At 37.1% G+C, this 123536-nt stretch overlaps 4 protein-coding genes across 13 annotated transcripts in view; 2 read left to right on the top strand and 2 right to left on the bottom strand.

Annotated features, from left to right (window-relative positions):
- atat1 (alpha tubulin acetyltransferase 1) overlaps window positions 1-621 on the top strand; it is a 17842-nt gene extending 17221 nt beyond the window's left edge. For all 4 annotated transcript variants that reach the window (XM_065294109.1, XM_065294060.1, XM_065294052.1 and 1 more), the window contains one exon: window positions 1-621. This exon is cut by the window's left edge and continues 226 nt beyond it. In XM_065294109.1, the coding sequence (XP_065150181.1) occupies window positions 1-75 (75 nt within the window). In that variant the 3' untranslated portion in view covers window positions 76-621.
- A 7868-nt stretch (window positions 622-8489) lies between these two features.
- On the bottom strand, window positions 8490-21670 carry LOC135783521 (uncharacterized). The gene is made up of 6 exons (XM_065294283.2): window positions 21426-21670; window positions 20274-20798; window positions 17057-17118; window positions 14238-14368; window positions 12034-12200; window positions 8490-9131 (listed from the first exon to the last, which is right to left on the bottom strand). The coding sequence occupies exons 2-6, from the start codon at window positions 20745-20747 to the stop codon at window positions 8961-8963; spliced, it is 1005 nt and encodes a 334-aa protein (XP_065150355.1). The 5' UTR covers window positions 20748-20798; window positions 21426-21670; the 3' UTR covers window positions 8490-8960.
- A 1873-nt stretch (window positions 21671-23543) lies between these two features.
- On the top strand, window positions 23544-26260 carry cfap90 (cilia and flagella associated protein 90). The gene is made up of 3 exons (XM_065294506.2): window positions 23544-24338; window positions 25601-25717; window positions 25799-26260. The coding sequence occupies exons 1-3, from the start codon at window positions 24222-24224 to the stop codon at window positions 25964-25966; spliced, it is 402 nt and encodes a 133-aa protein (XP_065150578.1). The 5' UTR covers window positions 23544-24221; the 3' UTR covers window positions 25967-26260.
- A 136-nt stretch (window positions 26261-26396) lies between these two features.
- adcy2b (adenylate cyclase 2b (brain)) lies at window positions 26397-118586 on the bottom strand. Of its 7 annotated transcripts, none has more exons than XM_065293632.1 (25): window positions 118075-118586; window positions 97990-98187; window positions 86534-86695; window positions 75128-75277; window positions 67996-68144; window positions 65132-65243; window positions 64784-64911; window positions 59268-59426; window positions 58821-58953; window positions 55247-55423; window positions 55084-55118; window positions 54859-54939; window positions 52341-52410; window positions 51590-51687; window positions 49240-49324; window positions 39084-39221; window positions 35889-35957; window positions 33173-33351; window positions 31471-31555; window positions 30071-30229; window positions 29835-29981; window positions 29583-29690; window positions 29360-29474; window positions 26952-27076; window positions 26397-26864 (listed from the first exon to the last, which is right to left on the bottom strand). In XM_065293632.1, exons 1-25 carry the CDS (start codon window positions 118432-118434, stop codon window positions 26712-26714), a joined length of 3375 nt encoding a protein of 1124 aa, XP_065149704.1. In that variant the 5' UTR covers window positions 118435-118586; the 3' UTR covers window positions 26397-26711. The 7 variants fall into 7 exon arrangements, 4 of the variants coding, with proteins under 4 accessions (XP_065149704.1, XP_065149689.1, XP_065149691.1 ...); XM_065293617.1 differs by having other exon boundaries at window positions 26952-27100; XM_065293619.1 differs by having other exon boundaries at window positions 55075-55118.
- Between the last annotated feature and the right edge of the window lie 4950 nt (window positions 118587-123536).

Here is a 123536-nt window from a genome sequence, read left to right on the forward strand (position 1 = left end):
ACCGTCGGGGAAAACAGCTTTAATGCTCAGTGGGTCCGGCAGAAACAAGAGTATCGTAGCACACGACCGTGGTGATGAAGAAGGAAGCTCAAGTGATGTTGAGAGAAAGAAATGAGAATAATGAAAATGTTATAAAAAACTGAATGAAACACAAAAGTGAGAAAAGGCTTTTAATGTGTGTTAAATTAATAAAAATGATAACGGCAGCAATGTATAACAACATTAGACTTTCTGTTTTATTTATATTTTAGCCATTCTGTACATGCCTGTGCTTCAATAATCACAGTTTTATAACATTATCCTTTTTTTTAGAAACCACTCTATGCAATTTTTTTATTTTTTTTTCACGGAAAACAAAAATAAACTGATGAAAATGTGTTCTGTTGAGATTCATTTGCAACATTGCTCTGTTACAAATTTTAAAGGTGCCAAAGTAGGGTGACCATATAAGATTGGCTGAAATTCGGGGCAGACGTTAATAATAAAAGATAATGAATTTCAGACTGAAACAATCATATTAATATAAGTACATATGCATATAAATACATTTATATAATACGTATAAAAGTATTTTATACTTCATAGAATAATAGTAAGATCATCCCAAAATAGTTTTCTTTATTTTATTTAAAAATAAAAGATCATGAATTTCAAACTGTAGTTACTGAACCAATCAAATTTTTATTTATATAAGTACAATGCAATACAACTTTAAATTCACTAGAGCCTACTGGGGTTGTGGAGACTCAATGTCAGCATATTTTGCGGAGGTTTTAACTGCTGCCAGCACCGTGCCTTATCAGTGCAAATCTTAATGCGCACCTACAGTATATGTGTGTGTGTGTGTGTGTGTATATATATATGTATGTATGTATGTATATAAAACAAACAAGATGCTGCAGCTGGCGGGGGCTGGCTGCAGGATGACTCGACCCCCTTGCTCATGTTTTATCAGACAATAACTACTCAAGATTTTGCTTTATTATAATTTTTAGGACAATTAAAGTGGCATTCGGGATTAAGATTTGACTTCAGTATAATTTTCGGGACAATTAGAGCAAAATTCGGGATTCGGGACAGCAGCTTAGATTTCGGGACTGTCCCGAATTTTTCGGGATGTCTGGTCACCCTATGCCAAAGAATGCAGTGAAATAATTTCAGAAGTGCACAAATTATCAAGAGGTGGTTTTAAATGTGAACTTACAAACCCCAGGATTTTCCCTTATTTGAAAGGGTCATGAATAATAATGTTGAGCTCTGCTCTGATTGGCTGTTTTACAGAGCAGTTCAGTTCAGTAGCTCTCTGTGTGTGCAAACAGACCTTGGGCTCTATCTTACACCTGGCGCAATGCAGCGCAAAGTGCGACGCAAGTGTATTTTGCTAGTTTCGACCCGGCGCAATTATAATTTTCACGTTTAGCGCCACGTTGTTTAAATAGCAAATGCATTTGCGCCCATGTTTGCGCCCATGGGCGTTCTGATCTAAAAACGAGGTGTGTTCAGGCGCATTGTTGTCGCGTTGCCATTTTGAGGCCATTCTGAAGTCTAAAGTCAATGGCACAATATGTTTTTTGTTATTTATGCGCCTATAAACGGGATGACAACGCGGGTTTGCTTATCACATACATAAATGCTCAGCAGCACAAAAATGCTTTCCAAATATAAAAAGATTAAAGGATTGAAATGTAAAAGATTATTATTGAGTCTCTTGGACATAAATGAGGACTAATTATGAGACGTAAAAAGGTACAAAGAGCTGCTTCACCTGTACCCTGTTAAGTAAATAAATGCTTTGCTTTAAACAAATGCATCTGTTTTTAAATGTTTTATTTTTTTAATGCTACCTCATGGATTTATTGTATATGATGACCTGTGGATATGGTGAGATGAGAAACATTTTTAAGTAATGCTTTAAAAAACTGACGCTGTCCAAGTGCTGAAACATGCAGAGAGCCGTTTGTAAATTCTTTATCTCAAGTATTTTTAGAGTACAAACCTTTTCTTACATACTTGTAAATTATATTTTGATGATATTGGATAGCCATTTAAAGCAATTAAAATCCTGCTATTTTACTTCCATGACTAAAAGAAAACGGGTTTTAAAGGTTTTAATAAAAATTTTTGAAAAACAACAAAATTATTTAACATTAATCTTAAACTGGGGATCTTCTTCCTCCGCTTAGTTTTTCAGTTTACAAAGTCCGTCCTCTAAATAGGGATTAAACATAGCGCCAGCACAACTGGCTTTTAAAGGGGATGAGAGCTGAGACTCTCATTGGTTTATTGCACGTTACCCCCAAAAATACTCCCATTACTCATTAAAAAATAGGACCAAGCCTTTTTGACCATGCGCTCGGCGCACAAACCATTTTTCTTGTCGTTAAATTAGCAAAAGTGAATTCGGGCACGCCCATTTAAACGTTGCACTGTGCGCTTTAGACAATGCGCTTAAATCGTTAAAATAGTGCCCCTTATGTTTAAGCCTGTATCAGATGAAAATTCAGAATTTGAGGAATAATCAATTGTTTGGAGATTGTAAATGGACGTTTTTGAGTGGTTAGGTTTTTTTTCAGTATGGACCTGCAAAACGTAACTGTAACATTAATAGTAAACTTCAGCCTAAACGCTAGCATATAGCATTAACTAGCATATAGCGCTAACTCAGCAGTCACAACTTTGTTTTAAGCACTGTGTAACGTAGTGGTCCCTGTGTCCCTGTGTTGTGTTATACTTGTGTTTTGGTTTATGCTTATGTCTCTGTGTATTATGTGGTTTACTTGTGCACCCTTGTTTCCAGTTGTATCTCCCTGTGTTAATTAGTGTCTCCGCCCCCTTGTTTGTTACCATGGATATTCATTGTGATCATGCTTCTCCCCTTGTGTGTTGTCCTAGTTACTCATTGTTTCTGCTCTGTCATTGGTCATTGTCTTGCATTTATACCCTGCCTGTTCATTCTTGTTTTGTCGTTCGTTGTATGATGTCGCTAGTCCCTTGTGTGTTCCCTAGCTCTTGTTTTCTGCTTATTTACCTGCATATATTGGAATAAACTGCATTTGGATCCGCATCTTGCCTCATCCTGTCTTACCTGGTTCTCACCCGTGACAGAACGAACGACCCCTTCAGGATCCAGCAGCAATTCCTCTTTCCCGTGATTTCCCGAGTTCCCTGGTGTATTCCCTGTGTCCTTATGCTCCGTCTCAGCAGTGTCCGAGTGCACGTTTCACCCCCCACCACGGAGGAAGAATGGTGGAACGCACTCGACGACCTGACTTCCCTCCGGCAACAGGGGCAACCTGTTCGCAGTTTTGCGCAAACTTTCTGGTCACTTTCGCATGGCCTGGACCTCAGTGACTCGGAACTGAAGAACTATTTAAATGAATGTCTCGACGAATCCGTGCCGCAGCAAGAGGTGGACGGGCTGCGTATACTGGATTTCTGGGGCTTCGTCGGTTACCTGCACAACCGTAGCCAATGGAATTTGTGGGAGTTCACCGCCGAAAGACCCGCAGAGACTGAAAAAACACTCGAGCCAGTCATCAGTAAGCCAGCGCAATGCTCACGTCATCGGCAACGGAGGAAGAGACCCAAGACCGAGCAATCCGCTGTAAGCACGGACGCTGTTCTCTCGAGTTCTGTGTCCCCTGTGTCAGCGTCCGCGCACAAGATGGCCGCTACGTCATCCCACTCCATGCCTCAGTTTGCTGTTGTTAAACCTGCCCCGGTTTTCGAGTTTGCCACATCCATACCAGCTCCGATTTATCAGAAAGCCACCATCATCACTGTACCAGTTGTTAAAGGTGCAGTAGTTCCACCTGCACCCGTTTTCAAGATGGCTCCCATACCCGAACCGTCTCACATAATGACTGCCACACCCACTCCTCCTCACCAAACTACATTGATGAACTCTCCAGCACTGCCAAGGTTCCGATGTCTCATCGCCAGCCTGTTGGATGCCCCATTAGTATCTGTACGGGTGGCTGGAGTCCCTCGTCCTGTGGTCTCCAGCTTCGTAATACCCACTGAGTCTAGTGAATCTCCTGTGCCGAGTGAATCTCCTGTGCCGAGTGAATCTCCTGTGCCGAGTGAATCTTCTGAGCCGAGTGAATCTCCCGAGTCTTCTGACCCGAGTGAGTCCCCTGAGTTCTCTGAGTCCCCTGAATCTCCCGAGTCCCCTGAGCCGAGTGAATCTCCCGAGTCCCCTGAGCCGAGTGAATCTCCCGAGTCCCCTGAGCCGAGTGAATCTCCCGAGTCCTCCGAGCCGAGTGAATCTCCCGAGTCCTCCGAGCCGAGTGAATCTCCCGAGTCCTCCGAGCCGAGTGAATCTCCCGAGTCCTCCGAGCCGAGTGAATCTCCCGAGTCCTCCGAGCCGAGTGAATCTCCCGAGTCCTCCGAGCCGAGTGAATCTCCCGAGTCCTCCGAGCCGAGTGAATCTCCCGAGTCCTCCGAGCCGAGTGAATCTCCCGAGTCCTCCGAGCCGTGTGAATCTCCCGAGTCCTCCGAGCCGAGTGAATCTCCCGAGTCCTCCGAGCCGAGTGAATCTCCCGAGTCCTCCGAGCCGAGTGAATCTCCCGAGTCCTCCGAGCCGAGTGAATCTCCCGAGTCCTCCGAGCCGAGTGAATCTCCCGAGTCCTCCGAGCCGAGTGAATCTCCCGAGTCCTCCGAGCCGAGTGAATCTCCCGAGTCCTCCGAGCCGAGTGAATCTCCCGAGTCCTCCGAGCCGAGTGAATCTCCCGAGTCCTCCGAGCCGAGTGAATCTCCCGAGTCCTCCGAGCCGAGTGAATCTCCCGAAGCCTCCGAGCCGAGTGAATCTCCCGAGTCCTCCGAGCCGAGTGAATCTCCCGAGTCCTCCGAGCCGAGTGAATCTCCCGAGTCCTCCGAGCCGAGTGAATCTCCCGAGTCCTCCGAGCCGAGTGAACCTTCTGAGTTCTCCGAGCCGAGTGAATCTTCTGAGTTCCCCGAGTCCCCTGAATCTTCTGAGTTCCCCGAGTCCCCTGAATCTTCTGAGTTCCCCGATTCCCATGAATCTTCTGAGTTCCCAGAGTCTTCTGATCCTCCTGAGCCGAGTGAGTCTCCTGTGTCTTTTAAGTCCCCCGAGTCCCCTGAGTCTTCTGATTCCCCTGAGTCTTCTGATTCCCCTGAGCCGAGTGAGTCTTCTGATTCCCCTGAGCCGAGTGAGTCTTCTGATTCCCCTGAGCCGAGTGAGTCTTCTGATTCCCCTGAGCCGAGTGAGTCTTCTGATTCCCCTGAGCCGAGTGAGTCTTCTGATTCCCCTGAGCCGAGTGAGTCTTCTGATTCCCCTGAGCCGAGTGAGTCTTCTGATTCCCCTGAGCCGAGTGAGTCTTCTGATTCCCCTGAGCCGAGTGAGTCTTCTGAGTCCCCTGAGCCGAGTGAGTCTTCTGAGTCCCCTGTGCCGAGGGAGTCTTCTGAGTCCCCTGTGCCGAGGGAGTCTTTTGAGTCCGCTGTGCCGAGTGAGTTATCCGTGCCGAGTGAGTCATCCGTGCCGAGTGAGTCATCCGTGCCGAGTGAGTCATCCGTGCCGAGTGAGTCATCTGTGCCGAGTGAGTCCTTGTGCCACATTGGTCAGCTAGAGTGGCCACCGAGATGCCCCAGAGACTCTTTAGTGTCACCCAGACTATGGCCAGTGCTGAACTCTCTGCAGATCCCAAGATGGCTGTCCCCAAGCTCCTTGCCCTCACTGTCTGGTCCGCAATGACTATAATTGAACTCACTGCCCTGCCTAACCTGGCCCAGAGGGCCTCTCTCTGTTGTTTCCCTCTACCCAGGTTCCTGATACCACCAGCACCACCTTGGTATCCAGTCCCTCCCTGGCTTCCTGTTCTGCCAGCTCCGCCCTGGCTTCCTGCTCTGCCGGCTCCGCCCTGGGTTCCTGCTCTGCCGGCTCCGCCCTGGCTTCCTGCTCTGCCGGCTCCGCCCTGGCTTCCTGCTCTGCCCGCTCCGCCCTGGGTTCCTGCTCTGCCGGCTCCGCCCTGGCTTCCTGCTCTGCCGGCTCCGCCCTGGCTTCCTGCTCTGCCGGCTCCGCCCTGGGTTCCTGCTCTGCCGGCTCCGCATTGGGTTCCTGCTCTGCCGGCTCCGCCCTGGCTGCCTGCTCTGCAGTCTCCGCCTTGGTCCCTGTCTCCGCCTGCGGCTCCGCCTTGGTCCCTGTCGCCGCCTGCGGCTCCGCCTTGGTCCCTGTCTCCGCCTGCGGCGCCACCTTGGTCCCTGTCTCCGTCTGCGGCTCCGCCCTGGCCCTTGGACTTTCATGGCCTTGGCCCACCATCCCTCCCCCGGGTCCACCTCCATGCCACCGCCCACCTGGACTGATTAACTTTTAGTGTTTTCTGGTGGGCGTCTGGAAGCCGCCCTTTTGAGGGGGGGCTATGTAACGTAGTGGTCCCTGTGTTGTGTTATACTTGTGTTTTGGTTTATGCTTATGTCTCTGTGTATTATGTGGTTTACTTGTGCACCCTTGTTTCCAGTTGTATCTCCCTGTGTTAATTAGTGTCTCCGCCCCCTTGTTTGTTACCATGGATATTCATTGTGATCATGCTTCTCCCCTTGTGTGTTGTCCTAGTTACTCATTGTTTCTGCTCTGTCATTGGTCATTGTCTTGCATTTATACCCTGCCTGTTCATTCTTGTTTTGTCGTTCGTTGTATGATGTCGCTAGTCCCTTGTGTGTTCCCTAGCTCTTGTTTTCTGCTTATTTACCTGCATATATTGGAATAAACTGCATTTGGATCCGCATCTTGCCTCATCCTGTCTTACCTGGTTCTCACCCGTGACACACTGTAACAACTTTGTAATTTAATGTTTGGGCGTACATCTCGACTGTAATGTCACAGTCGGTGTTATGTTGAGATTGGTCTGTTTTCCAGCTGTCTTTTGCATGCACTTGGTTTACATAAGAAAGAGGAAACAATCGCGTTTGAGGCTCACGATATGTCTTTACAAAATAACTCTTATTATTCATCTATGCCTAGGTAAATACAGTTTATACATTCTATGCCACCTTTAATAATAAACTCAATCAGATTGAACCTTTAAAGCATTTGGCTGGAACCATTACACTGTGCATGTGACACATAGTCATAGTCATGAAAATGTCAACATAAATTAAAGGGATAGTTCAACCAAAAATGAAAATTCTGTCATCATTTACTAAAAGGAAGATATTTGTAATCAAACCGGAAGCACTTACATGGTGGGAGAAAATTATATGGGAGTCAATGATGCTCTGAAACGGTTTGGTTACAAACATTGCTCAAAATATATTCCTTTGTGATTACAAAACAAAGACATTTATACATGTTTGGAATAAATGACCAAATTTTTATTTTTGGGTGAACTGTCCCTTTAAATCTTATTAGCACATGGATATCACCCACACATCTATCTTATCATCTGAAAGGTACATTTTTTTCACAACTTCTTTTCACAGTCTAGTGACGTTCAGACAACATTTCTGCAACACTTTCGACTTTAAATAAATGTACTGTTAAACCACTGTTTAAAGATGATTATCTGATGTACAGCAGTGCTATTCTGATCACGCACAATGTGTGTTTACTGGCAAGTTAACAGTGTTGGTATCTGGTCTTTCCAGCGAGTCTGCTCAAAGCAGCATCTCCACATTTAAACCTCCTTTACGTATGCATGTCGACACAATCCACAAAAAAGGAAAGTTTAAGGCAAGTAACTGTACTAAAATAGTTTGTAGTTAATTTTGTTGACAAAAAATACATCACAGACAACTTCATTGACAGAACTTAATTTCAGTGTCTATAGTTACTCTACAATAAACACTTTAAAATTTCATATGAATGACCTACTGTACACATCTACAATAAATGTGCTATCTGCATTCATCAATTAACAACAACAACAACAACACACATCTAAACATTAAACATGCTGACCACCTATCAAACTAATATGGAGATTTTAACCTTTAACTAAAGTAGTCTATTTGCATTCGTACTGACTATTAAAAATGAAATGGTTGTATGATTTGAATGGGTTCATGTGCATAACATTTCTTTTAATGTTTGTTTCTTTAAATTAAGCAGTGCAACTTTTATCTTTATTACATGTTAGGTAAAAAAAGGAAGTAGATTACAGTCAATTCTAGGAATAAGTTGTAAATGCAACTTCCTTACAGTTATACATAATCAGGTTACAGCAAAATAATGGCTTGACCCTGGTTTAACCTCTAAATCTGTGCTTCGGTCCATTAGCGAACAGCTCATTCTTGCCAAACAAGTTTTCCCCTTTGTTGCCTGTCAACATACTGGGTTGTTTCAATACAAGGTTGGATTAAAAACGGACAAACCCAACTGTGGGTTAAATTACCCTAGATTTTCTAACACATTATTTTTAACGCAATTTTTTTTTTATTATTATTTTATATATATATATATATATATATATATATTTATTTAGTTTTTATTGTGTTACTTAAATGTATTTTTTAGTTATGAAGGCTTGAATCATAACAAACCAAGCTGCAATTTTAAATGCACAATCAAAAATGAGATTTAAAAAAGAAAAAGAAAACAAGCTCTTAATTTTATCCCACCATGGTTTGAAACAACACAGTATTATTATTATTATTTTTTGCGTATTGAGTGTTTTTGTCTAGTATATAAGTAAAAACTCCAAAATGAATCAACTTTTAGTATAAAATATTTACAGTTAGCACCTCCTACATTACGTGACCCTTTCAGACCATCCATTCAAGTTTATAGCAGTCACATCACCCCTCCTAAATAGATTCACTTCTCTCTTTTCATAGGCCATTCAACCCAAAAATTCCTCAGTAGTTAAGATAACTTTTTATTATAAATTATTTTCATTACGTTCGCTTATCTCCTTTCCAACTCTCCTTGTATCTCTTCTCAAGGTCTTTTAAGTTTTTTTTAGGACGACCTCGTCCTGGTTGGTTTGGCTCCGCCCAGTTTTGTTCTAGTATGAATCCCTCAGTAGTGTAATGTAGATCTCCGACTGAAGGAAACGGGGGTAACAGTCCATTTCCAGGAGGCAGTAGATGCGTTTCTGGGCGTGGGACAGAGAGGTGTGTGATGGGGCTTTTAGGAGCTCCTTTGTCAGTTCTCTCGTTTTACTGTCAAGATTTACCTGAAAGTGAACGAGAAAGAGATGTTTTTTTCAAATTTGTTTTCTGAAACCATGCCACAGCTTTTTTGAGGAAATGAGCGAAATCTTATTTATTAATTTATGGCCAATCTCCTCTGAGTCCTGTCATCAACAAGGCATTTTCGCCCACAGAACTGCAGCACACTGGATATTTTGTATTTTTCTGACCACTTTCAATCCCTGATTCGTGTAGATCAGCAGTTTCCAAAACCCTCAAACCCCCCTTGTTTTGAACTTCAGCAGATCTTCTTCATCACGGGTTGTGTCTGAAATTGCATTGCTACTTTCCCTACATTATTGATATATCACATTTAAAGAATCACAATTTAAAAAAGTGAATGAAAACGAGGGGACACTAACTGCGTTTTCATTTTTAAAAAATTTAATTTGCGCAATACTTTAGCGTTATTTTCGAAATGTCAGCATTTCTATTAACAAGCACCTATTTCATTGCTAAAAACAACGTTATTTTGTGTATTTGGTATAATACAATGTGTTCGCATGGTTTATGGTTAAAAAACATTCTTCCTGAAACTCAAAAATTTGAAAAGCTCTGTGTCCCTGATTGGCCAGCTGATCTGTATGTTGTGATTGGTCTGAATACATCTGACATCAGCCAGAAACGTGACGCTCCTTACCATGTTTGAAAGATTCGCTCACAATGCAATGCTAACAGGAGTTAACTTACAGGCTGAGTCCGAAATGGGAGGAATTCTGATAATGTCGGTCATGTCTACATCTCCAATCCCAGGAAGTAAACTGTTGCCTACAATCCGTGTGTTTGTTGTAGTCCAAGAAAAGAGATTTACGTTGGAGACGATAACTCGTGTCATTCTTTACTTTGAGGTTTGTACCTTTTGCATATCATTAACATGAACTAATACACACTTACACACCAAAGGAAATTTAAAATCATGAATCGGACAATACGTGCTCTTTAAGGAATGTTATGCTGAAACGTAATTTTGTTGTCTTGTGACATTCCAATAAACCACTTCATAAGGCGCAGAGCAAACCGTCATGCAAATGACATCAAACGTGACTCAAAAGCAATCGCTCTCACAGTATTTTGATGTCATGCCCCTGTCAGTTCTTGTGATGTCACATGAAGTCGAACACACCTCTTTAGTCTTGTTCTCAAATTAAACATACCACACTATATTTAAAGAATGAGCAGGTGACCAAACTGTTTCCATTGCACTATTGCGATATATTCCTTTTTCCGAAATTTCCTGAAAAACGACTACACCCGTGCGTCTTGAGACATGTAGGAGTTAATGTGAAATTGCCGTGTTTCCATTGGGCACATTTTCAATTCGCTATATCATTATTATTATTTGCGCAATCTGAAGAATAATGAAAATGCAGCTACTGAGTGTGCTGGAAGTGCTGCGGGTGCCAAGTTTTACTGAGATGAGTGATGTAATTCGATGCAAGCCTCTGTAGATGAATGGCAGCTAGTGTACACTTACTATTGCAGTGCAGTGTGGTACTGAATGAGTGCACACTATGGTTTCAAACACCACTAAAATGACTATAGGGTGCCATTTCAGACATAGCCCATGTATAGATGTTTAAATGCTGCCAGATGATTGGTTGATTTTATATACATTTACATTTATGCATTTGGCAGACAATTTAAGACTTACAGTGCATTACAAGGTACACATTTTCCCCTGGGGGTTCAAGCCAGGGCTGTCAAAGAATTTATTGCAATTAATCACATACAAAATAAATGTTTGTTTTAGCATAATATATGAAGAGTTTCATTGCAAAAAGTTTTTTTAATTGTTCAGAAATCTCGTTTTTTGGTTGTGCATTCCAATTAATATCAATTCAACTGCAGTTGGTTTGTTTTGACTTAAACCTTCATAACAAAAAATACAGCTAAGTAGCACCATAAAACAAAATAACAACATTATAACATAATAATAAACACATTTTGACAAAAATGTTAAAAACGGATTTATCTCGTTTTGCAACTAAACTCTTCATATGCGTGTGCACTTTTTTTAATTATTTTGTATAAATACACACACATGCATGTATGCATTTAAGAAACATTTTCATGTGTATATATTAGGAATGTCAAAAGATTAAATCGCATACAAAATAAAAGTTTGTGTTTGAAAATATATTTGTGTTGTGTATTGTGTGTAATTATTTTTTTATTGATATATTTTTATATATATTATATAATTTATATATAAAAGAAAATATATAAAATATATATATATATATATATATATATATATATATATATATATATATATATATATATATATATATATATATATATATATATATATATATATATATATGATATTATTAAATCTTATATTAATGATATAATATGATATTATGATATATGATATTAATATATATATATATATATATATATATATATATATATATATATATATATATATATATATATATATATTTAATTTAATATATTAAAAACAGCTTTTTAAAAAGCTTCTTAAAAAGTATACATGTATGTCTGTATTTATATATACATACTAATACACACACAAATATATTATGCATACACAAACTTTTATTTTGTATCCAAATAATTGCGCTTAATCTTTTGACAGCCCTAGTTGAAGTCCATGACCTTTTCTGGTGCTAACACAATGCTTCACATAAATCTATCACATGGCTTCAGAAGACTTGGAATTTATAACATAAGTGTAATGGACTACATTAATGGGGTCATGTTTATAAACTTGAGAGTCACAGTGCCCATTTATTTTATTTTGCATGAAAGAATGTCAATGCAACTTTGACTCATAATGGAAAAGTGCATTTGGCAGAATTTTTGTTTATGAGGTGAACGGTTCTGACTAATAATAGAAGAGCTGCATATACATAAAAGTACCTCTCTGGGAGCACCCGGCTGAATGTAGGTCTCAGTAATGGCTTTTGCCCGCCTCTGCAGGCTGAATTTATTGGACGATTGTCTGTACTGCTCACAGGCCATGTAGAACTGCAGGTTCTCATCGCTGAACTCAGATCGCAGGAACGCTTCAAACACCGTAACTCCCACTAAAGGACAGGTGAAGTCAGTGGATTGAGATTATAGAATAGCAAAAACCTTAATCTGTAAAAAAACGCTATTTCTGTTAACAGGGCTGTATTGCTCAGAAAACAAGTTCACATGTATTGCCACACGCCCCCAGGAATCATATAGTTACAAAAATGTGAAAAGATTTGGTTGGAAATCTATATCTTAAGGGTTTATCAGACACCGCATACCTTGCATTTGATTTTCTCAAAGTGTTTAACTATGGGTTGCGACACATTCTTCAAAAGAAATAGACATGTGAGAGAGGGCTGCCCGGGCTCTGAAGTTACAACATGCCTGTGTTCCCATATTTCAGCAAACATAGACACCACAACACACACCAGTTTAAAAAGTTTTACATGCAACATTAGCACATCCATGCTAAATTGTCTTTAAACTTTTCCCAAAAGTATTTGTTTTACTTAAAAACATGCATTTCCCATAAATTATAGAAACATGTTGCATTTGTATCCTACAGTAACTTTGTGGGGTTGCATGGCTAACCATAACACAGTCAAATACAATAAAATTTAAATATCTTCTTAGTAATTAAAATAATATAAAAACTAAATTATGCCTATATAAATTCTGTTTTTGTGACTTTTCTGCTGTAGAGAAAGTACAGTTCACAAAGAGGCCAAAATTGAATAGATTAAAACACAACTTGTACCCAATTCATGAAAAGTGCCTTTTATGTGCTGTATGGCATTTCCAAAATAACAGGAACACTGTTGGGACCAAATTCCTTACTCCCTGTTATACTGTCTTTGACCAAGCGTCTCTCGTCTCGCTGTGACTGCTAGTGTATTATTAGATTTTATAACACGCTGTCACAATGACAAATTGCTTCCCATAAAGGGACAGAACTAAAATAAAAATACAATACTCATTATCCCAAACCAGAACTTCTTGCAAGTAAACGGCTGTGCATGAGCGGACTCACGTCAGAGATGGATATTACAAGATGCTGTTAATCATTCAATACTCAGTGTGGAACTGTGGCATCTGGTGTAATACTGGCATATCAGCATCTGATATTTATTGGTATATTGTTTACTTAACTAATAATTTAATATAACTAATAGTGATACGGCAATACGATTATTTTAGGTAGATAACGATTTTAGGCCGCTATTGGCCGCTTCTGATACTGATATTTGCTCACTTATTTAAAAATTTGTAATTAAAATAGATAAGCAGTTATCCATTGTTGAGCACAGTTGAAAAACACGTGCATAAAGGGGTCATAGCGTGAAAATTTGACTTTTTCCATGTTTAAGTGCTATAATTGGGTCCCCAGTGCTTATATAAACCTATAAAATTTTAAGAAATATATAAACTAAGTTTTGGTAAACCATTCTCTGCAAGCATGTGGAAAAATAGGTTATTGAAATTTGGCTCCCCTTGTGATGTCAAAAGGGGATCTTATTATAATAATACCGCCCCTTAATCTAACCACGGCACTGCCATTTAGTGCAGAGAAAAAGAGAGAGGAAATAATTGACAGCACAAATGAGTTCCCTCACCTATCAAATTCCAATTTAAACCCTGCATACAGGTAACTAATATGATCCATGCTATTGGGATTAAAAACCCTGAAGTATTTCATTATGGCCAATCTAGAGACCGTGAGAACTTGAGGGTGACCACCTAGCAACCACCCAGAACACCTTAGCAACTGCAAAGAAACACCCTGCCAACCTCTAACGACACTGTAGCATTGTGGTGGGATTTTTTTCACAGAAAAAAAACCCTGCATAAGAAAGACAGAATTGGTTCCTCAAGTTACGAGGAAGTAGTTTAGCTGGTTTCAATTTTGAAACGGATGCATTTCACCACAGGACATAACAGGCACATAATACCCATTCAGTATTTATAATACACAGAATGTGGCCCGATGTCATTTTTACTTACACCATCATTTAAAATTTCGAGTCAAGATATCATAATCTCTAGCCGCAGCACGTCATGTGGTGACACAAGCAGTTTGGGGAAATAATGAAGGGCTAAGCTCTCACCTCTGCTGCTCATCAAAGCATCAAGCGATGTGGCCCAATGTTCCATCTCTTTCCTGCTGAGCTGAGCTTTGCTATGTCCCACCTGACTCCACTGTCTCAGGAAAGGCATTCGCGAACGCCTTTCCTTCGCACTGAAAAAGAAACAAGAGGGTTAGAGGATTCATGACAGATATAACAGTCAATAACAGTGGGCTGAAATGAGAGACTGGAGTTGGGTCGTTTTGAAACCAAGAAGGATAGACGGGCTGACTAAAAGAAAAACAAAGGAAAACTCACATACTGTACTACACAAAATGGTCAAATAAAGCTGTCACTGGGGCAGTACCCTTTAAAAAAGGTCTGAACCCTGAACTGGCGCAGCCCTATTTGAAAAGGTCATGTACCTTTAAAATAATATAACTCTGGCATTTTTTTGGTCTAGAAGCATAATCTTGGTCTTGTTTTAAAGAAGACACTTAAAAGTTTCTTGTGAAAATATGGAATCATAAATTGTTATAGCGGTTTGCATTTATTGTAATAAATAAAAATAATGCAATAAAGTATATATTTTATACATAAAATTATCACAAAAAATTTGATTTGCGTTACGGTACATCACACGGGGCGAAAGCGGTGACGTCATGCGTCTGAATCGTGGATCCGTCAACGTCGCGTCACTGTCGTAGCTTGTGGCAGAAGTTAAACATTTCTCAACTTTTCAAGGGCCAATGCGTGCGTCAGCCAATCAGATCGCCTTATGCAAATAACCCAGTGCGAGCCAGCCAATTATGTTTATGTAAGACCGAGCATGTGTTGCAGGATCTGTGATTGGCTGTTGGCCACGCTTCAGACAAGCCTTTTTAGTTGTTTTATCAACATCGGCCACTAGGTGTCAACGGTTTTTGCATACTCGTCACAAATTAATAAATTACTGCATTCTTATTACTGCTTAACGTTTTAAAATATGACAACTACATTCTTAGACCTTTGCAAATGATATAGTTTGTTGTGATAGATTAAAATTTACACGCAAAATATTCAAGTAAACAAGGTGTCCCGCTCACACTCCAGTTTAGGGGTTAATAATGAACCGTTTAGCTACAGATATACATTTGGCACCAATATGTACAACCCCAAATCAGAAAAAGTTGGGATACTGTAGAAATTGTAAGTAAAAAAGGAATGGAATAATTTACAAATCTCATAAACTTCTTTTTTATTCACAATATAATATAGACAACATATCACATGTTGAAAGTGAGACGTTTTAAGATGTCATGCCAAATATTGGCTCATTTTGGATTTCATGAGAGCTACACATTCCAAAAAAGTTGGGTCAAGGCCATGTTTACCACTGTGTGGCATCCCCTCTTCTGTTTATAACAGTCTGCAAATGTCTGGGGACTGATGAGACAAGCTGCTCAAGTTTAGAAATAGGAATGTTGTCCCGTTCTTGTCTAATACAGGCGTCTAGTTGCTCAACTCTTAGGTCTTTATTTGTCGCATGTTTTCTATGGGTGAAAGATCTGGACTGCAGGTTGGCCATTTTAGTACCCGGATCTTTCGTCTATGCAGCCATGATGTTGTAATTGATGCTGTATGTGGTCTGGCATTGTCATGTTGGAAAATGCAAGGTCTTCCCTGAAAGAGACGACGTCTGAATGGGATCATATGTATCTAGAACTTGGATAAACCTTTCAGCATTGATGGTGCCTTTCCAGATGTGTAAGCTGCCCATGCCACACGCACTCATGCAACCCCAAACCATCAGAGATGCAGGTTTCTGAAAGGAGCGCTAATAACAACTTGGGATGTCCTTCTCCTCTTTAGTCCGGATGAAATGGCGCCCCAGTTTTCCAAAAAGAACTTCAAACTTTGATTCGTCTGACCACAGAACAGTTTTCCACATTGCCAAAGTCTATTTTAAATGAGCCCAGAGAAAACGCCTGCACTTCTGGGTCATGTTTAGATATGGCTTCTTTTTTGACCTACAGAGTTTTAGCTGGCAACGGTGAATGGCACGGTGGATTGTGTTCACCGACAATGTGTTGTGGAAGTATTCCTGAGCCCATGTTATGATTTCCATTACAGTAGCATTCCTGTATGTGATGCAGTGCTGTCTTAGGGCCCGAAGATCACGGGCATCCAGTATGGTTTCCCAGCCTTGACCCTTTACGCACAGAGATTGTTGCAGATTCTCTGAATCTTTGGATGATATTATGCACTGTAGATGATGACAACTTCAAACTCTTTGCAATTTTTCTCTGAGAAACTCAGAAAACTATTTTTCGCCGCAGCATTGGGGGAATTGGTGATTCTCTGCCCATCTTGACCTCTGACAGACACTTCCACTCTGACAGGCTTTTTTATACCCAATCATGTTGCCAATTGACCTAATAAGTTGCAAATTGGTCTTTCAACTGTTCCTTATATGTACATTTACATTTTCCGGCCTCTTATTGCTACCTGTCCCAACTTTTTTGGAATGTGTAGCTCTCATGAAATCCAAAATGAGCCAATATTTGGCATGGCATTTCAAAATGTCTCACTTTCAACATTTGATATGTTATCTATATTCTACTGTGAATAACATATAAGTTTATGAGATTTGTAAATTATTCCATTCCTTTTTAACTCTAATTTCTACGGTGTCCCAACTTTTTCTGATTTGGGGTTGTATCTTTGATGTACTAATATGCACTCTGTCTTGGGTACCAATATGTACCTCTGAGGTACAAATATAAACTCTTTAGATGCAAATATGTACTTTTTGACTATAAAAAAGTGTATCTGAAGATTGAACTGATTGCTTTAAAGAAATCATTATTATAAAATCTTACCTGCTTATGTTTTCCCTGTGTTCTGCGCTTGTCAGATTCGAATGTGAGGCTTGTGGTGAACTCTTTCATGAAAAATAAAAATAAGGGGTCAAAAACACACAAGAGTGACATGAAATGCTGCTTAAGGAAGTATGCTTTACACAAACCTCTCATGACATAAACAAAGATCATGGCATGGAAAGCATTCAGACACTGTCGGATTACACAGATGCCAAACTATTCCAGGAAAGTTTGGTGTTTCACAGTATCTTTGAGTCTGATTTCTTGCCACATTGTCACAGATTGAAAAAAATACCCATATACAACATTACAACATTTGGGTTCCTTTTTCACAGTTTCACATGAAACTAATTCAAACAGAACTTAACTAGTTGTGCAATATAAGGCATAGCCGCATTTTACCCCATTGACATTTTCATTTTTTAAGAAGTTAAATAAGTATCAAAACAGAACACAGAAATAAGTAGGACTTTCCCCTATTGGGAAATGATGTTACATCTTCTGATCATATCAGACATTTTGTGTGGTGTGATGATTTATAAAAGAGAACATTAAAGGAATAGTTTACCTAAAAACGTAAATTCTCTTCATTTTCTCCTAACAAATAAATAAAAATTTATTAAAGCTCCAAAAAGCAATTGTTAACTTTTGCCTCTTTATTAGCATTTCTGTCTGAACATAAAATTGTAGTTATTTGCGGAGTAATTTATGTGATTTGTGCTTTGCACTGATCTCAGATCCTTAGAAGTACTGACGATATTTACTCTTGTTGTAATCTGGTCTCTTTCGCTTTCCCTTTTTGACCACAGGCACTATGAATTTCGAGTTTTCTTGGTTTTGACAACAGTTGACTTCCCAGATGTAATCAGTAAGGACTTAAAAAACTGAGCTGTTTACATGACATTCACCATGTTGCTTAAAACTTTTTAAATTAGGCTGTGTTCATACTTGTAGTTCTTTTGGTCTGGACTGAAAAAGAAAACATTTAAGTCCTGGTTCGCTTAGCATTCACACTAGTTTTATATCAGCGAACATGAAGATTATAAACCTTAATGCGTAAGGATAAAGTTGATGAATTTTAAGCAACAGAATCATCCACAACAACAATGCTGCATGCAGATTACTAAGTTTGGCAAGTTGGGTGAACGAATTGGACAAAAACTTATATATCTAAGTCCAGTCAACAAAATAATATTTGTTAGCTGAATGATTATGCTTTTTTCATTCAGTGAACACAAAATAATGAATTGACGCCCTTCAACAAAGAAATCTTTGTTCAAGTTACTTAATTTTCTTTGTTGAATGAACATTTTAAAGTGGGATTTTTTTTACAGTGTGGGCTTATTTTATGAGTCTTTATATGGGGGTATTATTAACAGATCAGAGCTAATAAAGATATTTTAAAATCACCAAACATTTTATAAACTTAACCCTTTTGTGCGTTTTTCCAGCATATGCTTGATGGACCAAATGATAATGAGGATCTTTACCTCTCCTTTGCTCCACGTTTGCCCTCTGCTCATTTTGTTTATGCATACACCGCTCATCCTGCTGCAGAATCAGGGTCTTGTGATATCACATCCTGTTTTTGGTTCATTGCGCTGTTTCTGGTCCATGTGCGTTTAGATATCAGTCGAACCGCACCAGAGTTTGTTTTGAAGCGGACTGAGACCCACCTTTTCAGTGGTCTTGGTTCACTTGTTTATTGTCACATTTACTCAAAAGAACCGCACCAACGGAGCGATCGCACCAGAGTTGATTTTAATATAACCAAACATGTCAAGTATGAACACGCCAGACGGCATCTACATTTTACACGACAGCGATGTAGTGAGAAACAGAAAAGTTTTTTCTTTGCGTTTATAAAGAATCACGTACACACGACAACGCTGTCAAAAAAGATATGGGTTTAAATGGATCCGCAAAGACGACTATATTTGCTGTATTATGTATGCCAGGCCAGTAGGTGGCGATGTTACCTTGTAAAGAAACATTACATGTCTGCGCACATATGCATTCTTCTACAGCAGTGTTTCCCAATCCTGGTCCTCGGGCACCCCCTCCCAGAAAGTTTTAGATGTCTCCTTATTCAAAACACCTGATTCGACTCATCAGCCTCCTTCCAAAATGGTAAACACGTGTCCCTAACAAGCTGATGCGTTAAACTTTCTGGGAGGGGGTGCCCGAGGACCAGGATTGGGAAACACTGTTCTACAGAGTGATAAAATACAAATAATTAAGACGGCAAAAGCATAAAGCAATTTTGTTTAGATTGACCATGAGATTAATTGAAGCTTATTACGACAAGTGACCCTAGACTATAAAATGCCAACATTTTATAAACTTTGTTGGAACACATTAATAAACGTATTTCTTAATAGTATAATTAATAAAATAATTAATAAACTTAGTAGCACAAATATACTTCCGTAGGCCATCATTGTTATTTTATTTATACTGACGCATTTCTAAACAAAATAAATGCATGCACAGACACCACCATTATTACAAATTTGCGTTTTTACGTAGTTTACACAGAAATTATCAAAAGCTTGCACTTTGAACCCTATTTTTAAAAGTTGGCGCTTTCAGGACCCCAAAACACCATTGTTGTGTAAGCAAACAGCACACCCCATAAAAAAATCCCATTTGTGGTTAAAATCGTTGCTATGTACACTGCAAAAAATTACTTTCTTAATTAGAATCCTGTCTTGTTTTCAGTACAAATATCTCAAAAATTCTAAAATCAAGATGAATGAGCAAAATGACTTAAGAAAATAAGTTGAATAAATTGAAAAAAATATTAAATTTTAGTGAATTTGTGCTTAAAAAAAAAAATCCAATTAAACAATCATTATTATTATAATCATCAGCTACAATGAACCTAAAATAAATGAAAACATATGGATTATATATCAAACTTAAAAAAAAAACTTTTTATAAAATAAGTATGAGTCTCCTTTTAAAATAAATTAAAGATTTAATAAAGATGCATATCTCCCAATTTAAGAAAATAAGGAATAAGTTATTTCTCTTTAGATTAGACAAGAATAAACCAAACTGTCCTTACTCTTGAACAGCATAAATGGGAAACCAAAACCGTGGATAAGCAAATGTTAATGGTACGATAATCGTGCATGTTAAAACCACGGTAAAGCGTCATACCGTTACAACCCTACGAGAGGCTGATGTAGAGAAAACTCTATAGATGTCTTACCTGTCCAAACAGACTTTTAATATGCAATTTAGCAGCTGCTAATTTGGCCCGAGCTTGTTGGCGGTGATAATGTGGAGGTCTTGGTGACAAACTTCTGGATTTGGATGTGACTGATTGTGAGCTGGAATGGTTGGGACACTTTTCCACACTCTCAAAGCTGCCTTTGGCATTAGAGGTGATCTGACTGTCGCTGTAGGCTTTAAAGCTATCGTTTAAATTTGTGACTTTCAAGAAACCAGAGTCCTTCTCCAAGCCACTGAGGTTTTCCATACTGATGCTTTGATCTCGTTTGAGTTCTCCTTTAAGAGTTTTGCCAGCACTCCCTGACTTTGGGTCCGGGGTGCAAGGATAGGATGCTGGAGCGCCATCCATCTCATCCTCTGACATGTCCATGGTGCCATCTTCATCCTCTTGCCGCCGTGTCGAGTAGTCCAGATCCAACAACGCACCCTCTGAATTAAACTTACGCAGCATCCTGTTATATTTTAAGAGTGAAGGAGGAAACGATAGAAATCATGCAAAGGGCTGAAGAAAAGGAAAAAGAGAGGAAGATGAGATTATATCAACTGTAGTTGCATTACATAAATCTGTCAGATCGTTTTTTGTATAACACTTTTCACAATACATAGGGTAGAGAACCAAACACACATCTATTCAGCTTCAATTTGTGTGCCTGTCTAAATAGATGATGTTTCTGTGTACTCACATAAATTATTAAGTTTATTACTTACTGTGCATCACCACAATAACAAACCATTACTGCGCCCCAGAGCAGTCATTTCACAGAAAGTATTACTACTAATATTACATTTAACGCATCTCGTTACACATTTCCAATTTCTGTTTAACTAACAACATTGTTGTTGGACTCTTCATGTTAACAAAGTTAAAATATAACTAGGCTTACACGTGAACTTGAGGGAACTTCAGGGAAGTCCGAATTCAAGATGCCTCGCGATTAAACTGCCAACGCCGCGCGACAAACAACAACGTTGCCATTATAAACAAATATATCAAATAAATCGAGCAGTTTGCACCGCGACGCGTTTGTTGTTTTAATTTAATTTGACAGTTTCGCTTTGTAAACACGTGAACAAACAAATCTGACATCTGGGCGGTTTAAAAGCCATCACATATGTCATCTAAATATACCTTATTATAAATCCTGTGCTCGCTTCTTCATGACAGATCTGTGAACAGGTCTCACACCCGAACTCTTCGGAACCGCTTCGTCTTGAAAGTGGACTCAGTGTTTACATTAGGATTTTCTGCGATTAGATCCGATTCAAGTCAAGTGTACCGAATCTTCCTGTGGCCGTCAAAAATCATGTCGTTCCTGTCCCCCTCTTTCATTTTACTCTTGAATGACATAAGCTACGCCTGTTTCCTTTTGTCACACCCATAGTTCAGTCTGGACTTGCCCTCCCTACATACTACAACACGAGTGATATATTATGACACGGAGCGCGCTTATCGGTTCAAAGTGGTAACCATAGTATCCGCTAAATACTGCATGGTGAACTTACGAGCCGCCGCTTTCAAAACAAATTGAACAAAATGACAATGAAACATTTCAAAAGCTTTTAATGCAGTTCTCTTGGCATTTAGCAGATAACGTTAATTAGAATTTATTAAGGTTGCAAACCGTTGTAAATTTTACATTGTATTTTTTTCTGATGGCTTACATGATAAATAAATGCCTGTTGACAGTTAGCGATGTTAATTGCCCATTCCAGATGAAAAAATAATTTCTGCTTTGTAAAATTTATTTGTTTATGTTGAATGAATGATTCTAGCAGGTGTTTAAATCTGTAACTAGATTTAAGTCAAGACCAAAAATTCCTAAGATTGTCCTCAATTTATTCAGTAATACAAGATGTTTATTTATAATAGGACCATAATAATGCGAACAGAATTAATATTTTTTATATATATTTAGGAGTCCAGTTAACTTACACGTTAGCAAAATTTTTACTCGACGTGGTTTGGTTATTGTCAAGGTTAATTTCTGTGATTTCATTTTACAAATTATATTTGTTTATTTAATAACATAAATAGAATAATTATTTACAAAGATTACATTAAGATTTTAATCGATTTAATTTCAATTAAATTTACGCATTTTCATGGGACTTTTATTTTGACACGTTTGCATTCTCTGCTGCATCAACGTGCAAGCCTGTTCGGTAGATGGAGCTGTAACCAAACACACGATTTAACAGACATTCAGTGTAGTTTACTTGTATTTTATTAAAATGAAGAAAAAAAACCACCTAGGTCCAATTAAATTTTAATAAACATCACTGTCACTGTTACTGCATCAGCACAGAGGTAAAGTTTGTGCATGTACTTGGTTTTGCTCCTGTCAAAGCTTTAAAGGTGCAGAGTTTGCATGTCTCTCATAGATCTAGTCCAACAGCTGCACTCCTTCATCTCAGTCTTGTGATTTTTGCTTTCCTCACTGCTTTAGGCACTAAAGTCTTATTCAAAGACTTGAACTTATGCTTTGAAACACAGAATAAAGTCCTTGAAGATTTTTCCACTGCATTTACAAAAACAACCTAGTGATGTTGCCTGGTTAATCAACAATTATATGTTGATTTTATGTTTTGTGGGTCTCTTGTTTGATCGGAGACATTAAACTGCTCACTAATCTTCAGAAAAATCATGAACATGTTTTCTAGGCTACCAGCATCTTCTGCATGTTTGACCTCTCTTCAACACTGGCACTATGATGTAGAGATTCATCTTTTGATATCAACCATGGTAACATCATACAGTATTAATCAATTTAATTAATACTTTTTTTTGTAAATGCATTTATTATTATTTGTTGTGACTTCTATATAAGCATCTGTTTTGTGAAATAGCTTATTCAAAACAGTACTAAATTAAAAACAGACTGCAGTATATGTTTTTCAAGGAGTATATAAACTTACATTGTAAAACTATGCAGCATTCTTGTCAAATCAACATATATTTTTATGTTACTTTAACTTAAAAAATTAAGTTAAACAATTTCAACTTGATTTTATAAGTTAAAAAATTGATTGAATAGACTTGCAAAACCAAGTTGTTTTAAATTCATGCTGCATTTTGAGCTCAATTTTAACTTAAGGCTAATATTTAATTAAGCACAAAACGTCGAGGGAGTTATTGTGAAAAATACTTTATTTTCTATTAAATAAAAAGTAAATGAACACAATCGCAATATAAAAGCATAACAGATCAGAATATTGTTTTGTACGTGATGTTCTGCGGACACAAAACTGCATCAGCTTGTGACTACAATGAGTTTCATCATTGACTGGCCCATAATTGACCGAGTTAAAAATAATGATTGATCCCATGCATTGTGATGTTCAGAATGTCATCTTATATATATGTAGCATATCAGTCATTCAGTGAAGGCAGCAAACATCAACATCTTATCTGAGCTGCTTTAAGTGATGGCTGAAAGGCTGAAGCATCATTCTTCATCTTCAGTAGACCTGAACCAGCGGTTAATCGTTGACATTAAAGGTTTATGGTACATTTACTTTCTCATTTACATCATTCAGAAAGAGAAAGAAAACGACAACATACTAATTTAAATGCATGGAAAACATTGTTTAAATAATTCCCCTTATGCTTAATCGAACCAAACCCCATTATCAATATAAGCATGTTCAGTGAGCTTTAAAAAGTAACATTTTGCTGCTAAATGTCAAGAGAAATACATTTATCGATATAAAAGCTCCTGTCAATTATCGTAGTGCGTAACAAAATGAATTGTTTTATTAAAAAACACTTAGTACATTAAACACCAACTCTCTGAGTTCAACTCAACCATTGATGCCTTTATTCCGTCCACGCGCACACGCGTACACTTGTATCCTAGCAACCGCAGACGCTAAACTGTCCTGAAAACTTGGACAAACCTTGCGAGCAATTAAAGCGTGAATTGTAATGGATGTATCAGCGGAAGCAAAGTCAAGACCTCTTTGCACTTTGTCTGTATTCAGCTTCATACCAGCAAGACGAACAGAACCTAAAGAAATGCGATATTTCAACACCATCTCTAAGGTAAGATCAAATTACGCTTTTAAAAAAACACTGCATGTAACATATCAATATATCGAGATAAATATAATTCAGTGTCCCAATACTTACCTGAATGCTTAGTCACTGGTTAGGTATCAAACTATTTTATTGCATTAGATTAGGCGTTTTCAAACTTTTTGTAAGCCGAACCTGCTTGACCTACCTTATTTACTTAAAGTAGGCTACCCCCTGATTTTTAATAAAAAAATTGTAGTAAATTTTTAATAACACAGTGACATGTTTAACTTCAATAACCATTTATTTTTCATTAGTTTTATTAGTAGTATTTTACGTAGTTATTTAGTTTATTTACACAGTTATTGAGATTTATTTAAACATTATTTATTTAGATTTTATGATTTGAACCCCATGCAATACCGCCGCGAACCACAAGGAGCACCCGAACCCCCAGTAATATAAATCAAGTGAAATCTGTATTATCAAAAGCTATAACTTGGTTTGGGAAAAAACCCAAAACATTTATGTTTTATATAAATTAAGGATTGTGGTTGAAGGAAACATGATACAGCAAGAAAATGTAAAAAAAAATATTCATTTAATTTCATTGTAGTGGACATCAGTTTTTGCTGGATCTTTCATGTGGGTTTATATAAAATCTTAATTGAACCTTTATTTAATTAAAATAAAAACAGTTAAATAAAAAAAAAACCACATCTGAACACCTAAATGTATAGTTTACTTAAATGTATAGTTAACCCCCAAACTGTCTTCACTTATTGACATTAAATGTGAAAATTGCAATGGCTGCTATTTTGAAAAAAAAAAGACTCTGTCATCCCGAACCCCACACATGTGGCATCACTAGAAAGCCTGTGATGTCTACTTGATAGTGGGATTCAAATAGATGTCCCCTATAGACAGTTTCAGCAGTAACAACATAAACAAGCGGCTTTCGTGGTCAACATGTAACTTCCGGTAAACTCCGCTAAGAATAAATAACAACAAAGTACTGTAAGCGTAGTTTATTTATAAAACAAGCTAAATTAACAACACGTAGATTACCTAGGAAACCGAAACATTTGTTATTTTAGACGAGGTTTTGTTCAAGAGTTCAGTTTAGCAACTGAAACCGGAAGTAAAGTTTGGACCAGACGCTTATCGTGCATCCGATGAAACCGTCTATAGAGGATAACATGAATTGCTGTACATCTGATATGGCCTGGGGGAATTATAAGATAATTTTAATATTGGGGTTAACTGCTCCTTTACTTCTTCTACAATAGACTACAGACATATCTACGCATGACCACGAGTGTCCAAACACAGAAGGCTACGATAACAAACTCCACAGAGATGACCGAAAACACGCTAAAGGCCGCAACCTGGACATCTTTAGCGAGGTCAGTTTTCAATGCATTGTTTGTTACCTTTTAAGATCCACTGGAAAGATCTCAAGTGGATTCTTGTGTTATTTATGTTAGGAATCAAGCAGACCAGTGCCTGTTCTGTCTTCGTCTGTGTATGGACGGTTTTCATCACCACACCATGACCCAGGGAAGAGATCTCCTCGTGTCAATCACATTCGTTCTGACTTTTATAGCAAAAATGGAATCACAATGGAGGGAGGCTATGGGTCTGTGAAACCTTGAGACAATAAGCAATAAAAATATCCATGTACAGTACAAATAGAACAGTATGAATTATTACATACCCTAATATTAAAGGCGGGGTGCATGATTTTTGAAAAACACTTTGAGTACCAAAACACACTTGTAGCCAATCAGCAGTAAGGGGCGTGACTACTAATCATCATCGTTGCATAGGTTGCATATGTGTGGGGCGAGTCTATCAAAAAAAGTCCAGATTCTATTGGGGTAGGGGTTTGTTTGTTTTGGTGATTTCAAATGTCAACATTGGCTTTCAGAGATCATGCACCCCACCTTTAAGGTTCGAAACCTCACTATTAAGGTTCGAAACACTTGAGCATTAGTTTATTATCATTAATATCAGAGCTATTTATATCTTTCTATATATTCATTTATTGTTGTGCCGTTGTACACAGATTCAAAAAACAGACACTTTGACATTTCTCTAGAAATTTTTAATGGATAACAAAGTGATAGCATTAAAACTTTGCCACCTTTTGTAAATATTTCTTTATTTTACAAAAAAACTTTTGCTGTTTTAAATAGATTGGGCAAAACACAGTTACACTTAGCAATCCATTACTTATAAAGCAATGCGAAGAAATCTTGCACTGTAGAGCTCAACTATAATAGGCCTACATTGTGTTTTCAATATATAAGTGGTGTATTTAACTGTACATGTACTGTACAACTGTATTTAATCGCTATCTTGATGAAAACGATTATTTGACTTGTGTACGTTTGAGGTTCAAGGCATTACATTCCCTTGTGATAAAGATCTGGTCATCTCAGTGTGAACAAAGAAGGTCTTGAGTTCCCCCTTTCCTTTAACATTGATGATCCCTCGACAGGAACACACGTACCCCAACGTCTGTAAGATCCGACTTGTCTCCTCTGTGACCTGGAGAAGAAAGGATGATAGATCCACCGCTCATTAATATTTCAACAAGCACTTAAACCACATTAAAAGTAGGTCAGAAGGAGCTACCTGTATCTTCCCCAGTACTCCTGTGCTTTCCATTCGACTGGCCACGTTTACAGTGTTACCCCAGATATCATACTGCGGTTTTTGCGCTCCAATTACACCCGCGATTACCGGCCCGTGGTTTATTCCTGATAAGAGAGGCAGGAAACTTCCTCAATGTTTCCACCCACAGATTGTTTAGAGAATCTGCCATAATTAGCAAGTGATAACAGTATTAAGGACCGTTCACACTATAATAAATCATGTTTGGCATTAAACAAGTAAAGCAGAAGCAGGTCATCTACCTCTATTTATGGGACTGGTTAACTCTGCAGTACGTACATTTAGATTTAACATAATATTATTGTTAATATAATACTACATTAGTGTACGGTGTTCATAGTTATTGTTATAGGGTGCATCTCAATCAGCTTCTGTGTTCAGTAGTCAGGACACTGATATATATATATATATATATATATATATATATATATATATATATATATATATGTAAGGGATAATCCACGGCTAGCCATGCATTAAAGGGTTTTAATGCACGACGTAGAGGCGAAGAACCACCCGACGCGTAGCGGAGGGTGGTTGTCTCTGCGAAGTGCATTAAAACCCTTTAATGCATGGCTAGCCGTGGATTATCCCGCTTATACCTTGGTTATTTGCCAAGTTAAAGCTGTAATTAATGTTAACAGTGTGATTTTCTATCAGACGGGTAAAAATTACGGTCATTTTCTTAAGTTAAGGCTCGCACTCCATCCGCTTTAAATAAAGTAGTGCTGAAATAAAACCTGCACACTTTAAAGAGAGACGCACTTATGTCTCTCTCTCTCTCTCTCTCTCTCTCTCTCTACAAGAGTAACTGTGTTACTATGGTTACCAATGTTTATAGTAGCAGATTAATTTCTAACTGTAATCAAACTGACTGGAACTACCTGTGCATTAAATGGTTTTAATGCACACCTTCCAGCCAATCAGAATCGAGTATTTAAACAGACCATGGTATAAATATATATATGTGGCATCTACTTACATATATATCTAATATTCGATGTGTATATCTATGGTCCGAGGTGGTGCAAAATAGTGGAGGTGGGGGCTAATTTGCATATTTACATCTAGGGTCCGAGCTGAAAACACATAGTTCACGAATGAATCATGTGAAACCGACTTGAAACTGTCGAATGTGGCATCTACTTACATATATCTTTGGTCTGAGGTGCTGCAAAATAGTGGGGGCGGAACTAATTCACATTTTTATATCTATGGTTGAGCTGCAAATGCACAGTTTACGTATGCAAGATGTAAAACTGGACTTGAAACTGTCGGATGTGGCATCTACTTACATATATATCTTTGGTCCGAGGGGGTGCGAAAGAGTGGAGACAGGGACTAATTTGCATATTTATATCTATGGTCTGCGCTGCAAACGCGCAGTTCACGCGTTCATCGTGTGAAACCAGACTTGAAACGGCCAATTGTTGCATCTATTTACATAAAGTATATATCTATGGTCTGAGGTGATGCAAAATAGTGGGGGCGGGGACTAATTCACATTTTTATATTTATGGTCGTGCTGCCAATGCACAGTTCACGTATGCAACGTGTAAAACTGGACTTGAAACTGTTGAATGTGGCATCTACTTACATATATATATATATTTGGTCCGAGGTGGTGCGGAAGAGTGGAGACGGGGAATAATTTGAATATTTATATCTATGGTCTGAGCTGCAAACGCGCAGTTCACGTGTGCAACCCATGAAAACAGACTTAAAAATGCCGAACTTTTGCAGGCAAAACAGTGGAGGCGGGACTAATTTGCATTTTTATATCTATGGTCCGAGCTGCAAACACAGTTTACGTGTGCATTGTGTGAAACCAGACTTGAAATGGACAATTGTTGAATCTATTTATATCTATATATATGGTCCAAGGTGATGCAAAAGAGTAGACGCTGGGACTAATTTGCATATTCATTTAAGATAGAGAGTCAAGAGTGATGTTGTTTCTGCGTGTTTCTAATAAATATCAGAGGTGACGTCTCACAGCGTATTTTAATAGTCACGTCACCAGAAAATAAGTAAAGTGTCTTGATGTATAGTGAGCCATTGTCCTTATACCAATGCCCGTGTACACAGTTTATAGTGATTTACGACCTTGGGAGCTAGGGAACTAATTGAGACACACAGATAGTTATCGTCATAGTGTGAACGGCCCATACAGAGTGCTTATAGCTACACTTCCATTTACAATTATTTCCTCAGCAGATGCTTTTATCCAAAGTGACTAACAAATGAGAGAGCAATAACTGGTAGAGGTCATGGGGTTGAGCTGATAGTGTACTGTATATCTTAAACACACCCTAAGTCACTTTGGATAAAAGCATTTGCCAAATGCTTAAATGTAAAGCAATGCTTACCCACTCGCAATCTGAAGTCATTAAAGGAATGCTTGTTGATGACGTCAAGCTTCCCCACCAAAGCAAATGCAAACTCTACCATTGTTCCAATGTGCATATACTGCCGGTCATGATCCTTTAAAATAAGTACAGTAAACTATCATTTCACTTGGACGTTTCTGAATTGATTCAATCCAGCAGCACATGTTGTCAATATGAGAATAATGATTTAAGACAGATTTACATATGCATATTCTGGTCCAGGGGTCACGTTCAGCCCGGTGGCAGCCATATATGTGCTTCCAATGGTTTTGATCTTCTCCACACCACTGAATTTGGGTTTAGACAGCAACTTTGAGGTACAAGGGTGTAATTGTGATTATAGAGTCAAAGTCATTACTTGAACTTAAGACTTGTAATATGTCACCCTGCCTTTAAAAACTCTGATTTAATGAAACAAAAATCAACATCTACAGAATATGAATGTTTAAGGTACCTCATCAAAATCTGCTATGATCTCATTGAGGAGTCGGAGACACTCCAAACCCTCCTTATTAACGTCTGATTCTGTGTAAAATTCCTTGAAATCTGGGATAGAGGCGAACATGACGCACACCAGATCGTATGACTGGTGGTAGAGGTCCTGTTGAATATACACAGTAAAGCATAAAGATGACAAATTAGCTACGACAAAGGAAGCTCAAAAATAAGTTCAAAGACTGACAGTCTCACCTCATTCTTCCAGTTACGACCCAAGAAATGTTCAGCCACGTGAGCGGGTAGAACGTTCTCCAAAAGCACCCGGTTCAGGTTCTCCATGGTCTCGATCTCCTCGCACTCCTTCTTAAACTTGTTCCTCCAGAGGAAGTCTAACCTACAGTAATATTCATTCTGTTACAAGAGGACAGAAGTAAAGAGATGGTACACATTTGATCACCTCACGTGGCTTTCAAGATGACAAAGAAGAAGCAGAATTAAATGCACACAAGGACAGTACTGTATGTATTTATGGTTTGTTTCAGAAAAACTGGCTGTCACTATGAAAAAATGATAATTGATTAATATAAATTACTTCAATTTTCTCAGTATGGCATCTTTGTGTTTGAGCAGGCATTCGTCATGGAAACAGATTTTCCAAATCAGAGAAATTGGTACTTTGAAAGGTATGTTAAGAGTCATTCGTTTTTGCTTATTGTTTATCTCTCATTATGAGTGTGCATGTCAAGTACAAAGTTCATCAGACGGAGCTATTATCTGAGGACAAACAGTCCCTTAAAAGCACATAATGAAGTCTGACCCAGTCGACCTGCATGCAGAAGGCTGAAAAACATGCAATTTCCTATATTCTGTGCTGAGATTATATGTTATTTCTTATAATGCCATGTTTTGAACCCTTTACATTATGAGGGAAGAAATATCCACACTGCCAAATGTTACAGAATACTTGTATGCAGTTAGACGCCTTACTAAACCTACTGGGAGAACATTTGTATATGGCACAACAATTTGCGGAAATTGCATAATCCTCTTTTGTCATTGCATTTACTGTCTACAACATTGTCTAGAAGTATCCATTACATTAGATTATATAATATCCAATTATAAACTTTAAATTAAAAATTAAAAGTCTGTCATCATTGTTTCAAGTTGTTTCAAACCTGTATGAATTACACTGTATGAATTACATATTTTGATGAATGTTTGTAACAAAACAGATCTGGGGCACCATTGATTTCAATAGCAGGAAAAAATAATACTATGAAAGTGAATGGTGCCCCAGGATCTGTTTGGTTACGAACATTCTATATCTTCCTTTGTGTTCAGTAGAATAAAAAATATACAGATTTGAAACAACTTAAGGGTGAGTAAATAATGACATGACTTTCATGTTTGGGTGAACTATCCCTTTAAATAAAAAAAGTAAAAATTTCACATAGTACATCTTATTCTAAGCGAGAACCAACACATTGCGTGTGATACATCATTATGTACTTTAAATATGTGCTAATGTGTTAGGCAAATAAGAGCTGAGAGCTTTATGGGAGAGAAGATTTAGACACTTCTTCAGAAAAAACTTCAACTCACAGCACAAAGATTTGATAACCATATTAATGTGCACTTGAAAGACTCACCTGCCTCGCCAACACAAGCAAAGTGATGAAGAAAATGAACAATGATACAGAGCCCATGGTCTTCAAATCTTTAAGGACACCTGGTCTAAAAAAAAGAGAAATAGAAAAATCTAAATCAGAGACAAAACCAGAGATGAAAAGTATAGCTTGCGTAGAGCTCGTCTCTTAATTTTATGACTTTTAGGAATTTTATTGAGACACAAACAAAAATAACCAAAGCAGAAAATAACAAGAGAGAAGGCGATAAAATAGCAGAATAAAATGAATTGTAAGATTTTAGGAACTGACCTGTGTTCGAATTATATCAAAGATTATGGGGGTCCCCAACTAAGCCACCCCCCGCCCCCCGTCATTACAGGGTTGCTTTGATTTCACAAAGTAGGATGTGATCCTGGATCAACCTTTTTTATTTTTTGGATCAACGTTTAAATCAAAGCAAAGAAGAATTTTTTTAACTCATTCCCCGCCAGCATTTTTTGTGATTTTCACAAAAGTTTCACAAAATGCCTTCCAGGTAAATTTTCTTCTAAAAATATATAAACATACAAATATATCAACAAACAAACAAAACGGGGAAAAACCTTTCATCCTACCTATATTTTTTTCTCTGCTTATAAACTACTAAATATGGTTGTTTTTCTTTAAAAATACTAATTTTTGAGCAAAAAGCAGAAATAATTGCATTTTTGTGAAAGAATTTTGTTAGAGATCAGATTCAGAATGATTATGAAAACATACAAAGTAAATAACTTTCTGGCTTCAGTTTTTTTTTAATAAATATGATAAGTGCACCAACAAGTGGATAATTGCGGTATTGCAGATTAAAATAAAAGTTCTTCAATATAAATGTTTTCTCTTAATTGACGAGATAACTCGTCAATGGCAGGGAAAAAGTTAAAAGCCCCTAACTCAATTCTAAATCTATCAATCTGTCAATTCCTCCAAAAAATCAGCGTGAGGCGCTCTAGAGTTTACATTTATTTCAGACAGAAATCTTTTGCATTGGTTTATTGTGAAATTGGGACAAATAATGGACAGTATCCCTTTGTGGCAGCGCAGCACGACAATTTTAAATTAATGTAGTATTTTAATTTTTTTTTAAACCAGGTGACCCCTCTGCTTTATATTTTTGTGCTTTATAGGGGGACCCTCAATGGGGGACCACCCCGGACCCCTAAATCTGAACACTGGAACTGACTGATTCAGTTTAACCTGGGAAAACCCATGTGGTCAAATTTGGCCACTGTTAATTGCTGTGACCCAAAATCTTCTGTAAGATCTGTAAGATCTTTGATGCCTTTAAAGCAACACTATGTAGTTTTTTTACCTTTAAATAATGTCTCTAAAATTATTTCAGTGATAGAACAACTTTTAACTGGACAAATTGTACTGTTGCTGCAACCTGAGCAACCTCCTAGCTGCTACAAGCACACTCTGAAAGTGGCCGTGGAGGGTAGGAAACACAGCCCCGCCCCTCCCCCTGCCTGCAAAAGAGTGTCTGATACCAGGCACTGTTGCGCTTTTCAACCACATGGGGGAGCTGTAAGTCATTTTTACATGGAAACTACATAGTGTTGCTTTAACAAAAGTTCCAAAATTTCCAACTGCATCTATGTGCACAATTCTTTTTTTATCCCTCCATTCATTCATTATGTGTGTGCATAAGAATATATGCATTTGAATATTTATAGAAGTCTAATACCGTCGTGTGCTATTGTAGAGCGCCATGCTGTAATGGTCCAGTATTGGGGCATGAGTCTGAAGAATGATGATATTATAAGCCACTACAGCAGCAGTCATGATGACCATCTTCAGCTCATAGTTTATCCTCAGGAACACAGAGCATGAGATCAATCCCAGAATGCAGCTGTAGATGAAGTACTGTTGGGGCAGAGACAGCCAATCACATTTACAGGGCCAAAAGCAAATAGAAAATCCCAACTATCTTTCCAATAAAGACATAACTAACTGCAAATTATATAATAGAGTTGGTCTCTCAAAATACAGGTTTGTATTTAATTAAAAATCTTAATATAGCAGTTGTGTAACTGCTGGTACAATCATAATCAAAGTGATTTGTTCAGCTTTTTTAAATGATTATATTTTTCATTATTTTAATGATTAGGTACTGGTTATCATGGATCACAAGATGTTATAGGCCAGTGGTTCTTAAACTGGGGGCCACGGGATGGTGCCAGGGCACCCAAGTTTTATGAAATTTTATAAAATACAGTCATTTATCATGAATTTTGTGTAATTAAACCTTAAAAAAAATAAGGCTACTAAGCAACAGGACTACTTTGTATAATTTAATAAATGTACCGTACACAAAAGGGGCCGCAAACTGAAAAAGTTTGAGAACCACTGTAATAGGCCATAAAAGTATAATATTTCCTGTAAAAAGTGTCTAGTATAGTTGAAAATTATAATTTCCTGTTGTCCGAATTAGTCAAATCTGTTACTGTTAAACTTTGTTAACAAGGTAGAGTAACAGTGTTGACAGTCGTGTGTGTGTTTCTTTAGATGACAGTTCTTTTACATACTGATTTTAGGCTATGTTAGACACTTTTTACAGAAAATATAATAATGTTAAGGCCTGTAACATCTTGTGATCCATGACACTGACTACGTTTACATGTACACCAATAATGCAATTATTTTTAATAATCAGAGTAAGGAGTTAATGGCAGTAAGACGTTTCCATGACTTTACTCCTGTTTACATGCAGTTTTTATTTTCTTATAATTCACACATTCACACAATGTTTCAATTTAGTTTCGTAAAAGTGACAAACACGTTCTCATGGATGAATTTCATTATTCTGTGCCGTGCTGAAGACAGAAATATTATGACAGGTTTGCTGTAATTTCATTTGAGCTGTTTCTGGATGAAGGCAGACTGCTGACAGCGAGTCATGTTGACAGAGTTCAGGGAAAACTTCCTAATGTCTAGCTTAAAATGAATTTGCGCTAAAGGTGTGTGACTAAAACACACACTTTAGTAACGGTACATTCACACGGGGCGTAAGCGTTAACGCTTCCCATTTACTTTCAATGGGTGACGTCACGTGTTGCCGAATTAAATTGTGGATTTGTCTTCACCGCATCACTGCCGTTGCTTGTGGCAGAAGTTGAACATTTCCCAACTTTTCAAGCAGCAACGCGTGCGTTAGCCAATCAGATCGCCTTGTGCAAATAACCTAGGCAGAGCCAGCCAATTACGTTTATGGAAGACCGGAGCATGTATTGTGGCCACTGTGATTGGCTGCTGGCCACACTTCAGACAAGCCTTCCGCCAAGCGTTTATTGCCCCGTGTGAATGTACCGTTAGTGCGGTATAAATGTGATTAAAGCGTTAACATGGACACATCCCTGCTGGAAAAACAAGCATAATTCCCATGCTGGTTTAGCTGGTGGTCAGCTGGTTTTTCCAGTAGGGATACTGCGATTAAAAACAGCATTCGCCACCTGTTTAAACACGATTATACTTACTGCGATTATAAGCTTAATCGTATTATTTTTATTGAAATACTGTGTTTACATGAGGTAAAGTATAATCTCAATATTGCCAAAATCCTATTATAAGGATAAAGATGAGGGTGCATAAACGTGGTCAATTATTTTAAAAATATAACCATTTAAAAAAGCAGAACAAATAATGACTGTGAAAATCAAAAGTACCTGCAATTATATAATTACTCACATGAAAAAAAAAATGCTGGGTTATTTTGAAACCAGCGTTGGGTCAAAAGGGGACGAAGGTTGGGTTAAATTAACCCAGATTTTTTTATATTTGACCCAACAATGGGTCAAAACAACTTAGCAACTCTTTTTATTGAAGCAACCCTGCATAGATTCAGTTACAACACAAAGGGCTCATCCCTTTTTGACATTGAAAATAATCCAGCATTTTAGGAGTGTAGGTTCATAATCTATATCACTTTATTGAGTACTGTTTTCAAAATCCTCAAGTAAAAAAAGAAGGTTTAAAATATATCCAAGGTCCCTTAAAATTGCTCTTATTGAGCTCCATTGAGAACTCTGAACAAACAATGAACTTGCTTGTAAAAATGTCAGCAGACTCCACAAGACCCCTAAGGTTTTCACTGATGGGTTATGGACATTGGTTATTGATGTTTCTAAGAAACCATGCTTTTATCTAAAACAGACACTTGTTTTCTAACCAGTTCCAGGAATTCATTCTCAGTTATGTTTTTCTCCACAATCTTGTTAGAAATGGGTAGAAATGTAATGTATTTAAGCATGACGCTGTTCTTAATGCTACACTGCTGTGGTGATGCTGGTGGGACACATCTTCCAGTTATAAAATACTGTGTTGCAACTATACATTGCTTCCCTTTGTGAAATGTTGTATTTGTGACCTATTTTGAGATTTCAACCAGCTGGATATTAACTTACTGGCAGGTAGAACTTGTTGTTTGGAGAGCTGCTGTCGTTAAGTGGCGTTATGTCATCGCCCATGAAGAACTTAAAACACAACAGATGGAGAAAAACAAAATGTAGAGCATTACAACAAAAACATGCATTCTTACATCAGGTGCATTTTATAATTAATATGCATCACAAAAATTCATTACATATTTTTTACCCAAGTGTTGAGTTAAATTTAGCAACAAATTAAGCTACATATAGTAATCAGTAGGGTTGAAGCAGATTAGAAAAGCAGAAAAGACTCTCTTTTGACTATTTAAAAAGATGCAAAGATTTTTAAGATGCTGAGAAATGTGACCCTGTTAAATTTGGCCAGCAACTCACTTTTAATAGAACTTGTTCACACATTTTTCAATGTCCAAATACTTTTTGAGGACAATGTAACTTTTTGGGGCACCATATTGAATAATTGATCTACAAACTAAGACAGAACCAGGGCATTTCAAGTTTGCTTCTGGGACGGCTGAAAGGTCATGATGATCTAAACCAGCACACACACACACACACACACACACACACACACACACACACACACACACACACACACACACACACACACACACACACACACACACGGTATCAACATAAAGGGATGGTTTACCGGACAGGGATTAGACTAATCCTAGACTAAAATTAATGTAAGAGCTTTCCAAACTGAAAACAACTTGCACTGACATATCTAAAAATACATCAGTGCTCTTTTTTTGCATCAGAATGCATGTAAGTAATGTTTTAGTAAGGCATGTTTGTTACAGTAAAGGGGGCATGGCATGAAAATCTGACTTTTTCCATGTTTAAGTGCTATAATTGGGTTCCCAGTGCTTCTATTAACCTAAAAAATGTGAAAAAGATCAACCCAGTATCTTAGTTTTGGTAAACCATCCTCTGCAAGCACTTACAAAATTAGGTGATTGAAATTTGGCTCTCCTTATGATGTCATAAGGGGATCTTATTATAATAATACCGCCCCATAATCCGCACAATCCAACCACGGCACAGCCATTTAGTGCAGAGAGATTGAGTTTCAATATCAACAAACCAACATCATTGTGATCAGTGTTTGAATTTCATCCACTCATTTGCATTTTACAGGACATACCCAAAACGGCACATTTTTGCTCACACCTACAAAGTGACAATTTGTACATGCTATAATAAATTATCTATATGGTATTTTGAGCTAAAACTTCACATGTGTGCTCTGGGGACACCAAAGATTTTTTTTACATCTTTAAAAAGACATGGGCCCTTTAAAACTAGTTATATTTTCTAATTAAACTAAGGTCTAGTCCTGTCTTAAAGGGACCATTTAACATGTCCGCCCAAAAAAAAATCAATTCATACTCCACACGCCAAACAGACGGGGGCAGTATACCTCCAGAAAAGTGAGTTGGTCTATTTTAATTTAGCAGCTGCAAATTCAGCAGCATATATCAAGTTTGATTTACATTAGCAACTAAGTTATCATTAGTCACAAAAAAAAACATTCTGTCTCATTAAAATTGCAATGTTTTCCGCTACGTTTCGTGCGTCCATTTGGTGTTCATTATAATCGAAGACATTTCAAGCTTCTTAGCTAATGTTACATTTTAGCATCAGCTTGGTAGATAACGGGTGAAAACCGGATCGGATCCGTGGGTAGAGCTAACTATTAAACGTTAACAGCTAAGGATGCGCAATAATTTGCATGCGATAGTCATTGCGCTTCTCGTCAGTGAAGCCGGTTTCTTGATTAAAAGTGAATCGCCATCAGCTGCTTTCAGATGGAGCCACATTTACTGCACAAAGCCGTAGTTCATGTACAAGCTGAGCATAGGTTATGGCAATGCCTATTATAAGTGAACTTCTAGCGAAATACTAACAGCATCTTACTTACCAATCGAAAAGAAAAGTTGTCATTTCGGAGTCGAACCTCATTTCTTTCATGTCCATTAGTTGTCTCCAGCGATGAAAAGCAGTGCCAGTATTTACTCTGGTTGGGTTACTTTATTTATCATATTTTATTTGTGATTCCGAGCGCGTTGTTCCCTGCAGCAAATGTTTGTGGTAACATAGTGGTAAATGTCTCTTGCTTTAGCCATTCTTCCGCTCTCTTCCCTGAACTGAAATACGTCCGAAACCCCTATTGCAAGGCAGGAAGGCATCAAGGCATGTCCGAATCCATGGCTGTCCGAATTGCATTTCTCTGAGCTGCATTCATAAATCTTAAATCAACAAGTCAGCTGCCTTAGTTTTCGGACGCAGCGGTACTAGTAGAGGGCTGTACTCCCACTTATTCGTGTATTGCAGTTTGGCTGGCGGTTATGTGCGTGGCCCGCATACCGCCTCCCATGGTCGAAACTGGTATTACAACACCAGTCGGGCTGTAGCTAGTAATTTAGCATGCTAATTCAGATTTATATTTCTGCAGCACTATACCTTGTCATTTTTTTAATGACATCTTTGCCCTTATTTCTTCTCATTTTTTTGATGCGTGTAACTAATTTTTAAAAATCTTTTACCTCAATTATTACAAATGGCACCTTTAAGTTAATCCCTGTCTGGGAAATCACCCCTTAATGATTTAACACCTCAGGCCAAGCAGATCTTAACCAATTAACATGAACCTAAATCACCTAATTTCTCTTATTGACAAACAGACATTCATTGGGTTCAGGGCACTTCATAATCCATACTAACTAAATCTACTGGGTTTAAGTAGGAGTTGGGAAAAACTGCTATGGAGGGCTGTAAATAGGCTGCACAATTTTTATGGACTACTTTTATAGTGCATTTATTGCATTATTTAAGATTTATCAAGTCTACCTGCCTTGTATTAAAAATAACATCTTGATCTTTGTTTTAACTATGCCTTTAATGGGCGTAACTTACTGTACATTGCATAGCAGTATTGCTTATTTTTAGGGATTGAAATGCACATGTAAAAACAAGAGCAAGACTTTTGATATTACCATTATTTCTCAAGAGTTCCTTGAAATGGTGAGCTATAAAGCCAGTTGACGTTATTGACATAACCCTATGAAGTGCCCATGATGAAAGCAGGGAGCCTATCAAACACGCTCATGCACAGTCATACTGATTCTTATGAATCATGACTGAATCACAGTCAAATGAAGCCCAATCTAGTCGATAGGACGGGTATTAGGTGGCAGTGATACTTACCATGTTGAACACGGCCATTACCAGGATAAGTGCAGTGGTTGCCATGGTGAGCGCAAGTCTTATCCAGGGCTTGTTGGTGATGACTTTAGAGGAGCCGGGGAGCCGGGGCATTGTGCAGGAGGATGCTTTACCCCATTGCTACGGCAACAAGAGACAAATGAAAAAAGCTCCAACTCCCACTAACATCATTTGCATACTGGCTTCTATTCCTGATGCCCAAGGTTATGACAGTAATCCACAAGTAAGAGACACATTCATAAACATTGCTTCGTATGGAGTAAATGTGATCTGGATGCTAAAGTGTGCATTGTAAATGCAAGTGTGAATGTAAAAATGTAGTATACTGTAAATCTAAACATTTAATAATATTTAGCTTTAAGTTAAGTTTAACTTTTAAATTAAGCAACAGAGTTTATAGTTGAAACTGTCCTTCAAAAATAACACCCCTATAGGTCATTTGTTCAAGCAGCTTATTATGACGTACAGTAACGTTTTAGGGATAAGCACCCTCTAGAGGCCAAAAGCTTATTACAACCTGTCCTTTAAGAGACTGACATTTGTTTGTAAAACTGATTGTACTTCTGCTTGTATGCAGTACTGATCCATGTGTCACTCTGTATGGATGCCACGTCACCCACTTTGTGCTCAGTAATGCTACATTGTTAGGATGAAAATAACCACAAGCAACACTCAACCTCCCCATATAAAAGTACACTTCAGGCCTAAATCTAAAAGGAGTAAAAGGTAAAACTACACAAGCAGTGAATCATGCGTCGGTTCCATCACCTACACACAAACACTTTTTCAATATTTAAATACAGCACATCTACTGTATGGGATGACCTCAGCACCTTTTTCATTTATGTAAGACCATAGAAACTCTCACATCAGGAAAGCAGAAACTAAGCTGAGAAATACTCAGCACAAGACATTCATTTACATTACATTTACGCATTTGGCAGACGCTTTTATCCAAAGCGACTTACATTGTATTACAAGATATACAACCCCAAATCAGAAAAAAAATTGTGAGTAAAAAAGGAATGGAATAATTTACAAATCTCATAAACTTATATTTTATTCACAATAGAATATAGATAACATATCAAATGTTGAAAGTAAGATATTTTAAGATGTCATGCCAAATATTGGCTCATTTTGGATTTCACGAAAGCTACACATTCCCAAAAAGTTGGGACAGGTAGCAATAAGAGGCCGGAAAGGTTAAATGTACATATAAGGAACAGCTGGAGGAGGACCAATGTTTAGGAATAGTAAAATTGACCCGTTCTTGTCTAAAACAGGCTTCTAGTTGCTCAACTGTCTGAGGTCTTCTTTGTTGCATCTTCCTCTTTATGATGCGCCAAATATTTTCTATGGCTGAAAGATCTGGACTGCAGGCTGGACATTTCAGTACTCAGATCCTTCTTCTACGCAGTCTTGATGTTATAATTGATGCAGTATGTGGTCTGGCATTGTCATGTTGGAAAATGCAAGGTTTTCCCTGAAAGAGACGACGTCTGAATGGGAGCATATGTTGCTCTAAAACTTGAATAAAGCTTTCAGCATTGATGGTGCCTTTCCAGATGTGTAAACTGCCCATGCCACACGCAGTCATGCAACCCCAAACCATCAGAGATGCAGGTTTCTGAAATGAGCGCTAATAACAATTTGGGTTCTCATTGTCCTCTTTAGTCCGGATGAAATGGCGTCCCAGTTTTCCAAAAAGAACTTCAAATTTTGATTCGTTGGACCACAGAACAGTTTTCCACTTTGCCAAAGTCTATTTTAAATGAGCCCAGAGAAAACGCCTGCACTTCTGGATCATGTTTAGATATGGCTTCTTTTTTAACCTATAGAGTTTTAGCCGGCAACGGCGAATGGCACGGTGGATTGTGTTCACCGACAATGTTTTCTGGAAGTATTCCTTAGCCCATGTTGTGATTTCCATTACAGTAGCATTCCTGTATGTGATGCAGTGCCGTCCAAGAGCCCGAAGATCACAGGCATCCGGTATGGTTTTCCGGTCTTGACCCTTACGCACTGAGATTGTTCCAGATTCTCTGAATCTTTGGATGATATTATGCACTGTAGATGATGATAAATTCAAACTCTGCAATTTTTCTCTGAGAAACTCAGAAAACTATTTTTTTCCGCAGCATTGGGGGAATTGGTGATTCTCTGCCCATATTGACTTCTGAGAGACACTGCCACTTTGACAGGCTATTTTATACCCAATCATGTTGCCAATTGACCTAATAAGTTGCATATTAGTCCTTAAGCTGTTCCTTATATCTACATTTAAATTGTCCGGCCTCTTATTGCTATCCGTCCCAACTTTTTTTGGAATCTGTAGCTCTCATGAGCCAATATTTGGCATGACATCTTAAAATGTCTCACTTTCAACATTTGATATGTTATCTATATTCTATTGTGAATAAAATATAAGTTTATGAGATTAGTAAATTATTCCATTCCTTTTTTACTCGCAATTTCTACAGTGTCACAACTATTTCTGATTTGGGGTTGTACATTTCATTAACGTGTGTTATAGAGACGCTATACCGAAGTATGACATAAGCATTCATGACACTCACAACGATGGTTGTTAGTGGCCTACTATAAAAGTAACACAAACCACCACAGAGCTTTCAAAAATAACCCTTCACATCCACGGTCCCCAAACCTGCAGGGACCCGCAGAGGGTTTACAGCCATCCAGTGAGAAAAATAGACCATGAACCCAGCAAAATATATCATCAGTCAAGATGTTTTTATCAGAGACAAAAATGAAACAAGGTTTTTTAGGTCTTTGCTATTTAATGTGTCCTCTTTTTACCATGATAAACACTGCATCTTCAACCAAGACCTCATTGTTAATTGGCAGATTGGGGACAAAGTGAGCTGTTTGGATGGTACGCACATTTCAAATGCTCAGAAGGTCACGCCATCAAAAAATAACAGGTTACCTTGGTTATACTTTGCTGAAATTACTTGTATAAAGTCTACCATGGAAGTAATTTCCATTGGGGACAGGGGAGGCATGCCCCCCATACTTCAAAATCCTGTTCATGTCCCCACCACTGTCAAAATAGTTTGTTATTATATTTTTAACCACACGTCGGAGAAGCGCAGGACAGAGAGTCTGCCTGTGTCGATGTGCAAGTGTCTGATGTTTAATGTTAGATTCCATATGATCATAACTTTTTATAAAATTATTCTCTCAAGTCTTGGCGATCAGCCCCTATTAAACAGTAAAGAAAGACATCTTTTTCTTATACAGTAGCCTATTATTATTTTTGGCAGATTTTATCAATATAATTAACTTAATTAGTTCCTGGAATTTGTATCACCATAGACCCTTTTACTGTTTGTACACAATGATGACGTGGCAGCGTATGCGCGCGCATTTAGGCAACGGAAGTATCGTAAGAATCAGCAGTGAAGCAACACAAACGGTAAGTTATTTAAAAAAAATTGACTTTATCAACATTTTCAACACAGCTACCAGATCCGTGTACTATAGTGGAGTGGATAGAAGACGTTAGCAGATGGCCAAAAATAAAGTTGCCAGATACATATATACGTATATTAGTATATTATATTTGAGCAACCAAACGCAACAACCAGACAATTTGATGCTGGGAAACCGTTTTAATAAACGTTCTGAGTTGCTACCACTGTATAACCAATGGGGAATAACACTTCTTCCGTTGCCCAAATGCGCGCGCAGGCTATTTGATCACGTGAGCTGTAAAAGGGTCTATAGTACCTAAATGTATGTAAATGCAGCAAATGGGATTTAAATCGAAAACATTTTCCCCCATGTTGTGTCCTCCACTTCTCACTCCAAAGTTACGCCCTTGACTCACATTTAACCTCAAAATCAAAAAACGAGAGAGAGAGAGAGAGAGAGAGAGAGAGAGAGAGAGAGAGAGAGAGAGAGAGAGAGAGAGAGAGAGAGAGAGAGAGAGAGAGAGAGAGAGAGAGAGAGAGAGAGAGAGAGAGGAGAGAGAGGAGAGAGAGAGGAGAGAGAGAGAGAGAGAGAGAGAGAGAGAGAGAGAGAAGGAGGAGAGAGAGAGATGAGAGAGAGAGGAGAGAGGAGAGGAGAGAGAGAGAGAGATTTTTGATTTTTAAAAGGACTTTAATTTTCCTCAGTCCCTATGCAAAAGACAAAAACAGTAACATCTCCCAACATTTTCATTACAAAGACACATATCATTTACTGTATGCAAAAGAGCTCTACATCATCATAAAATCCTTATCCAAGAATTATTGAAAATACTAAAAACATCTTCCATCACTGTGCAAAGAGCTTCTTCGTAACACCACTGTTCAATAAAAGTTTCGTAGTTGTTCATTTGTTTATAAAAATTATAGTCAATCAGAATCTCTTGATTTTACAAATCTTTTAAACAGCAACAAGGCTTCCTGCCCTACTTTTCCATCAATTTGGTTCTTCCTACTAACATAGATTGCAAGTTTAGCCTGTCCTATTAAAAAGTTCAATAGTTGACTTTTCTTTCTAATCGAGAAAGTGTATTTTGGTCCAAAAATAAAACCCACTGATGAAAACACTTCTCCAAAACTTAAAAACAAAACCTTAAGAACTTCAAATAATGCTCCAAGCCGATTACATTCCAAAAAACAATGAAAAACAGTTTCTCTAATATTACAAAAAGGACAACCACTCTGTACATTCGGATTAATAACTGAAACAAAGGCATTCACAGCAACTGCACCATGTAAAATCTTCCATTGTATATCTCCTACTTTTTTGGTTAATGGTGGTTTATACAACACTCTCCAACTTGGCTTATCATCTTCTTCAACACTCAAATTATTTTGCCACACATTTCCCATTTTCCCATGTAACACCTTTTTGTTTAACACCTTAACAAAACATTTATACAACTGTTTTCCTTTCACATTATATAGTGTTAACTCCTCTAGTCCTTTTAAATTTAGTAAAGGTCCAGAAAGTCCTTGAAAATCAGGTACAATATTCATATCAGTAAGACGATAAAAAGGTTCAGGTTGAGTTTTTTCACAACAGTACTTCTTTAAAAGCATTCTTTCTTCAACACTTAGTCTCTGTTTGATCAAGTCCATAAACATGCTGACTTTCCGATATGACCACATTCCCAAAAGTGTAGCTACTTCTTTAATGTTATTGAAGTCCTCTCCACCAACCTTCATTATCTGTTTGAGTTCCACCACCTTTTTATCTCTTAACACATGGGTTATGCCAGGCATGGATTCACATGATACATCAAACCGGGCTCCAAATAATAACGGCTCTTTTAGAAGCCAAAAAAGTGAGCTATCAGAGTCCAAACTTTGTTTCTTAAAAAAGCCCCAAACTTTAAAAAGACCTTTATAAAAAGGAGGTAGTCTATTAACCGGCACTTTGTTACAATCCATTAGGAACAAAGTAAAGTCCAGTCCCAATCCACCAGCTTGTTTTAGGATGGCACTAGTTACATCTCTCCAGACAAGATTTATTGGTCCCGGTTAAGTATCTTTGAATATATTGGAAGCGAAACGTTGCACCTCTACTCGCTAGATGTACTAGTCCTTGTCCTCCTTCCTCTTTTTGAAGAAAGAGTACACCCTGTGGTATCCAATGCAGATTGTCCCAAAAGAACTTAACCATGATAGACTGCAATTTTCCAAGTAATCCAGCAGGAGGATCAACGCACGCCAAGCGATGCCAAAGTGCAGCTGCCACCAAGTTGTTTATTATTAAAACTCTTCCTTTATATGATATCTTTGGAAGGAGCCATTTCCACTTCTCAAGCCGCCCTTGTATCTTTTCAAGCACATCATCCCAGTTCTTTTGTAACATTTCATCATTGCCCAAGTACACTCCAAGGTATTTAAAACCTTTCTTATTCCATGAAAGTCCATCAGGCAATTTAGGAAATCCATTTTCCCCACTTTCCAAAAGCCACCGCTTCACTTTTCTTCCAATTCACTCTCGCAGATGAAATTAGATTAAAATCCTTGAGAATAGATTTTAAAAGACACAAGTCCTTTTGACCATTTATTAAAATAACCACATCATCTGCATACGCAGACAACTTGATTGGCTTTTTTAGTGAAGGGAAATTCCAACCTTCAACCATATCTCTTATTTTAATTAAGAGAGGTTCAATGGACAACGCATACAACATGCCTGATAAAGCACAACCTTGTCTAATCCCACGTGTTATCTTAAAAGGTGCACTTAAACCACCATTAACCTTTAGTACACTTTCAATATCCCGGTATAAAACTTTGATCATGCCAATAAAATTTTTATCAACACCAAATCCTTTCAATACATTCCAAAGATAAAGGTGTTCCACTCTGTCAAACGCTTTTTCTTGATCCAAAGAAATTAAACAAGTATCTATTCCTATCAGATTTGAAACATCTATAACACTTTTGATCAAGTGAACATTATCCAATATGGATCTGTTAGGTATACAGTACGTTTGATCTTCATGGATTACTTCTCCAATCACTTCTCTTACTCTACTTGCCAGAGTCTTCGAAAGTATTTTAAAATCTGTACATAATAATGAAACTGGTCGCCAATTCTTTATCTCTTTTAAATCTCCCTTCTTTGGCAAAAGTGTGATTATGGCTCTTTTACAGCTCATTGGCAAAAAGCCTTCTGTTAAACTTTCATTGAATATTGCCAACAGGTCATCTCCTAAAATATTCCAGAATTTTTTGTAAAACTCTACAGGTAGGCCGTCGATCCCGGGTGCTTTTCCATTTTCCATACTCATTAAAGCTTTAAAAAGCTCCTCCTTAGACAGAGGTTTCTTTAGCTTATTATTTGCACCCTTAGATACTTGGGGCAATTTTTCATTAAAGGTTTTTTCTACCTCACACTCTTCATTATATTCACACTTATACAGGTTAGAATAAAAGGATCTAGCCCGTTTCCTGATATCACACATATCTGTAAGTTCATGCCCGTCCTCTGACAAAAGAGTATGAAAATGGCGACTCTGACCATTTTTTTTTCTCCAGATTAAAAAAATATTTAGTTGGGGAATCCATTTGCACGACATTCTGAAACCTTGAGCGAACCAATGCTCCTTGTGCCTGGATTCCTAACAGGTCATTCATCACTCTTTTTTTATTTCTAAAAACTTCAGCCAATTTCTGGTTTTTTGTAGGCTCTAAAAGATTTTGTAACTTTAACACTTCAGTTTCTAATCCTTCTAATGTCTTGGCAATATCCCGGGATACATTAAGTGTATATTGTTGGCACAGTTGCTGTATCTTGACCTTGCCACAATCCCACCATTGTTGAATTGAAACAAAAGACATTTTTTCAACCGTAAAAGATTTCCAAAAATAGCAAAAAACATCTTTAAAAAACACATCTTCAAGAAGAGACGCATTAAAATGCCAATAGGCACTTCTCAATTTTACATTAGCAATAAAACAATTAAAAACAACCATACAATGATCAGTAAAACCAGCAGGTGTGATGTCACATTTTTTAACAATATTCAAATGATGTCTGATAATGTAAAATCTATCAAGTCTTGCTGAAGAAATGAAACCTTCTCTTATCTGCACCCATGTGTATTGTCTTTCATTTCCATGAAAAACCCTCCAAATATCACACAAATCATGTGTATTAATAATCTTTTTCATAGTTTTCTGAGAAGCCATATGTGGCTCTAGGTGGTTCCTATCTAAACTATGATTTTCAGTGCAGTTAAAGTCCCCACCCATGAACACATAATCTTCAACATTACAATTCGACAGTACTGTATTAATTTCATTTAAAAACACCACTCTATTTGTTCCTATAGTAGGGGCATAAATATTTATAAACACCAACGTCATGTTTTCAAACTTTGCTTTTACAATCATAAGTTGTCCTTCTACAACATTTTCAACTTGACATGATATTGGAATAAAATTTTTCTGAAATAGTATTGCTACCCCTCCACTAACATTACTCTTATGACTCAGTAAAATGTGTCCTTCCCATTCCCTTCTCCATTCTATTTCATTAACACAGTCGCTATGAGTTTCCTGTGCTAACATAACATCAATTTTTTTTTCTCTAATTAATTGAAAGAGCTTTGTTCTTTTATGAACGTCTCTTGCACCATTTAGATTTAAAGTACCCACTTTAATTTCAGTCATTATAGTAAAAAGATATGTCCAAACGAACCAATAACCAAGAAACCAAAACATCAGAAAGATAAAGGAATCATACCACTTCAAATTCCTCATTGAGCATATTTAGTTTGATTTTATGCACTATTTTCTTTAACCGAAATCTCTCTTGATCCGTAAAACCACCATCACCTATCTCTCTCATCAATATTTGAGCAGAGTCCAAGAATTTTTGTCTATCAGGGAAAAACTCCTCTACTTTTACCCCTTTCATACCTTTAGTAGTCTGTAAAAAAAGTTTTATTTTATCTAGGGTGTAAGCAGTTCTCTCTGACCTTCTTACTGCAGTAGATTTTATAGAATCCGAAGACTCACTCTCACTTCCATGTACTGATTCATCAGCACCACTACTGTCAGAATGAGCTTCAACTTCCATCTTACTATCAGTAGTTTTTTTCACTTTTTTCTTTCTACCTTTATTGCTTGTCTTTCTTTTTAGTGCAGGAGTTTTACATTTTTTTTCCTCTTCTGCCATGTCTACATCTTCTTCACCGGATTCTACTACATCAACTACACTTTCTTTCTCTGCTACGACATTCTGTTTTTCATTTTCGATAGCATTTAAATGTGTATTCATAGTAGTGTTTACATTCTCATTACAACTAGTACTTGCCTCCATTATAATTGCATCAACAACACAAATCTGTTCCACAACGGGTACATTTTCAGACGATTGTGCATTTACATTCTCATTAACACTAGTACTTGCCTCCATTGTCAATGCATCAACAACACAAATCTTTTCCCCAATAGGTACATTTTCAGACTTTTGTGCTTCATCACCCTCAACATTCAATGCTACGTTCACTGTTTGCATTGCCTTCTCTGGACAAGCTCTGATAATGTGTCCCTCTCTCCCACAACCAAAGCATCTTATAATGCCAGATGTCGCAAAAATAACATAGTTAAAACCATCCACTTTGAACTTCATAACTAAATTCAGTTCTTCATTTACGTTATTCAGAATCATGTAAACATGCCTCCGGAACGACACAACATGCTTTAAACGGGGAGAAGTACATCTTAACGGAACTTTTTTCATTTTTGACATTATCTTTCCATGCCTTGACAGTTCCCTTTCCAAAATCTCGTCCTTAATAAATGGGGGCACATTTGACAAAGTTACTCTTTTTGCCGGTTGCGCGAGAGGCACAACCGGAGTGAAAGTTTCATTAATCACAATGCCGCTAGCTACGGCTAAGTTAACTTTTTCAATGCTATCCAGAAACACCACAATAGCACTGTTCATCCGGGAAGCAGATACAATACTCTCAAAACCAACCACTTCTGCCACCGATAAACTGCATTGCTCCACTGAACATTGTGTCTCAGTGAGCACTTTAATACCGTGCCGTCTACTCAGTTCATCAAAAACTGACGGCGCCGGTTCCGCCATTCCGGCCATCTCGCCGGCGCGGACGACCGCGCTTTTAAACTAAATAAGTCTTCCCTAACACAATACTAATCCGACTAAACCATAGATAGAACAGCAGGTATAAGGAAAATTAGAAAAAGCCAGAAAAACTCACACACACTCCAGCGTGTCCACACTCACTCAGACGCCAACTTCCACGCTCACTCCGCACATACGAGAGAGAGAGAGAGAGAGAGAGAGAGAGAGAGAGAGAGAGAGAGAGAGAGAGAGAGAGAGAGAGAGAGAGAGAGAGAGAGAGAGAGAGAGAGAGAGAGAGAGAGGAGAGAGAGAGAGAGATACAGGTGGCATTTACTTAAGCCATTTAAGTCCATAGTGGCTCATAATTTGATTATAGATGGCACTGTCTAAAAGCTCAAGAAAGGACTATCCAATCGTACCATAATATGGCATTTTTTATTTTTTTTCTAACAAGATGCAGTTCTTAAATGCAAGAACCTCTACTATTTAAATGACATTCATTCCCTTGACTGAAACTCATTTAAAGGCTGGTTAATATTTTGTTTTAGAAAGTGCGATAACATCTTACCAGCATATGTCCTGCAAAACAAATGCAGAGGACGAAGGCGAGCAGCAAAAAGGCCGTTCCAAACGATACCCCAAGGATGGTCGTTCTGAAAGAGACAAAATCCCTCTTTATCAGGTTTCAACAGCAACAACATAAACAAACAGCTTTTGTGGACTAAACAAAACTTCTGGTAGACTTTCACATTGAATCAATAACAACAAAGTCCTTTAACAGTAGTTTATTTCTGATAACAAGAGAAATAAATTACAAGTAAATTACCTCAGTTCATATATCATATCTAACGTGGATTAAAGGATTAGTCCATATTCTTACAAAAATCCCAGATAATTTACTCCACCATGTGATCAAAAATGTTGATGTCTTTCTTTGTTTAGTCGAGAAGAAATTTTGTTTTTTGAGGAAAACATTCCAGGATTTTTTCTCATTTTAATGAACTTTAATGGACCCCAACACTTAACAACGCAGTTTCAAAGGCCTCTAAACGATCCCAAACGAGGCATAAGGGTCTTATCTAGCGAAACAATTTCGTCATTTTTGGCAAGAAAAATAAAAAATATGCACTTTTAAACCACAACTTCTCTTTGTTGAGTGTTGTGTGTTGAGCCAGTGCAACCTCACGTAATTGCATAATGCTGTGGTAAAGTCACGTGTTACATATATGAAATGCACTTTGCAGACCATTTTAAACAATAAACTGACACAAAGACATTAATTAGTATCATTCGACATACAACAACATCTGAACGCTCCTCTTTCTCCACCCTTGTAAAAACTGGGGCATAGTTTCGCATACGTCATCCGGGACCTCTTGACATAATGACGTATTACGTGAGGTCGCGCTGGAGCATCACAGGACCGGAGGAAGACGAGAAGTGGTGGTTTAAAAGTGCATATTTTAATTTTTATTGCCAAAAATGACAATCGTTTCTCTAGATAAGACCCTTATGCCTTGTTTAGGATCGTTTAGAGTCCTTTAAAACTGTAATTTTAAACTGCATTGAAACTGTTAAGTATTGGGCTCCATTGAAGTCCATTAAAATGAGAAAAATCCTAGAATGTTTTCCTCAAAAAACACAATTTCTTCTTGACTGAACAAAGAAAGACATCAACATTTTGGATGACATGGTGGTGAGTAAATTATCTGGATTTTTTTAAGAAAATTGACTAATCCTTTAACTATTACACTGAGCAAATGTTACTGTGTAAAATTAATAAATAAATACAGATTGGAAGTTCACTTTGGTTCAGGCATGTAAACGCAACAACGCATATGCATCCGATGAAACGTCTATAAGCAGCATCAGTTATGAATGCTTACCATAATGTGACGCATGGTCATCTTGCATTGAAAAGAAAAGGAATAGACGGTTTCAGCAGTAACAACATAAACAAGCGGCTTTCGTGGTCAACACGTAACTTCCGGTAAACTTCGCTAAGAATAAATAACAACAAAGTACTTTAAACGTAGTTTATTTATATAACAAGCAAAATAAACAACGCATAGATTACCTTTCGACAAGGTATTTGTTCAAGAGTTCAGTTAAGCAACTAGTCAGACCATTAAAAAAACTGAAACCAGAAGTAAAGTTCGGACCAGACACGTATCGCGTCATCACATGTGCGTCTATACAGAGATTATGTTTGGCAGCTATGCCATAGAAGAACCATTTTTGGTTCCTCAACCATTTAGTCAAACGTTCTTATAAGAACCATTTGTTATAAACAATATTTTGTGAAACAGAAATGTTCTTTGGATGTTTATTTAGCCAAAATTGTTATTTTATCTGTCACCTTTATTTTTAAGAGTGTATGACATTGTAGTAGTCTCCACTGTGGTTTAATACTTAAGGTTACAGGTTTGTCCAAACAGCAATAGATTGCCTTACAAGCCCCACTAATTAAATTTTTTTTCTTTATTAGAACATAAATGTTCAGCCCCATTCAAAAGTGACATATCTCACCATAAACGTGACATAAAATCAATATTGGGAAGCAGGAACACAGTAACCGTAAAAAAGCTGGGTGCTCTCACACAACACGAGCAGTAAATTAGGGCGACGCCTTGCATAGATTTTTCAGTCTGACAAAAAGAGACATTATTTTCAAACCAGACTGTCCTCTGATTCACGAAAATCCATAACTTTCCGCTCCCGGCTGTCCTTTGCAGACGATCATTGACGTTCCCATCATCTCTGCCTTTATTCTCGCACTTCTTTTCTCTCAATTGCATAGATGTCGTAATATTATTATGTGTTGCTCTGTCTAAGTGCTTTTGGATAGGACGGCTGCTTGTAATTGCGGCATGATGGATAGCGAGATCATTTGAGCAGGTAGTAGAGGTTATACTTACTTTGGCAAAACTAAAACCTGAACCACGAAGATGCAGAAGAAAACAAGACACGCGCAGGTGACGTAATATTTGAAGGCTGGCAGAGTTGTTGCTCTATACTGAAACAAAAAAATAGAAATCAGCGTGATGAAGAATGAAATTTTTGAGCTTTAAAGAGCCCCTATTTTCCGTTTACTGATTTGACTTTTTTTGGCGTGTAAGTGTGTGTTTGTACATGTTAACAAACTACCGAGTTACAAATCTCACAGTATAAGATCATGGGAGTTATCGTCTTTTATCCTTTTATTATCCTTACTGTGCCAATCTGTTAAGTCCTGCTCAAGCCGCGCTGGCAAAGTTGATCGATCAGCTTGGTCATCTGGATTTTCTGGATCAGATACGGGCTGATGTTTATAAGTTAGTAAACATGATATTATCTCCAGTTGGAAGCTGATCTTCCAAATATGGTAAGGAGTGCCACATTTCTGTCACTTGCTTGAGGTATTTGACTAATCACAACGCACTGGATAACTGGCCAATCGAAGGACACCACGCTTTTCAGAACAATGAGCTTTGTAGAAATCGACACATTTCAGAAAGGTGGGGCATAGAGGAGCAACAATTATGTACGGTATGTTGAAATCATAAACCACGCAAACACCAAATACACAAAATAACGTTCTTGTAATAGGCATGCAATAGGGGCTCTTTAATATTTTCGACGTTTTTGCATTTTTTGTATCCAGAATTGGCACATTTCAGGCTCACATACCTCTTTTTCTAACGTCTTATTGTGAAAGAACAGTGAAATCCTCTGAATGTCTTCTGACTTCAGCCACTGCCTGGGGAAAGAAAGCATAGATAAAGTCATTTAAAACAATTAAATGGTGTTGTCACTCTGAATGGCTGTGATTTGAAAATGTCGATAAAGGAAATGCTCTGCAAGTAAGCTTAGCTGAAAACTATTTTTTTTATACTTGGGTCAAAAAGTTTTAAACCTCTGAACTGGTTTAAATCAAATAATCTTTGAATAAAAAAAAACAAATTTTATTCAATTGTAAACATCTTCTGTTGAGATGTCTTAAGTGTCAAGAGAAGAAAATGATACACAAAGTGTCAAAACTGTTTTATGACCCCTGATTTATGACCCTACCAAGTGTGACAGGTGTAAATGTGTCACCCTAATGACATTTGATAAACACAATGCTATGAGTGAACGAGCTGTCTGAGATAAGATGGCCGCCAGGTGATGACGTAAGAGACTCGTAAAACATCTAGCCTTCACAATACATATTTATGGGCGGCGAGCAGCGGTGCTGCATGTCATGTACGGTGTGAGCGTCGAGGAGAGTTGAAATCTGCTCAATTCTATGGTAATGAGCTATGACGCGATTCGGCGGCAACCAATCGGAAGGTGGAAACCTCCACTTGGGAGGAGTTAAGAAAATGCATTTGAACATCAGAGTGTCCACTACACCTTTTCTATAGCATCGTTGGCAGGGCAGCCAGAGTTTTTATTTACGCTCTCACCAGTGGCGGTGTAAAAGCACAGTTATACAGACTTGTGTACCCTCCCTGCTTTATACATCTGTCCAATGATCTGCTGGTTGGGACAATATCTGCTGACTCTGTAGCGGTCTCTAAGGATCGGCTAAAAACCCATCTCTTCCAACACCTCACTAACTAAAACAGACTTAACCACCTTTTTCTACTTTTCTATCTTAATCTTTTCTGTCCTTTAAAAAAACGTAACCCTGACTATGAATACTGTGTTATATTGCGTTTACACCAGCCGCGGTAGAGGCAGCAAAAACGTGCTATTCGCGCGTAGTTGGACGCTTGAACATTTGAGTTCAATCGCTTCTTGTCATTCGAAAAATTCACACGGAAATTTGCGTCATGGGAGGGGTTTCTGCGACTCCGCTGAGACTCCGCTGAGACTCCGCCACTCCGCTTCCTGTAATCACGTCACTACTAAATCAAGGTCCTGATTGGTTAACGCAGCGCGGAAATCCGTAGAAGTTAAGATTTTTCAACTTGCGCGTTTCCCGCGGCAACACTCAATTCACGGGAATTTAAACTCGAAGCATTTGTAAAACAAAGTTTTCTTTTAGATTTTCCACAGATAGAGTCTTCACAGAGCAGTTGCGATAATGTATTTGAGCGCAAATTGAGGTTCAAACCTTTTGCGTGCCCCAAAGGCGTATCCTACATATTTGCATGAAAACAAGCCCTTCCTAAATTTTATTTGGTATTTTTATTAAACTATGACAAAAACATTATCAAATAAAACAATACGGTAGACTAGTAACCAACAAAATGTTTAAACAATTATAATGTAAAGAATATTTCAACAATATAAATCAAACGGCAAAACGTTTCTTTGCGAAATGAGCGTATGACTTTTCAGGTATTCCCACTGTAAAAAATTCACAGCATTTTTGTCAAATCAACATATTTTAAAGTTACTTTAACTTAATTTTTTAAGTTTAACAATTTCAACTTGATAACTCAATATAGTAGGTTGAATTGACTTGCAAAACCAAGTTTTTTTAAACTTCATGCTGCATTTTTTACATTGTATATTGAAAAAGTATATAGTTTTAATTTTTATTTTGTGTAAAACGCTTACATTTACTTTTTATAAGAATTAACATTTATACTGTTTAAATCAAATGGCAGAACTTTTCTATGGCAGAATTTTAGGAAGGAAGATTTACATAACAAGCAGGAACATTTCCCAGGATAGAGACAGTAAAGTCTGTAGGAAGAACATTTCATATGGGCTATTGCAGGGGATGCTTACTTCAACACCTAACAGCTTTCTGAAGCTTGCATCATATTCACTGGATACCCTGTACTAATGTGTCACACTGTTACCATATTGGATGTGACCCAGAAAAACAGAAAAGATACAGCTGCCAAAGCAATGAATGAAGATTTACGTAGTGGACCATTTGCAGGGACCCCTTACTTTGACATCTAACAGCATCCTGAACCTTAATCTATTGATCTGTACCGACTAGAAAGGAAGGAAGATTTACATAACAACAATGAATACCCGAAGACTGCACCTTTATCTATCAAAACTTTTCTTTTAAGAACCTTTGACTTTTTTGCTGCAAATGACCCTTTATTTTAAAGGACCTTTATTTTCAAAAGGGTACAGATAAAACAAAGGCTTCCCAAAATCGTCACTGTTAAACTCAAAACAGTTATTTCTTGTGGTGCTGTCTTGAATTCATTAATTTTGTCATACAGATAAGATGCAGGGCATTATGGGTGCTTACTTTTGTGAATTGATGCCATCGATGGTGCGAATAATTCTTTCATTCAACTCCTCTTCAAATCTTTTCTTCTGTGATTTTGTTCTGAAATGAAGGAGAGAGAGAGACCTTCAAACCACTTTAAGAAATGCAGATGAGGTGCATGTCAACTTAATATTCACTTAAATTTGAGCTTATTATAATAAAGTCATATAAAATAATAAGTGGTGCAAAACAAACCTTTCTGACCTTAGTTGAAAGCTGTACTGCCCTAACGGCACATCCTAAGAAAAATGCAAATGATGTTAAAACGCCGTCTAGAATCAAAACTGCATGGGGATTTCATTTACTAGAATTAACTCGTGAAGAAATCCCTCAGCTAGTTATCAGATCATTACTCAGTGTGACTCACATGCGTATTGATCTTGCCGTTCTCATTGGTCATGCTGTCTCTGTGATGGAGGTTGGCAAAGGGCTTGGCCGCCCCCCACGATTCGAGGTACTGCGTCATGCGGACCGTTGCCCTCGTCTTGGCCCCATCCAGAGAGGGTCGAAGTCGGCTAGGGAGCGGGGGACTCCGTTTCTCTGCCTAAATAACATTGTAGAATAAACCATACAGTTAATGGATGTATTATTATAGGATACAGCACTGTAATCTAAAACTCATCATCAAAAATAATGTTTAAAGAATTGGATTTTCTAATTAAATTTTTTGTCTTATTTTATCTTATGTATATACTTCCTATTCTGCACTTTATAGAGAGCTGCAGGGATAATGTATTTTTGTGGGCAAAACCCAGAAAATAACCTTTTAGCACTTACAGTTCTCCTGTCTAGAAGTCATCATTCGTCTACCATGTTTAAACCAAAGAGATATGGGGAGATAAGTGATGATGACAGCATGTAGGATGTCTGTGCTATGAATAGTCTGAGTACCAAGCAACATCTCCAGGTGCTTCTTTGAGAACCAGGACAAAAAGTTATGTGCACCCCTGACAATAGATCCTTAAAGGGGACATTTTACAAGACTTAAAAAAAAAATTGTGTCCCCAGAGTATATGTGTGAAGTTTAGCTCAAAATAACAGATAATATGTTATAACATGTTAATATTGCCACTTTGTAGGTGTGAACAAAAAAGTGGTATTTTTGGGTCTGTCCTTTTAAATGCAAACACTGATCACCATAATGGTGGTTTGTTAAATTTAAACTCAATTGTGCTATCAATTATTTTCTCTCTCTCTCTCTTTGGATAGTGCAGATTAAGGGGCCGTATTATTATAATAAGATCCCATTTTGACATCACAAGGGGAGCCAAATTTCAATGACCTATTTTTTCACACGCTTGCATTGGTTTACCAAAACTAAGTTACTGGGTTGATCTTCTTCACATTTTCTAGATGGATAGAAGTACTGGGGACACTGCAGCCCTTAAACATGGAAAAAGTCAGATTTTCATGATATGGCCCTTTTAGTGTAAAGTATTGTACCCCAAAAGGTATTATGCTATACCTATCAAGGTACAAAATGCAGAAAGGTTTCATTCTGGACCCCATAGACCATGGGTGTCGAACGCGGCCCGCAAAGGTGTCCAATCCGGCTCACGTGATGATTTATACAGTATTATTGAATATTAAATACATATTTTAAAAACCCTTTGTTGGGTGGATGTGTTCGTTTTTAATAGGAAATTAAAGCACATCGTGGAACATAGACTTAACACGTTGCCCAAAAATCTTGGCATTTTATGTTACCGCTCTTAGTGCCCCTATATCAAGCACTTTCATTTTCTAAATGATTGTTCTCATTACAAATATATTCCAAAGAAAAGTGAATGGTTGATAAATAATTTTGGCATTAAAGTATAATGCAAAGGAAGTTAAATAAAAGCTTTTCAACCTAAGGCCAGTGGGTTTTGTTCAGATGTAAATTTGTGTGTATGGTATGTACAGTACGAGTGTGACTTATGAAATGTAGTTATTACAGTGTGTGTTTCTCTAGTTTTTTGCTAATTAATTTGTTTATTTAGTTAATTTTAACATAATTATCAGCACACTAAGGTTTAAAAAAAATGATCCGGCCCTCACATCGTGGCGTAATTTACCATCCAGCCCTCAGCCTAAAATGAGTTTGACACCCCTACCATAGACAAATATAATCTATCTAATGACCCACCAAAATATGTGTTATATAAATATGCTGAAAAAAACACATTTAGATATATAAAAATATATATTTTTAATAAGTGTTTTATATTCTTATTGTCTTTGTATAAATTAAATTACATTTTAATTGTAATCCCTAAATACCTGATATCAAAACCATTTCTATTCATTGTCATTTACAGGAAAAAACTTTTTGGTGTTTGTGTGATTCACTACAACAACCAAGTGACTTTGTGTGACCCACCTGATCTTACTGTGCGTGTAAATAGCATGCAGTGGGAAAAGTCGTACAATACATCGCCAAATTCCAATTTTGCATGCATATGATACCCAGTCCTTCCCATTCACTTAATATTTTCATGTTGTTTTATGTACTGTATTGGTTTCTTTTTTTCCACATTGTCGCTTGGGTTTGGGGTTAGAACAACTTTTTGTTACATAAACTGACATCCTAACCCAAACTCCAATTCTAACCCCAACCCCAAGCATCCATGGTTTGAAAATAAACAAAATCATGGAGAAGCCAATATATTAATAATGACATCCTAAAGCAAATCCCAAATCTAACACCAAACCCAAGCGAAAATGGTTTAAAAAACTGAATTGTTTTAGAAACCAATCCATAAAATGACTCAAAAAGATGCACCGTATTAAGTGAACGAGAGCGACTGGTGTATCATATGCACGCAAAAACTGAATTTGGCATATCTATCGCGAAACTTTCACACTGTGTGCTATTTATATGCATTTGATGTGAATGTGTTGACCCACTATAGTGGGTTCTGACCCACAGTTTAAAAACCCCTGCTTTATAGGGTACAGAAAACGTTTTAAACCTTTTGTTCAATGTTGCCTCAAGTCAGTACAATACAGATCTATCATGATTAATAAAAGAATTTATTTAAGTAAAACAAAAACCACACAGGCATTAACAAATGTGGAGGAAAAACAAAAATGAGCAAAAGCCCTCCAAACTTCAATCTGGAAATGATAATGAGAGTGTGGTGGGTGGCAGTGGGTTGTTATGTTTAAGCTGAGAGGCTCAAAAAGAGTAGAAAATAAATGCACGAGTCTCTTATGAGAGAACGTTGCTGCTTTTGTTACCTCGGGCCAATGCATTGTTGAAAAGTAAATAACGTACTAGATAAAGAAAAGAATAGGCGTTGTTATTTGAATATATGATGCCAGGCATTATGATATCTGTGGGCAGTAAAGCCCACTCACATCTGAGATGATGAATATTTTGGATTCTTCTTCTGGGTCTTAAAGCTAAACTACTGCAATATATTAAACGTGTACTTTTAATTGAAATAGGATTGTCAAATTTGAAATTAGGCTATAAGTCTTTATAGTACACAGTGTCAATTAAATGATTATTGCTTATGTTTACCTAGACATGATTAACTAGTAGTGCTTGCTAAGGAATCACCATGATTATTCCTCATACAATATAAATAAACAAATATATAAACACACTCTTTACTTTAAAGGTTTACATTAGGCTATCAATTGTGGCTCTTTGGAAATCTACACTGTAAAAAATACTTTGCTGCCTTAAAATTTTTTGTTGAATCAACTCGGATTTCAACTTACCATTATTTATCTTGACTAAAGATGAGTTGTTATACAGGTGAGTTGTTATAACTTATAAAATTAAGTTGACTTTTCTCAACTATATTTTATAAGTTGTGACAACTCATCTCTGTTGACATGACTTGTAAATCTGAGTTGATTCAACAAAATTTTTTAAGGCAGCAAAGTATTTTTTACAGTGTAGTTATTCTTATAAACTTATTAAAGTCGTACATTATATCATGTTTTACCTTTGGGTTGATGACTAGGTATGTGATGATGCCGTGTTCTTTCAGGTAGGAGTCTCGGCTCTGCCCGTGCCCCTGCTCGACTTTGTACGCCCCTTTCAAATGCTCCAGGGTAACAGAGGAGATGTGAACTCGCCTGGAGAGGAGCACACAAACATTACACTTCATAAAAAGGTACAAAACATGAGTATTTTCTAACGCTCGCAGAAACAAAAGGTTTAAGATTGAAAAACTGTAAAGAGAGGATCTACAGTATAGCTCTTCTTTGTCTTTATTATGTGTTATTCAACAAAACAGCACTTGATAGCAGCACAATTGCACACTGTTCACTGTTTCTCTCAATAGAGCTTTTCTATTAATGTCAAGTACACTTCATGTAGAAGCAAATATGTAAAAAATCATAAAATAAGGGAAAAACACGTCTCACATGCTTTGTGAGGCTGATCTTACCCAGGTACACCCCCTGCCTCCATGTGATTGGCCAGGGTGACGTCATGTGACCAAACATCATACTGCCATTTCTGGAGGCCGATCACGCCGCAGAGGACATTTCCAGAATGCACTCCGACACGCATGTTAATGTCGACCCCGGTGGCATCTCTCACCTTTCTGAAATAACATTTAAAATGACACATTATTACCACAGTTTTTACTAAAGGCAGCGCAAATTAGTTCAGGGTTGCAAATAAGCAGTTTCTCAATATGCGTTCTTCAGCGATCTTGCATCCTCGTGTTATTGACCGTCGAAGTTCAATTCCAGTTCTCAAAAGGCAAGTAAAGGACGCATAAGAAATACACGGATGTGTTCTTGATTTGCGCGCTGAAATCACGTTACGCCCCAAAAGTCATTGCGGCAAAACAATGGTGGAGATCAGGTGATCAACGGGAAGATCGCACACATCTCAATTCTCACAAGTGCGGTCTGTTTCTCGCGACCTTCTGAGTTCGTTCTTCCAAGGTCGCCTGGCAAGACCGATCTCCACGAGAACGCAAGTCTGTTCTTTGCATTCTTGGAATTAAGAGAACAGCCAGATGCTCCTCATGTGCGGGTGATCTACTAACGCCTGATGAGCTTGAGTTCAGCACCACAGACATCGCAGCTTATAAAGCCATAGTACGGTAAAAAGGACTGGAGGACAAAGAAGGTTTACAAGAAGTTTTGAAACAGTTTCTCCTGACTACTCTTTTATTTCCTCCAGGAAAAAAGTTAAAACAAACATGGCTTGGCAAACAATATTTAGAATAATATGTTCCTCTGGCATTCCTCATGGGGAGAACAGCGATGCCTCCTCATAACAGCAACAATTGCAGCAATTTCAAGTGCAAAATGATTTAAGACATGCTTTTTGGTGTTAAATAAAATATCACACACACAAACATTTGTAAATCACGTTGCGTGAATGATTTAAATAATATTCACCCATAAACTTTGCGTCTAAAAAGGGAAACTCCTTGAAATGCATATGCAATAAGATCAGTCCCAAAAATAACTACCATACCTTTTCCGCACTTATTATCTACTGCGTGTCTTTAGTAAATCCCGACATTCTTTATTTAACAACGAAATTATGGTTTGCACTGGCGCAAGCTGTTAATAAATCTGGCCTTGAAACTATAAGTGGTGGTTTCCTGGACAGGACTTATCCTAGTCCTACACTAAAATGCATGTTTAAGCTGCCTTTATTTAACTCTTTCCCCGCCATTGACGAGATATCTCGTCAATCAAGAGAAAACGCTTCCCCGAGTTTTTCGGTCTTTCCGCAATAGCGCTATTATCCCTTCCGCAACTTTTTAACCCGGAAGTATTGCCCTATGGCAAGCTGCTGCATGTCCGTGTCTGTTTTAAAGATCGCTCTGAATGGGATCTCTATGAAAAGTCCGTCACAAAAATGGAATTATCTCTGCTTTTTGCTCAAAATGTGGTGTTTTTGCAGAAACCTACCCATATTCAAAAGCTGATTACAAAAGAACTACTGAAGGTAGGATGAAACGGTTTTTTTATTTGAAAGCAGAGGGTTTGTTCTTTCATTTGGTATATTGTATGTTTATATATTTGAAGAAGAACATTTTCTGGAAGACATTAAACTTTTGTGAAAATCAAGAAAAACGCTGGCGCTGGCTGGCAACTTTTTTTTTTAAACGCTGGCGGTAAAAGAGTTAATATATATATCAGTGTCATTGTTTTCATTTGTCTCAAGATGCACACCAGTATTGTTCTTTTTTAACCTGATCCCTCTCCGGGAAACTGCCCCTTAACATTTTCTTCCTTTCATAACAACAGAGCTTATAGATTTTAATCTCTCCGTACATCAAAACAGTAAACAGTACCATATTTCACAGACATAACTTTGACAACAGAAATAAACATAAATTTATACCACGGCCCTGTTGAATGCTGTACTGTACTCTGGTTTTCAGCAGGGCTTTGCAAAAACCTCAGGATTTTCAAGTGGATTTGAAACAAAACTTTCATAAAAGTTGAACAATGTTTGAAGGTAAGAAGTATTGTAAAACCATGTAGCAGAAATAATTAATGCACATACATTTTCTAAATTTGGTAGCTCGCTTTCTGCAGATTGTGTGTATTTGCTTCTGGCATGATCTGCCGACCCTCATATGACCTCTTTTCCGAGGAAAGCACACAGAATATTTAAATAAGCACTTGCCTGAAATCCTGTATGACTTCTCACTTCACTTTTCTTTCTACCAAAGTCCCTACGGCAGTGGTTCTTAAACTGAGGGGTGGGCCATCCTTGGGGGCACCCAGTTTTATGACATTTTATAAAATACATTAATGTATCATAAATTCTGTGTAATAAAAAACAATAATAATCAACAGTACTGAATTGTATCATTTAATATGTTTTGTTTAATTCAAACTCTAAGTTTGAGATCTCTTGAATTTTCTTTTGGGGGGGGGGGCACAAAGGGATGCACCATACCCAAGGGGAGGGAGCACGCTGAAAAGTTTGAGAACCACTGCTTTAGGGAAAGTCATACCACTAGGTGGTCATGTTTGCAATGCCTCCAGGCAGTTATTTCAGTGATGCAAAACTAAAATCATATCTATATGAATGGGGAAAGACAGATATCTCGAAAACCATGTGCTAAAATCAGAATGAAACACCATATTAAACCATCAACTATCCTGAAACTTTTGTTTCTTAAGATCACATTGCGCTAAAAACAAAATTTTCAAGGTCGTTTGGCTCTGTGATATGTATATAATTTGGAACGAAAATGCACTCTCTGGTACCAATATGTACATTTGAAGTACAAATATGAACTCTAGGTGCAAATGTGTACTTTTAAAAGGGTACCGCCACAGTGACAGCTAATTTTTGTGACAATTTGACAGAGTGGGGTGCAAGTAAGCCAGAACTGCCCCGTCAAAAAGGTGTATGTGCCGATCATTTTATTGGGAATCTGGCACACAGTATTCCTCTCTCCTGTTTGAGAATACAATAAGACGGTGGATCCTCAATAACACCCCTCCAACGAATTTGTTTGTGTATGATGTGAAAGTGAATGGGTGTCGGAGAGCGGGTGTGTGAAGCTCAGAGTTGGGCAGAAGAATGGAGTTGGGTGAGGAAGTGAAAAATGGGGCAGCACTTTCAGACCGAAGAGAAGAATGTGTGGGTTTTTTTTTTTTAAATATTACACATCTGAGCCTCTTGAGTATCTGGATGATTTCAGGCTCACAGAGAAGTGTAGTGTTTCAGGACAGCCATCACGAAAAAAAGTGTTTCTGGTGGATGATGAAAGGACATACTGTGATAAACATCTGGTGTAGGGGTTTTAGGAGGGATGGACTTTGGGTGTTTTGTTCTAATGTGGAAAGATGTCAGCCGGTCAGTATCACAAAATACCATATTGTGAGAATCAATAAGAGTTCCTCCAGAAGCTCCTTATGGTGCTATGAGATACAGTAAGCGTGCTATGGTAAAGCTGCATTTCTTCAACTATTTTGACTCTGCATAGACGCTCCATGTAAGTGGCACCTATATATACAGTATATCTAGTGCAGAGATTTCTAAAGCAAATAACATTTATACAGAATCACAATCATGGCAAACAATGCATTATATGGTTAAATGCAGAGTTGCATGAAAAGTAGGATAAAAAGTGATTGTTAAGGCTAACTGACTTAAAAAACTGGTTTGAGTTTAAATAATTTCATTATGTATGAATAAACAGATTGTGAAGTAAACGAAGAGATTTGCAGGAAACCATTCCACTGAGACAATGCGCAATTTTACAGTTTGATGGTCAGTGTTGTGCCTGAACGAGTTCATTGAAGGACAGTTCATGAACTCGTTCATATTTTGGGCGAACGTGAACTGAACGTACTGTATTACTGGCTGATGAACGTTACTGTGAACTCGTTCATTCTGGGGCTTGTGAACGACGCTCTTTCAGTTTAGCATCTTTCAATAGGGTGCCAGATTTCTATAGAGTCTTCCAGGCGAAAACCCGACTAAAACACACCGTAAACAGGCCTTAATGTGTAGCGGAAAAAACACCCAATCTGGCAACACCCGCGTTTCATGGCTGCATGCGTCATCAAAACAAAGAGCAGCATGGAGGTGACGCACTGGACGCTGCTCACATAGTTTAACATTTAATAACATCATATTTGTCCTAAACGGTTAAGGATTAACATAGGCTGCTAACGCATATTCTGGATCTTGATAGACTCTGACTAACCTCACGCTATTTAACGTGCGAGTTGTCCTACACGCAATGCCTCGCAGCGCTTCTCGCCCGGAAAACCCCTTGAAGCAAGCAAATGTGCAAGCAAATACAAAACTTAAAAGACAGTCAATGCTAATGTAAACCCTGGTTGGATAAGGATTTAAAGTTGGATATGAAGATGAAATCTGACGCATTTAGCTTCAGTGTTAAAACTGATAAAATAATTGCTGTCTGTGGTTCTATATGGGCTATATAATATGGGGAAAAAGAACTATAAATTAGTTCAGTTTTGGAACTGTGAACTAGTTCAAAATTTTGAAATATGAACTATGAACTGAATTAGTTCCTTTTTAAAATTTGTGAACTGTGAACTGAACTAGTTCATGTAGAAAGTGAACTTTCTCAACACTGTTGATGGTCATTGTACAAAAATATTTATTAAATGCTAAAATTGAAAATAAAAATGTGGGCACATCCAAGTAATTTTTTAGCAGATGCTCAACCAAAGGACAAGTCAAAGCTTAAATACAATAGGCTTGACACACTGCTATTTTTATCTCCCAATTTTTTTAATAATTGAAATTGAAATAAAAAAATCTATATTTTCTGAGCTATGGAAAAAAGCCGTATGTTCCTTGTTCTTAGACGGCAGCATCAAGCATCTGTCATGCTCCAAATTGGTTTTATTAATTGAAATCAATAATAAAAAATCTATATATTCGGAGCTAAACATAGCAGTGTGTCAGTCCCATTGTAAAGACTGCTGAAATGAACCACTCATAATGAAATACAGCAGTAATAAGATATGAAGAGTTTGGTTCCAAAACGTGATAAACGGCATTTAAAAAAAAATAGTTACCAACCAAATCAATATTGTATTCTTACCCTCAGTATTAAAAAGTAAATTCTTAATTTTATGCAAAATCTGATATCGGCCGTGTTAAAGGGATAGTTCACCCAAAAATGAAAATTCTGTCATCATTGACTCACCCTCAAAAAAATACTTACTTTATTGCATTTTGTGGGAAAAATAATCCGTTTTTATAATAAATCTTTGAAAATCAAATTATGGATTTGAATTTTTTATGTTATAATAACCTAAAGATGCTATGTGAACGTTTTTTTAACAGAAAATAGTAATTTTTATCTCGTCACTTTCTTGGTATAGAAAACACGTTTTTACACAAATTAGTCAAAACGGATTTATTAAGTTTCGGAACCAAACTCTTCATATGTATTAAGAGATTATTTGTGTTTAAATGCTCTTTTACTTGATGGCCCCACACATATCCAGCCCCATCTTCACACAGTTGTTAGCGTGATCGGTCAGAGGGTCAGGCAGCCCAGACACGCAGTAATAACAGTCACCCAAGATCTTGATCCGCATGCAGTCATTTTCCTACAAATAAACCACAGACATTATAGTAAACAAACTTTATTATATAGACATAAATGAAAATGCATAAAAACATAATTTAACAGGTTCATATATTTACAGTATAGTGGGCTTACAAAGTTTTCAGACACTTTAAGTGTAAGTATACATTTTTAAGTGTGGCCACTGTATCTGACAACAATATGTTTCAATAATACGCCCGTCAGTACAGCATATACGATACCTTGGCAATCTGGTCAAATTTGCCGAAGAGCTCATTCAGCATATAGACCAGTTCTCCTGGTGAACAGTCACTGGCTAGACGAGTGAACCCAACTATGTCTGCATACAATATGCTTCAAAAAAAACAAAACATTAAGATGTTAGAAAAACTAGGGTTGTGCAAATATGTTGTACACTTTATTCATGCCACTTAATACAGCCAATGGGTGTACAGCCAACAAAAAAAGATTTTCTGTGAAATTAAAGGTGCAGTGTGTAGATTTTAGCGGCATCTAGCACTGAGATTCTGAATTGCAACCAACAGCTCAGTCCACCGTTCACTGAAACGCATAGAGAAGCTACGGTAGCCCCCTCATTTTGTCTAGGACAAAATACAGTAGTGACAAAATGCACTCTGTAGAGTAGTTTGTCCGTTTAGGGCTACTGTAGAAAAATGGCGGCACAAAATGGCGGCCTCCATGTAAGGGGGCCCACGGTGTATGTAGATAAATCATCTCATTCTAAGGTAATAAACACATAACAGTTCATTATGTAAGGTCTTTAAACACCACTGATAATATAGTTATGTATATTACATTGCATTTCTGTCATTATATCCTTATAAAAGTTACACACTGTGCCTTTAAGGCCTCCTTTACACCTGGTAATAAGACTTGATATTTGGTATTAAGATACGTTTTGGACGATCGGATCACAAGTGGATGAGAGAGACGCAAGTTCGTTAACACCTAGGGCCCTATCTTGCACCCAGCGCAATTGACTTTGTCAGTGACGCATGTATCATTCGTATTTTGCACCGGCGCACAGCGGGTTTTTCCCTCCACAGACGCACGTCGGCAAACTAGGGAATGAACTTGCGCTCCCTGGGCGGTTCAGCGCAAAAAAGGAGGCGTGTTGCGGCGCAAAACAATCCCTGGTGCTATTTTGCAGTTTTAAAAAACAGTTGCCCCACTGACCAGAAAAAAACTAGTCTTAAGTCAGTGGCGCGTGGTTCATTATGCTATTTTAAGGGGGCATGCTTGACCATAATGTATAGCGTGCACAACGCGCATACACTTTGCTTATCTAATCTACACAGATGCAACAGTAATTTTTGCAAATCATAAATTGTTACAATAAAAAATATTAACACATGAGATAAGGGGAATCATAGTGGTGAGCATTGTGGTGATAGTTTTTATTTATTGTGTGGCTGCGTAAAAAAATTCTCATGCAAATAACGATTAAAATATTTTCATAAGTTTGTTGTGTGGCTGTATTACGTTTATTCTATGTAAATAATAATTAAAAGTTTTCATAAGAAACCTTAATGTATATGAACTTGATTTGTAAGAGTACTTTGGGGATGGACCTTGCTTGCGTTTCTTGGGTCCGATTTCAAAGCCCCCAAACCCTTTCAGTGGTGAGGGTGGACGCAGCGGACGCAGGGATGTCCTCTGCTGGCGTCTGTGTAGAGGCAGATCCACCTCCCGTTACACGGTCTGCCCGATTTATGCTGGCAAGCTTGGGATTCCCCCGTCTCCTGACATCATTGTAGCGCTCGGCGCAACGATGGGGATGCCAGCTGATGAGACAATTGTGGCTATTTCCTCTCACGCCTGTTTAACCGACGCTGATTTGGGCGGGTTTCTCCTATCCCCATACAAAACAACTTCTCTGTCTTTAACTGCTCTTACAAGAACGTCGGTCTCCTCGACTGTGAACCGCTCCTGGCGTGCTTCTGGTAAATCCGTCATAATAATAGCAACCCGCCATGGAACTTGCGCCCTTGCGTTTAAAGGGAATGTTGGATAGCGTTCTGATTGGTTTATTTGACGTTACGCCCAAACCACACCTATGAATAATGAACCTGCTTCAGACCAACCCCTTTTTGATTTGTGCCTGGCGCCAGAGTTATTTCTCCCGCCGGGAAAATAGCAACAGCGCCCAAGATCCGCCCACAAAGTCACTTGCGCATTGCGCTTCGCACTTGCATTTCAGATCGTTAAAATAGGGCCCCTAGTGTTTTAATCCGTCTCTTTTGTCCAATTTTGACCCCTTCTGTCCTGATTTCTTTGAGGAGATGGTCTTTGGGTGAGTCGATAAAACACTAGCAGGAGAAATCACGAGTTTAAGTTGACGCATACTAATATTATGGCAGAGTACTGCTAATATGTAAGAGTGTTGTTAGTAAACATGCTGCACAAAGCTTGCGCCACTTTCACATGCTCGCAAAATGAAACAAAAATGAAAGAGGCAAAGGGCAGGCACTTTAGTTTAATCAATGACTGCCTAAAAACTCATCCACTTGTGATCTGATTGACCAAAATGCACCAAAGTGTAGAGTATATGGTGTGACATACATGCTCTGCAGGTTGTTTTTGATGTTAAAACTACAAAATGCAGGATATGGTCGAAAACATTGGCGTGTGTCAGATATGGATTTTTGCTGCTGGTCTGACTAAAGCCCTATGAATATTATGCAGATGCAGAGAACCCAATTAGCTTTTCTTCAATCAGTGAGAACGAACAGGTCTCTCAACAGCCTGCCTCCAAAATGACAAACGTATTAGAGGAGAGAAAGAAGCACTTTGAAGCAAAAGACTCAATGTCCTTCAGTTCACTGAACAAAATCAGTATTCCTTTTCAGTACTTTACACGATTTTGTTGAAGATTTTGTTTGTTTTATCTTTAGAAAGAAACTGTCTAGACTGTATAGACCTTATAGGATGATTCTGGGTTACTGAATAGCAAGCACTTTGTATTCACTCTGAAAGACAGACCGAGAGAGGCTTAAGAGGTGTATAAAAATTACTGGGTTGCATAAAAGGAATCATTTGGTATACAGATCAGTACTCTAATGTCATGATGTAAGTTTTACTGTACCTGACATTGGTGTGTCTCTGTACATACAGATTGTGGAAGTTGTTGGTGTTTTCAGCCTGGCCGAAGTTTGGCCCCTTTAGCCTCTGGATGATCTCGGCCTTCATCACTCTTGCGATGTGGGCGGGGAGCAGGGACAGCAAAAGGCGTTCCTATTGGTCCAAAATAAAGAAGATTGTCAACTGTGTGTTTAATCGGTTATGTGCAAAATGAAATATTTTCATCTCGGATATGAAGTTATAACAGTATGAATGTAAATGGTATTTACGTTCGCCCTAAACGTTTTTTTCTGCCATAATGAAATGCTATCATAAAAAACAACGTAAAGGCACGTAATGTATTTTTCACCACTAGAGGTCGCTAAACAACAACAACAGCTTGATGCAGTGTGCTAGATGTTAGTACTTCCGCATGCCACATACTTCCACATGCGAACTACAACTACTGCGCAGACGGATCGGCCTATGACATCAAACCATTGCGAAAGCAATTCTCTTGCAATAGTTTGATGTCACATGACGATCAATCTGCGCAGTGCCACATGAAGTCAACCACATCTATGGTTTCTATGGCAGCAAAAGCAGAAACCGTGGATAAACCAGACATGACACCACTGACAAGCAACCCTATGAACACGGGCGTAACGTTTTTAAAACAGCAATTTCTGCATTTAAATAGAGATAAAACAATGCTCTCTGTTTTCTTTTTTGTTGGATAATTCCTCTCCTGGAGAGTTCACGGGATAGCAAAGTTTCCATCGAATGAACACTTTTGGATCTTGCCGGAAGTAGTAGGTCATCTGGGTACTTTTTCGCATTCTGTTTTTTAAATTTTATGAATTTGGACATACTACTCGCCTCACCTACTGCTTTTTGCCTACTTTATAATATGAAAGTAGGCAGTTTTCGGACACAGCTGCACACTCTTCTTCTACACTTACTTCCTGTCTGTTGTATATTCAAACCATGCCTGCTGCTCCACATTCACATTGCGAAGTATTGTCAGTTTAATCTGCGCACCGAGCGTTCGTAATCATTGCCATTGTTTCACGTTTTATGTTATGACCTTTGTGCCTGTTCTTGGATTAATGCTTTTGGATTATCCTTTTGTCTTGTTTGCCTGTTTGTTTTTAAATAAACTTCTGAATTTGGAATGTACTCTAAGACTCGCTCGTTACAGAATACTTCGCCATAAACCGGAATCCAGCGGAATTAATTTCATCAAGAACCATGGATCAAGCAGTTTCTTTTAGACAACTACATCAAGGTAACTGGCCCATTGAAGCTTTCATCGAGGAGTTTTGTAACCTGTGCTACCAGGTAAAATTTAATAACACTGCTTTGAAAGACATTTTTCAATTTGGCCCTAAAGAGACTGTGAGTTATCTGATGCCTGAAAGCCGTAAATTAGAAACCTTAATGGAATATATTGAATATGCTTTACTGTAAAGTGGTTCTCCCTTCTTGGCTAGCAAACCAGAGATGTTCATGCCATGTCTATGGGGATGGACTCCCTTTTGAAGCCAACACTAGCGGCCCGTCGATGAATTGCAGTTTTGGTGCCCTATTTAAATGATCTAAGCGCAAGAAAGGACAGTGTTTTCTTTTGTTATCGACACTTCAACCCATTATCCCGAAATTACGTCCCTATTAGTCACGTAAATTTGTGAGTCTTAAGCGTGACACTGACACAGTTTTCCGCCTTTTGCGACAACAGATCACGCATTTCTGGTTACGTGTCACTGTCATGTATTTGATACTCAACTGTTTTGTCCAATTTTTTTACCACTGCCGCTTCGGTTTAGGGTTAGATTTACATAAAGCGACATCCTTGCACAAACCCAACTCTAACCCTAATACCAGGCGACAATGGTTTAAAAATCATAAAATATAAAAAAATAAATCATGAAAAAAGATATAAACCAATAATTAAAGTGACATCCTAACGCAAACACCAAATCTTACCCTAAACCGAAGCGTCACTGGTTTGAAAATAGGACAAAACAGTTGAGTAACAAATATGTGACAGTGACACGCAAACAGAAATGCGTGACAGTGACATGTAAACAGAAATGCGTGACATGTTCACGTAAAAAGCCGAAAAACCGCTTAAGACTCACAAATTTATGTGACTATAGGTACATAATTTCGTGACACAGGGTTGGACACTGATGTGCATAACCATCAGTCAATCACAAATCCATAAATAGTAATTTTACTAAATATTTTTTACTTTTTTTTAAACATAATACTGAGAATAAAGAAGGTTATTATGAGAAATGTATTTTTAATATTGTTGATATTTAAAGAGTTTTTAATAGATAAAATATAGGATAATTTTTTTTACTATGGTTTACCACAAATAAACAGCTTTTCTACAATAAGTAAAAATAGTAATACAATGGTAATCAAAAATGCCAAAAAACAAGTTTTTACTCTTTTACTATAATAAAACCATGGATAATTTTCATAAGGGAAAATATACCATAAAACTAATACTCACTGGCTACCAAGAAGCAACTAAGTAAGTGCAAAACCATACAGTTAAACTGACCAATGTTCAAGATACGGCATTGTTTCTATAGCAACAAAAGCAGAAACTGATGATAACCCTCGATGTCTTAAATATACAGTATTTTGGCAACTGAATTATTTAGCTGTTGTTATAACACTGAACACAGCATCATCACTCAATCTCAGTGTGAAATGCTAACACTCATACTGTGAAAATACACAACGCTACAATTGTTTTGGTGGCTTGATGCCAGTAATAGCTCACATATGTGTCACCACATGTTCTAGTGCTTGAGGGATCCCAGATAGGCTTCAGATGGTACATTTTCCGACGAGGTAAAAGTCTTTCTTTTCAATCGGCAGTGTGATATTGTAACTTCATTTGTAGACCTCTTTGGATAAAAGCATCTGCTGAATGGCTAAATGCAATGTAAATGTCAATGTCTATATTTATCATGTAAGATAATTGTTGAAGGCCAAAACTCTACAGAAGACACAATATATTTTTCGTAATAAAGGTAGAAAAGACAGAAAGTAAAACAGTGTAGTTATATATGCATGGATTGTGATTATGAGAAAAGAGGATGTGCTATTCTCAATTACATTTTAACTTTATTTAATTTTTTTCTTCAAACAGAAACATTTAAAATGTAAGTGCTTTTCAATAAGACTTAAAGAATGGGTTGGTATCTATTAAATTGCACAGTAGAAAACAGTAACTTGAGTTTTTTTATATAAAAGTGAAAAAAATACTCATTTGTAAAACAGTGGTTTAATGTTTTAAATTTAAATTGAAGGTTATTTAAGCAACAATGTACAGTATATTGAGGTATATTATCAATAAAGTCAGAGCAGAAGAGGTTGTTAAGTGTCTTTTAAGGACACACTATATACCAACATTTAATTTTAAATATTTTAAAATTGCTAAAAGCCATCCATCTGTTTGAAGATAAACTCTCTGAGAAGACGTCATATTCAGTATGTGCTTTAGCAAAAACAAACATCAGAATCAAGAGCTTGAAACCATCTGTAAAGTCCCATCAATAAAGAAATCCAGGTATATTGTATAATTGAAAATATGTTATGAAGGTTCATGCAATGAGACACATCAAAATGTCTTTAATCTTTTTACTTCAATGACTACAAAACATACTGTCATTTTCAAAAATCCATACTGAAAAGTCTGAAAAGAGCATGAATGTATCTAATTATTTCAGATTTCAGTTTTGTGGATCTCTCACAATGCCATCCAGACTTTACAAAGACTTTTATAGTGTGTACACTAGAACATCAACCCACAGCATTTCACATTTCTGGCAGAGTATTTTATGTGAAAATGTTTATTTTGGGGTTAACTATTTCTTTAAAGATACAGGACAACAAAACAACACTGTCTGTGTTTATAAAAACAGCAGTTTTTGTGCCAGGAGATTATCTTACATTATGACTATAAGTGGACCTCATTCAAATCTAATGACAAATTACTGACTTGACTCCTTCAATACTGAAAACTGTCAAATCTAATGTTTCTAATTTTATAAGGTTTTACTCCACATGCAATGTAAAATGAGTCATGTTACGCTAATGGTCGTTGCTGAACTAATGTTCTGATTGTAATGACCAACCAGTGAGCAACTACATGTGGTAAATGAGAAATCAGTCACAATACAGCAGAAACAACTGACGGCTGATGAACTGACTGATGAGCTCCATTCTCACACATGATCACAGAACATACAGTCAACAGTCAATAACATCATGCTGCTCACACAGGTGCATGTGTGTGTGTGTATCTGTGACTACAAGTCAAAAACTCATCATTTGCCTTATTCCAGCATTATTTATATTATTATAAAATTATATAATATTTATAAATATAATTTTTTATCTACGCACACGCACACTCATGCGCACGCATGCACGCACACTAGGGGTGCAACGGATCACAAAACTCACGGTTCGGATCACATTACGGTTTTTGAGGCACGGATCGGATCATTTTTCGGATCCGCAAAAAAAAAGTATGGAAAACATCTAATAACAATTTAAGAAATTACAAACATTTATAAAAAAGAACAAAGTTCCACATTAAGTAAGGTCTAAAATCATTAGGTACAGAAATCAATTGAATAATAACACTGCATTTATTGTATTAATTAAATGTAATTATTATTTTTTTAGGCTTCAGAAGTGATTTTCTCTTTGTCTTAGGTTTTTTGACAGACTTAAGTAGGTCAATTGAGCTACCTGTCTCTTTAAGAACAAATATGCACAGACCGCATCTCTCTCTGTGTGTGCACTACTGAGTCCCCTTAAACGCGTGCACACACACAGATAGCGGGCAAATTACAAACGGTTGGACTCAAGCACAAACGGTTGGACTCGAGCTGGACCAGAAGCATTCAACCGCACGTGCGTTTGTGCGTAAAGTAAACTGCTCACTTTAGCGCCTTTTTGCAGTTAAACGGTTTAAAATCACTTGAATGTTAACATTTGCAAACCTTTGAAACCCTTACAAATGATAAACTTTCCCTATTTAAATGTGCGTATTAATCCGCTAATCACATGCGAGCCGAACCGTGGGTCGTGATCCGTCCAACTGTGATCCGTTACACCACTAACGCACACGCACGCATGCATGCACGCACGCACGCACACACACACACACACACACACACACATATTTAGACGCGGTTTAGGCTGTAATAATCATTTTTGGATATATTATGACTATTTTAGTACAGTGTCTGTTGAATTTTAACAAAAACAATCCTCAGGAGTGAAAAAAAGGTCACCCAACCAGCAAATTTAAAAAAGCATGACAAGACCCATAAAAATCTGGGTTTTTCCAAAATTAGATTTTTTCTTATAATACATGTAAAAATACTTTAAAAGTATTTTGTGGTTGAAAATTAATATGAAATGGAAATTTCTCTGCATTATTGAAGATCTGAAAACAAAACAAAAAAGTTGTTGACAATGTTTTCCCCATTTAAATTTTCAGTGAATAAATGCAAATAAAATAGGGCTTTCAAACGATTAATCACGTACAAAATAAAAGTTTGTGTTTGCATATTATATGTGTGTATAATGTGTGTAGTTATTATGTATGTATATATATATATATATATATATATTCATGTATGTATTTTAGAAACATTTACATGTGAATATATACTTATTAATATTGTTATTTATTTAAGATTATATAAAAATAAATTATATATAAATAAACATTTTCTTACATTTATATGTGTGTGTGTGTGTGTGTGTGTGTGTGTGTGTGTGTGTGTATTTATATATACATAATATTTAAACACAGTACACACACACACTTTATAGAAATAAAAATGTTTATTTTGTATTTACTTAATCACGATTAATCTCTTGACAGCCCTAAAATAAAAAAAATGTTTTTATTAAATATTATATATATATATTATATATTATATAATAACATTTTTTTTATTTTAGGGCTGTCAATAGATATATATAGGCTATATATATATATATATATATATATATATATATATATATATATATATATATATATATATATATATATATATATATATATATATATATATATATATATATATATATATATATATATATATATATATATATATATATATAGATATAGATATTATATTATTAAAATATATATATATAAATATAAAAACTAGAAGATACCATTATATATATATATATATATATATATATATATATATATATATATATATATATATATATATATATAATAAATAAATCTAAATGTATAAATGTATGAATAAATATAAAATATTTTATTTTGAAGAATATAAAAAATATGAATAATACTGATTAAATTAAACAATTATTTATTTATAACTTTTTTTACATTTATAAGATGTGTATTTCATTATACTGTACTAAAAACATATTTAAGGGCAGTTGTAGCCTTGTGGTTAGAGAGTCAGCCTTTAACCCGAGAGTTGGCGTTTCGAGTATCACAGCTGTTGTGTTACACCTTACCCATTGCTCCGGGTGTGTGTTCACGACTGACTGGGATGGGTTAAATGCAAAGGGTCATATTTTGGGTATGCGTTGCATAATTGTTTTGTCTGAAGTTAAAAAATGCAAAAAAAAAACATTCATAGAATAAAGCAAAATCTGTCTTGCATTTCTGCGGGGTGATATATTATCGACTAAGACTGATAATCCCTAAAAGTAGCACAAATGCTGCCAGTGATCTGCCTTTATCTCAACACTCATATGTCATTACCCAACCAACGCCACTTTATCATTACAAAACAAATCAAAGAACACAACTGACTCAAGCGAGGGGAAACCCTTGTGCGGACTTCCGCCCCACCCATTTCCGACAATAAAACAAAGCTATTTTGGGACAATGCAACTCTCACCCCCTCTGCCTTCAGATATTAGCTGCCCATTGTGGTAATATAATCTTTATCATACAGCTACAATAATGACTCACGCTATAATCCAACCTCAACCGGTCCCTCCATTAAACCCAAATTTCCCAGGCACAATGTAGATCTGGGCAACCAGCTGTTTCCTCTTTTCCTGAAAGTGATGAGATTTTATACAAGCAATAGAAGGTGTGTCCCATGTGGCCATACCTGCTGATGCTTCTCAAACTCCAGCTTGATGGGAGATTTAATACAATTGCAGGTGTCGTGATAGGTCTGTTTAAGAGCGAGATCCATCAGGTGTTTGTGATAGGCCCCAGCCACATTTCCACAGATAAAGATGATGATGTTGGCTAAGATCTAGACAGACAGAAAAACAATAATTTTGTGATATACTAACAAGGTGACTCAGTGTGTAATCAATACAACATTGGCACACAGTAAAAACATAGTGATGATGCACTAAATCGACCCATAGGCACAGGAAGAGCTTACTCTCTGACCACAAACACTTGACGTAAGTATGCACAGCAGTCCAAATGGATTTTGATTGAGTTTCAAATACAAAGAAAGAGCACATTACCGTAAGACACAATCAGCATAAAGACCAAGACAGAGAATGCGGATCTTATATTGATTTAAAAGATATCGATTTTCAGGAAAAGTGAATCCGTGTAGTTTATTTTTACATTCTGACTTTTCATTATTTGCAATGTTGCAACTGTTACCCCGTCTTGTCCAAAAAAAGTGGATTTTTTCCAGTTGCCGAGGTTTTTGCTAAAAAAAGCTTGCATGCACTTAAAGGGTTTTGCAGCGAAATAATGACTGAACCTAAACTTAAGAGTTTGACTTAGAGCACATGGGTTAAGAACTGTAAAGGTTACAAAACTTTGCAGTGAAAAATACAGTTAAATATGCAAAACTTTACTGTAATGAAAAAGTGCCACTGCATTTTTAATTACAAAGTTGTTTATATGTTTTCTGTATTTTTACAGACGTTATTTTTTTGCAACCACAGCTGCTAGTTTTTTTTTTTTGCAGTATAAACAACAGCTTTCTTACAATATTAAAGGAATACTCCAGACATGCCCATCATCTTTAACAAGGATCAACTGAGTTTAAAGCCAGAAAGTGCATCCACACAGTAAAACCTAACAGTTAACTTATCTCAAACCATTTAAGTAAACCGGTTGGATTAGACCATTTTAGTTTTAAAACAAATCAATTTAAGTACTATGAACTTGAGTCATGTGCATTATGCCCTTATATTTAAGTAGTGTGAACTTAAATATAAGTGCATAACTGCATATGACTCAATTTGTTTAAGTTCACAGTACTCAAATGTATGTGTTTTAAAATTAATGCAACCGGTTTACTTAAATGGTTTGAGATGAGTTAACTTTTAGGTTTTACAGTGAATCCTTCACAGAATGGCTCCAAGGGGTTAATAAAGGTTTTCTATGGGTAATCTATGTGATTTTGTAAAAAAATCCATATTTTATACTTTGTAAACTATAATAACTAAATTCCAGTAACAATGCCTTTTTGGACTTGCGTGATTCGCGAGAGAGTTTTAGCGTAGTGAGCGTTGGTTGCCATAGGTACGTTGCGCAGTGACTCTCGTAAATCACGTGAGTCTAAGATGGCGTCATTATCGGAAGCTAGTTATTATAGTTTATAAAGTTTAAAATAGGTATATATTTCTTACAAAATCACATTGCTTACCCACAAAAGACCTTTAATAAAAGGGGCCCTTCCACATAAAACCGTTTTTACTTGAATTTTTTTTACTTCTACCTCCTCTGTCAGATCTAGCCACTGAAAAGAAATAAGCGGAGAAATCAGGTCAATTAGAAAAGCTGCTCAGTGTGACGTGGAATTGATCGAGGTCATTACTATTCATGAGCTCTCTAACTTAAGACCGTGCCCACATAATACGTGTAGTTCAGGGAGTTTTCCTAACAAGTTACAGCAAGGATGGCTGAACGTCAACCGTACCAACCTGATCTCACGAATTTCCATGGCATAGTCACGGAATTTTTTGCTCATTTTTCCGTGGCATTCTCACGGAACTCTGCATATTTCTGTGGCCCTGCCAGGGACTTTCTTTTCCGTGGCATTCTCATGGATTCGTTACTCAACTGTTTAGAGTGTTTGTCTTGGGAAAAAAATGTACTTTTCTTTACAAAAATTTTTTCACTACATTCAGCATAGAATCATACTGTGTATTCATTATATATTGCATATTAAAATTGATTTAAAGCCTAATTACATAAAAATTGTGTACTTTTACTTTCTTGAGTAAAAGTACGAATTTTTTTTTTTTACTTAAGTTAAAGTACAAAAAATTTCTAGATGTTTAATGTACTTAAATATTAAATATAAACCAAAAACTTGAAATTATGAAATGTAGTGGAGTAAAAATTATGATAATGTGTTTTGGAATGTATGTTTTCCAAAGAAAAACACTTAAAAAATACGATTAAATGAAAATTTACTTTTATGCAGAAAGTACAAATACTTAAGTACTATACAACTCTGGTCCGGTGGTTCTTCTTCACGTATTTATTGTAGTATTTGGTAAAAAAAACACTACAACCATGCGGCAAGAAGTGGATATTGCATGATACGCATCTTAAACAAGCCGGTTGAAACCCAGAAGTTCGACCCACAAATTCGACACGGGTGCCCGCGATCTCAGCATTGCCACTTTAAAGCTATTTTTCTTTTTTTATTAACTGATGAATCAAAGTTATGTTCCCTGGTAATCAATATAATGTCATAGCCGTCAATAGATCTCAACTGCGTATTGAACCGGGAGCATTCCTCCGATGTTTCTTCTCTATTGGGTTCTCCACTCAGACATCTGAGATTAGCAGACGTCTTAAGTGAGGTGAGCACAGTGAGTAAAAGCTAAAGAGGTCATTAAGGTTTACCTAAGACTACTCAAAGACGTCTGACATTTCAAGTGATTCTCCAACCCCCTGCTAATATCACTCACGGACATCATTAACAGATTAAACATCATCCACTTATAACACACCACCCTACAGTACGTCAATTAGCAATACAGTCAATAAAAACACCTTAACACCCTTTAAATCATACGAAGGCACATTGTTTGCCTTTTAGAAATTGACCAAACGTCAGCTTACTATTGAAGTACTGTTTGCCCTTTAAACAATCATCATGTTTAAAATTGGCGGTCAATGCAGGCTATGTAAAGGTACGTGTTTCCAATACACTATAATGTCACGTCTAATGGTCTAGAACAAACTCATGTAATCTTTAAATCAATACGCTCTAAAGATGCTGGGTTATTGGGTTGAGTTAAATGAACCCAGCATTTCAGGTTGAAACAACCTGTCCCTTTTTGACCCAACGCTGGGTTTAAAATAACACAGCATTTTTTCGAGTGTAAATCAAACATTGGATTTGTATATCCCTTGATTACTTCCACATACTGCCTGCAAAAGCAGAAATATTCAGGTTTCGGACACAGACTCTCTTCCTCTATTTAAGGGCACTTGCACCTGCCGGAGGGCACACCTGTATCTCACCGGGCAAGTTTTATAGCACAGCTCCTCAGGGAGCAGCCGTAGTAAGCCATTCCTTTGTATGTAATCACTGAATGAAAGGAAGAGGTCAGTCATGAAAGTTCAGTAACACTGGACTTTAATTACAACACTTCTGATGGATTCTGACCCACACATACGCGACTTCATTAGTTTCTCGGCCCCTGATTAACACGAGACCTTTGTTTGTCAAGCACGTCCGGAAAGTAATGTACGAACTGGAGCCATTAATAGGGCGCGGAGTACGACCTGTGGTTTTTGAGTGCACCTAATTGAGGCTGTGATACTTTTAATAAGGAAAGCTTGAGAGCTTAATGTGAAGGGTCTTTATGGTTGGTTTTAATGAAGCTCTCTAACAGCTGGATAACTGTGTTGAGGTCTGAAAGAGGAGAATTTGCCTGGTGAGCTTCAGGGGCTTTTCGAGGTCTTACAATTTGACCTGACAACAACATAAAAACAATTTACATCTCACTGCCTCTTGATTCCTGAATGTAATGCTGCTGGCTCTCTGACAACCTGACAGCCAGTATTTTTGTGTTCTTGTGGACCATGTGACTTGATTGTTGCCTTGGTTACATGCGCTGGGTTTAGATCAGGTATGGAAAAAGATCTGCTTTAAAAATGAGAAAGGTTCTGGAAAATCAATACCAAAAAGGTGGGCATGAATTATTATTTATTACTTATTATATAAGAGGTATATAAAACACCGTAGAGAACGTGCTATTGGTGCCGGTGTCAGCATAGACCAGGGGTCTTCTGCTACTTTTCTCGAGGACGAGATTTTTACATTTTAAATATGATGCGGGCCAAAATTGAACCCTGATTTTTACCTTTTATATATTTTTTGCCTATAATCTAATATAATTATTAAATATGTTACAAATTATGTTGTTGTTGTTACTTTTTGTTATAGGTCATATATTAAAAAATGTGCATTTTCAAAAAAAATGCACACATCTTGTATCCAGTATTTTGCATTTTAATTACTGAAAAATCATATTTTCTTTTTTTATATTTTAAAAACAATTGGAGTTTAACATTGCAAGAGCCAAATGTTAATAGTTCAACTATGAACATTGCACAATTTTTTTTAAATATTAACACATGTATTTTTGTATAGCACTCTGCAGAGCTCTTAAACTTTTGTTTATAACTGTTTAACTTTCACCATTTGTTACATTTCAAGTATTCACAACTAGGCATGGGACGGTTACTGGTTTCAAGGTATACCGAGGTTTTAAAGGTTTCAAAACCATACATTTTTTCTGTGATAAAGTTTCCAAGGTATGAGGTATACATAAAATTCATTAAATCATTAAGTCCTGTAATTCATTTGATTGTTTACATTTAATATATATTACAAAAGATATATTTTTTAAGAATATTATAATTTAAAGAGTTTATTTTTACCTGGCACATGCTCTATTTTGGCTAAAGGGGATATATCATGAAAATCTGACCTTATCATGTTTAAGTGCTATAATTGGGTCCCCAGTGCTTAGAAAATGTAAAAAAAAAAAAACAGTAACTAAGTTTTGGTAAACCATTCTGTGAAAAAAATAGGTCATTGAAATTTGCCTCTTGTGATGTCAGAAGGGGATAATAACACCCCTTAATCTGCACTATCCAACCATGACACTGCCATTTAGTGCAGGGATCAGCTCATTTGTATTTAACCCTTGTATTGTGTTAGAATTTTGTGATGATTTTGATGGAGTGGGTCAAATTGACCCGCATTGGATTCAATGCAATTCCTTAAATATCACACTATGAAAAATAAGACCGAATTAGGTATGAACAGGACCATTTTAGTATCAGTATTTGTCACCCATTACAAACACTAAAAATTTAAAATTATGATTTTAAAAAATGCATTTAACTACAATTTTTAACATGTTTGTTCTAACAAATGTTGCACAAAAACTTTTGTAACATTTAACATTTGACATTTTAATTCAACATGTTTTTTTAAACATACCCATGTTTAAATAAACAATTTAATATTGCTGTTAAATGAAATGAAGTTTTTCTTTTCCTAAACAGGCTCATCTTTTGTACTTGAGACTCATTGTACAAATTCAAGAAATCACTGTTTACATGATGTGCACACATCAAGCATGTGCTTTCTGACAACTTGCATTTTACACAAATGGTGCTTATTTTTATGTCATATTTTGTGGGGCACAGCTGGCATTACCTGTATTCACCTCTGGATTTTCTGCGGGTCTGAATTCATCTGCTTTACATAGTATTTCATATACATTGAAAATAGAAATGATAGTTTTAAATGTACTTTTCTGTGTCTAAGGAAGTCTTTATCAGTACTGACAAAAGTGAGCAAAAGCTCACTTTTCCCTTTCCAGAGTAGTAAAACACCAACATATATGCAATAAATGTATTTAATTTGTGTCTTTACAGTTGCCTCGGAACAAACAAATATGGGTCAAATTGACCCGCGAACATCAAAATCGTAAACAAAAATCATTATTGTGCTTAAGAAAAAGAACACGTCAAAACACATCAGTGTATCCTAACTTCGCACGCATGTTCAAGACCCTAAATGAGAAAAAGTGACAAAATGTCTGGAAAAAAACTGTTACCAGTAGTATTTCATATACACTGTATATATACAAACCTGTGTTTGTAAAAGTCTTTTTCAATACTCAAAAGAGTGAGGAGAAGCATTTTTATGCCGATTTCAGGATAGTAAAACACCAATATAGCAGCAAACACTAAAAATATATATTTAATTTAGGTCTATACCGTTGCTTTGGATTGCAAATTGACCCGCAAACCTCAAAATCGTTACAAAATGATTTTGGTACACTTCCAAACATATCAGCATGTCCAAACTTTGCATGCATGTTCATGGCCATAAATGAGAAAAAGTCACAAAATTTCAAGAATAAAATCACAGGTTAACTGGTTTATCCGACAGCATAAAATCAAAACGGGTCAAATTAATATAAGGGTTAAAAGGACACACACAAAAACTGCAATTTTAACATGTTATAATAAATCATCTACATGGCATTTTAAGATAAAACTTTACATATATGCTCTGGGGACACCAAAATCTTAAAATGTCTTATGAAATGTCTCCTTTAAAAATAAAATGTGTTCTGTGGAGTTAAATTTTTTTTGCTTGTATACACAAACATTTGAAAATAAAACTTTTTAGTGTTGCAATTAAAATACTGCAACACAGTGAAACAGTGTTATTTTTGCTTAAGGTTATTATACCTCCAGAATTTCAAACCGGCCCATGCCTATTCACAACATATAGCCAGTCTTCTCTAAAATTGCACTTCCTGTTTACTTTTTTTAACTCTTTCCCCATCATTGACGAGTTAACTTGTCGATTAAAATAAAACGCTTCCCTGCCAATGACAAGTTTTTCCGGCATTCCGTATTTCTGCTATTATCCACCAGGTGGCGCTTCACCCAACTTATAAAACATGGAAGCAACCCCTTAGGGCAAACAGTAAGAACTCTGTGTATGTTTTCATCATCGCTCTGAATCTGATCTCTATCCTTCACAAAAATGCAATTATCTCTTGCAGTTCTTGCCAGCTTGAATGCATGATGTCATTAAGCTAAAATAGGGCCATGTGAAATACTAAAATTCAGTTTTCAAGTCACATTACCACTTAAATCTGAAATGTGACATGCTTGTGTCAGACTGGACCATGTTTTTTTAGTTATCATAGTTTTTTTTTGGCATACTGATTATCACTGATTTACTACAATAGCCATGTTTTTTGTTTTAACTGTAGTAAAATCATGGTTAGTTTTTTTTGCAAGGCCAGATAAAACAATAGGATCAGGTCAATTAAAAAAATATGTGATCCAGTCTGTACAAGTTTAAAGTATAAAATAAAGTGACAGTATAAATCTACGTATATGGCAAAAAGTAGTTATTTATATACAATATTATATCTATGATTAAAACAATCATTCATTATTCAGCAAAAAATACCTATTGTTTTCAACAACAAATCATGTAATTATTAAAAAGCATGCAATTTCATCATTTATTTTATAGCATATGTGAAAACCTGTCACGACATGACATTTATGAAAAATATTGTGGAGAGAACAGAGTTTAACCTTTCGAGATGCCTTCATTATGCTGTTGACACTTTCCATATACCACTGTGATTTTATTGTGTTCATTTGTTTACATAAGAGAGAGAGAGAGAGCACAAGCTATTAGAGCAACAGTGCCTTATAGAGAGCCGCATGGATGATGTATTTTTGTAGGCAAATCCTGGAAGTGAGTTAGCATTTTAGCCCTTTCGGTTCCATCGTCCCGAAGTCAATAGGTTTTTTGAATGGAGTTTTGGTTAAATGCCTTAAATAAGATCTTTCATGAATATTTCCACTCTGTTCATCTGTGAAAATTATTTTGTTGAACAAAACATGTAATTGTCATAAACCTTTGTTAAACAGGGCTTATTTTTTTTGCGATAATTCAAGTCTATGGGAAAAAATGATTGGGCTTTTTAGTAGAGTAACCATTGTCCCACTAACTTCCGGGTTGGCCAACAAAAATACATCATCACTGCGACAATCTACAGGCATCAGAGATGCGGTCATACTTCTTGACAGACATTTCCTATTGGTAAGGAAATCACAGATCCTGTAGATGTGACACAATTTAAAGCAGCAGTAGCTTTTTACTTTTTCAGAAGAAAATGTGACGATTGCTTGTCCTGATGCTATGGTGACTTTCACAGAAAAAAAGTGGTCGGCCCAATATTGGTTTTTAAATGACCGTTCATACATACATTTACATATGACCAAATCGGATAAGATTGTTCAGCCAGTGTAGCTCATATCTGGTTGTTAGAATGACGTAAGCAACAGCACGATGCCGAAATATTTTTTATTTAACAACCGAGAGCAGTGTGGAAAGAGATGACGGAAAGGTGGAAATCTTGCCTCTGCTGATGTTTATCATGATATCTTGCTGAACTCATGAGAAAATATAAGCAACAGAGACATTTAATGTCTACAGTGGCAGGAAAAAGTATGTGAACCTTTTGGAATTTCTTGTATAAATTTGTCATAAAATGTGATCTGATCTAAATCAAGGATATTGACAAACACAATGTGTCTAAAAATGATGACACAAAAGTCTGACCTTTCATGTCTTTTGTTGAACACACTTATTCAACATTCAAAATGGCAGTGGAAAAAGTAAGTGAACTCTTAAAATTAATAACTGGTTGGTCCCCTTTGGCAGCAATAACCTAAACCAGACCCTTTCTGTAGTTGTGGATCAGACCTGCACATCGTTAAGAAGGAATTGTAGCCCTTTTTTCCCTGAAGAACTGCTTTAGCTCTGTCTTATTCTTTGGATATCTCCTGTGTATGGCCCTCTTCAAGTCAATACATAGCATCTCTATTGGGTTGAGGTCTGGGCCACTCAAAATTGGTGCATTTTTATTTTTTTGAAGCCATTCTGTTGTGGACTTGCTCTGGTGTTTTGGGTCATTGTCCTTTTGCATCACCCACCTTATACACAGTTTCAGGTGACAAACATACATTCTCAGATTATCCTGCAGAAATGTCTGACATACTTGGGAATTCATCTTCCCCTCAATGATTGCAAGCTGGCCAGGCCCTGATGCAGCAAAGCAGGCCCAAATCATGATGTTTCTCCACCATACTTTACAGTTGATGTTTTCATGATGATATGCCGTGCTTTTTCTACGCCAGATGTAGCACTGTTTTTTTTTTTCAAATCATTCAATCTAGTTTCATCAGTCCCTAAAACATTTTGTCAATACTGCTGAGGTGTCAATGTGCTCTTTTGTAAACTTCAGGCGTGCAGCAACGTTCTTTTTACTAAGCAGTGGTTTCCTTCGTGGTTTCCTGGTGTGGATACCCTGCTTATTCAGTGTTTTACATATTGTAGACTCATGAACAGAGAGGTTAGCAAGTTTAAAGATGCCTTCAAATCTTTGGCTGTTATTCGGTGTTGTTTCTTTACCTCATTGATGAGTCTTCGTTGTGCTGTTGGTGTTATTTTGACTGGGTGCCCACTTCTTGGTAGAGTAGCAACAGTCCCAAAGCGTCTCCATTTGTAGATTGTTTGCTTACTGTAAACTAGTGAATTTCTAAAGTCTTTGAAATAAATTTGTAACCCTTTCCAGCTTTATGTAAAGCAACAATTCTTGATAGTAGATCCTCTGAAAGCTCTTTTTGGCGAGGCATGGCTCACACAAGCGTTTACTTCTTGTCCAGAGCAAACTTTTTTATCAGTCAAAGTAGCTGTAGTCCACACCTTCAAACATATTATCTAAACAAGACTTCTGGTGTGCTAAAACTGGACTCCAATTAGCTTTTGTAAGGTCATTAACTCAAACTTTTTCCAAGAGCACTATGAGTTTTTTTTAGGTTGTTCTCAAAAAAGACATGAAAGCTCAGAATTTTTTTGTGTTGTTATTTTTAGACACATTATGTTGTCAATACTCTTGACTTAGATGAAGATCAGATCACATTTTATGACAAATTTTGATCAAATTCATAAAATTCCAAAAGGTTCACATACTTTTTCTTGTCACTCTATATACTTTGTTCGAAAGCAATTTACTAATCACTACATAACGACAGAGACACAGTTTGATGAATGTATATGGACCGAACAGCACTGCACACTTTGTATAACATTCAATTGGCAATGCTGAATGAACTACTGTATTTAAAATCTGTTCTGCCTGTTCACATTACTAAAAATCTTAATCTAAGTACATATGGTTACGATTTGATTTAGATATGTAGACAAGTGCTTAAAAATAAGGACATTTGTAAATCATGGGGTAATTTAGATTTTTGATTGGTGTATCCCTTTAAGAGTCTAAAACAAACATATAAGAAATATGCCACATGTAATTATAATGCATCATTTCATACTGTTCCCAAAGCCAATCTGTGTATAAACCAATGGCTCAGTCCACAGCTCACCCCTCCCTTTCAAAACGCATAGAGAAACTACGGTAGCCGCCACAGGATAAATACGTTGTTGTCTGAGAATTCGGCCCTGTTCCAAATGGCACACTCCGGACTTGTGGACCTCCTCAGAGTCCAAACTTTGATGACATCATGTAGTGCAGACCCTAGGGACCCTTGACGCGAGTCCAAGAGGGTGCACCGAAGTTGTATTTTGGGACAAACTCGAGCATCACGCCGGGAATAGGAAGAGAAGTTGCCCGTCAGTGTGAACTCCTCCCTTCCGTCGTCTGATTGGTCTGATTTCTCTTGCGCAAAGGACTTCTGGGTTGGTAAAGTGCGCAAAGCCTGCTGCAGAGCGGGCTTTGCAGAAGACCGCATCAAGGGTTCAAAGGGGGCGCTGATGAGCACACTTCGGAGCATAAAAATGACAGATGGGACACCCTACAGACTCGTAGACTAAGCGCGCACTCGCAATTTAAGGTCACGAGACGGAAAGTCCACATGAAGTGCGCCATGTGAGACAGGGCCAACATAGTGACAAAATGCGCTGAGAAGTTTGTCTGTTAAGTGTTGAAACACGGTGGCGACTTCCATGTAAGGAGACCTGTGGTGTTTGTAGATAAAAATGGCTCATTCTAAGATAATAAAAACAATACAGTTCATTTTGTAAGGTCTTTATACACCATAGTTTATTATGCATTTCTGTCAAGAGATCCTTCTAAAAGTCCCACATTGCACCTTTAAATTATTATGAAGCAACCAGCTTTGGAGTTATTCCTGCAAGGAAATGTGTCATTTAAGCAGGAAGGCAAAAAATGCTGACAGTGGAGGATTTTGGGAAGTGTGCCCTCAATAAGTCATTTAAAAACATCAGCAACCCTAAAATCCCAAGAGCAAACCTCTCTAACATATTCTCATATTCCACTAACTCACGCTAGTTTATATAGAACAAACTCTTTGGTCTCTTGTGGCATTTCACTGTAACGCTCAAAGACTGTGGCCATTTATTATTAGCTACAAGCTGTTCCTTTCACAACCCACACGATTTCAGTCAACCAAATGAACACGCATACAGACTTACCTGCCAGACGAGGGCTTCCGTGTGGTCGCTGGTGTTTGAGAGACAGATGCTAAGCACTAGCGTGTGGGAAGATGAAGTGAGGACGCTGGCGATCACGGCATCCCTCATGGAGAACGGCAGCATGGTGAAAACCACAAACACAATAAAGAGGAAAAATGACACCTGCGAACAGATATACAAAAGCGCATCAGACTGCCATCAAACATTTACACCATTGAGAAAAATCTCAGCCGCATTGCTTAACAAGGATTCATGATAGCACTAGGCGTTATAATTAGATTGGATTATATTTAGAACTCACTAAATTACATTTCTAATAATCATTATATATAAGGAACGAATATTATGTCACCAAATTAATATTCATGAGCCAAGCTGAAAAATTGTGCAATGTGACGCACGTTTTAGATAATCTGCTTCTCTGGAATCAGATCAGGCCACTCAACAGCAATATTTGCAATGTCAAGCAAAGTGCGTTTGTAGTTGGGATTGACATGCAAATCTTGTCAAGCTGGCATGCAACTATTACTAAGACGTTGAAACAATAAAAGCTGATAAAAATGTTTTCCTGTAGATCTACCAGTAGAGAATTGCAGATAGTTAAAGGTATTGCGGAGGATTTTCTTTTTCCGGGTGGATCATCAAGACTATTGGTCCTCCTAGTTGTCAATCAGGAGTGTTGCGCAAATTGCATTTTTTTTAAAAAGTGGTTCTTTTCTAAAATTCGAGAAAATCCTCCGCTATACCTTTAACATCATAAAAAGGTCATGGGTTTGAATATCAGAGAACATACTTAATGTTAAAAAAGTCGCTTTGGATAAAAGACGTCTGCCAAATGTATACATGTAAATGTGAATATATCTAGCTTAGCACCGGTTAGGTCCAAGGCCTGAGTTTTATTATGTTGGTCCAGATCTATTAGAGATCTCTACCTTTAATAATGGCATCTGTGTGTCAGTATAGTTTATGCTGTCAAGCCTGTCAATCATTACAGCTAGTTGCTGAAAACTGACTAAATAAATAATGCTACATGTAAAAGTGGTTGGTCCCGTGTTTGTGTGCTTTAACTACTGTGATAGAGCATAGCAATTTCCTTTTTATGGTTTTATGATTATATTGTTTTAATATAAAATCTTTAAATAATACGTGGTCCTTTATGTTATTATCAACTTTCATTTTCATTAGGATTTTAATGCATGAATGTGCCCATTAATATTCCAACGTGTATTTTGTTATGCTCAGGGTTGTTTTGTGAGTGCTCAATATAGCACTAAATGGCAAGCAGGGCACCGGACTAATGGATTTCTGGCTTAGTTACCCTCATAAACCACTCGCACACACACAGCCATACAAACAAACAGATTCTAGAGCAGTGATTTCTCAAGACAAAATGTGTCTTTACCCTTATCGATTGCGCAAAAGATATCTCAAATGATGTTGTCATGGAAATTTATTTTTGGGAAAAATTAAATTATGCATTAAACAAAAATGCATTAAGCTAATAATAAACTTGATTAAAATGAAGAGCATAACATTCACACAATCAAATCTATATAAGCTGTGTCCCATTTTGAAGGCTGCGACCTTCCAAGGATGTATTCTAAGACCGATTGTGTCACAGGAGTGTGACTTAAGGCTAGTAAGGCTGTCCTAATTCGAAGACTGCCGAGGCTATCCCAAAATTCAATATAACACAAACATTTAAAACCTTTGTATTATAAGTTATGTTTTGTATTAATATTATTTGGTGTGTGTTGTGTATATATTTCTAAGGTTGATTAATTTGATATTCTGTTGGATAGTTTAATGTACATCAACGTGTCATATTTTCTTAAATAAATTAATATTTTTCTGGTTACAAGCTAGAAACATCTCCCCTGTGTCCTGCTGACAGGTGCGGTGGGAGCATACAGCAGGTGACGCAAATGATGGATCGTACAAAGGCTAGACTGTCTCTTTTTTAGTTCTCTTCGTGGACTTCGGCGGCTGCCACCTTCAAAGGCCCTGTCCCAAATGGCACACTACGTACTTGTGGACTTCCTCAAGACCACACTTTAATAACTTCATGTAGTGCTGACCTTAGGGATCCTTGACGTGAGTCCACAAGGGCGCACCGGAGTCATATTTGGGACAGACCCAATAGGCTTTATGCCCAGCTTCACTACTTCCTGAACTTCAGCCAGCTCCTTGTTTCCTGTCTGCCATTATTGGACAAACTGATTAATCCAGGTGTGCCTGACCTCAATAGTCACAACAACAATAATCTGACACACCTGGATTAATCAGTTTGTCCAATAATGGAAGACAGGAAACAAGGAGCTGGCTGAAGTTCAGGAAGTAGTGCAGCTGGGCATAAAGCCTATTGTCGCTCCGGAAATAGGAAGAGAAGTTGCTCATCAGTGTGAACTCCTTCCATCCATCGTCTGATTCGTCTATTTGCTCTTTTGCAAGCACTTCTGGCTTCGCCGAAGACTGCATCAATGGTCCAATAGGGACGCTGATGAGCACACTTCAGAGCTTTAAAAATGACAGATGGAACATCACCCTATGGACTCGTAGACCAGTGTTGGGCAAGTTACTGAAAATTAGTAATTAGTTACATTTACTAGTTACTTAAAGGAATATTCAATTTTCTTAAAAGAAAAATCCAGATAATTTACTCACCACCATGTCATCCAAAATGTTGATGTCTTTCTTTGTTCAGTCGAGAAGAAATTATGTTTTTTGAGGAAAACATTGCAGGATCTTTCTCATTTTAATGGACTTTAATAGACACCAACAATTAACACTTAACTCAACACTTAACAGTTTTTTTCAACGGAGTTTCAAAGGAATATAAACTATCCCAAACGAGGCATAAGGGTCTTATCTAGCAAAACGATTGTCATTTTTGATAATAAAAATAACAAATATACACTTTTAAAGCACAACTTCTCGCCCATATCCGGTCGTGATGCGTCAGCGTGACCCCACGCAATACGTCATGACGTCAAGAGGTCACAGAGGACGAACGCGAAACTCCGCCCCAGGTTTTACAAGTGTGTTGAAAGAGGACCGTTCCTACGTTGTTGTATGTGAAATGATACTAATTAATGTTTTTGTGTCAGTTTATTGTTTACAATGGTCCGCAAATGTGCGTTTCATATATGTAACACGTGACCTCCCTACGTCACTACTCATTTACGTGAGGTCGCGCTGGACCGGATCTAGACGAGAAATTGTGCTTTAAAAGTGTATATTTGTTATTTTTATTGTCAAAAATGACAATCGTTTTGCTAGATAAGACCCTTATGCCTCGTTTGGGATCGTTTAGAGTCCTTTGAAACTCCGTTGAAAAAAACTGTTACGTGTTGAGTTAAGTATTAATTGTTGGTGTCTATTAAAGTCCATTAAAATGAGACAAATCCTGCAATGTTTTCCTCAAAGAACATAATTTCTAAAAATCATTTTGGATGACATGGTGGTAAGTAAATTATTGGGATTTTTTTTAAGAAAATGGACTAATCCTTTAAGGTACACAATAGCTCCTTATGGAATAATATTGTACCCCAAAAGGTTCAACATTAGGTTTCAAAACTGAAAGAAAAAGAACAGTTGAGCGAAAAAAATGGTACAGATTTGTACCTTTACATACCTTTTATCTGACATTGTATGAAGTGAGTTTTCTGACTTGTAGGCTTGTAGCCATCAATTGTTAATTAAATGACATCATTGCATAGTAAATTCATCATATTCAATTATTTTCATGTTGATTTATCTAGTATTCATTAGAACAAACACTTAAAATAAGCTGTAAACCGGCACCTTCTTAAGCGTCTCGGCAAGATGCTGCAGAAGTGCATTACAGGAAACAGGTTCTGGTCCCCTGCACCCTTCATCCCTTCAAAGCTCAAGGCTAAATCCTTCAAAGGGATTAGGGCACCGAGATGAGCCATTCAGAATAGGTTGGTTCCTTCCAAGGTTAAAGCTCTATTTTCTACAATATCTATTGAGAAAAGAGCTATACAAATAAATTGCCTTGAATTGATACTAGCTTGTGGGTTGTGAGAGTGAAGTGCTGGACGGCAGCCGCAAGAATTGGCAAGGTTAAATGTTTAGTCTCGTGAACTAATTGCTTGCCAGTTTCGTGTCTGCTTAAGGTTCTGGTCTATCTGTTAGCAGGATTAAGACTGGCAGTTTAATTCAGAGCTCCAGTTTATGTCGGCACGGTCCACACTGAATCCAGTCACTGACACTCAAAAAGAGTGCCAGCACAACAATATGTGTAGATGTTACAAACAAGAAGAAAGTACACTGGCTGTCATGAGAAAGAATTTCTCTAAAAAGAAAAAAACAGCGTTTTTAAATATTTTACTATGTTCTTACCTCAAATTAATACATCCCTATCTTTTTTCAATGATTTATTTCATCTTTTTTTCCGGTAAACACTCCACTTTTTTCACACCTATCTCTTGCCCTTTTCCCGTTTTGTAATTTCTCCCAGAAAACTCCCGTAATTTAAATGGCCCTACCTCGTTATATGAATAATCACATCAATATATTTTTCCAAGGTTGTCTAGTTGCTAGATCTTGTATGAAACGCATCCTACTCACACCATAGACACATTATAAAATTTTTAACCCATTTTGACCTCAACCTGGCAACCTACAGCTCAGTTGCGCTGATGATATCTGCGCAGGTAGATGGGGGAAGTCCCATCACTTTTAAAAATTGCGTTAGAAAGCTCATGTGGTGCTACAGCGAAAAAACTAAATATTGCTGCAGATTTAACAACAGCTGGATTGAGAAATTTTAGTATCGGACACAATGGGAAAAAAACGTAACGCAGCACAAAAAATCACTATAGCACAATCGCACTGTGGAGGCACAGAGCGTAGATATTAAAGAAATAACTAAACTGCATGTTGGCTGCTAGATCATAGGTCAAAGGCACGGCCATATTAGTAGTGGCAGCCTCTCTGTTAATCTCATAGCAATTGGGGGTAAAAATGCATCCGTGGCTCCGTCGTGTGCAGTTTGGTAAATTAAGGCAGACTATTAATAGCTAGAGATATTGCTATTTAGCTATAAATGTTGATAGTTGAGAATTATGATGAGAATTAACAATGTTTACATGTTTTTTTTTTTATAAAATTGTAACAAGTATTAGAGTTAGGCTATATTAAATTTTCCATCTTATAGTTCTAACTATAGTTCGCTGGTTTTCTAAAGTGAAATATAATATGAGGCGGCATTGGGAGGTTGCTGTAAGTAAAGAAGGGTTTTCCTCAATTAAATCCTCAAATAAACCTTATGTTGTTAATCATTGTTTTACATACACTCACCTAAAGGATTATTAGGAACACCTGTTCAATTTCTCATTAATGCAATTATCTAATCAACCAATCACATGGCAGTTGCTTCAGTGCATTTATGGGTGTGGTCCTGGCAAAGACAATCTGCTGAACTCCAAACTGAATGTCAGAATGGGAAGGAAAGGTGATTTAAGGCAGACTATTAATAGCTAGAGATATTGCTATTTAGCTATAAATGTTGATAGTTGAGAATTATGATGAGAATTAACAATGTTTACATGTTTTTTTTAATAAAATTGTAACAAGTATTAGAGTTAGGCTATATTAAATTGTCCATCTTATGTAGTTCGCTGGTTAGGGTTTCCTAAAGTGAAATATAATATAAGGCGGCATTGGGAGGTTGCTGTAAGTAAAGAAGGGTTTTCCTCAATTAAATCCTCAAATAAACCTTATGTTGTTAATCATTGTTTTACATACACTCACCTAAAGGATTATTAGAACACCTGTTCAATTTCTCATTAATGCAATTATCTAATCAACCAATCACATGGCAGTTGCTTCAGTGCATTTATGAGTGTGGTCCTGGCAAAGACAATCTGCTGAACTCCAAACTGAATGTCAGAATGGGAAGGAAAGGTGATTTAAGCAATTTTGAGCGTGGCATGGTTGTTGGTGACAGACGGGCCGGTCTGAGTATTTCACAATCTGCTCGGTTACTGGGATTTTCCCCTACAACCATTTCTAGGGTTTACAAAGAATGGTGTGCAAAGGGAAAAACATCCAGTATGTGGCAGTCCTGTGTGCGAAAATGCCTTGTTGATGCTAAAGGTCAGAGGAGAATGGACCGACTGATTCAAGCTGATAGAAGAGCAACTTTGACTGAAATAACCACTCGTTACAACCGAGGTATGCAGCAAAGCATTTGTGAAGCCACAACACGCACAACTTTGAGGCGGATGGGCTACAACAGCAGAAGACCCCACAGGGTAACACTTAACTCCACTACAAATAGGAAAAAGAGGCTACAATTTGCACAAGCTCCCCAAAATTGGACAGTTGAAGACTGGAAAGATGTTGCCTGGTCTGATGAGCCTCGATTTCTGTTGAAACATTCAGATGGTAGAGTCAGAATTTGGCGTAAACAGAATGAGAACATGGATCCATCATGCCTTGTTACCACTGTGCAGGTTGGCGGTGGTGGTGTTATGGTGTGGGGGATGTTTTCTTGGCACACTTTAGGCACCTTAGTGCCAATTGGGCATCGTTTAAATGCCTCGGCATACCTGAACAATGTTTCTGACAATGTACATCCCTTTATGACCACCATGTACCCATCCTCTGATGGCTACTTCCAACAGGATAATGCACCATGTCACAAAGCTCCAATCATTTCAAATTGTTTTCTTGAACATGACAATGAGTTCACTGTACTTAAATGGCCCCCACAGTCACCAGTCCTCAACCCAATAGAGCACCTTTGGGATGTGGTTGAACTATTCATGCCCTGGATGTGCATCCCACAAATCTCAATCAACTGCAAGATGCTATCCTATCAATATGGGCCAACATTTCTAAAGAATGCTTTCAGCACCTTGTTGAATCAATGCCACGTAGAATTAAGGCAGTTCTGAAGGCGAAAGGAGCCAAACACAGTATTAGTATGGTGTTACTAATAATCCTTTAGGTGAGTATAATGTGCTATAGTATATGCATGATACAATTTTAGTGCTATAAGCAATTATTTCACTTATACCACAGTTACCTAAGACATTGCCTTGGTGGTTATTTAAGGCCTTTGGCAAGTCAGGTTTGCATTTATCGAAAGCATTCAACAGCCCTGTGGTATAACTAAAAATATTTCACCCTTAAAGCAGAATATGTAGGATTTCATTATAAAGCTTGGAAGAGCCAGGACATTTTCTAATTTAACTCCAATTGTGTTCGTGTCTGAAGAAAAGGCTTGAGGTTAAATTTCAAATCTCATTAGTAGGAGTCTTGAGTTATTGATCAGACCTTTCCTCATTTATCATTAGATCCCACACAAAACTGCCTGTGAGATTTGCATTGAGGCACTGACAGCATTCACACCAGAAAAAGTGAAAAACCACTCAACTGTGCTAAATTTAAGAAGCATTAATTAAATCTGAAGTTAATTTAACATATTAGCAAGTCTAATTTAACTTTTTCACTCATTATTAATGTGGCCCTCAAGAAGATTGTAAAATCATCCTGTGTGTAATTCTTTATATAAATATCTAAGCAGGACTATTTCTGGCTTGGGACCGTCATCCAGAGCTTGACTTATTTCTAATAACTTTACTGTAGATGGCACAGCAGTGTAGTGTCTACATGAAAAAAAATGGACCGCTTTATATGCAATGTACTTAAAGATGATAGTTTTATATTACATCATTATGGTATTGCTCCATATTGTATCTGGCATATGAAATCCTTAACATTAAGTGCAAGGGTTGCCAAGGCAACTGATGGGATTAAATAAATAAAGCTTACTTAACACGTTCATTTTCTCATAATGAATAAGATTATGTGCTCTACTAGGATCTTAATGTCCAGTTAACCACTCTGCTCTGCTTTTGTATTAGGGAAGCAAATGGAAATGTAATATAGGAAACTAAATATATTCTTCCATTAAAAGAACACTGACGCAAAATAAGGGTAAGTGGCAATGTTCTCATCCCATGCAAAGCCAATCACACTCATCAGGACTCATACAAATAAACAATGGATAAATTAGAGATGATTAACACACATGGCAAATTTACATAATGGTGTACAACGGCAAATTTTAGATATCATCGGTGTGTGTGTGCTGTCACAGTCTGTGGTCAAACTGGGTCACTAACATGTAACATTTTAGATAGCATATCTGTAATTTAATAGGGTCAAGTCCTGAAAGAGCAAAGGAAGTCTATGGCACACCACAGAACCACATGGAACGCACATTTCAAAATCTTACAGGAAGATTTACTTTTTGAATTATTTTTCGAAAACTATGAATGCAGACATAAACGTCAAAAAGATGATCAACCCAGAATCTAGTTTACTTTATTTATGTAAAGTCCCCCTTAAAGAGCAACTATGGTCCAATTCACGATCTTCTTTGGTGTGTAAGTGTGTATTAGTGCATTTTAACGATATGCAAAAGGTACAAACCCCAAAGTTAACGATGACGTGAGTTAACGTCTCCAACGTAAATCTCTACAACAAATACACGGATTGTAGGCAACTGTTTACTTTCTGGGCCTGTTGACGTGTTTTTGACTTCATGCTGAGCTGCAAGAACTGACAGACAGATGACGTCAAGGTACTTTGACGTCATCCGACTGTGGCGCCGCATAAAGTCAGTGACGCGGCTGACGTACAACGCGGCGGACTGTTATCTGTTCCGCCCCAGCTTCCTTTTTTTATTTTGTTTTGTGCGCCCGAGCTTCGTTTACAGTCTGGGGAGACGCACGCTATAAGTTTGAAAAAAAAACTTGCAAACATGTCAGAGGAACAGCCGTGTCACTACAGTCACGTGACTTCATGCGGTTCGTCGTAATTCTTGCTATTTTTGGAACAAAATGTATTTTCGATGCTTCAACACATTCTAACTGACCCACTGATGTCACATGGACTACTTTGATGATGTTTTTATAAAATTTTTGGACATAGAAACCGTACATAGATTTTTCAATGGAGGAGACACAAAGCTCTCAGACTAAATCTAACGTTAAAACATCTTAAACTGTGTTCCGAAGATGAACGGAGGTCTTCCGAGTTTAAACCGACATAAGGGTAAGTCATTTATGACATTATTTTCATTTTGGGCGAACTATCCCTATTAAGGAACCACGCTGTTCCCTTTGGGGTCGGGGGCAAAACACAAGCCGCTTATACAGTATGTAAATATACACAGACAATGACGCCCCCCGCTGCAAACTAGAATCTCTGGAAAAACAAACCGATTTCAACCGCAAAATGTACGCTTTTAAAAATACAAAAACTGCTATCTCAAACATGGAGAGGCTTCTTCGTGATCTCAACTTACAGATTCTGCAATAAAAACGAAAATCACAAATTTTGAAAAAAAAAACTTTGTTTCTCATTATCTCGGACTTATGCTGCCGACTTGTGTCACTGGTATCCGTGACGGGTCACAAATCAGAGCGTTTGAGGAAGGCAGGGAAATCTGGAGCAACAAAAATGGACAGTATGTGAGTGTATGTCCATTTACAACCCTAGGATTTGCCCCTTGATAAAATGGTCTATTATTACCTTATTCGGAAGGGTCATGAATAATAATGTTGAGCTCTGCTCTGATTGGCAAGGCTCATGTCAGTAGCTCACATTAAGTAAACAGACCTTATATGTTTGAGCCTGTAACATGCGAAGATACAGATTTTGAGGAATAGTCCATTGTTCGAAGATTGTTAACAGATGTTTTTGAGCGGCAAAACGTAAACTGTAATGTCAACAGTAGAACGTTAGCCTAATAGCTAGCATATAGCATTTACTAGCAAATAGTGCTAACTCAGTAGTCACGACTTTGTTATTAGCATTGTAGCAACATTGTAATTCATTTAATGTGTAATTTAATGTTGGGCGCGTACATCTCGACTGTAACGTCACAGCTGGTGATATGTTGAGATTGGTTTGTTTTCCAGCGTTCTTGTGCATGCACAAGGTTTACATAAGAAGGCTCACAATATGTTACTACCACAGAACTATTATTATTCATCTATGCCTAGGTAAATACAGCTTTACATGCTATGGTATCTGTCCACTTTATTTGTTCCACATTGTTCTTTTGCACATTTCATAAACAATTCACTTACCACTTCTGATAGCACTGAATTGTGAAATAAGGTGTGTGTAAATGCTTGTTTTTAGTCTGATTGGCGTACTGTATGTTGAGTAAGGTCTGTCTTTTGTTGCTCTGCTGGCTCTGCGACTCAATTATGTTCTCTCTTCTGTACAACATACAAAAGCCATCGCCTTTTCACGGCCAAATCTAATGGAGAAACGCCGCTGTGGGTTAATGATGCATTGCACTATAGCGGAATGGCGAGGGCCTTTCATCTGCACCGGTACCTCGATCCATGTTGGTGACAATGCCCAGGACTCTATAGGGTTTTCTTACAACCGATTCAAAGCATAGCTTATTAGCGCTCCATAACTAGCAACACAAGGCTTACTCTTTTGCACTTGGACTTCGGAGAAGCACAGTGTGTGGCGTTTGATTAAAAACAGGAAATTGAACTTTTGTTGAGGGCAGTGAGGCATAATATTGTACATGCTAGGTAACTATAACCCTTGGAACTTTCGGTCACGTTACTGTTAATGGGAACTGTGGCAACCCACACTGTTATTGGTTCACAAGGGCAAAGTGGCGGTGGGTATATTTATGGCTGAATGCTGGAAATAAATGTCATGTTTTAGGTGCCCACACAGACGTAGACCCCAGCAAAGTGTCGCCGTCCTTTGATCCAGAGCCTTTGCTTGTCAGGTATGTGTATCTCATCGTTTCCAGTTCACCGGATCCATCCGAGTTATTAAGTCATGTCAAGTAAACGGGCTATAGGACTCACGGTGAGCGAGCTACAATTACTCAGTCAAGTACAGTAACACCCCATCTTTCCGACGACCGAACCGCAGATGTTTTAGCCGTGCCAACTAGTGCCAGATTGGTTGATCGCACAGTCCCATCATAGTGAGATGCAAAGTGTGCAGGCGTGTTTAATACCAAATTCGTTTTTCGAATGCAGAGGGAGACATAAATACTCACAATTGTTCTAATTATTCCAAGACATGCATTTATGTTGAAGCCACGTCGCAGCCATTAGCCAGACTCGTGTGTTATGTGAGGTTCATTGAACTAATGAATGATTCAGTGCGCCGAACAGCTCGCATGCTAAAATCCATGAATTACAGTGCAAATGACTAGGGGAAAATGGCACGACGCAGTGAATATCTGCATGATTGGGCCGGGTTTTTTTTGCGACTCATTCCAGCAATTTTCCAGGTTGGGTTTTAAGCACGGCAAATACTTTATTTTGCATCAGAACAGTGAAAAGATACACAGAGAAACTAAGCTATGTAGACATTTGAAAAAAATAGCAAAGAGGAGAGCCACGAAAGTGCGGGCACGAAATTCTCACCTGGTCCCACGGACAGATGATCCCGCCGAAGAACATGAAGAGGTAACCCATGGCAACCAGACAGCCCCAGATGAGCAGGGAAAAGAGGCGGAGAAGCTTTTTGAAGATGGACTCGATGCACACAAGGATGAAGATGGCGAGGAAAATGGCCAGGGTCGTGGGCACGGTGATGATGAAGGCCATGTGGTCTTCCATGTCCTGTAAAAAAAGAAAATAAGGACGGTTCATGGTTCATTCACGGTACATTAACAAGCTGAGGAATTGCACGGAAACTGAACAAAGGACAAGCAGACAATATTTGAGAAGGATATCCCATATGGCAAAAATACATTTCTCTGGACAAAAATAGGTTTTAAAAATATGCTAAAATTTTGTAGAAAGTAAAGCTTAATAATATACATTTTTTTATTTGTAAATTTAGTTTTAACTTTATATATTAACATATATTTCAGGGGCAACAAATACATTTCTAATTTTACAGCCCATACTGCAAAAACTATATTTTTCCTGGCCAAAGTATAAAAGTTAGCATAAAAATATGTATAAAAGTATTATTTGGAAGCTAAAAATACATTTAATTTAAATATTTTGTATATGTATTTTATATATAATATATGTATAAATACATTTCAACATATACAAAAAATGGCCAAAAAATTTAAATATATTATTACACACATTTTTTGCCACTTTTATGTATATTTTATTCACGGAAGTAAAACTTTGTATGTTACAAACCTGTTAATTTAACAGGTTCAAATTAAAATATATATATTTCATTAAGCTTTACTCTCTACCATTTAAAATTATATTTAAAAATATATATTTTTTTGCCATACACTGTAAAAAATAAAAGTTGGATAAACTTAAAAAATAACTTTAATGGTAACATAAAAAATTAGTGAAAAACACTTTAAATGAAATAACTTAAATTTTTAGGTGTTACCAATTAAAATCATATTTTAAGTTAATCCAAAACTGAAAAAAAATTATTCATTCAATTTACTCAATTTTTTTTAGGTTAGTGGTTGCAATCAATTTAAATTTGCACATTTTATTTTACTATACTAATCTTTTTTGTTTAAATGTAGCTTAAATAAATAGATTGCAACCACTTACCTTAAAAAAAATTGTAAATTGAATGAACCGTTTTTTTAGTGAACTTTTTACAGTGTATGGGATCTGACAAGTTTTCTTGTAATTGTAATTTTGAAACAACACAGCATTTTGGGTTGAAACAGCACAGCTAAACTAAAAGTTTGTACCTTTTTGTACCCAACGCTAGTTTAAAAATAACCCAGCATTTTTACACTGAAAATAAAAAAGTTGGTTCAACTTAAAAAGTTTACCTGTTTGCCTTAAAGGTGCATAGTGTGAAAATCTGACTTTTTTCATGTTTAAGTGCTATTATTGGGTCCCCGGTGCTTCTATAAACCTAGAAAATGTAAAAAAGAATCAATCCAATAACTTAGTTTGGGTAAACCATTCTCTGCAAGCATGTGAAAAATAGGTCTTTGAAATTTGGCTCCCCTTGTGATGTCAGAAGGGGATAATACTGCCCCTTAATCAACCACGGCACTGTCATTTAGTGCAGAGATCAGCTTATTTGCATTTTAAAGGACACATCCAAAAACAGTACATTTTTGCTCACACCTACAAAGTAGCAATTTTAACATGCTATAATACATTTTCTATATGGTATTTTGAGCTAGAACTTCACATGCGTATTCTGGAGACAGCAAAGTTTTTTTTCACATCTTAAAAAAGCCTTGTGTAATGTCCCCTTTATTGACACAAACATTTTTACACAACTTTTTTGAGTCAACTAATATTTTAGTATTTTATAAGTTGAATGAACTCAACATTTTAAGGCAACCAAGTAACTAACTTTTTAAGTTGAACCAACAAATCTGTTTTACAATGTAGAGTGTGTTACGTTAATTATCCAATGTGTCAGACATGCACTCCACCTCTCTGCTCATTCGTGGATTAAGGCACCCAACATCGGAAACATAAATCAACTGAAATATTAAAGATAATTTATGACTGTTACTATCTATGGGAAGGCAAAAGCAGTTAGGTACAAAGACAGACTCCCTGACTCCACCTCCTTATACAATTAGACCTGTATGGAGTCCAAGGTATAATGTCCAGCCAAAATATTAAATATTGCATCCTCATATAGAGACCCATGACTATGGTGTTATAGTGGGTAGTCTTTCTCCTGGAGTTATGCAGAACAAGTAACAACACAAACATGCCAAAATAATAACTTTTGAACACAATTTGCATAGTATGCAGGTCGGCTCTGAGTGCTGGTTTTGGAGGATGCAGCAGGCAACCACGATCTGGCATACATTACTGGGACTGTTTACTGGGAAGAATGACAATGAATGACAGCACATTTAGCACCTGGTTAAATTGCACAAGAATAATAAGATACTGCACATAAACTATGAAGGTATATTTGGTGCAAAACAACTCCACACCTGTGACAGTGGAATTTGTATTTGTAGAGATTATCCACACATGTGTATCAGTAAACTTGAAGTCGCAGAGGACGTGATGCAAACTTGTAGATTTTTTATCTTTCCCTCAAATACAACACAACAGTTACACATTCACAAATCCTTCAGTGCAGCTGCACAAATCCCATTTTACAAATCACAGATTAAGAAACTCACAAGTTCACATTTTTTGCTACAATTGCTGCAGTAAATATGGTGCATAACCTACTTGAACGCCTGCATCAAACAATGTGAAGTCACACACAAATTTTGTACATTTGCAAAATCAGTTTGTGCATCTGTGCGATGAGACTTGCATGTGTGTACAATTTATTTTTCACAAATATTTTTTTATTTTTTTTATATTTTCTAGCCCAAACACAAGTACATAAATACAACTGCTTGAATCTGCTGCTACGAGTTTCAAATACTCTTTTTCATGTGCTTTCTCTTCTGCACCAAATATCTCGAGATAAATGGTGCGAAAGTGATTTGTATACATGTAGGCTTTGGCGAGCACTGTTCAGCACTGCCCACCAGGTGGCGCCCCAGACACTCACTGAAGCAGAGTTTATTAACTACCACCAATGTTTCAGCAAAGTAAATCGCCTTTATCAAGGTATTATTTTCACCAAGTGGAGAACAATATAAATGGGAGTGCTAATTATACACAGATGAAGGTAATTACATACAATATTCCAATGATTCATTAGTAAACAAAATATAAGTTTCATAAATTTCAAACCATCAATATAAGTAGATTAAAAAATACAAGCAGCAAATACACACATAGGCCTACATTTAAATAAGATACCAAATGATGTAACTCCCATTCATTTTTAATATCATAAAACAAATTATTTTATTTTTCAGACTAATTTTTAATTCAAACAGGAGGTGGGGCCATGGAAAGAACGTTTGTGATTTCTTTTGCAAAATAACCTTTTTTCGAAAAAAAAAATGTGTATTTAAATCATGCTTTTTCTTCTAATATACTAATTTGGATGATTATTTCTGTCTTTTTGAATCGGGTTACTGAACAACTAAATTCTTTTTATTATTATATAAACAGTTGTTCTGATTTCTTAACATTTACTTTGGATGCTAACCCAAATCAAATCAGCTTTTTAGACTTGTGGATAGCTCGTAATTGTTTATATAGGGATCCGATTAAAAAACCTACAGCTCGTAATACACTATTGAGAGTGGATTCTTATTGTCGTGAGCAGGGCCGTACGCAGGATTTTATAAATACAGAGGTCCATATGTATTTTTCTAGGGCATGCACCCCAGGAAAAAAATTCTTATTTCTCTGCTCTACATATATGACTTCTAACACATCAGAAAAAAAAAACAATCAAATAAATATAGATTTCAAACCATGTCAGTATGCGCAAGACTTGTGTTGTTTATTAGTAAGACATTGAAATAATTATGTTACCATCCTGGGCACTGTCAGTTAAGTAAACATAGTCTAACTGAATATAGGATCAGTTTAGTGAATTAACCAAAGGCTATCAAGAATTTGTTTATTAAATTCATTCACAATATGCACACACTTATTATACACTTAATATGCTGAAATACAACATCAATATTGCAGTGGCAGAATTGTATAAATGGGGTGGCCAAGGCTACTTTAGGGGGTCCATATCCCATGAAAGAAAACGATGTGTAATTATTATAATACTTCACATTACCCCATATTAGATAAATATTCTTCTTGCCCTGAATTCATTACATGCATTAACTGTAAGATACAAACATAATGCAAGGCTGAACTTGCATAATAAACCAATAATAAACCAACTTACTTCAAAGAGCAGAGCTCAACATTAAGGATTGTTGGCAAAAAAAGATATTTATTTAAAATTAAATATGGATTAATCTTTTTTTACGAAGTTACAGTCAGGACCAGTGAGTGATTTTCTCTTCTTTTGTTATTTAAGTAACTTTAATGACTTCAACAGGTACTGTTTTTTAGACTTTAAGACAGAATGTAATAAAATGTTTACATTCGGAAGACATATTAAGACATAATCAGTAGTTTACTATGATACTCACTAAAACAGTCCGGACCTCAATGGTGGGTACGGCCAAGGTCAAGAGTCCTATCTGTGTCTGCCCTATTTCCCTCTTGTTCCTTTGTTGCCCCGCCCCCTTTTTTGTTGACATGGACATTAATTCATACTCCACCCACTGCCCATCTGTTTCCATAGCACTGCATTTTGTTGAACTTAATCATCCTATTACTTCATTATTGTATATAGGAATTGAGAGGGAATTTCCATCTAGAAGGTGAGGTGAGTTTGACCAATTTTTACTTAGACAGAAGGCCTTTTAGGTATATTAAATGTGAACATTGGCACACATGGTTTAAAAGTAGATTTTGATTTGGGTTGTTTTTATAGGTATTATGATATTAAAAATGAATGGGACTTACATCATTTGGTATCTTATTTAAAGTTAAAATGTGTGTATTTGCTGCTTGTATTTTTTAATCTATTTATATTGATGGTTTGAAATTTATGGAACTTATATTTTGTTTACTAATGAATCATTGGAATATTGTATGTAATTACCTTCATGTGTGTATAATTAGCACTCCCATTTATATTGTTCTCCACTTGGTGAAAATAATACCTTGATAAAGGTGATTTACTTTGCTGAAACATTGGTGGTAATTAATAAACTCTGCTTCAGTGAGTGTCGGGGGCGCCACCTGGTGTGCAGTGCTGAACAGTGCTCGCCAAAGCCTACAGGTATACAAATCACTTTCGCACCATTTATCTCGAGATATTTGGTGCAGAAGAGAGAGCACATGAAAAAGAGTATTTGAAACTCGTAGAAGCAGATTCAAGCAGTTGTATTTATGTACTTGTGTTTGGGCTGGAAAATATAAAAAAAATAAAAAAATATTTGTGAAAAATAAATTGTACACACATGCAAGTCTCATCGCACAGATGCACAAACTGATTTTGCAAATGTACAAAATTTGTGTGTGACTTCACATTGTTTGATGCAGGCGTTCAAGTAGGTTATGCACCATATTTACTGCATCAATTGTAGCAAAAAATGTGAACTTGTGAGTTTCTTAATCTGTGATTTGTAAAATGGGATTTGTGCAGCTGCACTGAAGGATTTGTGAATGTGTAACTGTTGTGTTGTATTTGAGGGAAAGAAAAAAAATCTACAAGTTTGCATCACGTCCTCTGCGACTTCAAGTTTACTGATACACATGTGTGGATAATCTCTACAAATACAAATTCCACTGTCACAGGTGTGCAGTTGTTTTGCACCAAATATACCTTCATAGAATCAACTTTATAGGCCGGTTTTCCAGACAGAGCTTATCCTAGTCCCAGACTAAAATGAATGTTTGAGTTGCCTAACTTGTAAAACATCCTGTATACTGTACTGACATATCTTAAAGTATATCACTGCCGTAGTTTTGTCTCAAGATGCACACCAGAAATGTTTTTTTGTAAGGTATGTTTGTAAAAACTAGTCCTTGATTAATCAAAACCCTATCTGGGAAACTGGCCCTATATTATATTATATTTAAATTACATAACATTTACATTTTTTTTATTTATTTTATTTATTTTATTTATTTTATTTATTTTTTTTATTTTTTTAATTTAATTTAATTTAATTTAATTTAATTTAATTTAATTTAATTTAATTTTAATTTCAATTTTAATTTTAATTTTAATTTTAATTTTAATTAATTTAATTTAATTTAATTTAATTTAAATTATATTAAAATTACTACAGAAACTAGGCACGATTTAGTCTTACAATCACACAAGTTGTTTCAGAGGTAGAACGATGTGTTACATTTTAATAAAATGGTCTCCATCGGTCTATGTGTAAGTGTGCAGTATGGATGGACTCAGTCTAGGGTACTCAACTACTGCAGACAGAGATAGAAAAAGACAGGACTGCTGCAGGAAACAGTCGGATGAAAGTGTTTTAATAACTACATTATTTATGCAGATTTTATTGAAGATGGCATATGCCATGGTGGTTTTAGTGTGGTTTGAACTGAAAAGACAGCCTCCATCATTCATCTTAAACTAGGTGAACTGAAGGTTCATCACTTTATATTGCAGCTTCTCTGAAGCCATGCAGTTCTGTAGCTTAGGAAATTCGTTTTCTTTACTAAAGCTTTGATTTTTCATACAAGAGAGTCATATTAAGTGAAAAATTGGAGGTTTGAAAGCTTAAGAGCACTATTCCTGTGTGTTGATAAATGTAAAATAACGCAATATCTTTGCTTCTGATGGTGGTATGTGTGTGTATTTTGTGAATGATGAGAGAGTTGAGCGAGCCAAGTCAGAGTAATATAATGCCCGTACCACAGTATGAGTCACCAGCCATTAGAGAGAAACCCCAGAGAGTACTAAAAATTCAAGGAAACACTGGCACACAGACTGAATCTCAATGAACCCGGGGGGAACACACCCTTTCTCTTCCCATCAAACCCGGATTAGAGTGCACTCCTTTACTTTCTCATGCATTACAATGAGTTTTAGCGCTACTTGTCCATGCAAAAGTTACCACCCACCCAGGTCTCTATGATATTCTGTTCCTAGTTCTGACCCATGTCCCTCCTTTATTGTACTTCAAAAGTGTTTTACTAAAGTGCACTGTAGTGATAGCACATTATTCCATAACAAGGTGCAGTATTGGATGTATCATCCATGCCTATAAAATAACAAGCAAATTTGGGAGATTGTTTAAATATTTGAAGATTGACCATTTAGCTATAAATATGTATACATTTGGTACCACTATGTACCTTTGAGGTACTAAAATGTACTCTTTAGAACCAATGTGTACCTTCTACAGTATGTACAAACATGCTCTCTTTAGTACCAACCGGCACCTTCGCAGTACTTACGTGCACTCTTTAGTACTATCGTGTACCCTTTAGGCACTAACATGCTCTCTTTAGTACCAACTTGCAGCTTTGCAGTACTAATTTGCATTTTGTTTTAGTACTAACGTGTACCTTTGTGGTACCAATGTGCACTCTTTAGTACTAACTACGTACATTTGAGGTACTAATATGCACTCTTTATTACCAATGTGTTCCTTTGAGGTACTTATGCACACCTTTTAGGTACTTACACCTACTCTTTAGTACCAATGTGTACCTTTAAGGTACTTGCGTCCACTCTTTGGTACTAATACATACCTTTGAGGTACTAACGTGCACTCTTTAGTACCAATGTGTACCTTTAAGGTACTAATGTAGACTCTTTAGTATTAATGCACACCTTTTAGGTACTAACGTGCACTTTCTAGTACCAATGTGTACCATTGAGGTACTAACATGCACTCTTTAGTACCAATGCACACCTTTTAGGTACTTGCGTCCACTCTTTGGTACCAATGTGTACCTTTGAGGTACTACTATAAACCTTTTAGTACCAATGTGTACCTTTGAGGTACTAACATGCACTCTTTAGTACCAATGCACACCTTTTAGCTACTTACGTTCACTGTTTGTGTACCTTTGAGGTACTACTATAAACCTTTTAGTACCAATGTGTACCTTTGAGGTACTAACATGCACTCTTTAGTACCAATGCACACCTTTTAGGTACTTGCGTCCACTCTTTGGTACCAATGTGTACCTTTGAGGTACTAACATGCACTCTTTAGTACCAATGCACACCTTTTAGCTACTTACTTTCACTGTTTAGTACCAATGTGTACCTTTGAGGTACTACTATAAACCTTTTAGTACCAATGTGTACCTTTAAGGTACTAACATGCACTCTTTAGTACCAATGCACACCTTTTAGGTACTTGCGTCCACTCTTTGGTACCAATGTGTAACTTTAAGGTACTAACATGCACTCTTTAGTACCAATGGGTACCTTTTAGGTAATTACGTGCACTGTTTAGTACCAATGTGTACCTTTGAGGTACTAACATGCACTCTTTAGTACCAATGCACACCTTTTAGCTACTTACTTTCACTGTTTAGTACCAATGTGTTCCTTTGAGGTATTACTATAAACTTTTTAGTAACAATGTGTAACATTGAGGTACTAACATGCACTCTTTAGTACCAATGCACACCTTTTAGGTACTTGCGTCCACTTATGTACACTCTTAAGTACCAGTGTGTACCTTTGAGGTACTAATCAGTGGCGGAGCCAGAGGGTCCGGGTGGCACTGGATCCCCTTGACATCTGAGTGGGCACCGCGGGAGCCAAATTTAATGCGCTACTCTCCCTCCCTCCAATAATTCACTTCCCATTAATTGCAGTGTTTATTTCTACGTGTGCCAGCGCAGCACATTGTTGAAAACAAAGTGAGTATTAGTGAGTATCATAGAAAACAATTGGTTACTGTATGTCTTAAACAAATAAACATTTTACTCCGCAACTTCTGTAACGTTGTAAAACAAACAATAATCAATATTTATTTTAAAATAATTTACTTTTTGGCCAAAAATCCTTTGTGTTGAGCTCTACTATTAACCCTCATAAGCCCCTATTTTTCTGTATACGTTAGAGAGTTCCCTGTGGGTAAAATTGACCCCAGAAATTAAAAGGGTGATTACAAAAAATATACATTTTTAATAATACAAATTATTTATAATTTTTTTGTTTACTTCCCATCTATACAATAATGCTGTGTTTTGGGAGATATGAAGTACTTTTATACCAGTTTACCACTCAATTCCTCAACTACACCATTAGCTTGCCTGTAAAATATCTAATTTTTATGAAAAATTCACATAAATTATGATCTAAATTTGATATAAATTGTTTTTAGATATTGATCTAGATGTTATGTGTTGTATTCGACCATTTGGTGTTTAGAAAAAAACTGTTTTATGGTTACAGTTTAGGAAATAAATCATTTTGACCAGCAGATGCCCATAGAGACCCATTCATTTACTGGATGTGACCAACTGCTCAACATCAATACTTTAGTGAAACATTTTGTGAATTTATGTTTATATAAACATTAGAAAGGTCATTAAAAATAAAAATTATTTTAATAGTATATTTTTTTGTAGTTTTTGAAGCAAAATGGAACCATGTTTTTAAACTAAATAAAAGTGGCTTGGGTATAAGATTGACCCCAAGGGACTTATTAGGGTTAAAGTAAGTTTAAGGTTTTGGGGTTTAGATTTCCTTCCAGAACAACTTTTAAGAAAGTTACTGCAGTTAACATGAGATTTTTTGCTTCATTAATAGACAGTAAACCTTTTACCTTTTAAAAGAATACTGCCCAAATAACAGATGGGGCCCATTATTTGACAATTTTTACTAAATGTTTACATCAAAGATACTGATTCACTGCCTATATAATTAGACTTCAGATCCTAATGTTAAGGCTCAATATTTCTCCATCATCTCTCTTTTATCTCTCCCAGAAGGAATCAGACTGGGCCTGTATTCTGTGTTTTATTCTACCAGTGACCGGAACGAACACAGCCGTCGATAAGTCCATTTAAGTCTCTTTTGCAGGAGTCACAATGGCAGAGAGTCACACACATGGAGGTGCTGTATCTCTTTCACAGACACATCCTGTCTATTCATCTGAGTATCTCAGTCTGATGCGAGTTAGGGCTTGTGTGTGTAACAGTTTTCTATGGTTTTTGCAGCCAGCATTATAAACTCGCTGACGCGACGAGAAACATGCCAATCATTGTCAGCACAATGTCAACTTAAACCGAGCCCACGTTCTCATATATTTTTTAACACGAAAACAGAAACATCGTATTTCTGCACATTTTACAAAAAAAGAAAGAAAGAAAAAGAAGATACTTTTTTGTTATATATTTAGAAGTGTGTAAAGTATCTGTAGTATCAGTTTACACTGTAAACTTTACAGCTGTGATTGTGCAGCTGTAATCTTCTCACTGGTATCGACGGGTCGTGTATTTTTCATGCACACATTATTCATATGATGTAGATAGTCTCCTCTAACAAGCATTTATTCTGGCTTGCTCAACGTTTCTGCATACTTAGCCAGCTTTAAAATAACAGAGGCGCAGAGTGATTTTGACAAGAGTATTTTGACATTATGGCGAATAACACTATCAGAAAAATTGTCAAAAAATGGTCCCTAGCTATCACTGGAACATACACCTTTGCACATAAATAGTTCCTATTAGTACCACCTTTATCAGGGCATATAATAGGCTGTTTAAGATCTAGGAACGGCGATGTAATGTAGTCCAATGCAGTTTTAGCTATGCATTAACAGGCGTCATACCGAGTGCTTTTTTCGGTTGTTATTGTTAAAGGTGTATCGGCGGTACATATCGATATCGTATTATCGCCCAGCCCTAGTACATACTTTGAGCAGTTGAGAAAGGTTTGTGCAAAAACTCCTAAATTGGAACAATATAATTAAAAAAAAACACACACCAAAGGGAAGTTTGTGGTCTTTAAACCGTAGTATCAGTATAGATGGCATTTTCATTTTACACTAATGTTGTTTTTTATATACCACACTTAACTAACTTTAATTAACTTTGGACCTAATTCAGCCAACCGTAGGACAAGAAACAATTTTAAAGATGATGTGAAGTATGTCAGTGAGTGCATGGATCTATTTGCTTAACCGAATTCAAAAGAGTATAAGTGAATATTAATGATTTCATAAGCTGGGAAGCTCGGCTCAGTGTGACGCTGTCATCTCCAAAACTCAACTAATTGATCATCCTCCATGTTCTCTTCAATCTTTCGCTACACTGTCTTTTTCTACCATGCTGGCATTAACATGCATTCTGCCGAGTCACTCTTACCCAGTGGCATCCCCAAGTCCTTTTAAGGTGGGCTTTAATACGCCCAGCCCCCCATAAAATAATAATGATTTATTCCACAATCATTCTGTACACAATTTTAGGATTTCTTTAGTTCCCTTTAAATCTCATGTGAAAATTGTGCCAGATATTGGCTCCACCCCTTTTTTAGTCTGCATTATTTAGCGCATTCTTCAAGTTCATTACAATTCCGTAACCACGGCACAGATCAAAGGGTATGTTAAAGTCCGTGTAAGTAAGGAATAAGTGATGACAGGCCGTTGAATGATTAGAAAAATAATTTCAATAATTCAACGGCCCGGAGTCAATTAGACATCGATCACATGATATATTTAAAGGGATTTGTCCGGTTTTAGTACTTAAATCGAGTAGGACTATTTCTTCCGCGTCTCATCCAGCGGCTCTTTTGCTTGTTCCAAAACATAATTTTAAAGCTGGCAATGGAGATTTGAGCCATTGATAGCATTCTAATGCAGTTATTAATGAAGTTATTAGAAAGAGAGCGAGAAAGAAAGAAAAAGAGAGCGGGCGAAAGAGAGAGATTTTGTGAACGAGGCTACCTCTGTGCATCTCCAAACAGCGCTGTTATTGCCTCGGAAAATCGTCTGTCATGTTGTTTTTGTTAGTCCGTTATTACAGTTAACTATGCGAAGTGATATGGAACTGTATGCGGTCAAAAGAGATCCCTGGAACTATGTCACCGTGTGTGTCCCAGAAAATAATTGCACATCTCAGAACGTTCATCAGCCAATCAGATTCAAGCATTCAACCGACCCACAGTATAAAGTCCAATTTTAAATGTGTTCTCAGTGTGTAAGACCACAGAAACATGAGATATTAAACACCTAGCCAAATCTGAATAAAAAAACGCCAAATAAAGAGTTTCCAAAATCTTGGAAAAACAGGCAGGATTCTCTGCTTTCTAGCGGTGGGAGCATGTTCTTGCTTCTATGTTGACACCATACCAACTCGCAAAATACCATCTGATTACCTCTGATGTCAGCCGGAAACGTGACGCTCCTAACCATGTTTGAAAGATTCGCTCACAATGCAATGCCAACAGGAGTTAACTTACAGGCTGTGAGTCCAAGCGGGAGGAATTATGATACGGGAGGTCTTTCCTACATCACCAATCCCAGGAAGTAAACTGCTGCCTGCAATCTGTTTGTTTGTTGTAGTCCAAGAAAAGAGATTTACGTTGGAGACGATAACTCGCGGCATCTTTACATTGAGGTTTGTACCTTTGCATATCATTAACATGAACTAATACACAACAAAGAAAATTAAAAACGTGAATCCAACGATAGTTGCTCTTTAACACCCATGAAGGCATACAGTGGAGAAGAAATCTTGTGGGGAAGAGTAGTTTTGGGTCAGTCAGTCAGTACACAATAGTGTAACTTTAAGGTAAGTATACAATCCAATTATATATTTTACATCTTTTTAATCACAACCAATATTAAAAACCTTAAAGGGGCAATAAGTAGGATTTACCCCATCTAGTGGTGAAATTGTATTTTGCATTCAAATGAATAGTGCTCTTTAGCGCCTCGCTTTTCCAAATGCGTGTTGCAACTACAGTAGCCGTTATGTAATCACTGATCTCCTTGTCTGTGTCAGGTGGTTCACGTGTTCTGAATGAAAACGCATTGGTAGGCTAGTGCTTTTTGCCCTCTCTGCTATTATAGTTTATCAGTTTAGCGGAACAACATGGATGCCTCCTTGGACGTTCAATGTAAGTAAAGAGAAGAAATTCTAAGCTTACAAAGAAAAGTCAGATCATCGGCAGAGGTCATTTGACACAATTGAGGACATATTTATGAATAAAGACTTAAAATCCTACTTACTGTCCCTTTAAAATGCCACTGGTCATGCCCCATGCCTGCATTCTTGACCCTGCCCATCTACCTTCCCAAAAACAAATGATCCTGATGGTTTCAAGCTTGAAGTTACTCTATGGACTGACGTATTGCTGATGAGGAATTTGCACATGTGTTTGTTGTAACTGAATCTCTGTTTGGGATTTAGGTCTGTGGCTCTCTGCCAGATAGATTTGTCTCTTAGTGTTATTTAAAAAAAGGTAGCATTGCAGGGAGTGCAATCATTAGAAATCCAATCTCACTCGTAAATGGCTCATGATCCAACTAAGAGGAAAACGTGTCCACTTTTGCCCATACCATTTCTAATAAAGATGCACTTTGGTGTTATACAGTACATAATAGTACATCAACTAAATCAACGTAAGTTTTAGTGCTAAAGACACACAATACTAACAGATCAAGATAGTGTTGTGACTTACAGTGCATTCAATCTAGCAGTATGTGTGTTTGCAGGGATTAAACCCATCATGCTTGCGTTGAACATAAAACAAGAGAAAAAACACTTCATACCGACATATTCTCCAACCCATACGATTGCTTTGGTCGTTTGTCCATTTCACCAAATACGACCAATAGATGCATTTACTAAATTATCTCCTCTATCGGCAGCAGGCGAAACTTAATATATTAGGGTATAAAATTATATTTTTGGGGTATAATTTTGCTATGATGACATGTACTGGGATAAGATTTTCAATTTAAACCACCAGGATTCATTGTATTTTATTACACATTACACTATTCAGATATTTATGATATGATATAAACACAGCATACAAAACAGTCACAACTTTATAAAAAATGAGCTTAAAATATTCCAAGTGCGCCATGGTAAAACGATTGATTTATTTGAAGAAAAGATGCAAAAGTGATGACAATCCGCTGTAAATATCAAATCCGGTGTAGACTGATTCAAAAACTGCCGCGATGTCATCTATGATTGTGAAAAGGCATTGGCTCTCGTGTGTCTCGTGACTGGTCACATCATTACGTTAGCTAAGAATGTGAAGCGCTATTGGCTCTTGTGACCGACTACGTCATGCTGGTTTATGTTTGAATGAGATCTGACAGAGTCCTTCATATAAAGTAATCGTATGGCTTCAGTTCGCAAGGTTTGCAACGCGGATGGTTTGGTATACTTTTATATTGTTTTATGCAATAAACTGTACTATGACTTTACTTGCGTGTTGTGTTTTATAGATGGTTTCATCGGACGCACGTGATACACGTCTGGATCCGAACCTTACTTCCGGTTTTGTTTTTTTTAATGGTCTGACTAGTTGCTAAACTGATCTCTTGAACAAATGCCTCGTCCAAAATAACAAATGTTTTGGTTTCCTATAATCTATGTGTTGTTTTGTTTGCTTGTTATATAAATAAACTATGTTTAAAGAATTTGTTGTTATTTATTATTAGCGGAGTTTACCGGAAGTTACGTGCGGACCGCGACAGCGGCTTGTTTATGTTGTTACCGCTGAAACGGTCTATATGGTTGAGAAGTGGTTGGGTTTAGTGTAAGGGTGACGGTGGGGTTAGATGATCCAAAATATCGTTAAAACAATAAATGTTTATGAAATCGTTTCTACATTTAAAAATTCATCAATTTAAATGTGTCTAATCTGATGTATAATGCAAAAAACTTAAAACATAACACCAGGTTGTATAAGCTACTGCCGCTAGAGGACACTAATCCCTTAATGCATAACTTTACTCCGCAATAAGGTGCTTGCACAAACTACCTATGAGGTCGTTATTTATCTCCTTCATACACTGTTGGAAAAATTGGTCTTTTACTGGGGTGATACCCTTTCAAAAAGCACACATGTGCATCTAAGACTTCATATTAGTACCTTAGAAATACATATTGATACCAATCTGTACCAGAATGGGATACAGGGCTGAACATAAAGGACTGCCCGGGGCCAGCGTGAGAGATGCTTGGGCCAGTAAACAGTATTGTCACTTGCCCGATCGGACCAGTGCTTTGCTCTCAGTCACTAAAATATATTTTCTGCCTGTGGCCGTTTGTCTGTATGTATTCTTATGAAATTTCAGAATTAGAGTTTACATTTAAAATTTATAATATTTATACAATTATGTTTGACTTTTGAATTATTATTTTTAATATGTGACACTGAAATGTTTTTCGTTGGGCCAGTGAACATTTCGGCAGGGCAAGTGAAAACTTGAACCCATGGGGCCACTATATGAAGAGTTTGGTTCCAAAACGCAATAAATCCATTTTGACAAATTTCAGTAAAAACGTGTTTTCTATACCAAGAAAGTGACAAAATGAAAACCACTATTTTCCGTTAAAAACTTTCACATAGCATCTTAAGGTTAAAAAACATAAAAAAATTCTAATCCATAACTTGATTTTCAAAGATTTATTATAAAAACGAATTTTTTTTTCCACAAAATGCAATAAATTTTATATACGTTTTTTTTTTTTTTTCTATAAATCTATTCAATCAATGTATAAATGTGCATTCATTTTTGCCATTTTATATTCATTTAGTTGAACAGTTGTACACACTGATTAAAAAAATAAACATTAATGGCATTAATCAGAACACTTATTAAGAATGTCATTGCTGCATGGTTATACTTGACGTCGTCGCTTAACATTTTTCACAACGATCAGCTGTGATTCTCGTTGACTTTGAGTAAAATTATGGAAAGTTTTTCATAAGATCCCCTGGGGTCAATGTGTTAGCACGAGAAGCTGTCGTGAGAACAAGCGATCGTCTCCCGAGTCCCTCTCGTGTAAATATTAGATGTTGATGGCTTACGTTTCTTTCCCGTCACAGAAAACCACAGGTTTAACAATGCTATTAAAGTATTATTACGTTTTGGTTTGTTTGTTGATCACGAAGTACAAAGTAGATGAGGAAAACTAGGACTCTGTGTACTCAACGCGCCGCCATTGTTTGTTTACTTTGCGTGGAATGGTGCGCTGTAATTTGTGGAGCGGATTTATTGCATTCTGTAGAAAAGGAGGAGTGGCGTTTATTGCGTTTTGGGAAAAAGATGACAGAATAACACGGCGAATATTGGACTTTGCGTAAAATTATTTATGAATTTACTTTTTTAAATACTGACCTGATATAATACTGATTTTGGCAGTAACTCATTTTTTTCAAAAACGGCGGTTATTGCGTTTTTTAACCAAACTCTTCATATATATATTCTGACAGTGTAGCATTTTGGAGAGTTTTGCATTCAAAGACCTTTCTTCAGAAGAGTTTAGGTTACAACCCCACTCATCTCTCAGAGTCCGAAAAATATATTTTATTTGGCATTTTCTAATTAAATCTAATCTAAATTAAATACTGAACCTTTGTGCGATGACCATGTCTTATCGACAGACAGCAGGTTTTCCTGTTAAAACAACTAGCGTACCACCGCTGCACCTGACTAATGTGATTTTTCCAATCATGTGAACTTTTGTTCTCGTCTTGAATCGTGTTATCTCTGGATTCCTGCACCAGCTCATCAATCTTGAATCTCTCAGGACAGTGCAGCACAATACACCGATAGAAAGATTTGCGGTAAAAAAACAAGATAAGCTTTCAAAGAGAAGGCAGGACTTCCTGTCCGCGCCGTGAAGGACCGGAGTTATACCGAAACGGACAGGCGCGACAGATAACGTAAAGTTTGTGTTTCGTGACATTTTGTGACCCCATTAGCCATTCTGTGTAAACCAGGCTGCTGTTTCCAAGATAAGAGCTTCAGCTTGTGAAAACAACATACCTAGAGTCAAACCACAGGAGCGTGGTCACAGCAATGTAGCCAGACACATTTTATTCACTTCCACCCTTCCTGTGCTCTACATTTTTAAACTTTTTTTAATTGATTATTCATTTTGTTTTACTTATTTTTTATTATAATTTTTAGGCTTTTGTGCCTTTATTTCGACAGAAGAAGTGAAGATAAGGAGAGCGGGATTGGCAAAGACCTCAGGGACAGGAATCCAACTTGGGTCGCCATGAGCACACTTGTGATATACGTCGGTGCACTATCCACGTGGCTTTTGGCCTTGACGTGTTTTTAATATATTTTTAAATAATTTACAGTGATGACGTAGTTTTATTTTACACTAACCAGGTCACTGCCATTATAAGTACGAACATGATCACGTGACTGCCTAAATATTATTAACTTTATCTCATCTGAAATCTGACACTTTCCCTCCTAGAATCAACAAATTACATTAACATTACACTTATACATTTGGCAGATGCTTTTATCCAAAGTGCATTTAAGGTTTACGTTAGAAATGTGTGTTCCCTGGGATCCGAACCCATGACCTCCAGCAAGCAAACTTGCAATTAAAAGACATCTAATAGCCGTCCAAACACAGCCCAGACGTCTTGGCTAAATTTTGTTTGACATCTAACCATAGCCTTAAAATAAATGAAATTAATAATTAAATCAATGAAACCTTTGTTTAAGATATTTAGGCATAAAAAATTTAATTCAAGTTTATTTTAGCCAAAGATCTATAGTTAACCAAGAGAGAAATGACGGCTAGTGCTTGCTGGGATTTGAACTGCTAACACAGTTGAGTTACAGGAACACTAATACTATCTCACTACGTTGTGGTTAGATACTGCTTTTGCTATTTTCACATCGATCAGCATACTGAAAAAACCCGGTGTGTAACTTTAAGTACACTCACAGTTCAAGTGAATCAACAGCAGTAATCTACAAACCTCATTACACATAAACACAGACAACTGAGCATCTGGTGAGAGAGAGAGAGAGAGGGAGCGAGCGAGCGAGAAAGAGTGAAACAGCGGGTGTAAATGAGGAAGGTTGCAGAAGTGCGGCTCTCAGAAACGGCTCTGAGATTCACACAATCTGCCACACGAAGAAAAAGAGATGCACATGCAGCGCTGCAGTCTTGAAACCCCATTCCTGTTTTTACCACGAAAACTGTGCAAGGAGAGAGAAGAAAAATTGGAACAAAATAAAAATCTCAACTCCGTTTTGCACCGTCAGAAATAAAGGTTTCAAACTGTACGTTTTCTGTAGCTAAGGTTCCTTTTAGTACATTTAGTACATTTATACAAAACATAATACAGTGGTGTACCTCTTGCAACCTATTGTGTACATTTAAAGGTACAATTAACTGTTTCGTACCTTTAAATGTTAAAATGGTACAAAATTGGTCCTTACAGGTACGCAATAGGTCATTAAGGTATATTATTGCAGTGGTTCTTAAACTTTTTCAGCGTGCGGCCCCCAAAGAAAATTTGTGACAAAAAACTGTTTTAAAACTCAACATTTTAATAAAAAAACATGAAATTATAAAAAAGTAGTGCTTTTGGTTAGTAGCCTTATTTTTTTTAGGTTTAATTAGACAGAATTCATGATAAATTAATGTATTTCATAAAATGTCATAAAACTGGCCCTGGCCCCCAGTTTGAAAACCACTGTATTATTGTACCCCAAAAGGTACCACATTTCAAAGTGTTGTATACCCATACAAAATTGAACCTTTAAGGGGACCACCCCAGTGACCAAAAAAGGTACAGAATTTTTCTGACTTTTTTTCTGACTGCAATTGAGAAAACAATACAATGGAAGGAGCGCCAATAATACGTGAGCAAATTGATTCATCAGCTTTTAAAAACAAGTAGAAAGCTTTTATTATTTATTTTGTATTTTAAATTTAAGGTTGTGCACCTATATTTGCCACTTTGTAGAATCTACGCTCTTAAAAATTAAAGGGATAGTTCACCCAAAAATGAAAATGTCCATTTTCACATTCTTGTGTTGTTTTAAACCTGTATGAATTTTATTTTTATTTTTTGATGAACACAAAAGACGATATTTTGATAAATGATGGTAGGCACACAGCTTCCGTAACCATTGACTTCCATTGCATTTATTTTTCCTACTATGGAAGTCGATGGTTACAATCAGTTGTGTGCTTACCATCATTTATTAAAATATCTTCTTATGTGTTCATCAGAAAAAATTAATTCATCCAGATTTAAAGGGATAGTTCACTTTAAAATGAAAATTCTGTTGTTCTAAACCTGAATGAATTTATATTTACACAAAAGAAGATATTTTGAGAAATGATGGTAAACACACAGCAGAAAGTGACCATTGACTTTCATAGTAGGAAAAAAATATTTTGGAAGTATTGTGATAAATAATGAAGAAGATACTTTGATAAATGATGGTAAGCACACAGTTGACGGTACCCATTAAATTCCGTAATATTTATTTATTCCTACTATGGAAATCAATGGACACTATATGCTGTGTGTTTACAATCATTTCTCAAAATATCTTCTTTTGTGTTCATCAGAAAAAATAAATTTATACAAGTTTTGAATAACATGAGGAGGAGAAAATAATGACAGAATTTTCATTTTTGGGTGAACTTTCCCTTTAAGGTTCCCAAACTTTCTTTCTCAAATGGGATGGTTCCATAAAGAACCTTTAACATCCACAGAACCTTTCTGTGACATCATATATTTTTTGTAGTGAGATTTTGATTATAAAATGGTACGAAAAAATATTCTTTACGAGTCCTTGACTGAAAAATACTTTAAGGAACCAAAAACTGCAAAGACGATCCTTCATTATTAGCAGCAACACAGACAGTTTGTGTGATATGCTTTTTTCCACAAAAACCATGAACGAACTACGCAAGGTAAATGAAAATATGATCGTGGCAAGATCAGGCACAAGTTCCTCACAACAAGTACAAGCACAGTATGTGTTTCATATACAGTAAAATTCATAAACATCATAAAATATGGGATCCCGAAGCGAAACCAGTGCCCTGAGAAAGCAAGGCATGCAAGAAGAAAAACCAAGCAATGTGTTCAAAAAGTACCAAAAAAGCAGGTGGAACAAAGAAGCGGACTCTCACCAGTCCAGAGGCGAAGAACACAGCCAGCAGAGCCAGGCACGCTCCCATGACAATGAGGAGAAGGAACACGATGAGGGGATGCTGCTGGCTCATGCGGTAGTACGACTCGTACACCCAGTCCGGAGACTTCAGCCCCCCGGGCGACACCACCATGTCCTCTGAAGCATCCAGCAGGTAAGTTCTCTGCGGCTGGAACATGGGGTCCGAGCAGACCCCGGCGCTCGAACCTTCCTCTTCCTCTTCTTCCTCCTGGTCCGGCCGTTCCGGCTCGTCCTCTTCTGAAAGAGTGCTCAGCTGCGGCGGGTGGGATGGATGCGTCCCGCGCCAGGGCAGGATGGAGATCGCCGCCGCACGCAGCATTCTCCAGCCAACATGTTGAGCTGAGCAGCTGAAAGCGACTGAGCCACGCACGAGAGAGCGCGTGAGAGGAGGAGAAAGAGAGAGAGAGTGGGAGAGAGGGTTTGTTTGACAGCGAGAGAGCGCGAGCCAGAGTAATAATGACCGGTAAAGTGTGTGTGTGTGTGAGAGAGAGAGAGAGGAAAAGAAAGTCTTTAAAAGAATGTGGAGGCGAAGAAAGAAGGAAAGGGAGTGGCAAGTTTGACCAAAAACAAACAGTCATAATATAACTGTAAGCTAAACATGAGTAAGTTATGCAGAGGAAAACATGATAACTTAGAAGCGCAGCTATTTTTTTAACTAAAAATTGTCTAAGATGGTTCTTCTAAAATATTTTAAAATAAATACAAACAAAAATGTTTAGTATTCAGCAAGATTAAATGATTCTATTCTAAAAGGCTTTTTATCTAAAATTTAGAAATAGGATCATTTCTGGCAACTTTTTAATAGTGGTAAAACTTTTTCCCCCACTAAGAAGCTTTTATGCAACAGAAAGTATGTTCGGTATATGAAACCAAACGTGATTAGCTTTTTTGGAGCTCAGCTTGTTACTTTGTTAAGATCTATTATGAAACTCTAGATGTGAGATTACTGGAGTCTGTTTCTAAGGAAAAAAGTCTCAAAATAGGGTCCATTGTTTTTAAGAGAAACAATATAATGGCCATACTGGTGATATTTTTTTCCTTTATGTGAAGATAGATTTACAATAAGCACAATAAAGAATAAAAAGAGGACTGAATACACAAGAGCAAGAGGAAACAGGAAATATGGTAACACTTCCTTGGGACACATGCAGACTTGATTTCACCAGACAGGACATAATACTATTTATCCTGGAACACATATTCCTATAAACCAATCTGTTCTTAAGGTTTAGGCTTAGTTAAGTTTAAATCTGAGATTTAGCATACAAAATTCTCACATGTTTTCATTTCTCTCTGATTTATGATGGTTGAGTCGTTACCAAAATTAAACATCTCGTCATTAAAGGGATAGTTCGGCCAAAAATGATATTAAACCCATGATTTACTCACCCCCAAGCTGGTGGTCCGAGATGCATATATCCATTGTTTTTCAGACAAACACATTTTCAGTTATTTTAGAAAATGTTTTAGATCTTTGAGTTAATCAAATGTAAAGTTACGGGGTCCACGTCCTTCAAGTCCAAAAAAATGTGCATCCATCCTTCAAAATAAATCCAAACGGCTCCAGGATGATAAACAAAGGTCTTCTGAGGGTAATCCGTGCCTTGTTGTTGTAGAAATATCCATATTTAAAACTTTATTAACGAAAATAACTAGCTTCCGGTAACGCCGCCATCTTAGACTCCTCTGTATTCAGGAGAGAGTATTGGCGTAGTGTACGCACTTTTCTTAGTGACGTATGACAAATTCGGAGGGAGGGGGCACAGAGCAGCAGCACAGAACCCTACATAAACTGCGTACGCTCTCAGCTTGAATGCGGACGTGACAAAGATGGCGCCGTTATCGGAAGCTAGTTATTTTCATTTATAAAGTTTTAAATGTGGATATTTCTACAACAACACCGCACAAATTACCCTCAAAAGGCCTTTGTTTAGCATCCTGGAGCCGTTTGGATTTATTTTGTGAAGGATGGATGCACATTTTTGGGACTTGAAGAACGTGGACCCCGTAACTTTACATTTGATTAACTGAAACATCTAAGACATTTTCTAAAATAACAGAAAATGTGTTTGTCTGAAAAACGATGGACATATGCAACTCAGACAGCTTGGGGGTGAGTAAATCATGGGTTTAATATCATTTTTGGCCGAACTATCACTTTAAAGTCTCTGTAAAGTCAGATATTAAAGTTGCAATGAAAATAAAATGAAAAACTGAAATATTTTTGAATATTGTGATTTTTTTTTACAATAGACGTATCTGTGGGCTTCATTATTTTTTTTTATTCATGTGCCCTCATAATCTTTTATCAAAAACCCAATCTCCTCCCCTCCTCAAAACGATCTCTCTTTACTTCCGGTCATATGGTATGGCAGGTGGGTGGGGTCTGGGAAAAGATTGCAGTGATTAGCAAATAGCAACATGACCCAACTTCAAACGATCCAATCAGATCTCGATGGACGAATTCAAATCCAGGGGAACGTTCAAGTTCAAAACGGGCGCAACATTTAGCTACGGTTTCCGGGTTGAACAACATTTTGCCTGGAAACGTTTGAAATACGTTTTCTCTTGTTTGGTGGGTGTGTCAGAACTCTTGGCCATGCTCTTGAGCTCAAGTGCGTCATTGAGCCACCGTTTTAACCCTGCCCAAATAATCCTGAATACAGAAATGGTGAAAAACTATCGGTAAGACATAGTTTACAGTCTTTTTGGCGTGCTTCAGCAATACTTTTCTAACATGTATAATGTGTTAAAGATACAATTTGTAGAATCCGCCACTAGAGGACGCACGATCAAAACAACAACAATGACATAGATTAATGACGCTCTGAAGCAGCATGAAATATTGGGATTTGTTTTTTTAACTCAACCACTGATAGCGATCAATCAGACGGGAACGAGGAATCATGTTAACACATGAGGTAAAGTAATCAAGCTTTATAAATGTTGTGTTTGATGGTTTTATTTCATTATGTAATGTTTCACGTAATGTTCAAAATTAAATTGTTAGTCATAGATGTTACTATATTAGTCCAATAAGATTGTGTGTTAACACAGCACAGAATTAAGTGTTCACGACACTGTTGTTATGTGGTTTCTACGTCAGTAAAGGTGGTAACGGTAAGGTGGATATTAACGTCATTGACAGGTGACTGCACTGCCCCGTGTCACTGTTTAGAATGGCCATTTTCTCATAATTTACAAGTATTTGAAAACATTAAAGATATTGTTAGTTATCAGCTAAACAAAATATATAACACTGGCCTAAAGTGTGGGGGGGGGCATTCACAACGAAAAATAAAAATTTAAAAGAAACAGAGATCAGGAAGCTCCTTGCTATCCCCGCTTAGATTGATAAGCTTGAGATTTCCCAATGCTCTAGTGTCCGATCGAAATCAGAAAGAAAATGCATTTGTGTGGTTTCAACGGGAAATCGCAAATATTTATCAAGATGCTAAAAAATCCAGAAAATGCATGATTATCATTACTTGTCACGTGAAAAAGACACATTTTCTGTGTATTTTCTGTAATCTGTGTGGAAACAGCTTAAGAGAGTTTGGACTACACTAAACAGTGTTGATCTCAGAACATAATGCACTACTTTAAATCACAATGGGCAGCTGTTGTCAGTCTGTACCTGGGTGTCTCTAGAAGTTATACTTCCAGCAGAAAGTACTGGTTGTGTGTGTTGTGCAAAAGCTCTTTGAAGCGGCGTGTGGTGAATATGATTAAACTCTTGAGAGGTAATTAGACAGTAAAGTGTCAACTTCAGTTGAGTCAGCAGCCGTGTCGTTCAGGATCTATGTGAATAGAAACCTCACACTTTTTCACAGTGACCTAGCATTCAATGAATTTTTTATCCACACATGCGGTGACACGATTATGTGTCTGGTCGGAACTTTACTTGCAGTTTCAGTTTTTTTTAATGGTCTGACTAGTTGCTAAATTGAACTCTGATACCTCGTCAAAAATAACAAATGTTTTGGTTTCCTAGGTAATCTTGTTATATAAATAAACTACTTTAAAAGGACTTTGTTGTTATTTATTTTTAGCGGAGTTTACCGGCTGATACGTGTCGACCATGAAAGCCGCTTGTTTATGTTGTTACTGCTGAAACGGTCTTTAGAGAGAATATCATAGAAAATCTGTAGCTAACATTGTATAATCGTGACCCATGCTGGCAAATAGAGTTGGAATGAGCAAATTTTCAAAATTTAGTTATTTATATATTGATATTCACTATTACTAAAGCTTCAAAACGATGTATGACGATGTACACCTCTCAAAAAACATACAAACAAAGATTATTTTAGATGTTTAATGACTATTTAGAACATTAGAATCGCTAGACAAGGGCTTAATGTACATGTTTTTATGAAAACCTAAATTTAAACCGAAATCAATATTTATACTTCGTATGCTGCATTCAGACCAGCCACGGTAGAGGCGTCAAGTGCAAGTGATTTCAATGTTAAGTCAATGTAAAGACACATTGACGCGCGTCTGGAGTTTTTGCGGTGTGAATGAGGCGTTTAGCACCATAGACGCGATTCCGCCTCGTTAGCGCAAACAGTGCGAATTGAGCGTTGCCGCGGGAAAAATTTGTTGCTGGAAAACTCGCACCACGCTAACCAATCAGGAGCTTGCTCTAGTAGTGACGTGATTACAGGAAGCAAACAAAGTCACAGAAGCCCCTCCCATGACGCGAATTTCCGTGTGAACATCTCGATGACTAGAATTTCACATGCAACTTTCACACGTGAATGAAGCGAGTAAACTCAAAATGTTCAAGCGGCAAACTAGACGCGGTAGACGCGAATTTAACGACTCAAACGCGACTGGTGTGAACCCACAGTTATGCCTGCACTGTCATTGTCGCTGGGGTGGTACCCTTAGCTACCGTTTTGTACCTTTAAAGGTATATAAACTTAAACAATATAGTACCTATTAAGGTACATTACTGTTCCTTAAAGATCTATTGTGTACCTTTAAAGGTACAATTAACTGTTTTGTACCCCTAAAATTTATCTGGGACAAAATTGTTCCTTAAGGTACACAATTGGTCCTTAGGGTATAATATTGTACCCCATAAGGTACAACATTTCTATGCGTTGTATACACATAAAGGTACAAAAAGGTACCTTTTAGGGTACCACCCCAGCAACAGAAAAAGCAACAACTTTGTACTTTTTTTTCTGACAGTGTGTAGCTCAAAATTAGCCCGTGCGCAATTGTATAATGTTAGTTCCTTAATTTCAAAACTTGGTAGTCTGAGGCTCTATTTTCAGATGGAAATAAGGAGCATGCAAAGCAGCGAACATTTCAAAATAAGCACAAAAGGCTTTTGTTAACCGGCTCAACATTAAAGCAGAGTTTGTCTAATTGCTGTGCGACTTTGGCACTTTGGAGAATTTTGACTCC

Source organism: Paramisgurnus dabryanus, chromosome 19, assembly GCF_030506205.2.
Source record: "Paramisgurnus dabryanus chromosome 19, PD_genome_1.1, whole genome shotgun sequence".
Classification (NCBI taxonomy): Eukaryota; Metazoa; Chordata; class Actinopteri; order Cypriniformes; family Cobitidae; genus Paramisgurnus; species Paramisgurnus dabryanus.

What these genes read in the sequence shown, in the direction of transcription:
- LOC135783521 (XM_065294283.2), bottom strand. Translation starts at nt 20,747, where the DNA reads ATGCTGCGTAAGTTTAATTCAGAGGGTGCGTTGTTGGATCTGGACTAC. An exon ending in TTAAAAGTCTGTTTGGACAG is followed by an intron (nt 17,119 to 20,273) that starts GTAAGACATCTA and finishes TTTTCATGAAAG; the next exon opens with AGTTCACCACAAGCCTCACA. An exon ending in AGCCGGGTGCTCCCAGAGAG is followed by an intron (nt 9,132 to 12,033) that starts GTACTTTTATGT and finishes GTTCACTTTCAG; the next exon opens with GTAAATCTTGACAGTAAAAC.
- cfap90 (XM_065294506.2), top strand. Translation starts at nt 24,222, where the DNA reads ATGGATGTATCAGCGGAAGCAAAGTCAAGACCTCTTTGCACTTTGTCT. An exon ending in ATTTCAACACCATCTCTAAG is followed by an intron (nt 24,339 to 25,600) that starts GTAAGATCAAAT and finishes CTTCTACAATAG; the next exon opens with ACTACAGACATATCTACGCA. An exon ending in ACCTGGACATCTTTAGCGAG is followed by an intron (nt 25,718 to 25,798) that starts GTCAGTTTTCAA and finishes TATTTATGTTAG; the next exon opens with GAATCAAGCAGACCAGTGCC.
- adcy2b (XM_065293610.1), bottom strand. Translation starts at nt 118,434, where the DNA reads ATGCTGCGTGCGGCGGCGATCTCCATCCTGCCCTGGCGCGGGACGCAT. An exon ending in TGCTTGTGTTGGCGAGGCAG is followed by an intron (nt 30,230 to 31,470) that starts GTGAGTCTTTCA and finishes CTCTTGTAACAG; the next exon opens with AATGAATATTACTGTAGGTT. An exon ending in GAGTACTGGGGAAGATACAG is followed by an intron (nt 26,865 to 26,951) that starts GTAGCTCCTTCT and finishes TTTCTTCTCCAG; the next exon opens with GTCACAGAGGAGACAAGTCG.